Source organism: Sebastes fasciatus, chromosome 17, assembly GCF_043250625.1.
Source record: "Sebastes fasciatus isolate fSebFas1 chromosome 17, fSebFas1.pri, whole genome shotgun sequence".
NCBI classification, from domain to species: Eukaryota; Metazoa; Chordata; class Actinopteri; order Perciformes; family Sebastidae; genus Sebastes; species Sebastes fasciatus.
Window position 1 is genome coordinate 6,747,701 of NC_133811.1, and position 144,179 is coordinate 6,891,879.

Sequence of the window (144,179 nt, forward strand, 5' to 3'; positions counted from 1 at the left end):
TTCTAACATCAGTGGTGCTCACTGACTGCTTACTGCAGCAGCAGCTCTGTCAACACAGACGCTGTTTGCACGTGTGACATAAAGTGTACGGAGCACCGTACCACAGCTCCGCTATGACACTTTAGAAAATGACAATTCAACGTTAGTTAAATATCTGTTAAAAATAAAGCAGGATTTTGTAAAATTAAGGTGAATTACTTTTCAAAAGAAGCGTCGTTTACGGTTAGACAATATGGTCATGTGACTAACTAGTTTACTGCTACTTCCGCAACCTCACCAGAAATTACGGCCACCTCCCTTTTTGTACAGTAACGCCCCCTTACCCGCGCAGTGACTTAATACACACACCTCTGAACAGACGTAAGGGCAAATACCGACCTCAAAAACACTCTTCGCCCTGCACCACCTGCAGTAACAGTAGCTTTCTGTCCTGTAGTCCTACTGTCTAAACTCTGGTTGTCCCTGACTAGCTGTAGTTGAGGAGAACACACTGAAGGAAGTCTTCTCTCGTCTCCCGGTCTGCTCCAATGTGACTGAACATTAAGGTAATGTATGAATATATTCAGGTTATCATTATGTGAATCATGTTGTACAGATTAGTATTTGAGGACTTGATCAGACAAGAAGTTAATTCAACAACAGTAAACTTGTATTTCCATGTTCTGTAACAGGTCCCCATACTAATCCTTCTTTACTGTTCAAGGGGACAGATTTACTTTTTAAGGTGTCACAGATCAGCCTATAAAATATGATGCATTGTTACTGTGAGATCTGACAACAACACAAGGTGTGTTTTGATATTTTAATTTAAATACAGGTTCACAGGATCCTCATTCCTTTATATCAGGCACTGTTTCTATTTGTATTACTGATGTTTACAACCCTAAAACAACACATCTGTGTTATCCTTTCTTTATTCTTTATTAAGAAATAAAATACTAGAAGATCAGATGAAACTGTATTGATCACCAGAGGGGAAATATGTTGTTGCAGCAGCACAAAGACAGACAGAGTACAGATTAATAGATAAAGTAAAAGAATAAATAATAATGGGTATATAAAACTAAAATAAGAATAACATAGAAACTATACAAAAACAAATGGAGTGACAGTGGTGTTGATAATTAACAGAGTACACCAGACTGATAGGACTGCTTTAGCTGTATCTCTGATGCAGAACGTGAATACATGAAGACAAAATCTCGCGAGATCCTTTTTTGGCATAACCCCTCGAACAGGAACTCCCAGCCAGCTACTGACTTTTGCTCAGTAACTTTATTGTCCTGTTCATGTCAGTCATTCGGTTCTAAGTTCGATTTAATTCACTTTTTGTCAAAAAAAGAAGAATTGGTATAAATGGCTTATGACAATGTAACACTAAGCAATTAGTTACCTTAGTTTGCACCACTTGTTTCATCCAAGTCACAAATAAGGTCACATGATTTGACCAAACAGCTGCTGATGCATGCATCAGCAGCTGTTTGACAAATTGTTTGACAACAAACATTTTTTTGGTATGGTCACTCAGTAAAGACCGAGTGACCATACCAAAAAAAAGTTTATTCCAGTGTGTGCTGTTAGTAAACTTCTTTTAAACTTACAATAAGAGTGTATACTTTCAGTTTACTTTTTATGTACTTATCAGAGATATACTTAACAAAAGTAAACTGAAGTATACTTGGCTCATACTGACAAGTTTACAGAAAAGTCGAAGTATACTTGATTTATAAGCCTACTTGTACTTAATCTTTTGATCGAGATGTACTTAAGAAAAGTATAATTAATTATTCTACCTTATAGGCTTACAGAAAGGTATACTATACTAGGTATGCTTGTAGTTGTGCTGACTTTATGATAGCGTAGCCTATTAAAGTGTGTGAGTTTGTAAAATGATGTTTTGATATGAATTTACTTCAATACATCAACAACTTTCTAAGTTTTTGGATTATCTGTTCACAATAATAATATAATTATAATAGCAATGATATATGTGTGTGACTTAAGTGTGACTCGAGTCCTAAAAAGGGGGCTACAAATATATAGTATAGTTACAGTACAAAAACTATTAAACTAGTGGTTTACTAAGAATATACTTTAAAGTGTACTTTCATAAACTATAAAGTGGACTACGAGTGTAAAACTAGTAAAATATCAGTACACTTATAGTATAGTTGCAGTACAAAATAAAACTTGTGTGTAAACTAGTTGTGTAATCAAAGTTTACTGTTCTTACTCTTAAAGTACACTTAAAAGTACTTTAATAAACTAAAAAGTAATACATTGATATTAGTATACTTACTGCATAAAGTATACCTGGGGAATATAAACTTTACATTTACTTAAAGTATACTTGATAAAATAAAGTTGAAGTATTGTACTTTTCCTCCATGACAGATTATGTAGTATTGTGATTATGTAGTGGTGTTGAACTCTCCAACTCTTCAGTCAGTCATGTTTACTCTGGCGCTATATTGTGACAGAAACACATTACTGCAGCTTAGAGGTGAAGAGTCAGAAACACATGAGATCAGAGTTAGATTGATGAGATGAAGACAGCCAACATTTAGAGTGAAATAAAAACTGTCTTTTTTAAGACTTTAAGGGACACATCGCTGATGAAGCTGCATTTCCTGGTTGCGCACTTTATAAACAAGTCCAGAGACTTCCTCTTTCTCTGTGAAAAAACCTCACAACACACGAACTTCACCATCATCCAAACTAATGTCGAAGAAGAAGTTTTAAAACAAAGTGAAAACTTGACATTTCTTTTATTTTCTGCTGCTGATGAAATCATAGACATACATACGCATACATCTGTACTGTATGTATGTCTATGGAGAAAATGGCCTGTCACGTTCATCAGGACGGTGCTTTTATGTTGAAGTCAGATTGCAGGATATACCGAACCACGAGGTCCAGCCAAGGCCTATGGAAAGGAGGCTAAATCACGCGTCATCAACGCGTCATATTATTAGGGAGTACCACACATGCGCAGTAAAATCTGGCCTGATCTCGCCGAAATTGAGCCAATCGCAGCGCACCACCGCGGCTTCAGTTACACTGCGCATGCGTTAAACCCTGTAGACAAGACCCATGTCCTAGCCTCCTTCTATAGGCCTTGAGTCCAAACTTTAGTTTCACTTTGAGCTCGGTCGTGTCGCAGCTTCTTCTTCTTCTCTCCTTCTGAAAAGGTTTGTATACGACTCTTTTTCGGTTGGATTCATTACCGAATAACGAAATAACGATTATTTAATTTGATTATCCGATTTATGATTCCCAGTTGAATATGAAAAGACTTAATTATACACGGATTTTGACCTTTTCACTAAATTACACATATCTGTGGCCTACGCGCGCTGGAACGCCCAGTGCGCGTGCATGTTAGTGTTTGGAACAAACGGCTGTGTCACGTATTCTGCAGTTGAATATGAAGCTCGTGTGTCCTGTAGTTAACGGTCACTTTTGACTCCTAAATAAAAATAAAAAATCAACTTCTATGAGTTTTAACCATCAGATTATGAACATACACACAGAATCAGACACACAAAATTATATATATTAGTTAAGATTTTAATCTGTAACATGTTTATTTTTTATAGTTTTCATCACAACATCACTATCATGTTCATTTTTATACATTTTGCTTTTTTTTTACTTTTAGAATATTTTTAAGACATTTAAATAAATTTTCATCAAGCTTTGTGCATCATTGGAAATATTGATTCAGAATTTATTTTTAGACCATACTTTTAGACTGTTCGGAATTTTTCTTTATTCGTTATCAAAAATATACAAACAACAAGACACTGTCAATTATCATAACAGTAAGAAAAAACACTGTAGGTTGAGCATGGGCAACAACATATATCAAAGATAACATTCAAAGTGAATACAAATAAAGTATAACTGGTCAAAGTACAAGTAATAAAAAAAATAATAAATTAATTAATCAAAAAGAAAAAAATATATATATCACATAAAATAAATGGATGGATGTTATTATTTTGAAAAGCTGAAAACGGTGAAACGAGTGCTTTGGTTAAACGTGACATAATGCAGTTTCCAGTTGTGCCACCAGAGGGAGACAAATCCTCTAACAGCCAGAGGAGACATGAGTGATGACTCCATCAGTGATGATCAGTAGTAGAGGATGAATGATGATGATGTGCTGATCAATGATTGGACTCATTGTTTTCTCTACAGATGAAGACAGAAAGTCTCTGGGAGCTGATGTAGATGTGAATTCAGCAACAGCTAACAAGGTAACATGATTTGTTGGGACAAAAAGGGTGAGTAATCATAAGTTAATGATTAAGTAATGAGGAACTCAGTAACCACTTCGTATTATGTTTTACTTGTCTTACTTTTAAACTAATGTTTGAGTGCATCCGACTGCTCTTTCACTAGCACTCCGTAATTATGTAGCGACGGTGGCGGATGTTAGTGACGTCAGTCTGCTGTGGTGAAACTACAATGTTCTGAAGACGGACTACAAAAGGCGCCGCAACCCCCTGTGCGTTCTTACGCCGGGGCCACACAGCGCGCTTCAGGCTCGCCTGACGGCAGCGTCACGTCGTGGCCGCGTCATGCCCACCTAGGGTGTTCACACTAGACGCGAGTTACCCACGTCTCGGGAGCGTCCCGGAGCTACCTGTCAGCTGTGTTTTTGCTGTTGCTGACAGCCCTTTCTTTCTACATAGAGTTTGCCTTTTAATGGCCATTTAACTTCATAATAAATGTGATTTATATTTATTTAAGACAAAAAAGGGTAAGAACTGTGTGGTAATTTGTAAATATTATTAAAAACAAGCAAATAAATTCATACATAAATATTAATATATAGCCCATATAAATCCCTCTTTTCTGTCAGTGAAGAGGAATTTATATATATATAAATCCCTCTTCACTGACAGTGAGGAGGGATTTCTATGGGCTATATATATACATATATATATATGTATATATATGTATATATATAAATCCCTCTTCATTGACAGTGAAGAGGGATTTCTATGGGCTATATATATATATATATATATATAAATCCCTCTTCACTGACAGTGAAGAGGGATTTCTATGGGCTATATATATATATATATATATATATATATAAATCCCTCTTCATTGACAGTGAAGAGGGATTTCTGTGGGCTATATATTAATACAAAAAAATAAATAAATACATTAGTAGTAAGAGAGAGCCTACAGCAATCCCTCTTCACTTTGACTGGCACAGTTTTAAACAACATTTCCAGGGGGTTTCGGGTTCCTGTTCTACAGCATTCCAGGTTGCGGCTTTTATCGAAAACGACTTAATTTACATCTGGGGCGGGACAGCAATTTACATTATAAATGCTGATGTTCCGACATCTCATGCAACTTGGAGCTTTTCACCACCTTGTTGCTGAACTGCGCCTTGATGGAGAAAAACACCTGAAGTATTTCAGAATGATAAATATAAGTAAAGTGTTTTTTTTTTTATTATTATAAAACAAAGCAAAATAAACAGTTTCGTTATTTGTTAACCTTTAGAAAACGAAAATCATTATTAAATATCTTTAAAAAAAATTAAATAACACCTCTAAAAGAAAGAACAATAAAGTTACGTGGTGTTTGTTGAGAGAGAGAGAGAGAGAGAGCGCATCGGAAAAATACTGCCAACTATCACCTGATGTTCTTATAACCTATTAACCCAGTCTATTATATGTATAGCATATGTAGGGTTTCTGCTATGACTACTACAGTGTTTACATAATTAAAAGCCTGTACTATATTAACTTGATGGAAACCTGCAAGCAGACAACTGCTTTATTTAGAGTATTTCAGAATAAAAGCATTGTGTTAATGAATGAATGATTCTGTGCACTAAAAACGCTAGAGGACTTTTATTTTGAAATCTAGATAGGAAGTGTAAAATATTGATGGTCAGTGACATATTCTACAGATGTCTAGACATGGAAACTGTAGTAATCTTGCTCATATACTGTCAATAGATCACCTTCACTGTCTGTTGCTGCTGGGAGACGCAGCCGAGAGGTAAGCGGCAAGCGTGAAAAATAGGCGAGCCTTCTATTCTATAAAATAGACGCACGTCTCATGCGGGCAGTGTGTCCACTCTAACCTGTTAACATGGACGCCGAAATAAAAAACAACACGCGACGTTGCCGTCACGCGAGCATGATGCGCGCTGTGTGGCCCGGGGTTTAAATAGGTATTTCAATGACGGGCTGCTTCACCCGCGGTGTGTTAAAGAGAGATACCACAGGTCCTCCTGCTGCTGGAGCACTTTACATCAACATATAAAAAAAGATCATCTAACCTAACGTCTACAACCGGTGAAAAATATCACTTCATTACCAAGGTTGGAATTGAAATAAACAGGAATATATGATAAATATTGAGTTAATTGTTGGAGTTATGGAGAAGGTGTAGGATCATATACTTCTTCCAACTTCTTTTGGGACATGTAATATTTATTTATGTTGATTATTTGTTAATTGATTGTTTACTGTTCATTTTATTAGTTATTCTTGTTTTGTTTATTACTTAGCTATTTGTTACATGTTCGAAATAAATAATTAATTAAAAATAAAGTGAAACGAAATGGTTGTCACTGTCCACTCATATTAAACATGAATCCCAATTAGTGTATGAGCGTATGAAAATAATATGCAAGATAAGCATATCGTTTGTTATTATGAACGGCCGAATGGTGCGTCGCTTTAAATGCTGCGGCCGCAAGGAATTGTGGGATGTTATTCTCTCTTTTCCTTTGGTAAAGGATGGTCCAGTGTGTCCTCTGCTGAAGGAGATGATAAAGGAAGCATTGAAGCTCCTTTCCTTAGCATTTGGTGAATTCGAACAACTCTTGTCATGGCTGCTACTGAGGTACTTCCGGGTCATTTCACTCCGTTAGGAACCTTCCTAAGAGAAAAAGGACTATTCGAATGCAACCCTCCGCTCAAGCGAGCTATACGGGGGAGCCAACTTCCTGTATTTGTAACGCTGGCTCAGACTCTCTTAAGGTGGACTCTTAAGGTGGACCAGCTTTTCTCTTTTAAGTGACAAGTTTTTCTCAGCTTTTTAATTAATTAATTTCTTTTAACCATTTTAACCGGTAGCGTTAATTGGTTAAAATGCTTAATGTCGGTTAATGGTTTAACGGTTAATTATTAACATCCCTATTAACTAATCATTGACCAATCATTGGCTAATCATTACTTATTCTATAAAATTTGATTGAGAGTTACTCATTAACTAGTGGTTCACTAGCGGTTAGATCCTCTTGTTTTTTTAATTAACATCGTAAACTAATCATTAACTACTCATTGACTAATCATTACTTATTTTATCAAATTTGATTGGGAGTTACTCATTAATTAGTGTTTCACTAGCAGTTAGGTAAACTAGTAGCGACTCATTAATTCTGATTACTTAACCCCAAGTAAAGTAAGGGTGCTTTCACATCAGGGACCCGGGCCCGGATCCAAATACACTTGTCCCCAAAGTCCAGATCGTTTGATTAGTGTGAACGCTCTGTACCGTACTCGGGCACGGTTCGTCGATCCGTACTCGAGTCCACTTGAAAGGTGGTCTGGAGTACGGATCATGTGTACTCGGGTACGGTTCGCATCAATTGTGAAAGCCAACCGTACCAAAACACGGAAGTGGACCGCTATTTAACGCGAGTAACGTTAGCATTTAGCGAGTAGTTTTGAAAGGGCACACTTTTTTCAACGCCGCCGGTCTCCTCCGAAATCTGTATACATAAAACAGTTTCATGTCTGTATCTGCGCGCAGCATGTACCGATCTCATCATCAGAACTGCACGGCCGTAGATGATACAGCAGGAAGGCCGGCGAGAGGTTCCTTAAAATATAGACAATAGGCGATGGGGTTGAGTGATGTTTGTTATTTTATTTAGCTGATTTTATGGTCTGTCTCCGAAGAACGAGAGCTGCTCAGCTGCTCAGCTGCTCAGCGGACAGAGAGAGAGATGGGGTGGGGGGAGACAACGTGTTGAGTCGGCCTATTTTCACATCAAACTCAGTGAAATAAGAGTTTATTTCGGCCAAACCAGAGTTGGTGATTGTTGGAAAGACCAACAACGACAGTATTGGTGAGTTTTATTTTGTTTCTGTCTAGTTTGAATGAAGTGTTTTAAGATGCTCCGCTACATACAGCTGATCTCAACATAAACAAATACATGTGGATGATGTCGCAAGTGTACTCGGGTACGGAACAACTTAAAATAATGTGAAAGCTGACCATGGAGGGGGGGGGGGCAATCGTACTCGGGCACGGTACGGATCAATCATACCTAATGTGAAACTGCCCTAAGACATAATATAGAATGGTTACTGAGGAGTCCCTCATTCCTTCCTCATTCCTTCCTCATTCCTATCTCATTCCTTCCTTATTCCTTCCTCATTCCTTCCTCATTCCTCCCTCATTCCTTCCTTATTCCTTCCTTATTCCTTCCTCATTCCTTCCTCATTCCTCCCTCATTCCTATCTCATTCCTTCCTTATTCCTTCCTTATTCCTTCCTCATTCCTCCCTCATTCCTTCCTTATTCCTTCCTCATTCCTTCCTCATTCCTTCCTCATTCCTCCCTCATTCCTCCCTCATTCCTTCCTCATTCCTCCCTCATTCCTTCCTCATTCCTCCCTCATTCCTTCCTCATTCCTTCCTCATTCCTTCCTCATTCCTCCCTCATTCCTTCCTCATTCCTCCCTCATTCCTCCCTCATTCCTTCCTCATTCCTTCCTTATTCCTTCCTCATTCCTCCCTCATTCCTTCCTCATTCCTCCCTCATTCCTTCCTCATTCCTTCCCGAGTATCTACTGATTTTTGTGTCCCTTATTACGTAGTAGTCAGGCACCTTGGCGGAGGTCTGCGCTCTCTGAGTGCAATTCTAGTTAAAAAGTGTTACCGCTCTGACTGATATAATAGACTTGGAAAAAGAGGAACATTTCAAATGTTGAAGAGCTTTTCAAAGTCCGTCAAATAGAGGTGAAAAGTGATGTCGGCAGAGAAAAGTTATGCAGCATTTTTCGAATAATAATTGACTTGTTCACAGTGATTTTTGAATAGTATTTTTGCTTGGAATGCACATCCATATTGTGAATGTCATTTCTTAGGTATGACTGTGCAGCTCAAAGTGCCAACAACATGGGAACAGTCCAACAATCCAATGGAATTCTTTATATCAGGATCCATCAGAAACCAGACAGTCCTGAACCTGAACCCATCCGTGTGCTCTGGGGGAGTCACTGGTTTATATATCATCCTATAACCTTCAAAGATGGACGCCACTCTGATGAACAACGGTGAGGATTTCAAACTGATAATGAAAACAAAATGATGATGATATCAGACGTAAGGGAAGTTAAATATAAAGATGGACACTAGGGGTGGGACAAAAAATGGATTCACCGATGTATTGCGATTTGTTGTACCATTTTGAAAATTACTTTTTAATTCCAGAATTGATATATTTGATTAATTTGAGTCTATGTGGAGGTAGAAGGAAGTTACTGCTTTTATTGTTGTAGTCTGAGTAACGTGACGTCATATCCGTTCCGTATCCTTCAACCAAAACAAACGAGGCAAAACGAGAAAGTATAAAACGTTGGAGGGTCAGTGTGGATACAACCTGCACCCTCCCATGTTAAATCCAACGTGGTAAACACTACACATCCATTAAAGTATGGAAACACTTTGGGTTTCACACATTGCAGGAAAAGCAGAGCTAAACATCACGGCTAAAGCTGCATGCTAACTCTGTCACGGACAGGAAACGTTATTGTATCTCGGTAACATGCGGTCGAGCCGCCGTCGCTCTCATCTCCGTGGTCAAATGGGCCGACGCTACAACTGTAGAGCACCCATATACCGACATTTATGTTCTCTGCATTCAAACGGCCCCGATGGAGCTGACCATGGATGTATAAAGAGAACGGAGCTGACGGGAGAGCTAGAGACGGACTTGTAGAAGTTAGAGGAAGTAGACACGTGGGACTACGTCCGGTTTTCAAAATAAGGTGTTAACAAAGGGAACTGTATATACAAAATACATATATGGAAATAAGATTGATTGGATTATATTCACCAGAAGTATAAAACATTACATGTCCCTTGTAAATGAAAAAGAAAATACCACTAATTTGTGAGGGACATGTCTTTATTCTTTGATTTTTGGGTTGCTGGATATAAAATGTAATAAATGATTGCTGGCAATGACTGATATATTTGACTTCAGGACATCTCTGACTACATACATGCTGAAAATCAAACAGTTTTACTGATTTAATTGAGATATTTTCCAAAGTAAAAGTCCCTAGAAGTGTACGATTCAACATTTTCCCATGGTCTAGTGTTAAAAAAGTTAACAAAAATCACAATAAATCATAAAATCAAATACTTAAAAATCGCAATACATATCGAATCGGCACCCAAGTATCGTGATGGTATTGAATCAGGAGATAGGTGTATCGTCCCAGCTCTAATGGACACTCAGTATAACTCCACAGCATCATTTCCTGCCTCTGCTGCTCACTGCACTGAATACAGCTTTAAAATATTCATTGAAACATTCAATTTAACATTGAATTCATACAAAATGTAATCAAAAAACTACCTGAAGACAAATATACTGTGTACAGTAGGTGTATTAAATCACCGACAGTTTTGTCTCAGTGTGTTGTGAGTGCAGTGCTGAATTTATCTTGTTTCTATCAGGAGGAAGCTGGAAAAACCTGAACCTGAACCTGAACCCAGCTGTGTTTCCATGAAGAGTGACTGGTCTATGGATCGTCCTATAGCCTTCAAAGATGGACGGCACTCTGTTGAACAATGGTGAGGATTTCAAACTGATAATGAAAAATTATAATGAGACTTTAGGGAAGTGAAATATAAAGATGGACACTAGGGGTGGGAAAAAATAGATTCACCGATGTATCGCAATTTTTTGTACGATTTTGAAAATGACTTTTTAATTGCAGAATCGATATATTTGCCTCATTTGAGTCTATGTGGAGGTAGAAGGAAGTTTCCGCTTTTATTGTCGTAGTCTGAGAAACGTGACGTCATATCCGTTCCGTATCGGTCAACCAAAACAAACGAGGCGAAACGAGAAAGTATAAAACGTTGGAGAGGGAACTTTGGAGGGTCCGCGTGGATTCGACCTGCACCCTCCCATGTTAAATCCAGCGTGGTAAACACTACACATCCAGTAAGTATGGAAACACTTTGGATTTCACACATTGCAGGAAAAGCAGAGCTAGACATCACGGCTAAAGCTGCATGCTAACTCTGTCACGGACAGGAAACGTTATGGTATCACGGTAACGTGCGGTCGAGCCGGCCGTCACTCTCATCTCCGTGGTCAAATGGGCCGACGCTACAACTGTAGAGCAATAATATACTGACATTTATGTTCTCTGCATTCAAACGTCCCCGATGGAGCTGACCATGGATGTATAAAGAGAACGGAGCTGACGGGAGAGCTAGCGTCGGACTTGTAGAAGTTAGAGGAAGTAGCATCATTTCCTGCCTCTGCTGCTCACTGCACTGAATACAGTTTTAAAATATTCATTGAAACATTCAATTTAAAGGGACTATTTGTAACTTTGTACGCGCATAAATGTAGCAGGTCGTCACACATGCGCGCTCACATATGCGCGTTCGCGTGTGGCCGCTGCCTCTCCAACTCTGCCTGCCTGCCTTCGCTCAGACAGCGCACGCGTTCTCAGCTCGCTCCACCTCTAGACGTGAACGCGCGCTCACTCCTCACTGCAGAAGAGTTAGTTTAGCTCTGAGAATATCTAGTGAATGTACAGGGGACGTTTGTGCAGAAAAAAAATGCTGCAGCTCCTCCAGACCAACAGAGGTTTCCCGTGTCTTGTGAAGTGGCGGAGCTCCTTAGCTAGTAACGTTACCCTTTCGTTACCGACCTGGTGCCGGTGTCTCCTCTGCTCTCCGGCTGCGGGCGGAGAGAGCAGGGTGACACACTGCAGAGCGCCGCTGCTTCAGCCTGCACTTAGGCAGGAAAAGCCAACACTAGGATCAGATCTAAATCATGTTCATGGAGAGACCTTCGTCTGGTCAGCTAACATTACTGCCAAGCAGCTGAAATATAGAGTGATATTGTGGTTTTAGCTGACGTGTGTCGCCTCACTGTTTTGAGTGATGCTCGTTCAGGTATATTGAGAGCGAGCAAGCGCGAGCCCGACGCTGACTTTCATTGATTTCACGGCCACAGGTGTCGCTGTTAAGAAGCATTTCTGAAAGTTACAAATAGTCCCTTTAACATTGAATTCATACAAAATGTAATCAAAAAACTACCTGAAGACAAATATACTGTGTACAGTAGGTGTATTAAATCACTGACAGGTTTTGTCTCAGTGTGTTGTGAGTGCAGTGCTGAATTTATCTTGTTTCTATCAGGAGGAAGCTAGAAAAACCTGAACCTGAACCCAGCTGTGTGTCCATGAAGAGTGACTGGTCTATGGATCGTCCTATAGCCTTCAAAGATGGACGGCACTCTGATGAACAACGGTGAGGATTTCTAACTGATAATGAAAAATGATAATGAGACTTTAGGGAAGTGAAATATAAAGATGGACACTAGGGGTGGGAAAAAAATAGATTTACCGATGTATCGCAATTTTTTGTACGATTTGAAAATTACTTTTTAATTCCAGAATCGATATATTTGATTAATTTGAGTCTATGTGGAGGTAGAAGAAAGTTACCGCTTTTATTGTTGTAGTCTGAGAAACGTGACGTCATATCCGTTCCGTATCTGTCAACCAAAACAAACCGCAGCGAGGCTAAATGAGATAATATAAAACGTTGGAGGGTCAGTGTGGATATGACCTGCACCCTCCCATGTTAAATCCAGCGTGGTAAACACTACACATCCAGTCAAGTATGGAAACACTTTGGGTTAGTATCGTATCGCGGTAACGTTCAGTCAAGCCAGCCGTCACTCTCATCTCCGTGGTCAAATGGGGACGCTACAACTGTAGAGCACCCATATACTGACATTTATGTTCTCTGCATTCAAACGGCCCCAATGGAGCTGACCATGGATGTTTAAAGAGAACGGAGCTGACGGGAGAGCTAGAGACGACCTTGTAGAAGTTAGAGGAAGTAGACACGTGGGACTATGTCCTGTTTTCAAAATAAGGTGTTAACAAAGGGAACTGTATATAAAATACATATATGGAAATAAGATTGATTGGATTATATTCACCAGAAGTATAAAACATTACATGTCCCTTATAAATTAAAAGGAAAATACCACTAATTTGTGAGGGACATGTCTTTATTCTTTGATTTTTGGGTTGCTGGATATAAAATTTAATAAATGATTGCTGACAATGACTGATATATTTGACTTCAGGACATCTCTGACTACATACATGCTGAAAATCAAACAGTTTTACTGATTTAATTTAGATATTTTCCAAACTAAAAGTCCCTAGAAGTGTACGATTCAACATTTTTCCATGGTCTAGTGTTAAAAAAGTTAACAAAAATCACAATAAATCATAAAACCGAATACTAAAAAATCGCAATACATATTGAATCGGCACCCAAGTATCGTGATAGTATTGAATCAGGAAATAGATGCATGGTCCCAGCTCTAATGGACACTCAGTATAACTCCACAGCATCATTTCCTGCCTCTGCTGCTCACTGCACTGAATACAGCTTTAAAATATTCATTGAAACATTCAATTTAACATTGAATTCATACAAAATGTAACCAAAAAACTACCTGAAGACAAATATACTGTGTACAGTAGGTGTATTAAATCACTGACAGGTTTTGTCTCAGTGTGTTGTGAGTGCAGTGCTGAATTTATCTTGTTTCTATCAGGAGGAAGCTGGAAAAACCTGAACCTGAACCCAGCTGTGTGTCCATGAAGAGTGACTGGTCTATGGATCGTCCTATAGCCTTCAAAGATGGACGGCACTCTGTTGAACAACGGTGAGGATTTCAAACTGATAATGAAAACAAAATTATTTTATTAGACTCTCAGTTGTGAGATCTCTTTTTCAAGAAAACAGTGAGCTGAAAGCTACAAACGGCTGCAGACTGAGCTGTTGATTCTCAGTGGGATCAGCAGGACTAGTAAACATTTACCACTACAGGGAGTCATCTGATTCACTGTGGACATCCAAATATCACTTCATGGACCTGTCCCTGGTGTTTGTCTCTGTGTGGACAGACATAATGTGAGCTAATTCTTCATGATTCCTCCACAGAGTGGACCAGGAGAGTTCGGAGGTTCCCAGTTTTCAGTCTGCCCAGCAGCATCAAACACACCTGGACTCCATATTTATGGTCTGTACATGTACAACAACTACTTTTACGTCTATTCTGTTCACAGTCATCTCCATGCTGCACTTTTTAGACCAGTGGGATGTCATTCTGTCCAACATGGATCTGATGTTTGGTTCCATGATTTTAGTTTGATCGTGTCATTCATATAATATTCTGTTCCAGCTGCTGGAGGAGAACATCGTCACTTTTGTGAAGAACGAGCTGAAGAAGATCCAGAAGGTTTTAAGTTCAGATTACCCAGAATGCTTAGAGAGTGAGAGGGAGGATGAGGACGTGTTGGACGGTGAGGATGAAGAGAAGAGGAGGAGCAGAGATGAATTTGTGAAGATCACACTGCACTTCCTGAGGAGAATGAAGCAGGAGAAGCTGGCTGACTGTCTGCAGAGCAGTAAGAGGATTTCTCTAAAGATTTAACATGTTGGATGAATGGGACGTTTACTATTGTCTCAAGAGATGGACCAAAATATAGACCCTTTGTGTGTCGACGTCATGATTACGTCACAGTGTTAGCTGGAGGCTAACACTAGCAGTGGGTTAAAGTTACACATCTAAAATGTCATCTTGCTGTGTTGTTGGGTGCCAGAATCCAGATATCACATACAGTTGAGATGACAAACTGTGATTCGAGGCTCTAGTGAGCTACAATATCGAAACGTTTCAGAGATGGAGAGTAAATGTTGCTAATATTTAGCCTTCTGCTAAACGCAGCCGTGAGCCATTGGCTGCGGTTAGCAGAAGGCTAAACTATTAGCAACCATTTCTCTCCATCTCTGAAACGCTATGCCACTATTGTACGACTCTCTTTTAGACTGACTTTACTGAAGGATAGTTAACTATAGGCATACAATGACCAGATGTCCCGGTTTGTCCGGGACAGTCCAGGTTTCAAGCTGACGTGTCCCGAGTCCCGACACATATCCGTTAAACACTCAAATGTCCCGGTTTTCAACAGTCACTAACAAATTGTCCTGGTTTTCACAACAATTAAAATAATAATATTATACTTACATAGACGTTTATCATGTTCCACTCATTAATTAATTTGTGCGCATGAGATAAGTATAAAGAGAGCCAGCACAGCGCACCACTGTAGTCTCTATAGAGAGTGATGCTGTGCGCGGTCAAGCCAACATTACGCAGAACCCCCCGTGCTTATGTGCTCATCAAACGTGTCGTTTTGATAAATTATTCTATACAGTTCCTTCTGCGCATCAACAGGCTTTTCACTCCGCTTATAACTCCCTCAGGACCGTCAGTATTTCACCCGGTGTCTCCATTCTGACCAAAATTTCTTCTGAGCTCCACAATTTTAATTATAATAGCCTGAGAAAAAACAAGTTGAAAAATAATGTACGTAGGCCCAGACAACAATACGTTTCCTCTGAGGGAAACTCTCAACAGGACTCCCAAACTGTCAGTGCGTCATGAGGGGGGTAGTCCTGTGATTAAAGGGGGAGAAAGTAGTGAATGTGATAAGTCATGATGTCACAGGGGAGGTTGCAAAACAATTATTAGACATGTGTATTAAATAAATGTTTGTATAACAAGAGGTGAATGCATATGAATTTGTCAAAATTACAATCCAGACATTCGTTAAATTGCATTGAAGTCTATGAGATCTTTGTTTTTCTTTCCCCCAAAAGGGGGCGTGGCCTTGAGTTTTTGCGAAGCTCCCGTATGTGCCGGTCTGATGTATATTAATTTACTCATTCTTTGAGGAAATGTTGAAATATGTTCTTTGACTTATTGATCTTGTGTTCATTCAGGAACTTTTGCTGCAGTTTGTCAGCGTGAACTCAAATCGAACCTGAAGAAGAAGTTCCAGTGTGTGTTTGAGGGGATCGCTAAAGCAGGAAACCCAACCCTTTTCAATCAGGTCTACACAGAGCTCCACATCACAGAGGGATGGCCTGCAGAGGTCAATGATGAACATGAGGTCAGACAGATTGAAACAGCATCCAGGAAACCACACAGACCAGAGACAACAATCAGACAAGAAGACATCTTTAAAGCCTCACCTGGAAGAGATGAACCAATCAGAACAGTGATGACGACGGGAGTGGCTGGCATCGGGAAAACAGTCTTAACACAGAAGTTCACTCTGGACTGGGCTGAAGACAAAGCCAACCAGGACATACAGTTCACATTTCCGTTCACTTTCAGAGAGCTGAATGTGCTGAAAGAGAAAAAGTACAGCTTGGTGGAGCTTGTTCATTACTTCTTTACTGAAACCAAAGAAGCAGGAATCTGCAGGTTTGAAGAGTTCCAGGTTGTGTTCATCTTTGACGGTCTGGATGAGTGTCGACTTCCTCTGGACTTCCACAACAATGAGATCCTGACTGATGTTACAGAGTCCAACTCAGTGGATGTGCTGCTGACAAACCTCATCAGGGGGAACCTGCTTCCCTCTGCTCACATCTGGATAACCACACGACCTGCAGCAGCCAATCAGATCCCTCCTGAGTGTGTTGACATGGTGACAGAGGTGAGAGGGTTCACCGACCCACAGAAGGAGGAGTACTTCAGAAAGAGATCCAGAGACGAGGAGCAGACCAGCACAATCATCTCCCACATCAAGACATCACGAACCCTCCACATCATGTGTCACATCCCGGTCTTCTGCTGGATCACGTCTACAGTTCTGGAGGAGGTGTTGAAGACCATAGAGGGAGGAGAGCTGCCCAAGACCCTGACTGAGCTGTACATCCACTTCCTGGTGGTTCAGTCCAAAGTGAAGAACATCAAGTATGATGGAGGAGCTGAGACAGATCCACACTGGAGTCCAGAGAGCAGGAAGATGATTGAGTATCTGGGAAAACTGGCTTTTGATCAGCTGCAGAAAGGCAACCTGATCTTCTATGAATCCGACCTGACAGAGTGTGGCATCGATATCAGAGCAGCCTCAGTGTACTCAGGAGTGTTCACACAGATCTTTAAAGAGGAGAGAGGACTGTATCAGGACAAGGTGTTCTGCTTCGTCCATCTGACTGTTCAGGAGTTTCTGGCTGCTCTTCATGTCCATCTGACTTTCATCAACTCTGGAGTCAATCTGATGGCAGAAGAAGTAACAACCTCCCAGAAGTCTGAGACACACTTCTACCAGAGTGCTGTGGACAAGGCCTTGCAGAGTCCAAATGGACAGCTGGACTTGTTCCTCCGCTTCCTCCTGGGCCTTTCGCTGCAGACCAATCAGACTCTCCTACGAGGTCTGCTGACACAGACAGGCAGTAGCTCACAGACCAATCAGGAAACAGTCCAGCACATCAGGAAGAAGCTGGATGAGGATCTCTCTGCAGAGAAAAGCATCAATCTGTTCCACTGTCTGAATGAACTGAATGATCGTTCTCTGGTGAATGGCATCCAAAAGTACCTGAGATCAGGGCATCTCTCCATAGGTAACCTGTCTCCTGCTCAGTGGTCAGCTCTGGTCTTCATCTTACTGTCATCAGGAGAAGATCTGGACGTGTTTGACCTGAAGAAATACTGTGCTTCAGAGGAGGCTCTTCTGAGGCTGCTGCCAGTGGTCAAAGCCTCCAATAAAGCTCTGTAAGAACAGAGATAGTTGGATTCATATATCAGAACTTAAATACTCTTTTTTTTTTACTTGTTTTTTCTTCATTACTGTCTCTTCAGACTGAGTGGCTGTAACCTCTCAGAGAGAAGCTGTGAGGCTCTGTCCTCAGTTCTCAGCTCCCGGTCCTCTAGTCTGAGAGAGCTGGACCTGAGTAACAACAACCTGCAGGATTCAGGAGTGAAGTGGTTGTCTGCTGGAATGGAGAGTCCACACTGTACTCTGGAAACTCTCAGGTCAGGATTCATCAACATGTCCCATTAATCCTGATTTACATTAATGGATAAACTCGTAACCTGCATCTGTCTCTGATAATATGGTTTCAAACCAGTTGAATTTATTTAGTTTCAATGTCTTCCCATGAGCACATTTTATGTTGTTTTTTTCTCTCTCTATTGTGAATTGAAATATCCGAGAGGAATCAGAGCTACCAGTAATGTTGTCAGAATGTTGATGGACATGAGTGGGTGTTTGGTTGTGACAAGAGAAATATGTGATGTCTCTTCAGGCTGAGTGGCTGTAACCTCTCAGAGAGAAGCTGTGAGGCTCTGTCCTCAGTTCTCAGCTCCCAGTCCTCTAGTCTGAGAGAGCTGGACCTGAGTAACAACAACCTGCAGGATTCAGGAGTGAAGTGGTTGTCTGCTGGACTGAAGAGTCCACACTGTACTCTGGAAACTCTCAGGTCAGGATTCATCAACATGTCCCATTAATCCTGATTTACATTAATGGATAAACTCGTAACCTGCATCTGTCTCTGATAATATGGTTTCAAACCAGTTGAATTTATTTAGTTTCAATGTCTTCCCATGAGCACATTTTATGTTGGTTTTTTTCTCTCTCTATTGTGAATTGAAATATCCGAGAGTAATCAGAGAGCTACCAGTAATGTTGTCAGAATGTTGATGGACATCAGTGGGTGTTTGGTTGTGACAAGAGAAATATGTGATGTGTGTTATGTGTGTTTGCAGGCTGTCAGGCTGTCTGATCACAGAGGAAGGCTGTTCTTTTCTGGCCTCAGCTCTGAGCTCCAACCCCTCCCATCTGAGAGAGCTGGACCTGAGCTACAACCATCCAGGAGACTCTGGAGGGAAGCTGCTGTCTTCTGGATTGGAGGATCCACACTGGAGACTGGACACTCTCAGGTATGAAGAGGCCTGCTGCAGTATAGTAGTACAGTACACCGTACACCACCTGCTCAGGTAAACCGTGCACTACCTGTTCAGGTACACCGTACACTACCTGTTCAGGTAAACCGTGCACTACCTGTTAAGGTACACCGTACACTACCTGTTCAGGTAAACCGTACACCACCTGCTCAGATACACCGTAAAGGGCCTGTTTAGGTACACCGCACACCACCTGTTCAGGTAAACCGTGCACTACCTGTTAAGGTACACCGTACACTACCTGTTCAGGTACACCGTACACTACCTGTTTAGGTAAACCGTACACTACCTGTTCAGGTAAACCGTACACCACCTGCTCAGATACACCGTAAAGGGCCTGTTTAGGTACACCGCACACCACCTGTTCAGGTACACCGTGCACTACCTGTTAAGGTACACTGTACACTACCTGTTCAGGTACACAGTACACTACTTGTTCAGGTACACTGTAAATGGATGTGGAAGCAGCTGGTTCATATCATGTTGGACACAACTACTTTACAGGCTGAAAATATGTCAGATGTTGTGTTTACAGCTCGTTTTCACTGAAACTCAAGTGGACAAAGAAATCAATTGACGCAAATTTAAACATTTGATTCACGGACTGACCCGTAGAGGAAATTGAGTCCGAAATTTCTGTTGATTGTCAATGTAACATTGATAATAATATATCATTAATAAGTGAACATACTGAGCTGTAGTCATCTGATTATACCCCCGTGACAATGTAGTCGGGGGTATATAGCGCTCCGCGTGTCTGTCCGTCCGTCCGTCCGTTCGCGTGTCACACTTTAGTTTCCGGAGCAGATCTCAGAAACAATTTAAAGACCGTGTAAATGAAATTCAGAGATTTGTTTCTAAACACATTATAAATGTTTGAAAATAATTACTGAAAACATGAAAAGGCTGTGAACATTGTAGTACTGGATTGTGGAGTTAAACTGTTAAGCTGTCTATCGCTAGTTTTGTGTTCAGGATTTTTTAGGCGGGGCTGAAATCATGGCTCGATGACGCACTGGAGCCATCCTTAACATAACTCCACCCGTCTTCACAAACCTGATTTTCAAATCGAAAAAAGAAATCCCAAATTTCTTTAGAGGTTTTGTTGGCTAGCTCAGTCAGTAGAGCATGTGACTCATGTTAACAGGATGGTGGGTTCAAGCCCTGCTATAGGCACTTTCATTACTGTTTTGTATTGCATTTTTATGATTGTAATCCATCCCATGTCCTATGTATATTTATTCTTTTTCTATAAACTTGTAAAAAATTAATAGTCTTTAAAAAAAAAAAGAAAATGACAAAGTGTCATGTGGCCCTGTATGGAGTACCAGGGCCACGAATGTCTTTGAGACTACTAGGACCACAAAAGCAAGCACTTTGTCCACGGCTGCGGCGGCGAACGCCTCGGATGAAATGCGGCGGGGGGGCCAGCCAGCGCCGGGGAGAGGTCCCGCGAGGGGATCCTCCGACACCGAGCAGCCGTCCCTAACCCACCGAGTTGAATCTCCCGGGCAGACTGCGCAACGGGGGCCGTTACTGGCCTGCTAATTTTCCCATGATTTTGAAAGCTAATTTTATATATTTGGCAATTTTTTTAATCATTCAAATTTGGCTGGGTGGTTAGTAACACATTTTTCTGTGGTGTGACAAACCCAGAATGCATATTTATTTTTGCCGTGCTCACTTTAGCCTTGTTTATAAGAAGTGCTCCATGTGAACATGTAAGTACATTTGTAGAGGATAACAAAGCTGTGCGTATGACAGCGATGTGATGTCAATGTTTCCATGCTGAGAGAGGAAGTGCTGCTCTGACCCCCCTCCTCCTTTCAGGTTGGAGCCTGCTGGAGTCCGATGGTTGACACCCGGTCTGAGGAAGTGTAAGTGTGTTTTTAATTTGATTCGTGAAAACAAAGCGTCAACCATCTTCAAACTGTGACATCACTCATTCAAATCTGTGATGTCATCATCATAGACGATAGATTAATAACTGCAGCTGTATTGTGTCTTGTTCTCTCCATCAGATTCCTGTGAACTCACACTCGACACAAACACAGTGAACAGAAACCTCAAACTGTCTGACAACAACAGGAAGGTGACACTTGTGGCGGGGTTTCAGTCGTATCCTGATCATCCAGACAGATTTGACAGTAGTTATCAGCTGCTGTGTACAACTGGTCTGACTGGTCGCTGTTACTGGGAGGTCGAGTGTGGAAGAGAGGTTTCTATATCAGTGAGTTACAGAGGAATCAGCAGGAGAGGAAACGGAGAAGACGCTGTGTTTGGAAGGAATGATCAGTCCTGGAGTCTGTGTTGCTCTGATGGTCATCATTACTCTGTCTGGCACAATAACAGAAAAACACCCATCACCACCTCCTTCTCCTCCTCCTCCTCCTCCAGTAGAGTAGCAGTGTATGTAGACTGTCCTGCTGGCACTCTGTCCTTCTACAGCGTCTCCTCTGACACACTGATACACCTCCTCACCTTCTACACCACATTCACCGAACCTCTTTATCCTGGGTTTGGGGTTGGGGTTCGGGTTGGGTCTGATCTTATCTTTGAGAATATTAGGCTTACGGTGAAGTATATGTTTGGGGTTGATTCTGGTTATTCAGTGTCTCTGTGTTCTCCTCACTGATCTCTCAGTGATTGTAAATGCAGTTGGAGCAGGTGAGGGTGACCTGAGCTGGTCTGGACTCTGAGGGGTTGAGAGCTCTCTGGAAAGACGGTGACGTCTTGCCGGCCTGAGCCAACCCGTGACAACCTCCCCTTCTCCCCCTCAAACAAGCGTGTGTTGTGAGACTCAACTCTGTGCTGGAGACCAGGGAGACGTTTTTAAAAGTCTCTGGTTGTTCAGCTCTCACTACTTTTGTAGCTTCTAACTGAATCTCTGTGGTTTGAGGTGTAGTTTCTCTCCTGCGTCCCTGTTTGTACTTTCAGATATCTGCTTTATTTTACCATAAAGCCTCCATATAGGAGTCGTGTTAATTTGCTGCTGATGTCACAATAGCCGCAATATTGAGAATCCAACCGCAGGGGATTACAAGCAAACAGGCAGAGTCAGAAAGGCAGAGGTGAGTCAGACAGACAGAGTTTTTTTTTGTGTGTGGCTGTCTGGCTCAGGGGGGGGGGGGGAGGCGCCCTAGCGCCCTCTATTGGCCGGCCGCCACTGGTCAGTAGGCTATATTAAAAACAATCAAACCAAGTTTATCATATTCTGTCATCCTTGTGGATTGTGGTTCATCATTATCTCCATTATCTATAACTTAGCATGGTTGTAAGAAATGCATTCATTTAATCATGACCTTGTTTCATTGTTCTTTAGAGCTCACTGGTATTTGTCCCATTCCTCCATGTCTCTGATGAGCAGCACCTCAGCATCTTCAGCTGTTCTGTTCACTTTAATGAAGACTTCCATGATTGAATCTTCCTCTGATCAGGAAGCCTGTCGTTCTTCATGCCTTTTTTCCCTCTCAGCGCTTTGTAGCCTCAAGGCTGATTTACTTTACTTCGACTAAGTCTGTAATCTGACAGCAGAAGTCCGAAAGTCGAGCGATATTTTAATGTCGTCTTCGTCTCCTCATGGCGTCTTGTTGGTGCCAGCTGATTAGCTGATTAGCTGAGCCAGCTAATTAGTTTGGCCACTGGTTGTTTCTCAATCCGTCTTTTCACAAATCAGCGTCAATCAATAGTCTCCAGCACACTCTCCAGCTTCACAATAATTAGTTTGTAAAAAATGTCGTCTAAACACGTCAGGTTTCTAGCTATAGTATCCTAACTGAGCTGTCACTCCTTGATTCACTCTGTTAGTGGGAAACTAATTGCGTGAAGGCCACTTTCTTCTTCTTCTTCTTCTTCTTCTTCTTCTTCTTCTTCTTCTTCTTCTTCTTCTTCTTTGGTGTTTATTGGTGGTTGACAAACCAGCTTATAGGTGCATCACCACCACCTACTGGACTGTAGTGAGTGTGGAGCAGTAGATTGTTAGGAAAAATAAATAATAATAATTATTATTATTATTATTATTATTATTATTATTGTTAATAATAATAATAATAATAATAATAACTTAAATAAAATAATAATAATGATACTAATAATTAAATTCTTGAAGGCCACTTTTCTTCTCCTTCTCCTTCTCCTTCTTCGCTGCAGTGGCGCATTGCTGCCCTCTACTGATTATTAAATGATCATCTTATCAGTTACTTAAAGCAGCAGTGGGTAGAGATGGAGCAAATATGATTAAAGCCTCAGCAGGCAACACCACGTGTTGTAGAAAGTCAGAACTGTCTTTGTAATTGTAATATTTAACGCTAGATTGTAGGCTATTAGTCATGTATAAAAATATTTGCTCCATTTCTACTCACTACAGCTTTAAAAAAGAAGTAACTTTTATAAAACTCATGCTCTTTTAAATTTAAATGTGCCTTACATCGTTACAAGTTATATGTGATGTAATTTGTTCATATATAATGACAAGTTTTCATCTTGTTTCTGTGTAAAGCAGGACAGACTACCTGCTCATATTGATTAAACTCACAGATTCTGCCGCACACAAAGCACACCGTGTTTTTCTCTTGTGATCAAACGCTGAACGTAGGACAGTCTAGTACAGATACTCTGTTCTCTGTCTGCTCACTGTGGAGGATAATGTGAAATGGATCAGAACACTGGGATTTTATAAAACTCTGTGTTCTGATAGAACTTCCATCTGTTATCATTCAAGTATATGAATATCTGTATGTATTCAAGTAAAACATTAGCAAAATGTACTTAAGATATTAAAAGTAAAAGCACTCAATGCAGAAAAATGGCCCCTGTGAGTGTTGTATTATCATATGTTTCACACATATCAATTATGTACATTCACTCAAGTAGAGGATTATCTTTTCATGCCAACACTGTTTTATTTTCTTCTTTTTGGTGTTGGTGCTTGTTTTCTTTCATCCCAAATTGTTGGAAATAAATTTCAATTTCAATTTGTTGGAGGAGTGGGACAGCACTTTGTGAAATCATGTCACGTCACCTGGACAGAGACGCTGTGTGGACACTAAACTATGAGGGTGATATTTCAGAGTGTGTGTGTAGTTTGTTGTTAAACAGTAGAGTTGGACCAAATCAATATATCTATAAGTCACTATCATGTCATCATAAAAACAAAGAAGATAAATGTCACTTTGCTGATTTCTTCCATGTTTTGTTTACTTTTCCGTTATATGATGGGTAAAAAAAAAAACCTTTTTCAGAGACGACATTTTATCTGTCACTGTAAGGAAAGCACAGGACTAAATTAAATTAAATGAATGATATCAGTTTCGGGGTCCTGATATTGTGCACGCTGGCTCACTGTCGCACATTCATTACTTACTGCAACTCTTGAAAAGAGTGGAGACATCCTTAAACTTATTGATTTCCTACTATGACAACTTTGAATGTCCGCTGTAGCAAAGGTTTATTCCTCGGTCATAGCTGTTTTAATTTAATATAATTTCAGAATTTATTTCGAACATGTAGAATACAAAAATAAAATAAAGAAAAAGAGAATGATCAAACTGACAAGTGGACAGTCGGAAAGAAGCAGTATTTACATACAATGAAAAGCATAAGAAAAATAAATTGTCAAACACTTGATGCCTTGATTTACATATTCGAAAAGGAGTGAGAAGAAGTATAAACTCATTTAATCCGACCTCTTCTCCATAACTCAATTATTAATAATTAACCAGCTTCCTTATTGAGCCATACATATACTCTAATTCAATTTTCCTAAATTTGTCTAACTATAATTATTCTTATTTAGAATTATTCTAACTATAATAATTACCTTTTATCTCTATCATACAGAAATATAAATGAATTACTGATATAATTATGCTTATCAAAATATTTAACTTAATCATATTGACTATTTGTTATCTTTTCTTATATGCGCATATTATTATTTATTATATACAATTTATAATATGGCATACAATATGCACATGTAATACAACATGCAATACATACATACATACACATACACACACACACATATATATATGTATATATATACACATACATACACCGCACATTGCACTGTATGCGCACACTGCATACCACATATACATATACAGTATATAGACATATATACATATATACAATACACAGCATCCGACCATGCATACATTATTCTTATACACATAGGTATAATATCAAACAAATTTGCATTATTCTTTACAGAAAAAATAGGAAGATAGACTAATACGGAATACATATTAAGTAACCAATAAATAAATAAACAGTAATAAATAAATAAACAGTAACCCCTGTAAACACCTTGTGATTGTTAAAACCCACTTTATCCCTGTACCTTGAGAAAATCATGTCTTTATACCTTATTTTAAACTGGTTTAAGTTTGGACATTGCTTAAGCTCCACATTAAAACTGTTCCAGTTTCACTCCACAGATAGAGATACAAAAACTCTTCATGGTCGTACGTATACTGTGAGTTTTGAAATTAAACTTTCCCCTTAAATTATAACCCCCCTCTCGATCACTGAACAATTTTTGAATATTTCCTGGTAGCAGGTTATTTTTTAGCCTTAAACATTATTTATGCTGTTTGAAATTCCACTAGATCTGCAATTCTTAATAATTTTGACTGTATGAATAATGAGGTGGTGTGATCCAGATATCCGACATTGTGAATGATCCGTATTGCTCTTTTTTGGAGAATAGATAGTGAATGTAATGAACATCTGTAGTTGTTGCCCCAGACCTCCGCACAGTAATTTAAATATGGCAAAACTAGTGAACAGTAGAGAATGTGGAGTGAATTCTGATCCGGAACCTGTTTGGCTTTGTTTAATACTGAGATGCTTCTTGACAGTTTATTTTCTACATGTTTAATGTGTGATTTCCAGCAGACTATATCATCTATTGTCACCCCGAGAAATTTGTTTTCATGAACTCTTTCAATTTCAACCCCATCTATCTGTATCTGTACTTGTGTATTAATTCTACATTTACCAAATAACATTACTTTAGTTTTGTTCAAGTTTAATGATAATTTGTTTTTATCAAACCATGTTTTTACTCTGCTCATTTCTTTAGTGATGTCCTCCAGTAGTTGTTTTAAATTCTCCCCAGAACAGAAAATATTTGTGTCATTAGCATTTCAATACTAATTTGAATACCTTGGATATGTTGCATACATCATTGATATACAATATAAACAATTTAGGGCCCAACACTGACCCCTGGGGGACACCACAAGCAATGTCCAAACATGTTGAAGAGAAATTGCCCAACTTCACAAACTGTTGTCTCCTATTTAAATAGCTTCTAAACCAATCTAATACTAAACCCCTGATACCATAGCTTTCCAGTTTATTGATTCATATGTCATGGTTGATTGTGTACAAAGCTTTTTTGTTGTCAATAAATATACCTACTGCATATTGTTTGTGATCTATAGCGTTAGTGATTTCCTCGATTGATTCCATTATTGCCAGTGATGTTGATCTGTTTGATCTGAATCCGTATTGACTGTCAGAGAGTAACTTGTGCTTTTCTAAGAATGTGTCCAATCTATTGTTGAAGAGCTTTTCCACTATTTTGGAAAATTGTGGAAGTAAAGAGACAGGACTGTAGTTTGTGAAGTTGTGTTTGTACCCAATTTTGTACTTAAGCTATTTTCATTTTGTTTGGAAATGAACCGGTTTGGAATGAGAAGTTACAGATGTATGTTAATGGTTTTGAAACCCCCTTTAATGTCCTTTTTCACTAGAGTCATATCAATGTCATTAAAATCAGTACACTTTTTGTTTTTACACTTATTAACAATATCCAATATTTCTTTCTCATCCACTGGTTTGAGAAACATTGAGCTGGGATTTTACAGCTTATCCAGATGTTCTCCAGATGTCCCTGGATCAGGGATTAATGTCACAACGCTCTGCAATATGAGTTATTACTTTGAGCATCGTCCGCCGAGTCGCACACATTTGGAAAGTGGGCTGAAAAAGTCTTAATTAAAAACACCTGAAGTGATGGAACCCTTACGAAAAAGTACTCCAAGTTTATTTCATGAAGTAAAATTAAGTTCAAGTATATTTCCCAAGTGTACTTTATGTTTTATACTAATATCAGTGTACTTGTAAGTGTACTCCTTCTCATGTGTGTATACTCATGTGTGAGTTAGTATCTAGCAATGTCCCTGCCTCTCTCTATCTCTCTCAAGGTGTTTGCTAAAACCAGGTCCACTAGTGGCTGCAGCAGAAGAATGAGTCTATGTTTGCTTTGTTCGATATTCCTCCCTCCCCTTCAACCTGTGCCAAGAAGGCAGTAAGTAATAAGTGCTATATTAAAGAGCCTTTGTGCCTGACGTGCTCAGTTCAAGCCATTTGTATTTGAGCACTCAGCGGAGTGTTTGCACCCATTTTGCTGAATTTGGTGCTTCCTTTTCCTTCAGCCTAACATCTGACACAACACCATGAATTGGGCCTTCCTCGAGGGCCTCCTTAGCGGGGTGAACAAATACTCCACTGCGTTCGGTCGCATCTGGCTCGCCATCGTCTTCATCTTCAGGCTCATGGTCTTCCTGGTGGCCTGCGAGAAGGTCTGGGGTGATGAGCAGAAGGACTTTGACTGCAACACCCGGCAGCCCGGTTGTCACAACGTCTGCTACGACCACTACTACCCCATCGCCTACACCCGACTCTGGGCTCTCCAGCTGATCTTCGTCACCTGCCCGTCCTTTCTTGTGACGCTCCACGTCTCCTACCGAGAAGAACGCGAGCGCAAACACCGACTGAAGTACGGAGAAGACTGCGCCCCGCTGTACAATCACACGGGGAAGAAGCGAGGGGGTCTGTGGTGGACCTACTTCTTAAGCCTGCTGTTTAAGATATCGGTGGACGGCGTGTTTGTCTTCCTGCTGTTCTACATCTACGAGGCCACGTTCTTCCCACCGTTGGTGAAATGCAACATAGAGCCGTGTCCCAATGTGGTGGACTGCTACATCGCCAGGTAAGGATAGCGCCGAGCTTTCTAAAGATTGAGATGAACTTGGCCTTTGACCTCCACTTGAAAAGTTCTCTAAATAAATATTAATCTTTCACTATCTGTCTCATTTGTGACCAGGCCCACAGAGAAGAAGATATTCACCATCTTCATGGTGGTGACCAGCTTTGTGTGCATCTTCCTCACTCTTTGCGAGGTCTTCTACCTGTGTGGGAAGAGGTTCTGGGAGTGCTGCGGAGGAGGAGGAGGACCTCGCTCAGCCAGGGAAAACTCCTTCATGATGATCAGAACTCCTCTGACTGGGAAGGAAAACTCGGCATTCAAGGGGCCGGTCCCGGAGAAGGCCAAGATAGCTGACAACGGAGAAGCGAGCAAAGAGAGTTCGGCCCCAGCGTACAGCATAGTCGTCTCCTGAGAGACGTGTATCATGTTTATGAGTTTGACTTGTGAGAATTGTACTGTTGGACACATTTATCTGCAAAATGTTGGTAATGTTGTTTACAAAGGTCATGTCTTCATTTTATTTTTATTTTTTTTTACATCAAAATGATGTAATGTTTTTGTCCCATAATATTGTTAGCTTTTTAAAGGCAGTTCATCTAAAATAACTAGGGCTGTCAAAGTTAACGCGATAATAACGCTCCAAACCTTCGCTAAATTTTGTCAAGGAAAAACTGGCAAAGCCATTTTTAAAGGGGTTCCTTGACCTCTGACCTCAAGATATGTGAATGTAAATGGGTTCTATGGGTACCCACGAGTCTCCCCTTTACAGACATGCCCACTTTATGATAATCACATGCAGTTTTTTGGGGCAAGTCATAGTCAAGTCAGCACACTGACACACTGACAACTGTTGTTGTCTGTTGGGCTGCAGTTTGCCATGTTATGATTTGAGCATATTTTTTATGCTAAATGCAGTACCTGTGAGGGTTTCTGGACAACATTTGTCATTGTGTCTCTGAAATCAATTGTGTTGTTAATTGATTTCCAATAATAAATATATACATACATTTGCATAAAGCAGCATATTTGCCCACTCACATGTTGATAAGAGTATTAAATACTTGACAAATCTCCCTTTAAGGTACATTTTGAACAGATAAAAAATGTGAGATTAATTTATGATTATTCGTGATTAACTATTTTGAACGATTGACAGCCTTAAAAATAACTGATATCCACTAAAGGTGATTTACTGTACTTTGACTATTTATATGATTATTTGTTACATGAGATTATTTTGTTATCTGTATGGCAACAAATAAAATGTACTTATTGTAAAATGTGAGAGCTGCAGTGTGTGTACTTTAACAGAAAATGGCAAATACTTCTGTATCAGCACATATAATGTCATGAACTTGAACAAGAAATGAAGATAATATTTTCTAGAATAAACAACCATCCTGTGAACTTTGCTTTGCCACATATTTCTCTTTTATCACTGTACGAAAAGTTATGGAAATCTTAAACTGATTACGGGTAGTTTTTTGAAGGAGAGCTTTGTCAAATGTGTGTCCTGCGAAGACATTTTTAATGAACCTCCAACATGCGAGGGTGGACACAAATGGGTGCGGTATTATAGAGTAAATTGAACCAATAGAGGTCTAGATGGTGGTTCAAAAGTAATCAGGAAAAACTAGAACGTGACGTTCCAAAACGTTACTGATGATGGGAGTAACATTATTGACAAAAGTCGATAAAATCACCACTCCTATACTTTACAAGTCGCACCTGGATGATAATTAACCACATCCTGCATTCCTTCAGAGCAGCAGACCGAGAGTAGATTAAAACTGAGTTTACTAATGAGGCAGTGACTGTAGCACATTCACATTACCAGAGAGAATGAACAAGCAAAGGCAGGTTATATCTGATTTTGCGATATTGGCGCTCCATATCTCAGGTGTGTTTTAGTGCCAGAGTGGTTCCAGAGTGCTTGCACAAACAAATGTTAGGTGGTGGCCCTGTTTAATCCTGATTAATCAGAGGCTACAAAGGGGGCATATCTCCACATCACGGCTGCCTAATGGAGCTGATACCAAGTCACCTGTTAGGAAACATGGTGATCAGAGTAGACAAACACACCTTCTTGTTATTCACATTACAGTATCACCTTTGGTAAAGTCACACTTCAACCAAATTCCTTGTTCGTAGAACCACTTGATGTGTCTTTTGTTGTTTTCTTAGACTCTTTTTTTCTGTATTTTACCAATTCAAAGTAAGGATACCCCCTTACAGTACAATTGCCATAGTAAAAGTGAGAAACAGTCATTGTTCTTGGAGCTCTTGGGTTAGCTATTTCTCAGATAAATTGATACTGACAGGAAGTAGTTATAATAATAATAATACAAAACTTTATTTGTATAGCACTTTTCTTAACAACGTAACAAAGTGCTTCATAGCAAGAAAAAAAATACAATAAAACAATAATAATAAAATTGCAATGCAATAAATTCACACAGAGATAAAAGCTTTTTTAAAAAACAAAGTTTTGAGAAGAGATTTAAAAGTAGTAATGGATCTAGCAGACCTTATCTCAGTAGGTGAGTTGTTCCAGAGCAGTTGGTGGTTTAAAGGTAAATTCTGGGTGGATGCCCAAAGTGGCCACACCTCCTGATTATGGCCAAGAGTGGATTCTTGTGGCCAGTCAATATCAGAGACCCACTGTAGGAGAGAGGTTGCCTGCTGAACGCGTTCCCATAGTCTGGACGAGATGGACTGAGTGGAAGACCTGTTTTCTTATGGTAAGCTGAGACATTTAAGTCATGATTGTATATTTTGGGTCAGTCTGAGTCATATTCAGTTCGAAGACTCCCTGAAAAGCTAAGCACATAACATTTGAAGGCAGAACTGGACTGCTACATTTAGAGGCAGTAAGAGAGAACATTTAACAAACTCATACCTTCAAACTTCAGCTTAAACTCTCCGAAAAGTTCACAAGTCTGAAGCCAAGAGTTCCTCTGCGCTGTGGAAAGGTTTTATGTGTTTAACAAGTGTTTCATCAATTATTAAAGGTATCTTTCTTCAAAGTGCCAACTAAGTAAGTAAGTGAAAATGGCTTTGTAAGTGTGAGTTTTATGAGAGGGTATTCAGGTTTAGCTGTCAAAAGAAATGGTCTGATCGGAAAAGAGAACGCGGTGAAATATTTGGAACAAATTACAGAATATTTAGTGATAATAATGCGTTTGTTTTAACACCATTCATTTTTTTTAACGCATTAAAGCAACTTTTTCTAAGGAATCCACCATGTCAGACTAGTTTGTCGCAAAGGAGGCTGAATAACGCTCCAAACATACGCAACATTTTGGTGAGGAAAAACTGGCTTGGCCATTTCAAAGGGGTCCCTTGACCTCTGACTTCAATATATGTGAATGAAAATGGGTTCTATTGGTACAATATCTGTGTGTAATATACATGTATATATACATTTGCATAAAGAAAGCATATTTGCCCAATCCCATGTTGATAAGAGTATTAAATACTTGACAAATCTCCCTTTAAGGTACATTTTGATCAGCTAAGAAATGTGCGATTAATTTGTGAGAAATCACGATTAAATATTTGAATTGATCGACAGCCCTACTTTTTTGTATTATTAAATTTTAATTATATCTCTAGATAACTGCTTAACTCTTTGTTTTTGTCTCTTTGTTGTGTTCTAGCTCTCCAGTTTTTAAAATCTACCTCCTGCAACGTTTAAAGACAGACTTCTAAAGGTCAAAAGAAGTCATGGATTGGAAATTCCTCCAGGATCTTCTTAGTGGAGTCAACAAGTACTCCACCGCCTTCGGACGCATCTGGCTATCAGTGGTCTTCGTCTTCCGGGTGTTGGTCTTCGTGGTGGCCGCCGAGCGGGTCTGGAGCGACGACCAGGGACAGTTCGACTGCAACACCCGCCAGCCGGGATGCACCAACATCTGCTACGATTACTACTTCCCCATCTCCCACATTCGCCTCTGGGCTCTCCAGCTCATCTTCGTCACCTGCCCTTCCTTCATGGTGGTGCTGCACGTGGCCTACCGGGAGGAGCGGGAACGCAAGTACCAAGCCAAGCACGGCGAGGACACTCGGCTGTTCGACAACCCGGGCCAAAAGCACGGCGGCCTGTGGTGGACTTACCTGCTGAGCCTCTTCATCAAGACCATCTTTGAGATCAGTTTTCTCTACTTGCTCCACTACATCTACGACAGCTTCAAGCTGCCCAGGAAGGTCCAATGCGACGTCTCGCCATGTCCTAACTTGGTGGACTGCTACATAGCGCGGCCCACGGAGAAGACCATTTTCACCTACTTCATGGTGGGGGCGTCCGTCGTGTGCGTAGTGCTCAACATCTGTGAGATTTTCTATCTGATTGCCTTCCGAGTGGTGAGCCTCAAGCAACGCGGCAGCGTCCCGACCTCTTCTAGAAAGGTCCGACCTAACATGGACTAGTGACGGCTGCAAGTCATCTCTTACATCATAGCTGGAAACCCAGAATCAATATTATCCCTCTAATTGACTTACAACAGGGTGATCATTCTTCCCATTGAGGGTATTTTCATTTAAAAAGTAATTTTATGTATAATTTTATATGTAATATAAATATATTGTATTTTGACACAAACAATCCTATGCTCTGTAATGATATTAGAATTATTTTCTCAAGTGTAATTCAGCACCAAAAGAGAGCTGATATTGCTCATATTTGTGACCAAAACTGACATTATTTGTTTATTGTATTCCCTAAAAAAGATTGTCAAAGCACTGAAAATAAAGTTTTCTGTTCAACTAAATAATAAAACCACAGCAAATGCAAGTTCATGGGTAAAAAAAATATGTTTTCTACTAATTTAATGGCACCATTTCTCCACCTGATGGCACTAAAGACACACTACACTGTCATGTGAAGGATGATCAGAAAACATGGCAATGATCCTCCCAGAGTTGTATTATTTTGTGATTGTGCATTATGTGTTCTGCTTAGGCGATGATGCATTCCTACAACATTCCTAAACTGTATTATGTGTTACTCTCTTTATCAGTCATCAGTTGTCTGTCATGTTTTTCCAGGCTCTGATCCAGGTGTTGACACCGGAACTAGAATAATAGGTTAATGTCGTATCAAATTTAGCAAAAAGAACATTTTAATGTGAAAAATAACATTTATTAATAAAGGCAGTTGACTTTAGTGTTGCCTACATTTTATGTATAAGGCATGTCCATGCTGTTTTTCTACCACAAAAAAACAAACAGCGAGGGGCTAACAGGTGCAGGTCTGTATAAAGGTAGCAGACAGACAACAGGTAATTAGCAACTTTTATTTCAAAATAAAAACATTAAATGTTTTCCCAAATAAATTAACTGTTGGAGTGTATGTAAGGAGTATTTTGTGAAATTAAAATGTCATTTTAAGTATTAAATATACCACAGAATATTAGTCAAACATAATCTGAATTTTGGTTATTTTATTTGTTCATTTCAAACAACTGCACTTATTTGCTTTCTTAGAACGATAGATAGATAGATAGATGTACTTTCCCAAATTGGGAATTATTGTGTTACAGCAGCAGGTTATCCAGGCAATGCACTAGAACAGTAAATATACAATAAATATACATATCAACACTAGAGGTAATATCTATAGTATACACAATATAAAGAATATATTAGAATACACTATAAATATACCAGACTACTACAACTAGCTTAGAAAATATAAAATGTGAACATAATATAAACTATGAACATAATTACTACATGCAATTGCTTGAAGAAATGTAGTTACTGGGCTTATAAAATGCTTTAAAATGCCACTCTGAGGGATTGACAAGTGTTTATCAAGCTTTTTTTTTATTATTGAGAGAAATCAATACAAACAAACAAGGGCTCTCATCCATGTCTCATACATCAAAAAAGTTGAGCAAAATCACAAATCAATTACGAAAATTACGAAATAAAATAAAAATACAAAAATACAAATAAAATACAAATACAAAAATACAAATAAATAAAATACAAACATAAAAAATAAACAATGCTTCTTTACATGTCTCATACATAAAAAAAGTTGAGCAAAATCTCAAATGAAATACAAAAATGACAAAACTAAAATAAAAATACACAAATAAATAAAATACAAACAAAAAGTTTATCAGTCACAAGTGGCATACACTTTTAGAGATACATGCTTAGATGAGATTTTATTTTGAAAATCTGAGAAGTGTCCCTGTCTGTCCTGCTGACTGACTGACTGGAGTGAGGTGCTTTTAGTTTGGAGGGAAGAGGGGCACGCTGATAAGCCCTACGCACGAGACTCACCGTCTATCTAACTGAATGGTGACCTGACAGAGATGGCCGATACAGGTAATAAATGAGCCTGATGGGAAGTCTGTTTAAATGTGTGTAAACTGCAGAGATGTGTTTGTTTCAAACTCTCGGATTGTTTGTTTGGGTGTGGCAGTAGTAGTGTGACACACCGGTCTGGTGATGAACTAGCTTTATTAATCCAACAGCTTTATTGTACTTCCCTTCACCAAAAGTTGAAATGGTTTCCTGGTCTTGATATTTTACATTAATTTAAATAAATTGAAGTAAGGGGATCTATTTTGAAACCACATCCTCTGGTCCACATGCTTAAAGTGTCTGAGGATGAACAGTGTAAAATGCATGCATTATCACCTCTGCTCTGCATGTGTTTTTGTCTCAGTGAATGCAACAATGTGAGAGTGAGAATCCCCCAAATAGGTTAAAATGGCTCCCATGTTACATACAAACACAAATCTAGAGGTGGAACCCAACAAACCAATCTCAGAGTTCATCTTTATTATTAGGTATCATGGAGATGACTGCATATGTAGGCCTATACCATCTCATTTTCACACTGGTGGATTTTAATTAAGACACCTGCAACTAATTATTATCTTCATTGCCGATTAATCTGTCGATTATTTTCTCGATTAATCGATTAGTTGTTTGGAATATAAGATGTCAGAAAATGGTGAACATGTCAATCAGTGTTTCCCAAAGCCCAAGATGATGTCTTGTTTAGTCCACAACACAAATATAATCAGTTTACAGTCATAGAGGAGTAAATAAACCAGAAAATATTCACATTTAAGAAGCTGGAATCAGAGAAATTTTGACTTTTTTTCTTAAAAAAATCTTAAAGTACTCAAACTGATTAATCGATTATCAAAATAGTTTAAAAGTTGACACCTATTGGATTAATTTTTGCAGCTCTAGACAAGCGTGTCTTCAGTTTTTCTTTAATTTGTTACCTTTCAGACGGCATTTGCTCTGCTAGGTTCCTGTGTTAGGTTTCAGGTTTAATTAGACATGTTCGCTGTCATGGGTTGATGTTGAGTACAAGAAGGCTACAAGATTTTACATAATAATCCGTTTAATTCTTAGCCTGTTGCATATTTATCCTCTTCACTCCAGCTTTTACTTTACTTCAATTAATGTCAAATGTAGTTTCATTCTTCGTTTTGTTCTTTCGGGACGGTTCCAGTCTGAACAGCCTGAACTGTAGTTATGTGTTTAGCAGCTAATCATTAATACATGTGACATCTCTGCTGTGGTTTTGACCTGGCTCCTGTTGTCTCTGATCAATACAACATAGATGATGTAACATCAGGTGAAATCACTGAAACTCTCTGTTTTGTATTCTGTCTATTTCTCTGCCTGGATCATCACAGTAACGTGCTTCTCCTCCTCCTCCTCCTCCTCTTCCTCAGGAGTGTGTTGTGCCAACCTGGAGGAGCCCAACACCCTGATGAAGATGGGTCTGAGCATGGTCCTCATTGGTCATGTGAACTTCCTGTTGGGAGCGCTGGTGCACGGCGTGGTGCTCAGACACATTAACCTCCACAAGCAGGCCCGGGCCATGGAGTACGCCATCTCCAACGTGTTCGCTCTCACCTCCGGCCTCGTAGTGAGTGCATAGAGATTCATAGTGATCCTGTAGCAGCTCTGTAGTATCAAGAAGGGATGACCTCTCTGGGAATGTTATGGCGGATAAGGGGATTTTACAACTTGTCCTACATAAAGGAAAAGCATTTTCATATCGGCGCTCTCTTCTCAGACTTTGTAATGTCAAGTTGTGGGATTTTCAATCATTTGTAGCTTGTGCACCCTGCAGAAGCACAAGCTACTACTAAGATGTACCTAGAATCGATCATAACGTACTGCAGGAACTTTCTTAATACAAAAAAATCAATATTGCAGGATTCTTTGGGCTTTAGCCTCACTCAGCCTTCTTGTTATTAGGGCTACTTGTAAAACCACTTTCCTAAACAAAGAGTCCTTGAAAAGCCTCTTTTTTTTAATGTAAAACAGGAAATAAATGAAATTTAGATATATGTAATTCCCCTTTTAAAAATGCAGAAAATGGATGTTTGAATCAGTCACAGATTTATCTAATAATCTAAAATTGATACTTCCGCTAATATGCATTACATGTAAAGCTAAAGGGTCATTCTGTGATGAGTTTTTTTCTTTAGGCTTTGCAAAAACAACTTTCAAAGCACACACGGGTACTTAAAGACATTTTTGAAATGCTTGTAGTTAACAGCTGTGGTGTCGAGAGAAATCAATCATCTTTTGACTTTTGACTGTCTTGAGACTAGATGAGAAATATATGACGTGAAAACTTTTGTTTTTGTGGTAATTTTGTATTGCATCTATCATCCTTTCCCCCTCTATAGTCACAGACACGGTGGATGCAAATGGAGCAACATGAATATTCTTTGAATCTCATCTGTTTTTGTCTCTGCAGGGGATTGTTGTTGGCATTCTGGCTATTGTGCTGTCTAAAAACAAGAAGAGTAGATGCCTGGTTAGTATCGCTTCTGTTTGTGCTGCTGTCAGTCCTTTCCCCTGCTGCTTTCACTTTCTCCACTGATTCCTCCCTACATTGCCAGATCAGTATTTCCAAGGCACTCTGCTAACTTTGATCTGTCTACCTACACGGCACGTACACTTTATCTTTGATACTTTCACACTTTATTCTCAGTTTCTGTCCCCGTCTATCTAGTCAGGAGGACATTATAAACCTCCTTTGAGCTCCCGCATGTCGCCTCAGGTGTCTGAATCTTCAGAGCTGGAATAGTTTCTGTGTTTTTTTTCCTCTCTCTCCCTCCGGTTGTGCAGCATGGCTTCTCTCTTGTTTACTCAATCAGCTGTCGGGCTGCTCAGACAGGACTGACGAGGCAGCGAGCTGAACAGAATGAGTAAGCTCGGGCAAACCTGCCGCGATAAACTACTCCCCGTTTCTTTTGTTAAAGAGAGCGGCCGTGAACTGGGCAAACCCTTCATCAGTCTTGTTATCTTATTCAGTCATCCTGGCATCACATTGCGTGAATAACGAGTAACCGCAACACTCCCTGTTTCAATGTTAACACGGTTTATCACAAGGGTTGGCTACCGCAGCTACTAATCTCTCTTCTTGATTTATTTCTTGTTCTTATCAAGTTTCGACTCAACGACTCAGTCCTCTTCACAAAGTCATTTTTAATGTCTAAAGACTTTCTGTACATGTCTCACCCTTTTTTTTTTTCAACAATATCTTTATTGATTTGAACAACTTAACACAGACATATATACAAGCACAAATATACACCTGAAGAAAATCTCCAGTACAGTCCCCAACCCACAAATAAAATAAAATAAAAATACTAATAAAATAAAAAAAATTACTAATAATAAATAAAATAAAAATAATTATATTGGTTCATACACCTCAGTGCATCTTATATTAATTCATATTGTAAATAAAAAATGGATTGAATGTTGCAGAGGGCTATGCACAGTCCATCTCCAGGTGCTTCCATCATATGGGCTTAAGTCTCTCCTCTCTAGATAACATATGAAGGGACCCCAGATGTTGTGAAAGAGTGATTGATTACCCTTGATATGTAATATGTATTTTTTTCTAAGTTGTAGATAATTAAGAAATCCATTTACTCATACTCAGCCTACCAGCCTTTTTCCATGATAGCGCAATTATTCTTTTAGCCAATAACAGACCTATTTCTAAGATAAATTGTTGTCTCCTTCTAATGTTCTGATTAGCTGGATATAAAACTACTGTAGTAAGAAAAGCTTTAGGTCTAAATGGATTTGTATGGATGACATGTTCTCTCTCACTGCTTCCCAGAACTGTTTTTATTTCTGTACACTGCCAAAGAAAAGTGCACCTTGTTCCACTTTCACACTGGTTACATACTGTCCGTCTCACCTTCTTTAAGCTTATTAAAGGATGGGTTTTTCTTCCCATTATGTGATTTATTATTGCTCAGCTGATGGCTTTATAGTTTCTAATGCTGCAGCTTCTTACTGTGAGTTTGGATACGGCTGAGATTATCAACAAGGCCCATTAAAGGACCAAAACCAACAAGTGTCAGTCCAACTCTCAAACCCTAGCCTGTCTGTGGCACACCCTTTGTTCCTACAAAAGAAGTAAATCTTTAAAGAGTAGTTACGGACATATAGTTTCACATGAAAAAAAAAAAGCTCAATAAACAGCTGGCCACTAGTTTCCAGCACAATAGTGCATTTGTTGTGGTCTGTTTTCAGCTGCAGACTTGGTGCGTTGCTGAATGTTGTTTAATTGGCTCAGAATAAACCACAGTGGCTATATTCAACATAACGAAGGAACATGTCACTCAGTGCAACAATGTGACTCATTAATGTGTTTGTAATAGTTTTTGGACAACAATGGAGCTCAATGGCACAGAGGAGAAAAGATATATCAGGCTTTGGATACACATACAATGTTAGCGGGATCAATAGGGCTGAAACTAATTTTCATTATAATTTAATCTTCTGATTATTTTTTCAATTCATTGATTAATCGCTCGAAAAAATGCTTAGAGTTGCAACGACTGATTGATTAGTTGTAAACTAAAAAATAATTGGCAACTATTTTGATAATCAATTAATCTAATGAGTAGTTAAAAAAAAAAAAAAAAGCTTAAAATGTGAATATTTTCTGGTTTCTTTACTCCTCTATGACAGTAAACTGAATATCTTTTGAGTTGTGAACAAAACTAGACATTTGAGGACGTCATCTTGGGCTTTGGGAAACACTGATCGCCATTTTTCACTATTTTCTGACCAAAGAACGAATCGATTAATCGAGAAAATAATCAACAGATTAATCAACAATGAAAATAATCATTAGTTGCAGCTCTAAAAATTCCCATCACAACTTCACAGAGCCCACGGTGATGTCTTCAAATGTCTGTCAATTGATTATCAAAAATGTTGCTGATTTTTTAAAACTTTTTTTGCATTAATTCTTGCATTAAGTGGGAAGCTAACTTAATGGAAGTAAACGTTTTTTTTTCATTTGGTTCTCAAGTTTTAAATGCTGCCTTAAATCTGACATATTTGCTGTGTCTGTATTAAATATTGTTTATTCTTTGCTGTCCTTTCATCTGTTTACTGTTGCCCCAGTTTCCCAACTGGAGCATTGAAGCTTCATCCCATCAGCCATCTGGTTTTGATCCCTGATTGTCTTTCTCTGTGTGTGTCCCCCACCCCCCCACAGACGTGGTCACTTTTCACTGTGGCCCTGGCTGCATCTCTCATGGCGGCAGCCTCCGCCATCGGACTCTCCGTGTCTGTAGTGAGGGCCGCCATCCACGGCGGGCGGAGCCTCCTGACTCACTGTCGCTTCCCCGACGCCATTGGCTACTCCAGCATCACCAACGAGTGTCCCTTCGACCCCACGCGCATCTATGTGAGTGTATCAGTGCGTGCGCTGAGATCAAGGCATGAACCGTGACCTTTTTCTTGCAGCAGCTGGCTCTTTTGAACAGCTGACCATTGTCACTGTGGCGTAAACACAACAGAGCGGTGTGGCTGCACGTCATGGTGCCCCTTTTGTGTGTTTGTGTCAACAAGGTGTGGGAGAAGGAGGGAGTGTGAGGCTGCGGGTGTCTGTCTTTTCTGTCACTCAGTCAGTCACATCGTGCAGCCGGTGGGCTGGTGGCAGAAATGCTGACCTGACCCTGTCGGTCCACTTCAGGCTCTGTCCAGCTCCAGTGTGCTACAGATGGACTGTCAGGCCTGCTCAGTCTCACAGCTGCAGACACACATCAGCACGACTATGGCATTTTAGCAAGACTAGTAGTCTAATTTGTCAGCTAAGCGACCTTCGTCTTATGCTGGATTTATACTCGACGTAAAGGGTTAAAGCAAGTCCCGCTGTAAATACACACAGTGTAGCTTTTATAGTTGTAGTTAGACAGATGTGCAACCCCGACAGCAGGCGTGTTTATGTTCTTTCATTCACTTTGTGACACAGAGCGACGATGAGAGGGTTCTGCTTTCATTAGGGGCGTCAGGATGTCGATTCTACATCAGAAATCGATTGAAATTAGCAGGATCTGCGATTCTCAAAGTATTTATTTTTCTCTGCCCCCACCTACTCGCATGCATCCAAAGGAAAAAAACAACAACACTTCAAAGGTGACACAGCATATCATACTGGTAGCCTGCAGCTGCACTTTGACACGCCGAAGTCGGAGATGACAGAGAAACAACAGAACTGGAAAATCCTCCTGCGTCCCTGAAGACACAAGCATGGCAACATTTTGCCTTCCCTGTGAGTTATGTAAACAATGAACATGAAGTTGACAGAAAACTGTTCAGCCATGGGCACGCTATCTCTGCTTAACGTCGATAGAGTATCTACATCGCTTTGTACAGTAAAGCAGGGTTTATGCTGGCTGTAGTGTAAAGCATGTCGGCGTCGAAAGGGACTTTGTGGTGCATTCAAGCGTGCCTTGTAAACTCTGAGAAACTCTAGTTGTTGTTGAGTACACTCCTGCCATCTAGTGGATCCTCCTTTTGATTAAAGTGTAAATGACAGTTGTCATGGAATAAAACCAATGACCTGTTGATCTTTACGAATCAAGACTCCGTAGTCTAACAATGGCATGTTTAAATAAAAAAATGAAATCGGGGATTTGGAGAATCGTGACACCCCTAGCAATCGCCGTGGTAACAGCATCATCACACGACACTTGTAGTTACCACAAATACATTGGATGTATATAGAAAAAATTAGGAAATAATCTAATTTAAACTAAGCAATTATGTGTCGGCATGTAACAAGGATGATTTGTTTAGTAGTGATGAGCTGTCCAAACACTGAAGCAAGTACCTACACATTAAAGGAAAATCTTGTTTATTACAACTTGGGATCGCTTCAACAACGCAAAAAAAAGAGGATCGGTCAGACCTCCAGGTTAGCCAAACTTATTTGGAAAATAAAAGGTAAACAGTAAAATTTACGACCAATCTGCTCAGTTTTCCGGAAATTAGGGATTATTTAGAACATGTTAGGGATATTCACTTTTAGTTTTACCTCAATATTAAAAAAAAAAAAAAAGATGCAAAAATAATGATAAACAAGATTTAGTCAGAAACTCAGAAGTAACAAACTTTTGTTGCAGACTACTGAGACTGCAGTCCGTGTTGGTCTCTCTGAGTTGCCTATTAGCAAGGGATGTTCCAATATGGCTGCCCGGAGGGCCCGTTACATCACCTGTGTTTTGGGCTTCTGGTTCTGATATTCATAGCTGCTTAGAGGCACTAATGATGGTTATGCAAGGTTTATCTTCCTGCATATTTCATCACGAATTCCAAAGAAAGCTCCAAACTTCGAACTATAAATGCTCAGTCTCTTTGTAGTCTGCAAGTCAGCGTGCCTAACAATCGGCAGCTGTTTTTCTTTGAATTCCCTCTGTACACTTTCACTTTGATGCCTTCTGCCCTGCATATTTTATTCACAATGCCGACTCTCCTGTGCAAACTGAAACTCCCAGACTCGCTGCAGTGCCTTTGCTCCACAGCCGTCTGAGAGAAATAAGGTCCTGTATCACATCATTACCCGCACTGACTGCATCTCTGCTGCCTCAGATTGTGTTCTTTATGGTCCAGCTGGTGGTTGCCGCTAACGCCGCTCCTCCGTCCCTCCCCAGAGTACCACTATGATCCTTTGGGTGCCTCTGATCGTGACTTGTGTCATCCAGCTGGTGTTTTGCGCCCGGTGCTCTGCTGTCTGCGTTTCATTCCTGGGTCTACCTTGCTGCCCTAACAGGAAGAGAAACAGGAACTATGGCAGAGCGGTGAGATTTCCACTCAAACATACACTGCGTTGCTTTAAAAATGTAATGTTTTAGATGGTGCATAAGACTCAATCAAGCAATATTTTGGGGACAAAAGGGGACCATTATGCTTTTGTGCCTTTAGTGTGTTATATTGTTTTTTGTGCAAGTTGTAAAGCCCAAAGGGAGTTTCTCTCCACCACAGAAACACTGCTCCTGAACGGTTTAAAATGCCTTGATTGAAGCCCCGCCTTTTCTTCCTTAACGTGGTGATGTCACCAAGTAACACATTTGCATAACAACTGCCTAGCAGCTAGTAAGGCACGCCCTCAAACGAAGCTAGTTGGAGCTGGAGCAGAGTTCGAAAAGTTGGGTCCAGCTGACCAATCAGAGCAGAGCAGACTGGGTTTGGGACTTGGGAGGCGGGCACAGGAGCTCAAACACAGCGTTTCAGACAGAGGGTGAAAAGAAATGCTGCTTTTGCTTTTTTTTTTTAACATTAAAGCATGTAAACATGTTCTAGTAGAAACCCAAAATACACGTATGCACCTGAAAATAAGCATAATATGTACTCTTTAAAATTGGACTAAAAAGATAATAATTTTCTGTTTGTGTAGATCAATGTGGTGAGGCCGATGTTGGAAGCCGCTCCCTCTCGCCACACTGAATCTCCACGAAGCTACGATGAACCTCCAACACGCCACACTGAACCTCCACGAAGCTACGATGAAACTCCAACAAGAAGCTACTGCGAACCTCCAAGACGGAATACTGAACCTCCGAGACAGCAGCGCAGACCTCCTCCCCCTCCGCAGAATCTTCCCCTTCAGCATCGGAGTCTTCCTCCCTCGGAGAGGCAGCCTCTTCGCCCGCCGTACAGAGAAAGGTCAGGCAGAGAAAGGCACGAAACCAGTGTTGGCAGCCAGCAAAGGGCACCGGAGCAGCACCAACTGCTGGAGAGGGGTACGATGGAAAGGTCCAGCTTCTGGATTTAGACATATATTTGACGTGTCAGAGCTTCTTGAAGACCAAGTGCTGTGAGAGTAGTGCTTACTACAATACTGGGGATTTAAACATCATACTCCCAACCCCCATGTCAGAACTATGAACTCATAGCTGGAGATGATTTATTTAGCAGTGCCAATGCCAGTGCATTTTCTGAGGCCCAGGCTATTTGCACAGTGTGCAGGATCCCAGTTATGTGAGCGTCTGTTGTTGTATTCCTCTACTTACAAGGGTCAAATTATTCATATCAGGATAGGCATGTGAGGCAAATCCTTGCCTGTATACAAGGATTCATTCAGAGTTAAAAGAGTACTTTCACATTTTGGGAAATATCCTTTGTCGCTTTCTTGCCGAGACTTAGATGAGCAGATTGATACCACTGTCACCATGTCTGTGCATCACGTACGGAGCTGGAGCGAGGACATGCTAACGTAGCTTAGCATAAAGACTGGAAGCAGCTAGCCTGGCTCCGTCCACAGCGAAAAAACCCCCCACTTAGCAACAACTCTAAAGCTCACTAATCAACACGCTATATGTTGTTTATTTAGTCTGTACAAAAAGTGACGCGTGAACAAGTCGTTGCCGGGAGCAGTGAGAGTCTTGTTTTTACGCTTCAGTTTATGTATGGAGTTGGGAGTTACTTAGCTTAGCTTAGCATAAAACTGGAATCTGGATGGAGCCAGGCTAGCTGTTTCTCCCTACGTTCTAAAATATGCCTACCAGCACCTCTAAACTAAAGCTCACTAATTAACAATATGTTTCCAATTAGATTAATTCGTACACAAGCAGAAATGTAGAAGGTGTAATAATTTCTCGTGGTGACTCCAGGAAGTCAATGCTTGTCTCCAAGACACGGTTACATCACATAACTTCCCGTAAAACCCACAACTTGTCAGTTTTGACATTTCTTTTTTTTTTTCTTTTTTTTTTTTTAACAAGGCCATGGTCGCCATTTTCCCCTGTGTTGTCTTTATGCTAAGCTAAGCTAATAACCTCCTGCCTCGAGCTTCACATTTAGCGCACAGACATGAGAGTAGTGTCGATCTTCTTGTTTAACTCTCCATACGAGAGCGAAAATGTGTATTTCCTTAAAATGCAGGACTATTATTTTAATGTTTGAATGTTTGAGTTTACACACATAATGGAGACCGGTGCAGTAGCAATAGGAAACATTTCTCACAGGTGAAGACATGCAGAGTACAAAGTGTGTGTGCCCTCCAAGCTTTTATCTATTTCTTTTTTTTTTGAGGATGGAGCCTCTGGTTTGCCTGTTTTGAGTAAATGAGAATCTGCTCTTCTGTTAGGTCAAGAGAAACTAGTACTGCAAGTTTTTTTAATTTATTTCGACAACTTAAGTCGATGAGCAAATAAAGTTTTTATTCAAAGTCATGCATCTATCTTGTGTGTGTTTTGCGGCTGAACTCTGAAAACATTTCCGTTTTAAAATGTGGTAACGGCAGCAGCTATAGTGACCTGACAGGAATGACTGGTTACACTCAGACACACACATGTAGAGACACCCTGTCAGGTTGGTGCGAACACATTCACCCACGTTCCTGTCAGGAGTATGTTAATGAGGACCTACGGTGTGCTTTGACAGGCTGCGACCCTCAAATGCATGACAGTAATGTTCGGCTGTCAGACCAGACATTAGCCTTGTCCGCGGTGAAAAAATGCTCTGCTCCTTAAATGCATTCCCTACATATCCGAAATAACCAAGAAATGAGGAAACAGTCCACACGTGCAGCTTTGAAACACATAGGTATATTTCGATTTCAGGTCCAACGGAACAAACATGACATCCTCACGGGAGGTTTTCATGCAACAGAAAAAATAGGAAGGAAGGAAAGGGAGGTAAGGAAGGAAGGAAGGAAGAAAGAAAGAAAGAAAGAAAGAAAGAAGGGGATGTATTTATCCAACATAAGGTACCAGTTCATCAGAGGCAGTGAGAATAGAAAAGGGTTAAACTGTTGTAGATTAGGGGGAAAGCAACTGTTGTTCCTTATCCTACCAGCAGAAGGCAGTGACACTACAGGATCCCCAAAGCAGAGCTGGTTAGGAAGCTCCTGTGCAAATGTTTGGTACAAGTTAACCTTTGGGTCAGTCCTAATGTGGATGTCTAGCTGCACCAGCACAGCTCTCATTGGTAGTTCACTTTGCCACCACGGCACGAAATAATTCAGTTTGTGAGGTGGTGAAATGTTGGGCAACGCATATCGGGCTGATGTATTTATTTTTAAAATCTGATGTCAGCTAAGTCTGGTATGACGGGAGGCTCTTCTCTAACTAGCTAAAGTATCTCGCTCCGTTATTTTTATCTCACACGGCAGACAGACATCATTTCATGGCGGGGTTTTATTCCTCACTTTCTAAAATGTGTAAAGTGAAGCCAGTCTGTCTAAACTTCCTTTATGAAGCTGCTAAACCAACCGGAATAATTGCATTAGTCTGGAATTCAATGAAGCAGTTCAGTGTGCCGTTTCAAAAGGAGTTTCTAACATGAGAATAAAATGATGGAATAAATATGAACTTTAAGTTTTGAGCCACTTTTAAACTGTTTTATTTAATTTGGGGCAGTTTAATATATAACACTGATTCCCAACCTGGGGGACCTGACCCCCCAAGGGGTCGCCAAAGCTTCACAGGATGTCGCGAGGCCTTTAAGGGGTGTGTAGGACAACGTGTTTCTAAAAATATACAGTCGGCCTATCTATCAGCATTTCATTAATTTTCACACAATTGCTATTTTTAAAGTTTGGATTGTTATTTAAACAGGATCAGGGCACGGTGAAAACCTGAAAACATATTCACAGAGCCTTCCCTGAAAGTATGCACTTAAAACAACCAAAGATAATAATAAAACAATGGCGACAGGGAGAAGAAAACAATTAATTTGTCCAAAAAATTAAGCGCTTTAAGTATCTAGGATTGTTAAAAATTAAAATAATACATAATAGGGACAGAAAATTATACAAAAAGTTCCTAAAAATAACAAGAAAACTTCTCTGATGCAATATTTACAGGAAATAATCTGCTCAAAATTCATCCAAATCGCTTGTTTTACACAATCTTCCTGCAGTTACTGTGTTCACTATTTGGGTTAATTGTACAGTTGTTCTGTTCTGTTATTGTTAAGCATTGAATATGATATGAAATATTCATAAAATATGTCACTTAGTCTGGGGTCGTCAGTATACTCAATGATAGAAAAGGGGTCCCTGAAGGGGGATATTGTCTCTAACAATACAATATGTTTTATAAACTGATATGTTTGAGTGTAAATCTTAATCTGAAAAAGTTAACTAGTTGTCAGGTAAATGTAGTTCAGTAAAAGGTACAACATTTCCCTCTGAAATGTAGTGCACTTGAAGTATAAAGTAGTAAAGTACCTTAGTATTGTACTTAGGTCTAGTAATTGAGTAAATGTAGTTACATTCACCACTTCTAAATACCAAAACACTTCTACATTATATATTTATATCAGCCTATAAAAGTAAAGAACCTGAAGGTCCCTTTCTAAAAGAATGATGTTGAGTATTTGCAATATGCAATGTCACTGCTTTTTTCCAGTCTGCCCAACACTTTGCTTCTTCACAAACAGAATTTGTTTCGTGTTTAACCTCCATAACAGAAGATGGCAACAGTGATCTGAAAATGGGTGGCCTTCAATCATTAATACATGGGAGTGGTGCCGGCATTCCTGCAACCAGTGGCTATGTTTACATGTGCACTGTATTTCACATCTTTTATTCAGTCAAGGCTGTGTGTTTTAAAACTCTAATATCATACAGTTCAAAGTTATTTCATTTAAATTGGAGAGATGTCATGTCTCAACATGTCGCACTTCCTTGGTGCTCCAAATATTATAGGGTAACTTTGGTATCTTTCAACCTGGACTCTATTTTCCCATGTTATTGTGTCTAAGTGACTAATGGGGACAACAATTTTTGAAATTGGTCCAGTATTGAGAGAGAGCTGCCAGCTGCTAAACGGGCTGTAATGTAATCATTTGGGGCAACTTGGCACCATCAGTTTACATCCACTAAAAGGGCTTGTTTTAACCACTGACCGGCTCAGATTGTTATTATGAGTGTCTGACAACATTATGGAAGGGACCCTACAGGTCCCTAGGTAATTCTTACTTTTTGGTTTTGGTTTGTTATCGTGTCATGTGACTTGTTGACGGAAGAGAAAACGGTGGAAATGTGAGTGAGAGTTGGAGAAAGGAGTGCCGGTGTTGTCAGAGTTTGTTGTGTTGGAGTACAGAAAGCGTAGCTTAGCGTTATCGAAAAGATTTTCAATGTCATGGCTGAATATTTAGATGATTTCGACAATATGGATGAGACGCGAGATTCCACGAAACTTCTCCGAACAAACAAACAAACAAACCGGATCAAGCGAAAGGTAAAGAAAACGTAGTAAATGTAAGGTGTCCCACTTTACAAGGAACTGCACAGCATTTGTATCCCTTGTCCTATGTCCCACATATTGAGACAATGTCCCACATTTTCATTGGCTCTAGTTTTCAAAAGTCAAACCACTGCAGGACAGTGGATGTGAAGAAAACGGAGAAGGCTGTCATCACAGGGCTGCGTTTGCTTTCAAACTGCGCCGCACACATGGGTCAAGTGCAGGTTAACATTTCACCGTCTTTGCTACGCTACGCCCAACGGAGAAAATTGCGAGTCGCCGCAAAGTCACAAGCTGTGCGGATTTAGCCGGAATATGATGGAAACTACCACAAAGAAAAGGAAGAGCAGCTACAACAAAGACTGGGAAACTACTTAACCACAAGCCGGTGGAAGGCGATTCTCAGAGTTTTTTGTGAAATTTGCCAGTTATTTTTCAATTCCACACGGGGGGAGTGCGAAATTAAGGGACACAGTTCACGTGAGTCTCACAAGAAACATTCGGCTCAGAAAGAGATGTGTCGATCAATGGATGCATTCGGGCAAAGCATAGAGATGTTACTAGATAAGGGGCAGAATAGAAATGTTTATTATTTACATTAGATAGACATTATATCAAAATTGTAGACTACTTCTCAGCCTTGGTAACATGTCCCACATTGTCCCACACAAGCATACTCCTTGTCCCACATTTGTTTTTTTGGGATCTGGTCAACCTACCATAATGTTGTTAGACACTTATAATAGCTATCTGAGCCTGTCAGTGGCAAAAACAAGCCCTTTTAGTGGATGTAAACTGATGGTGTCAAGTTGCCCCAAATGATTACATTACAGCTTGTTTAGCAGCTGGCGGCTGCAGCGCTCTCCCTCAATACTGGACCAATTTCAAAAACTGTTGTCCCCATTAGTCACTTAGACAAAAAAACATGGGAATCCAGGGTACCGCAGATACCCTAAATAAGATAAATAAAATATAATTAATCATGGATTTCCATCGGTGCTAATGTAAACACGGCCACTGATCTCCGTTAGATTACCACATATGTCTGGGAACCCTGAAATCTCTTAAGTATCTCCTATCTCATGAAACGTGTCCCTTCATCGAACTGCTCTGTAAGCAGACTAATCCAGGAGGTTATAAAAGCATTCAGCTAGAGAGTGATGAACGAGCCCTTAGTGAGTTCTCTGTCTGTCAGAGGAGGAGGAAGAGGTAGAGGGAGAGGGAGAGAAAGAAGAAGAGGAGGGGGTTGAGGGAGGGTTTGTCCCAAAGCAAGACAAATAATCATTTCTGCCTGGTACAGTGCTGAGGAGGCTGCAGAGCTACAAAAAGATACTGCTGTGCGTTTAACTGTGGTGATTTTTTCTCAGTTCGAAGGATCATGCAGTATAGTGACAGGTTACGACTATCTTAAGTTTACTGCTCGTTGTTAAAGAACTTTTTAAATACTTACAAATTAAGAAACAACACAACATGATAATACTGTAAAAGTTAGCCTCGAGCACACAGTGCATATAATCACATGCACACACACACGCGCGCATTCAGACCAAAATGCACAGTTCATAAACACATGGCGGCTCAAACGATATGTGCTACTGGTGCTGTTGATCAAATCCATTATGGGATCCCCTTATGCAACTAGACGTTCATAATCTTCCACTTTAACAAATCCCAAAGAGATCAATCTCCACTCGCATTTTCTCTCTCTCTCTGTCACTGTAAACTGGAATACTGATCATCCTTAAACAACGTATCAAAGTAAAAGCACGATAATAAGAAAATGAATAAATAAAAGAGCATGAAGGAGGAAAACAATATGTACAAATGAAAAAAACAAACATTTAAAAATCATCAAAATGTCAGTAGATATCAATAAAAAGCTAATGGGATCTTAGGCCTTCTTTTTCTCAGCGAAAGATCATATAGCAGTAAAATCCCAATAACCCCCCGACTCCCACCCACCTCCACCCCGACCACCCGTTCAGGTCAGACCAGCTACGCTACATAATACTGCCTTTTCAATACCAGAGAGTGTGAACCATACATGAAGACAAACTTCATCTTATGATATACATAGACGTACAGTATTTACATGATGTACATATGTGTTGGAGGACAAACTGAGCAATCCCCACCCTGCAGAAATCCACACTTTGTCACAAGCTCCCTGGAAATCCGTCGTTCCAGGAAGAGAGAGAGAGAGAGATATTCGGGAACATTAGCGGACGCCACTGACCGTTACATGTATGCATGTCCCTTCAGTTTTCCCAAATATAAAAAAAATGAAAAAATAAAATGATAGTGATGGCTTTTCTTATCCTCCTTAAAATCCCTCCATCCCGTCTTGCACACAACAACGAAAAAAAAAAAAAAAATAAAAAAGATGATATGAGAGACGAGAACCATCATGCATTGATTTGAGTGATTGTTTCAATAGCAACAGAGAGGGTGAGGAGGAGAGGGTCGTAGCAGGGCGGGAGGTTCAGAACTGGGAGGCCGAGCTGGGGTCGCACTGGAGTAGCCGGACGATGGAGGGGTCGCTTTTGGCACCTTTGATAAACTCCTCCAGGGACAGTTTGCCTGCAGGGTCGACGGAGGAAGAGAAAATGTGGAAAAAAATACATTATTTTGAAGGAATATGACTCTTGTTACATGCAGACTACAAAAATGCCTTTTGAATTAATCCAATATGGCTTCAAAAAGAAAGACAAACTGAAACAATTCATTTTAGGAATATATATGGAAAATTATATTTTCACAAATGAACAAAAAAGAAACCACACATACAACAATTCAAAATAGAAATTAAATGTATCTACTCTTCTATATCATTTTCCCTTTTATTTATTTTTATTTACTTAAATGTATTTATTTATTTTTGCTTTTTCTATTCATTTAAAATGTATTTTTAAATGTATTTATTTATTATTAAAAAAATAAATAAAATGTCAGATTAATTAATTTATTGAGTAATTTATTCATTCATTTATTTATTTTTGATTTTGGCAGGTTCTGTCCTCCATAACATGACGGCTAGTTGCTTGTTAAACTATACGATCTTGTTTTCTATTTCACATGTGTTAAATACTGAATATATGACGTGTGGGTGTGGAGGCTCTTAAGCACCTTTTTCACAGAGTTGAGAAGAATCATGAAAGTAATGTAACAAATAATGTAACTAATTCATTTTGCTGTTAAGTAATTAGTGAAGTAGTGTGATAACATGTACACTTGTTTTATAACTATGGGTTTGGTGAGGTTTTGCAACGTATTCTCATACAACGGTTCATATGACATCTTACGAAAAATGATTCCTCATTTTTTTGTGCGTTTTCCAAATGTCCAGCAACATGTGACGCACGTGTCAATGTAGGCGGCAAAACTTCTTAGGTTTAGGAAAACACCGGGGTTTGGGTTAGAATAAAACTGGATGTGGCGCTACGTAAGTATGAAAGTTACGGGACATGAACAGCGGTCTCCTATGCAATGTTTTTTGACCCACCCATCCACCCCGACCTCCTTCCTACACAGTGTTTATCGCTCTTTATACTTCCTGGTTCACGATTACGTGGATTACATACAAATTAATTTTGTGGGATATATGTGAATTATACTGTATACGGAGGTAGGTCGGTATAGTTACGAACTGTTTATGAGAACAGCCTGCTTTTTTAAGAGAATCCATGTTAGCTGAGAGTAAAAACAGAGAGTTAAATATGGACTAATACAAATATGGTGTATGGACTAAACCAGCACTTCGTCCATTTAGGATGATAAAATATGTGCTGAGAATTACGCCGTACATGATTCATCTGAGAAGATCTTTATGTGCTCAGTTGAGATCTGGGATGTTGAAAGAGAAATTGATTTTCTGTTTGCATAGACGATGCTCACAGACTGAGTTGGCTGTTCACATGGGAGACATTTAAATTAGCGTGGGAGATGAGAAAAAAAAGGCCCTTCATCAGCATAAACTTTAGGCTTGCAGCATTTTGTTTCTTTAGTCTGCTATTTGGTGTGCAATCTATTAGAATGTTTCCATGTAAATATGCTATTTGAAAGTATATAGAAGAATATATAATGTTGTAACTGGGGACTTTTTATTGTATATAGATATTGGAGGATGTGTGTGATGTATTATATAAAAAAAGAACTAGCAGTCCCAAGTTCTCTCCAAAATCTTGATTCCAGTAAAATGAGCACATTTCAAAGATTATCTTCAATAAACTGTCACATTCATCCCCCATCCCTCTCTCTCCCCTCTCTCTACAGCATATCCACCCCTCCATGCTGCCATTTCCTCCCCTCACCATCATTATTGAGGTCCATTTGTCTGAAGATCTTATCCGTCCTCTTCTCCGGCGTGGATTCATCCTCTGGCATCTTCATCACAGATGACACCATCTTGTAGATGGCCTGATAGACGGAGCGAGAGACAGAAGGAGAAGAGACACAGGGTTCGGTCGGGTGGAGGCGGGAGGACAGAAAAGATGAGTGAATTCAAGCCAGCAGGGACCCATTAGGGAGACTCAGCATGAGAGAACTAAAAACACAAGTGAACTGAAAAATAAAGTCACTGCAGCTTTCAAGAAGCTGATAAACACACTTTCTAAAAGTTCACAGGATTCACTGACATTTGTTGCTCCTGATGCTAAGAGATTCTCCCTGGCCAGCTTGTCCACAAAGACCCACGCAGGGCTATAAAACCACGCCATCATACCACCGTGACACAGATCACATCAACCACGGGTGTAGGAGGGTGGGGGGGTATTACAAGCAGGGCTTACTGTATAGATCTGATACATCTTAATCTGCTACGAGCGCCTCCCGTCCCCTGATAGCAGTAAATTAACCTGTGCAAGTGAGCACAAGGACGCTCCCGAGTATCAGCTGGCCTCAGATGCAGATCTACAATCAGCTTGCGTGCCCATTAAATCGTCTCCATTGGGAGCATGGGGTGTAAAAATTACTCTAGATCAGTGTCACAGCAGCACCCAGAAGGGATGGTAGCTTGCATGAAATAATAAGCCCTCTCTGCTTTTTGGTAGCAGTTGTAAAACTTTATCTCTTGGACTATAAAACAAGTTCATAACTTCCTCTGAAAAAATAGATGTGGTGTACTAATGCTGCTCACGTTTTCTGGCTTTACATTTGTTTTTTTGTTATATAACAGTTATATGACACAAAAGAAACTGACTTGTTTCATCAGTTGAGCAAATAAGATTATAAAGCATTCTATTAAAGGGACAGTGTGTAGGATTTGGTGGCATCTAGCGGTGTGGTTGCAGATTGCAACCAACTGAGCGCTCCTCCGCTCACTCCTCCCTTTCCAAGACGAAAGTGAAACCGTGGTAACACCATTCGTCTCGCTCAGAGGCCATTCTTACCATAATAACACTACTTTAGGAACAACAGAAGTCAGACGGTGGTTGGCGGTACCACGGTTTTGCACTCTGCGGCTCACATTACTGCAATTTCTCAAGCGTGTCGGAGAACTACGGTGGCCTTCAGGTACCGTAAAAACACAAATGACTCTCTAGAGCTAGAGTTTGGTTTGTCCTTTCGGGGCTACTGTAGAACATGGCGGTGCAACATGGCGGACTCCGTGAAGAGGACCCACTCCCTATGTAGATATAAAGGGCTCATTCTAAGCTAACAAGAATACAACGATTCTTAGATTCAGGTGATTATACACTTATGAAAACATATTATATTCCATTTCTGCTGATAGATCCCCCGAAATGCTACACATTGGCCCTTTAATTGATATCTAACAGGATAATAAAAACAGAAATTCATAAAAGATTTTTACAAATGCCACCTCAATCTCCTCAGGTAACTAAGAATAAGCATATTTCCCAAAATGTTGGACTATTCCTTTAAACAACGGGCAAACTCCATTCGCTGAGAAGGCCTATTAGATGTAACTGAAAGCTTCATAGAAAAGCTAGTATGTTGGCCTTGAGTTAAGTTTTTTTTTTTTGTCACGGAACAGATTTAATTGAAGTATCTAACCAAGGACCGACATGAATATCTGATTGTTCCAGTGATTTTGCAGATTCATTTTTACCACAAAAACCTTTGGGGATGCTACTTTTAGCCACTACGCCCCCAAAATATGGAACACTGCCTTTAAACATTAGACTTACTGACTAAGTGGAAAGTTTTAATCGACAACAACACATTTTTCATCACAATATTACCTATACTAGCAGCTGTCTGTTTTACTTTTATGATTTTCAATTTTAATTTTTAGATAATAGAAACACTAATTTTCTCCCTTCATCTTTGTGTATGTTTCTTTTTTAATTTTTGGTGTTTTTTTGTTGCTGAATTGTAAAGCACTTTGTGCTGCATTCTGTGCATGAAAGGCTCTATATAAAGTTGATTCATTCATTCATTCATTCATTCATTCATTCATATGTATTAACAAGGTTGGATAAACCCTCTATTTTTCGGGGGGAAATATTCTCTTTCAATTAGAATATTTTTTTTTTACAAAATACATTGTTTTAATCATGGCATACATTTCCTTTTCCATATATCATATTCAATCAATTTAGGAAGAGGCCATTATTCCAGATTAAGTCAAAGACATTTTTAAATTCTACAAATCAGGAAAAAAAAGTCTATATTTTATTAGAAATCTCTTTTGATTTGGGTGTGTAGGGTGAGGATATGGTCTGCTGTCAGATAATGTGGTATAAAACAATCTGACTTCCTCTATCAGGACAATCTTTCTCCCTCTCTTGCTGTGCAATGACACAATGGGCTCCTCCTCTCTCATCCAACGGTGCGTAACCTCAATGAGCTGGAGGATAATCCCAATATTCTGCACACTCAGGGATAAACTCTGGTTAAATTTAACTTGCTAATCTATGAGAACTACACACACACATACGCAGACATACGCACACATCCTCGGTCCAATATCTCGACACATTGAGTGTCTATTTCTTCTCTTCAAGAGTGACGGGATTACATGCAGCACTAATGTAGAACTGTACTTAGCAGCCTTCATCAACTGTTGCCTGCGCCTTTAATGCAGTCAGCACATTACAATAAGTATGCCTTTTAGAGTCCCTGCACATCGGTGCTTGACCCTCTTTGCACACACTTATACTAATGTATTAGCTTACATAATTAAAGTGAGCATTTAGTATAGGCGCTCTCTGTCTATTCCTGTCGATGCAAAAGTCTATAGGATTGTTTTTGTTTACAAAAAGATAAGTTTGGTAACTAAGAGATTTATGACATTATTTTGGGGTCTTCTGTCACCACATGTGTCATGTTAAAAATCCCCATGTGACTAATATCTGGGATACTCTTGTTAGTGATTTGTGCCTACACTACAGTATATATTGATGTTAAAGGAAATCCAATCTGTCTTTAAAGGGGAACTCCACTGATTTAACACATCAAGTTCAGTTTATGTGTAACGAGGAGTATGACTCAGCATGTGAAAATTTGTCACGGTGCAGGGAGCAGAACGGCTGGAAGGACCCAAATGCAGACTCTGAGACAGGCAGATTCAACAAAGTTATTTAAGGCCTTTGCACACCGGGGGCGTGATAAATAAACAACACGAAAAAGCAAAATACTCGCCTGCAAATATTATATGTCTAAGGCTTTTATTGTGAAAGATAAGAATGGAAGGAGTGGATCTGGTCTGCGCTTTGTCAAGGATGAAAGGATGAAAATTTGTCATTTTGGTCCGGACTACGGAGCCTCCGTCTTCTTGTTTCATAAATATAGACGGAATTAAACCCTTTTCTGCACAACATAATTGATTTATGCCTTTATTCATGGTGCAAAAGCTTAGAAAAATCAACCTTGTTCGGAAAGACTTTACGTTGCGTTTTCGCCGCGTTCTGTGTGAAAGTAGAAAAAATATATTGACATGTGAAATAATCGCATTAAAAAAAAAATGCTCCCGGTGTGTAAATGCCTTTTTAAAATACTTTTTATATATAAAAAGAGTTCTTCTGAGTTCTTCTGCTAAATTCGGCGTCATGTTTCACTCAGTAGGACTCTGATTTAATAGATCAGCAGTCATAAAAATGTGTATACTGCATCGTGAAGGCAGATGACAATCATCTGGGAAACATCATGTTTATTCACGACTACATGGGGCTAAAATTAATAATGAATTATGTTGAATCATGTTCACTGAATGAGTCAGTGTCTGTTTATGAGTCATAGGAAATCATAAATTATCTTTTAGAAGGAGAAGATGTTTACCGATGGCTTTGTCAATGGAGGTTTTCCTCCGGCAGTTAGGAAACAGCTGAAGACTTTATTTGCCTCGTCAGTCATTTAAAATATAAATTAATTTATTAAACAGGCTTTTCACAAATCACTCAGTTCTTCTGATACATTTGTCATGTTTCACAAAGCAGAACTCTGATTTAATGAAATCACGTTATTGACTGGCGGTGTTTCAGGATGTCAAACAGTAACATCTTACTTTAGTTTATTTAACTAAGTTTACAGAGGAGCTGTTAAAGTTAAATATCAGCCGAAATGAAAAGTCTTTCTTAAGGAGTCATACAAAGTCATACGTTATGATTTAGGAGTATCATCTGTGTATCAGGGAACACATATCTGTTAAATTTAGCAATATGTTAATGGAGTTTGGTAGTCACTGGTCTCCAACAACTCCAGTGTGTGTTTATGGAACAGTGGGCCATTGGGCGGCAGTCCCCAATGAGTGGTGATGTTATTGGTTGCATGTGAGGCGTTTCAGGGCAGAGATCCGTTCACACTGATGTCGGATACGGGTCACTTCAAACATGAATGTGAATAGTCAACACACTGTATATAAGAAGTGGACGTAGTCACCGTGACGTCACCCATTGGTTTGTGGACTGGGGTTTTGAAGCCTCAAGTTCAGCATTTTGGCCGTCCCCATCTTGTTTTTTTGCAACCAGAAGTTACAGAAGAGGGTGGAGCTAAGTACAACCACTGAACACTGAATAACACATTTTTAGGCGACCAAAAAGTTAAAATTAACTTTCATGAACTGAAAACACACTGTTAAAGTTGTAAGACGAAAACACGGATAACTCCCAGACCAGACAACGCCGTGGTAGAAACCTGTCAATCACAAGGTAGCCACACCCTCAAGCATACCCTGCTTTATGATCTATTTGACTCTAAATGGGACCATAATTTACTAAATGACGATCATGCTGTATTGAAGAAGACTTGAAACTAGCGCTTGAGACCATAAACTCATGTTTACAATATTTACTGAGGTAATACATCAAGTGAGAAGTAGGATCATTGTCTCATAGACTTCTATACAATCAGACTTCTTTTTGCAACCAGAGGAGTCGCCCCCTGCTGGCTGTCAGAAAGAATGCAAGTTTAAGGCACTTCCGCATTGGCTTCACTTTTTGAAACCGGAGGTCGCCCACTGCCCTCAACCAAACGTCATTACCCAGAGTCCCTTGCTCACCTGTACAATCTCCAGCATCTCGTCGCGGCTGATGTAACCGTTTCCGTCCAGGTCGTACATGCTGAATGCCCATTTCAGCTTCTGCTCCAGCTTGCCCCGTGACGTCACGCTCAGGGCGATGATGAACTCCCGGAAGTCTATCGTCCCGTCGCCGTTGGTGTCAAACGTTCGGAAGACGTGCTCAGCGAACTTGGAGGCGTCACCGTAGGGGAAGAAATTGGCGTAGATTTTCTTGAACTCCTCCACGTTCAGGGTTCCACTGGGGCAGTCCTTCAAGAAACCCTGAGGAAAAGACAACATGAGGTGAGACGGGGTGAAAATAATTAGGGCTGTGCTTGACCAAAGACATTCGTAGTGGACTAACACTAAAGCACCACTTTAAATCTTATGTTTAGAGATGTGCTCATAAATTATTAGAAATAAGTCATTCAGCATGAGAAAAGAATGAAAAACGCCTAATCGACTGAAGAAATCTTAGTCGACAAAAACCAAAACAACCGATTAGGCGACCAATCGAAGAAAGGGCAGCCCTTAAAATTGCTCATACATGCTCATGCTGATACAAGTTTTACATCTGCTGAAGCAATTGAAACCTTTTCAAACCCAGTTGGAACAATCAGGAATCAAATTCCTGTAACAAAACTTTGGCCAGTAAATGTTTCATTCATGTAGCGCTTCACTGTGAACAGATTGAAGAAGTACTTTTTTTAAAAGGAGTTTAGTCTCGGATAGTTGAAAGCGGTTCTATCTTCCTTTCAAGGACTCACATGTGAGAAAGCCACATTGTGCCCGAGAAGAAAAGGGAAGCAAAAGTCATGTCAGTCTCGGCCTTTGTTCAGCAGAACGCTCCCTTTTTCAGATCGAGGTAGAGAAGAGACATTGTCCCGATTTGAAGGCTGGTATTACTTTTTGATCATCATATCAAATATTCTCACAGGTGCAGGTGGAAAGTCAACACGGTTCTGTTCCTAATAAAACTTTTTTTCATTACCACTGACATTTTCGGAGAGAGCGTCACAACCTTTCTTGGATCTATTGACAATAAAATCCCCAAAAGAAGACAAGCTAGGAGAACTTCTCAGAGACCTCAGTCACCTCGGCAACCTGTGGAATACACATCTCCGACATGCTGGAGCTGTTAATCTGCTGAGAGCGAGCACCATCATCACGATGACCACTGTCAGTGTGAAGAGACCCGGGGTCAGCGAGGCGATGGTTTAACATGGACAGCTCTAATGCAGGACAGATCACACAGCTGTTCCATAGGTTTAATCCATGCATAAAGCCATGTAGCCATTACACAAACACCAAGCACATAAGATGAGATAACTCTACCGGTCAAATCGCACTTCATCAAGCTAAGGCTTAACAGACTGGGAGCGGGTGGTGCTCTGCTTTATACTGAGGCAAACATGTCACATTAAAGGCTCAGTGTTATAGATTACTGTAAAAACACAACTGTACGGAGAACGAGAGGTCACAATAACATAGTTCCCAGTCCTGTGAATGATCATTTCACCGTTATTTCAAATATGACAATATTGTGAATTTGAAACAGGTCATGTGAACAGCATATTGCATTTAGATATTCTGAATTAGGCCTTATGAATTAGACCCTATTCTGGACCTTTTTCCGATTAAGACGTGGGATATGCTGATATTATTCTGGTTTTAGGAGCAGTCTTTGGACGATGTATACGGCGCATTCAGAATATCCATCTCAGTTGGGATTTTTACGGCAGTTTGAGCCTCTTGCCTGGTTTACGGTCAGCTCTGTACATTGTAAACAAACCAACTAGCCAACAGTTTGCAGAAATGCATGCCCAAAAGAAAAGCCCACATTTCTTTTTCCTACTTTTAAACATTGTGAAAGACTTGGATGTCAACAGGTTTTTGGATATCCGCAAATATCGCAACGCCAACCTTTTTAAGAAGGTGGTCAAAGGACTGAAAGAGGGAGGCCGTGTTCAGACGGTCGAAAAAAGTCCACCACCGGATACATAATTGGAGTATGAACGGCTGCATGTCAACGGGAAAATGAGTTGAATATTTATTTTCATTAGCCATTTAAACAACTTAGGGTCATTTTTGGAATGAGGGCAAATAACTGAATATTTTGTGTAAACATAGTCAGTATAGATATTTTCCTTAAAGCTGCAATAATCAATATTTTTATATTAACAACGAATCAAATGACTGCATAGTGTGGAAGGAATCACTCCTAGTGACCCAACTCTGCAGTTTCCTCAGTTCTACAGAGCTTTGTAGCCTATTTTAGCTAATTATCTTGGTTTACTTTAATGTTTTGGAGCTGTTTCCATCAAAGAGCTCTAATAAACTGTATATGTATATGACCTGCCCAGCACCAAATGGCTAACAGACAAAATTAGCAACTAGCTGGAAACACTGTGGAGCATTTAGCTGCTAAAGAACCTCAGGTGCTTCCCTCAGGAGTTGGTGGTGGAGACCAAAACAGAGGTAAAAGGAGAAATATATGTCAATTTTTGACTTAAATTTGGCCAGAAACACAACTCCAAATGAATGCTAATGTTGCTCCATGTCTGCTAGATGTGCAACTATTTGTTAACAGGCTCACCACATCAACTTTATAAGGGGATCGTATGTCAATGTTGTGTTGACAGCTTGTTAAGAGGACCTAAAAATAAAGGTAAAAATCCTGAATTAAAAAATGTACACGAGTAAAAGTATGAAGTACTATCAGCAACATGTACTTAACTATCAAAAGTAAAGGTACTTATGCGGTATGGCCCTCTCAGTGTTACATAATTCTATATATTTTTTATCATTAGACAATATTATTGATGTAATAATGTGTAAGCTGCATTTTGATGTTGAAGCAGCAAGTGGAGCTAATTTTCATCTACTTTATAAACTGTTGGGTAGTTAAATCTATAACAATGCATCATATTTTATAAAATGATAATATACTTTTATGTACATTTTTAATCTGCAATATAAAAATTAACTCTAGATGGTAAATAAACGTTGCAACAAATACAATATTTTCCTCTGGATTGTAACGGTGGAAATGGAAATACTCAAATAATGAACAAGTACTTCAAGTACAGTAGATGAGCTAATGTAATTAGTTACTTTCCGTAGTAGTAGTAGTACCTTTACTATGACTTGATACCACAGATAATGTGCAGCCTCCGTGTACAGTGTGTGTCTACGTACCTTGTACCACTCCTGCAGCTCGTGGTCGGAGAACTCGGTATTCTCCCGGAGGTCTTGCAGCATCTCTGGCCGCAGCTTGCTGTTCTGTTTCCCCATGGCAACGGGACAGGACTCTTGGTTTCCTCGACAACAACAGTGACTACAGCACTAGCCAGGCCGCTTATCCCACCTGTCAATCAGAGACAAAGAATCGGGAGGTCAGCAACGATTAACTAGAGAGGAGGATGACCTCCTGTGACAAATGAGAGGCGAAATACAGTAGGTCAGCAAACAGCCGGACGTCACCCGGCAGCAGATGAAAATATGAGGGATTAGAAAGTAGGATTCTTCAAGCAAGACTAGATACAAGTACAAGAAAAGCCCTCTAGATGGTTAAAAAATTATGTAAATTATGTTTTCTATCTATGATTGGCCAGCTGCAATACACAGATGTTGAGTTTGTGCAAATTAAATCACCCAGCAAACACCAGAAAAATATCATATGGAATTTCCCTACAAGATGTTGACAAATTTACAACAATTCAGATATTTTTTAATGAAATCAAAGCGAGCCATGCCACAATATTGTGTCCCAATCCCTTTGACACGAGTTGTTACGCAACACCAAGAGTCTTTAAACTGCTGCATCACATTCACACAACATTAAATAATCCCAAACGCACCCCCTGTGACGTCAAGTCCTAGCCCACTGATCACATTTATGGGTTTATCTGGCCAGCTGTGTGTTTCTGTGTCAAATCAGCTGTGCGTGCTGCAGATCTCCTAATCTTCATCTCCGCTCATCCCGCCCGACAAAACACCATTTCAGAGAAGCAACTACGTAATGACACAGTCACTCTGACCCTACAATAAGTTACCCATTAATTTTCCCATTACTGTAATAACAAGGCCATAAGGCAGTTTTGAAGGAATTTTAATGGGGCAATTAGTTGCAATGTATTTTTAATGGATTATATGCATGGTTTAAGGCGTTGTTAAGGGATAAAAAAAAACATTCAAAATTGAAAATCATGAAACAATCTCTTAATTTATACCTTAAAACGGCCTTAATTTTTCACTAAAGGTGAAAATACAGGCATGGTTTTCATGATTTTTGGTCAATTTCAAAGGGATTGTACATGTTAAATGCCCTAAACCTCCTTTAAAAATACCTTTTGCAACTGAATTGAAAAATGAAGGTCGTTCTAAGGTACAACTTAAGGGGTTCATAAAATGTGATGTAAACGTTAAGGGGCTTTTAAACTGTGCATATAATCCATTGAAATACCTTAATATAAGACAGACCATTAATTTATCCATTAATCATTTCCTTGTTGTAAAGAACACTTGACTTTGGACCTGAATTATAAGAAATAAGAATATTTTAAGGTACACATTAATAGGCACATGGAATGTTGTTTCATATATTTTTAAAGACGTTTACCCCTTAAAAACTTCGTAAAGCAGGATTATGTATGTTTTGCTAAACTGTGGCCACAAGTGGCAATTACAGAGCAATGGCACATGTTTTACTTTAATGATAAAACCACTGAAATGTTTATCTGTGGTGCCAAAATTTAGTGTAAACTCTAATTAACAAGTAATTAGAGTGCAGGCACGAGTCAAGAAGTGTGTAGGATTTGTTGGCATCTCGCGGTGAGGTTGAGGCAACCAACTCGAACTTTTCCCGCGTGCCGAGCGTGCAGGAGAAATATGATGGTTGACGCAAAAACGCAAATGGCCCTCTCTAGAGTCGGTGTTCGGTTTGTCCATTCTGGGCTACTGTAGAAACACGGTGGCCGGCACCCTATGTAGATATAAACGGCTCACTCTAAGGTAACAAAAACACAACAATTCTTATTTTCAGGTGATTATACACTAAAGAAAACATACTTGTTAATATTACATTCCATTTCTGCCATTCTGCCCAGATGTTACATACTGTTCCTTTAAGTAAGTATATTTCTAGAGCGCTTAAACACAGCTTTAAGCTGACAATAAAAGACAAAGTGAAGTATAAAGGAATATTCAAATGTAAAGTAAAAGTTAGAAAAACCCCAAAGAGAACATACCAACGATAAACAGCAAGGTGCAAATACAGAAGTATAGACATTATAACCGATTAAAGGATTAGTCCACTGAGTTTTTTGCATTGAGTAAGGGTGCATTTTATCTCCTATAGATTCAACCTTTCACTTTGTAAAAGAGAGAGAATGTGTTATTTGTTTTTCAAAAGTAACATCTCATTAAAAGCGGTGTATAATCGGAGGTGTTAATACCGGAAAACTGTTGTAAAATGTCATTAACTTTCCCCTGAAAACATTTCCGAACTTCATGTAAACAATTAAGGTGTTTGGTGCGTGTTTTAAGGGGTGAATTCAGGATAATAGAGAGGATCATAGTGCCTGTAGAGAAAAAGAGCAACAAACTTGTGCTTGTTAACTCGGTTCCCCTGTAGTAGACGGCTAATTAGCTTGTGTTCCGCCTTCAAAGTAACTGTTTTTGTGTATGTGTGCGAGCGGTGATTTAAATTACAGCATCGCTGGGGCTTGAACACCTCCGACGAGTCTCGGCCGACCTCTCTGACCTCCAGTCTCTCCTCCGTCATGCTGGGTAATTACACCAACAACTTTGTGTGTTTGTGTGTGTGTATGGAAAAAGTGACAACAAGCTGTTTGTGTTTATATGAACTTGAGAAAGTCGAACAGTATGCGTGAGGCATGTGAGGTGGACGCTGTGGGTAGTTCGAGGTCTTTATCGCTGCCTGGCGAGAGATACGCAGAAACAAAAAACCCACAGCCCTCATCGTCTCTTTGCTCTATAGTTAATAAAATTAGACTCATATTTTAAGTCCCTCATGCTGAATGTGTCGTGCTTGTAAACTGACAGTAATGCGTGTAGCCAATTCCCAGACTTACAGAAGGGAGAACTATAGCCATCAATTATGATTTCTTCCTTTCAGTTCGGGGACCGGCTGCTCGCTCGGAGGATTTGGAAACAATATAATTTCGGCTCTTTGCCATGTGGCATAAAAATGCAGCTTATATCCAGACATCTTATTTCATTTGCTTGACTTATTTTATGATCGTGTTTGGCAGATATGTCTTTTGCTTTTTCTCTAGTGTCTTCGTGTGAAAATGTGTCTTATATATTACTGTTAATGTGGCGAAGTCAAGTCAAGTCACGTCTACTTATAGAGCACATAAAAAAAAAAAAAACGTTGACCAAAGTGCTTTACAAAGAGATTAAATAAAACTACGGCTGTCAATCAATTTAATTGCAAATTAATCACATTTATTATCTGTTCAAAATGTACCTTAAAGGGAAGTATTTAATAATCTTATCAACATGGGAGTGGGCAAATATGCTGGTTTATAAAAATGTACGTATATATTTATTACTGAAATCAATTAACATCACAAAACAATGACAAATATTGTCCAGAAACCCTCACAGGTACTGCATTTAGCATAAAAAATATGCTCAAATCATAACATGGCAAACTGCAGCCCAACAGGCAACAACAGCTGTCAGTGTGTCAGTGTGCTGACTTGACTCTGACTTGCCCCAAACTGCATGTGGTTATCATAAAGTGGGCATGTCTGTAAAGGGGAGACTCATGGGTACCCATAGAACCCATTTTCATTCACATATCTGGAGGTCAGAGGTCAAAGGACCCCTTTGAAAACGGCCATGATAGTTTTTTCCTCGCCAAAATTTGGCCCAAGTTTGGAGTGTTATTTAACCTCCTTCCCGACAAGCTACGATGACATGACAGCTTCACAGAACCATCTAAGAACCCAACAAACACAAGGCTTTCATCCAGGACACAGCTGTTTGTGTCCTGTGTTCACAACGTCAAGTCACATTTTCCCTGTACAAACGTAGTAATTTTAAGCCCAACTATGTTGTTTTTTTCCTAAACCTAACTAAGTGGTTTTGTTGTCTAATCCTAAGCAAGTGTTTTTTTTTTATTCACAACATTTAGCATGTGTTTCCTGTGACCGAAAAGGTCTGACAAAGTGTCAGTATGTGTGACGAGTTGGGATGAGAACGTGTTAGAGACTGGTGCCGATCCGTGTAGCACTTTAAAAACAAATATAAGAATCTTAAAATCAATTCTGTACTTTACTGGTCGCAGTTAAGAGAGGCCAGCACAGGTGTGATATTATGGTCCCTCTTCTGGTACCAGTGAGGAGTCTTGCTGCTGCATTATGAACAAGTTGCAGGTGAGATAGGGCTGACTGAGATTCCTACATAGAGACAATCGCAGTCGTCGAGGGGAGAAGAAATAGGAATGATTTTGCAAGTGATCTAAGTAGCTAATGTTGACAACTGAGTTGATTTGTTTATCAAATTCTAAACCAGTTTTGGCTGGACAGCAGAGTGCCAGCCCTACAAACGCAAAAGTCTGTCACTGAGAGAGTGATGAAGTTACTCGATTGGTCCACTTAAAATGTTTTCAGAAGTAGATTTTGGTGGATTGTTTAGACGGAATAACAGAAAGTTTGTTGTTTCCTGTTTGAAAACGGCAAGCAGAAAACTAGGGACCAATCACGATAGGGTATACATCAGTATAGGCCAGTTGAGTGGAGCAGCACGTCCCCTTAGTGTCCTCGTCGGACCTGGTGGACATGTACCGCTGGATTTAACATTACAGACATGACCACTGACCATACACAGTCCAGCCATATACTCGGTTTTGACCGAGTCTTGTTTTGAAAGAACACCAAGATAAATCCCTTGTAAGTGAAAATCCTACTTGGCAATAGACCTTCTTCTGATTCTGAATTGGTATGCCACCCAGCACAGCTCAGTCAATCTTTAGCCCCATACACAATCTAAGCACAAAGGAAGACACAAATTAATTTCCCCTCGAGGAGTAATTGAGTGGCGTCTGAGGCGCTGAAAGCTATATGTGAAATGAGTACGTCTCGCTATAAAACAGTAATTTGTGTGTTTTAGTCGAGCAAGCGGCAGAGAACAGACTGAGTGTACCGCTGTGTCTCAGATGAGTGTTTGGAAAACACACGCCTGCCATACACGCATTGACGCACGCACTTTTAGGTACCTGTAGAGATTAATAATAGCAGCCCATGTTGTCCAATTGTCATTTGGAGAACACTGCCACGAAGCAGTCTGTACCTCTCCGAGTTTGTGTGTGTGTGTGTGTGTGTCTGTGTCTGTGTGTGTGGATGTGTGGGTTAGGGGTGAATAAGAAGAAAAGCTTGGAAGAGAGGATGAGATTTAATTGGAGAGATAAAGATTCGCTAATTAACGCAGCTAATGCTTCCTGAAGACACACAGACATGCACAGCAAACCATCACCCTAATTGGTTTATGGCAAAAGTGAATACAATAAGTAAGAAAGAAAAGTATGAAGTAAAAGAAAGTACAAAGTGTTTCATCCACAAACGATGCACACTGTGTGTATAGTAATATAGGGTTTAACCCATTGTATCTGAAGACTAGTATGATAAGGAAAAATGCCACAACATTTGCTCTGTTTGGTCAAATATCTTGAAATTTGGTACGGACATAACATTACAATGGGCAATGCATATGATACAATACAAATACATATTAATCCTTCCAAAATATAGGAATATCAGCAAGTCATAGCAGAGTCATGAAGCCCAAAGACAAAAAAAAGGGACAACAATGAAAAAAGAATGGAGAAAAAAATTAACAATAATATAATAAAAAATAATGAACTACTAGCAAAACCCAAAACAAAATTAAGAGAATAATAATAATAATAAATAAATTATAAATAAATAAAGATAGACAAAAAAATGAAAAAAAATTGTGTAATTACTGAGACTGAAATATTACTTTTTTAATTTTTTTTTCTTTTTTTAAAATTTTGCATCGGCACTGATCTACTGTGCACACAAATCCCTTCTCCACCAGTACATCTCAAATAACTATATAAACGTCGCTATTTTTCTGGACTTTATTTAGCACATTCTGTATGTTTTCTTTGGCCCAGATGTCAAGAAAACATCGGACTTCTGCAGAAGCTCACTCATGTTAACCTGTCGTTTACTTGTGTCCATCTCAACAGATGCTGCGCGGGCAGCCTGCGTTTTAGTTCACTTCCTGCAGTTGGGTTGGATTATGTTCTCACTGCAATCGCACTTGGGTTCGCTTGAAAACGGTCCGAGACCACCTCTCACAAGCGGTCTCGGTCTGGTTGTTTTGGTCGCACTAGAGTACGATTACTGCGTTCACAACTGCCCAAACGAACCGCACTAGAGTTTGATTAAAACAAACTAAATGTTGGCTTGTGAATGCACCCTGAGATATACTAAATTGACCAGAACATACAGTGAAAAAGGCTCTTAAATCATTGCAGAAATGAACCGTGCCTGAAACACAATTAGCGTCTCCAACATGGCTGCAAGATGAGGTGTCAAATCATCTGACAGCCTTCTACAGGTTTCGACAAAGCCCTCAGAGACCACAGAAAGTGACAGAGTGTAACCTGACAGACAGGAAGCAGTCAGTACTCTCTACAACCACACAACAAATCCTATTCTAACATGCTGACCTTTACACTGCTCTCGCCACTCCCTCCCCTCCCCTCCCCCTAGTTGTTTTCTTTCCTCAACCCAGCTGTGACCTGTGAAAGCTCGCCTCCCTGTAGGTTTGAGATTCACAGAATAGTAAAAATGATTCTGTCCTCACTGTTTTAATCCCCCCTGTGGCCCCCCAAAACCCCAAACTCTACATCCAATCCCTTTGTACCATCCCTCTCCTTCATCCCTCCATCCTGAGGCACACATCACTAATCCATCTCTCCAGTCTGAGTGTTCAGTGCTTGTTAGGGTTGCTGTTGTCCACGTAGGGTGACCAGGTGTCCCACTTTATGAGGGACTGCACAGCATTTTTATCCCTCGTCACACTCCACTCCCATCTGGTTTTTTATCCAATGGCTGTGAAGGAAGCAGGGAAGGCTGTCATCATCACGGGGCTGCGTTTGTTATCAAACTGGACACATGTGGGTCAAGTGCAGGTTAACATTTCACCGTCTTTGCTACGCTATGCACAACGGAGAAAATTGCGAGTCACTGCAGTCACAAGCTGTGCAGATTTAGGCGGAATATGATGGAAACTAGCACAAAGAAAAGGAAGAGCAGCCTCAACAAAGACTGTGAAACTACTTCCAAGTATTTATAAGCCGGTGGAAGGCGATTCTCAAACGTACGACTCAGAAGGAGACGTGCCGATCAATGGATGCATTTGGGCATTAAAGCATAGAGATGTTACGAGATGAGGGGCAGAATAGAAATGTTTATTATTTAAGTTAGATACACATTATATCAAAATAAGTCTACCTCTCAGCTTTGGTAACGTGTCCCACAAAAACATACTGTTTGTAGACACATTTGGTTTGTTGGGTTCTAGTATTCCAAACCCCCGTCGTAAGTCACGCTGGCTGAACACACACATACTCAGACTCTTCCCCCTTGAACATCTGTTCCAGAGCTAGAAAGCGCCACCTGGGCTGATGAACCCCGCACAGAGGAGAAGACAGAGGACGGAGAGAGACAAAGACATGCAGGCAAATGACGCAAACACAAAGATAGAATCACAGAGAGAGGGGTGAGAGAAAGTCAGATCCAAGGACGGCAGGTGCCTCCAGTGACGGAGAGTGCTATTAGGTGGTAGAAAAAGTCTTTCCCCTAAACTCTCATATGAGGGATATCAGTGTCTGGCAAACAGAGCATCTCATCTATTATCATCACATCTGAGTCACAGAGCTGCTGTAAGAAACCATTTTTAGAAAAGATAAGTCGCCGAAAAATTTTCAAAAACCCAGAAAGTCGCTTCACGACACGACAATGAAAAAGATTTAAAACCAATTTCTCAGGTTGCAACCTGATTCAGAACAAGATGATAGCCTGGAGCAGTGTTGTAATGTATTGCTAGTAAAGTGACATTACAGTTATTGATCACTGTGATGCCCCGTTACTTTGACAAATTGGGAGTTAACTTTTGTGCTGTCTCTGATGGAGGGTTGATATCATGTGCGTTCAATAAATAATCAGACTGGACCGAGACGTGATAGCTTGGCTGGAAGTGGGGGGGAGGTGTTTAGCAGATGTGGGACCAAGTCATTGTTTTTTAAGTCACAAGTAAGTCCCAAGTCAAGTCCGACGTCCTATTCTTTGAGTTTCGAGTCGAGTCCTAAACAAGTCATAATGCACTCTTCACCAAATGTAATGCAATTTTAATAAACGGAGGACATACTTGCCAACCTTGAGACGGTAAAAATAGGAAGGATTTCAAAACCATAGTGGGGACCCTGGGCGTCTCCCAGAAAAAAATTAGTTTCAGAGACTTTGTTTCCTGCATGGTGACGTTTAAAGAATGAAAATAACAAAATAATAAGTTCTCTGCAACAGCATTTTTATGTTAAACTTCTAGTTTTACCTTTAATTCTCAGCAAAGAAAACTTCATCAGTTTTTTTTGGTTTTTTTTGCCCCTGCTTGAGTCTTTCTTTCTCTCAGTGACAGTAGTCAGTATATTTTTGGCATCATTGGGCAAAAATTCCACAATAACCTTTCCACATATTGTAATTCAAGTGTTCTGAGAGAAAACTAGACTTCTGCTCCTCCTCATGGCTCTGTTTTCAGGCTTTAGAAAATCTAGCCCGTGACGGGAGACTTTGACCAATCACATGTCATTTCATTGAGAGACAGCGTTCCTATTGGCTGTGCTCCGGTCATGTGACCGGAACTTGGCGTTCCTTCACCAGATTTCTCAACGGCTGCCGCGTCACAAACTTTCTCATTTTACATCTAAACCGTGCACTACAAGATGATTCTGAAAACATTTGAGGAGAGAAATAGGCATTAACGTAACATAATATTGATTCATATTTGATCAGTGCTGCCTAGATCAGCTCTTACTGCTTGTTTTCCTCCGGTCTGTGAAATCTTGCAGATGCCGTTAGGAGCACCGGAGGACACAGAGGCACGTGATTTTTTTCCAGGTTGACTGTTTCTTGTACTACTGTCACGATATAGCGACCGTTTTATAAAAATAACTTTTTAAAATCACAAATGCTCCAATCTCTCCTACTTCAGCTTTAATACTCTCCATTTCTCTCTCCTTCTCTCACTCCCTGAAGACCTTTTCAGACACAACAACAATTTGCCATAAAGCTGGAGAAATACAGGAGAAAGGAGGAAACCGGGAAAAGGCAATGAAAAAAAGGGAGTCTTCCGGGAAATTGGGAGGGTTGGCAAGTATGACAGAGGAACTAGTGATCAGTAAAGCAACGTTTGTTCTTTGTGGTTTTCTCCTGAAACTGAATTAAGTGTAAGATAATCAAATGCGAGTCCCAATAATATCCACCAAAAATAAAGAGTCCAGAGTTTAAAAAAACAACAAAAAAAATGACATTTTTGGTAATTTTTTTCACCCTGATGGAGTTTTTGATGACTCTATAAATATCTCAGTAGACCTGCTGGGTTGTTTAACGTTCTGAAAGATCACCAGGGTTTATTTTGGGTCTGTGACTTGTTATGATAATATGTGAGGGCACAAACTGGAAGAATCTACATGGTGAAAACTTTAAAATAAAACCCCTGAGGGCCAATTCTGAATTTATTTTTCTTTTAAAGCTACCAGAAGCTGATATTTTGTGCCAACATTATAATTGGATTCTTTTATAAGGCCATTTTATTGCCCTGAAACCCTTCAGAAGCACCTTATAGCACGTCGGTGGACACTAAAAGTAATTGAATTCTTTGCTTCTCCTTAAGGAGGATTGAAGCCGGTTTCACTGCAGATTTTTACAGACTGTTGAGTGAAATCCTCCCACACCAGGCTGGAGTGATTTCTCTGGGCAGCTACGTGAAAAGAAAAATATGAAAAGCATATTGACCATGTGGTCATCGGAGATGACTCAGGTGACGCTGCAGGGGTCAGGGGCCAGCTGCAGGGGTCAGGGGCCAGCCGGCCGATATCAGCTTTTTAATAAAAGTCCTGCTACAGTGTCGGCCCAACTTTAGCTGCAATAAATTGAAGGAGAGAGATGAGACGGAGAGAGGGAAGCTGGAAAATGGGCAGGAGGAGGAATGTGAAAAAGAGAAAGTCAGAGAGAGTTAGAGAAGAGATAAGTCCAAAGCCCAATTTAACATTTTAGAAAGCCAAGTCTTTCTCTCCACTCTTTAATGTGCTTATAAGACAAGAAAATGCCGCCTTCATATCGCCTGCCAACAGCTCAGTCATTAGGCAGGAAGAAGGGGGGTGGAGAGAGGAAGAGGAAGGACAGCGAGAGGACTGGAGAGTAGCGATGATAGACAACGAAGGGAGGGGTTGAAGTGGTATGCGGCACTAGAATAAAGCAGACAGAGCTGATGTGAAAAGGCGTAAAAAAAAAAAAAAAAAAAATGACAAGCGCCATTGATTTTCTTTTTCTTCGCTTGAGTGTTTTCAGCCTCCCGTCGCGTCTTCTCAAAGCGCAGCAATCTGAAAGGCCACCTGAGGCGCCGGGCAGCTTATACCTTTCATCCATATTTCTTTTCTCTCTCTTTCTCCCCCTCCAGCTCTTCATGTTTTTATCTCTCCCCGCAATTTCCCATAATTCCTGCACAACAATTCGCTTTTCTTCTCCTGGAACTTCCATCTTGTTGACCTGTGGCGTCTTTCGGCATTGTGTGCTGTCTCTCTCTCTCTCTCTCTCTCTCTCTCTCTCTCTCTCTCTCTCTCTCTCTCTCTCTCTCTCTCTCAGATTGTCTTATTTTTTTCCTCCCTCTTGTCACTGATGAGGATGATGACTCATGTTGAAGATGCAGTGAGAGGTGTATTGTGTAGCTGAAAGGAATGTGGTATTGAAGACGTGACGGCTTTTGAAAAACATTCTTTGTTGGCGCATTCAGGGTCAGGCAGCAAGCTGTTATCTTAAAGGAATACTTCACCCACAAAATGCCCATTTGTATATGAACAGCTGTGTTTCCATTCACATATTTTTTGCACATTTTGAAGTATCTCATTAGAAAAGCTGTATGGAAACAGCAAAATTCGATACAACTTCCTCAATTTTTCCTCAGAAGATTTTACGCTCGCTTGAGGTGGTTTGAGGTGGTTTATTCCCATAACATGTGAATGCCTGTCTCAAAACATGGCCAACACTAGATGACATGGAAGAACAAGTAAAACCTGCCCAATTGAAACAAATTCCTGATGACCTCTCTCCATCGTTCTCTCGTAGATGGTTAGATGGCCAAGCCGACTTGTTTTATTTCCGGTTCGCTACCTCTACTTCTTCTATACTCTGATTACAGGTAGATTACAACCATGTGTAGCCTATAGCGCCAACTTCTGAGTTTCTTCGCTCCAAACCGGTTGATGGAAACGCGCCTAATTCACAATTTCTTTTTTCTTTTCTGTTTACAAACTCTCACACAACTCGTGCAGTATAATCCAAGTCTAGTTTATCCAGTTTTATGCTCACTAGGGATGTCACGATACCAGAAATCTAGTAGTCGATACCAATACCAGTGAATTTCCACGAATCTCGATACCCAATTCGATACCAAAAACAAAAAGGAACAATGAGACTTTATTCTTCAGGTATAGCTCAATGACTGTAAGAAAACAGCAGAGGCTGTACACGCACACACACAGTTTAAATTCACTGACATGGTGACAGACCATTAAATAACTATTAGAAATCCTAATGTTATATTTTGATGACAATAAAAAAGCACCACTTTTCAGAGATTTAGCAATAAATAACAAAAGATAGAAATTCAGTTCAGTTTTTTTCCCCCACGAGTGAATCCTCTTCAACAAAAAATTAATAAAGGATCTCTGAAAAAGTAAACAAACCCGACATCTCGACGGCGCTGTTGTGTGTGTCAAACTCCGACACACAGAAAACAGAGGAGAAGCCTTCAGAGAGTTACTCAAGAGTACCGTCACGTTTTTAGAATTTTGGTTCTCGTGACATCCCTAATGTTCACTCCTTCCCAAACATGTGCATCTTTGCCAAAACCTTTCTATTTAAAACACTTCCACATAAACAGTCTCACACTGCTCAGAAGCGCTATTCGTCCGTGGGAGTCCAAAGTGTTTTAAGCCCCCATTTACTCATTCACTTATTATTATTTATGTATTTTTTACACATTTGTATTCTTCGTTCACCATGAAGACATGCGAGAAACTTTCTTGGTAAATGGACTACTACATGTCAGCATTGACCCATTCACACACACATTCATACACTGATGGCAGAGACTGCCATGCAAGGAGCCAACTGTGCCCATCAGGATCTAATCTAAATACTCATTCACACACTGATGGCTATGCCTTCGGGAGCAATTTGGGGTTAAGTGTCTTGCTCAAGGACACATCGACATGTGACCGGAGCAGCCGGGGATCGAACCAACGACCTTCTGATTGGTGGTTTCTTCAAAAAATTCAAGGTAACACGACGTGAGTAATTAACACACCAATGGTCATTTTGTTAAGTATTCCTGTAAGAGTTGTCTGAAGAACAGCAAACAAGTAAGAAGTTATGTAGCAAATGTAGTTCTTTTACCCCAAACTATGATTTTTTTCTTTGCCTACAGCATTAAATTGTTTCTTTGCCACCACCATGTAATGCGCGTTCAAGAGGTTGTGGTCATTTCACGTATTTCTGTGAGATCACGTTGTACTTATCCGTGGATTCATCATTGCGAGCGACTCCTTTCACATATAACTGTAGCCATGTGATCCATTCTTAATACAAAAGCATTGCCTTAATTGACCTAAAACACATTAGAAGTGTTCTTAAAGCTATGAATAATGGATCAACCCCGTTCTTCCTTCTTTCCCTACTCGCTCCATATTGTGTCCTTACTGCCACTGCTAGTCTGGTAGAGGCTGCTGATCAATACCAACCAATTTATCATGTCAAACAAATTCATGTGTTTCCATCTTAAGAGACAGCGAGAAAAGAAGAGGGAGGAAAGAGTAAGGATTGATGGAGTCACTGAAGGAAAAGACATTAATGGAGTGGTTAAAAATAAGAATGAGGGCTGGTCCTCAGTGTGGAGCTCTCTCTCTCCTGCTGCAGTTTTCAGAGCATGTCCAAATCCTGATAATTACTCTCAAAGAGGGAGCACACACACACAGACGAGTACATGCACACACACCTCACGGTACTCTGTGATCTTCTTTTTCTCTCATTTAAAGAGACTAATGTATAAAACATCGCCGCTGATGATTTGGCGCCGAGGAGAGGAGATGAGAATGTGATGAAGTAACATTTAAGGTCACATAAGTGCAGAAGGCAAAACGCTTAAAAGGCTTATGTGGTATTGACTTCAGAGGGAGAGGATGAGAGACGGACAGAGACACAGACAGAGAGATAGACAGAGAGGACAGTCCAGATCAGGGATGTCTTTCTTTGATGGAAACCATGGTGAAATAACTACTGATGGAAAAAGCATACTCCAGAGATTATTATGATCAAATTCAGAGAACTGCAAAAAGGATTTCCTATTCGCCTAAATATGCATTCCCTTATGTTGAACTTCGGATGACCATTTAATCTGAGTGCACACTGGATGAAAATGCTCAACAAGTTAGTATCATGTACATTACAACTAACAATTATTTTCATTATCGATTAATATGCCAGTTATTTTCTTGATTCATTGTTACTGTCTATAAAACATCAGAAAACAGTGAAAAATGCCAATCACAATATCATAATGCCAAAAATGGTCAATACATTCAGTTTACTTATTATGTAAGACCAAAAAAATTATCAAATTATCACATTTCAGACACTGGAAACATCAAATATTTGATTTTTTGTCCCCAAAAAAAAGACTTAAATGATTCATCGATTATCAAAATAGCTGCAGATTAACATTCTTCTAACAATCAACTTATCCTTGCAGCTCTAATGTGCATTATTCACATATTTTTTTTAAAATACGTTTTTGGAAACTAGTTGAACTAATTTGCACTCAATTTGCATACTTTGTAAATGTAAGATTTTATGATGCAATGCCAGAGATAATTACTTTATCTTCTAAATAAATAAATAAATAAATAAATGGAAATACACTCGTCTTGTAATCCTTACTAGAAAAATGGGGCCAAAACAATTAAGAGACTGTCCCCCAGCAGTTTACTAAACCTAACCCAGTAGTTTTGTTGCCTAAACCTAACTAAGTAGTGTTGTTGTATTGTTTTGTTTCAATTTTCAATGTTAACACATGTTTAAAACTGTTTAAAACTGTTTAAAACTGTTTAAAACTGTTCAAAACTGCGACCGTAGTTCCGTGGCAGACAGGGTTGCATATGTCATGTGTTCCAAATGAAAAATGTGATCAGGGGTTTAGTTTCTGGTAGAAAATCTTCTGGAGTGAAAATAAGGACCAAAATAAAATCTGTCTCCCGAGCAGCAGTGAGCACTCAAGAAAATTGGACCCATCAACGTTGGCTGACGGTCTTCACCGCCTCCACCCACCAGACAGACATTTAGCTTCCCAAATTTCACCTGATATGACAGCTGACACTGGGAGTCAACTAACGCCATCTGCTGGGTGCATTTCCGATGACAAAAATGTCATTAACGTCATATAAACCAGTGGTTTCCAACTTTTTTCCTTAAGAGACCCCCTTTCTATCATTGAGTAAACTGATGACCCCTGACTGACATATTTTATGGATATTTTATATTATATTCAATGCTTAACAATAACAGTACAGAACAACTGATAAACTGTACAATTAACCCAAATAGTGAACACAATACCTGCAGGAAGTTTGTGTAAAACAAGCGATTTGGATGAATTTTGGGCAGATTGTTTCCTGTGAATATTACATCACAGTTGAGTTTTCCTGTTATTTTTTTAATACAATTCTATGTATTATGTACTTTTATGACTTTTGAACAATCATACATACTTGATAGGCTTCTTTTTTGACAAATTCAGTGTTTTTGTCTCCCGGACGGTTGGCCATTGTTCTATTAGCTCTTTGGTTGTTTTAACTGGGTATTTTCCAATTGTTAGGTTCAATAATAATATAATAATAATCCAAACATAAAAAAATAACAATTTCTTTTAGTTTTCATCACAGAAATGAATGAAATGCTGAGTATATTTAAACAGGTTGAAGTTGATTTAAAAAAGTTGTCTTATATCTCTTAAAATCAAGAAGGTCTCGTGACCTGCCCATGAAGATTTGGTGACCCCTAGAGGGGGTCGGGACCCCCAGGTTGGGAACCAGTAATATAACTACTAACAGAACGCCATTTTCCAACATGTGTGTGCCACTCGACGGTACCATCGGCGTGCCAGATTGTCTGATTGAGCTTTAACACACACTTCCCTCCGGCCCTGCAGGACGACAACAACAACAGACCTCTTTTCAGGAACTCAGACCTCCATCTGGGAGGAGGCTGACCTCATTTATAACACGTCCATCGGAGGGCAGTGCTATTTCTATCTGGGTCACAATGACAAGTAATAATGTCCTCCATCTAGAAGTAACAATCTGGCTTACGTGACTGAAAACTTCAAGCAAGCTGAGTGCCCCAACGTATCCATTACTTGGGCTCCGAGCAGTCAAGCACAGATCAATCCTCTGCTATGAAATCTGGGACTATTTACGGGCTCTCGAGTCACGCAGGTAAACCTCCTCCCACAACTCTTTGGAGAATGAGGCGATTTGTGATAATAGCTTTCTCGGCACTGGACAGTGATCTAATTTTCCCGAAACATTGACACCCTCAGTCCTGTTCCTGTTTAATAAGAAGCCATGTTTCTTTATTTGTTGCCCAACCCCGTAGCTTGTGAATACATAGAGGAACACACTGCTTTCCAATCATCCAGAGCATACAACTTTGTTCCTCTAATGATGTCTTCGACCACAAAATCCTCTCTAGCTGTTTAATTTTTAATCAGAAAGAAATAAAACATCGCACAAACATGTCAGCATACGAGAATGCACACTTTCCTCTTTCCTTGCAGGGCAGCCATATAAGCCAACAGATACCAACACGGAAAGAGAAGATATTCATTTATATAATATTTATATAATATTCTTCAAGACTTGTGGGAAGCCTCCTCGCCTCCATTCCTTATGAAATATTTACACTGGGAAGCTCATCTTCACAGTCGGTAACACAAAATCCACAGTGAAGCCAGCACACGTTTATATTGACCAGTTCTGCCGAGCAGCCGCTTCAGTGTTCTTTCTCTACGTGTATGAGACATTATTGCATATGAATACTAAATTATATGAGACTTTGCATATAATAATAGCACAACGTGAACTCGGATGTGAGTGATGTTTGTCCCGCTGAGTGAAAGACAGAAGCAATCAGCATTCAAGACTGTGCTGTAACTACACAATGTTAATTTCGTGCCCAGTTGGGAGTCACAAAACACAGTCAGTGTGATCCTTTGAATGCACTTCCCTCTGTTTACAGCAGCGATTTCACGAATGCAGACGAATAAAGTGCACGGTAATCGAGCGATGTGACGATCACAAAGAGAAAAGTGTTGGCAGCTATAACAGCAGGCCTATTCAAGTGGTGCCGAATCCGGCCCTTTAACAATCTCAAACCGGCCCTTTGATCATTTATAAATATGAAAAAAAGTATTTGAATAAAATAATAACAATTTCTTCCAATATGAGAGTTTATTTCCGTTCATTAACGTCACCACTCACACTACTGACGCTGTTACAGACTGTTAAAAGCAATATTATTGTGTTTTAATTTAAATAACCTGCTAACATAACACTAAGTTTATGGGTGTTTACATAGCAAATCATCATTTTATTAGTAGGCTAATTATACTAAAGTGGTGTGTTTGAATATTTCTCCATACTGGGGTCCCTAAACAGTCTTGGAATAACATAAATTGTGTATCACTGTAAAGCTGAGACTCTTGTTGGATCCAATGAGCCCAACTGTATTCATGTGTGATGATGTTAGTCCCCATTGAAGCCATTTCATTAGAGTGAGACCATCAGGGTGTTCCAATCCGCATACTTCTGTACTTACACTTAGTATTTTGAGCGCATAAGTGCGTTCACACTGGGAAGTACGGCAAAATGCAGTGCACTCAAAGTACCCGGATGTTGTACTCAAAACGGTCAGATCGTTGAGTGTGGAACGCTGGACACTTTCCACACTCAACTGTCGCCATCTTGGCTACGTAGCGGAAGGGGCGGAGCCACGACCACTATTCAAAAATACGTAGATAACAGAATAAAACAATATAATACGTAAACAAACCGGTGCATTTTCAGCCAACAGGAGAAAACATCGTAGGTATAGGTGACGACGTTGGAAACGTAATTTCCACTCGATATTTTGGCGGGTAGCGAGCCACGGTCAAATGTTGCGATCGTCATTTCCGGTCAATGCGCCGCAGAGTATTCGATTTGAGACGACCCTACCCTGTTGAAATTTACGCACTACTCAAGTGAGTACAGAGTGCACAAAGTGCACTACATTGAAGTGTACTTCTGGAAGTACGTGGATTGGAACACACTCCATTTTTTGAAATTTGACATCACTGTATAAAATGACCTGTGGTGACCTCTAGGATAATCACAGCCTTGTGAAACTTTACAGCCACAAACTACAGACCTAGAGCATTCAGAAGATGGATGGCTTTGCATAGGTAGATTGACAATAAGGGGGTTTCTGAGCAGTTTACACAACAGAAGAGCTCGCCATCTAATAGCCCAAAAAATTAAATTCTTGCAGAAATCTCCCAAATGTCAAAAGTGTTTGATACCAAATCACAGCATGGCTTTTTCTATGGTGTTCCTCAAGGTCTTGGTGTCTTAATGTGGTATTTTGGAGGGATTATTGATCATTTTTTTATCAATTCTCGAGTGGTAAAAAATGGTTAAATTTAGCACCAAATCTGTGTAACAAATGGTATCAACCCAAACATTGCTGCAACAACTTATGAGACATAAGTGAGCATGTGAATGGTCATCATATACTTCCATCATAATGTTCTAAACCCTTATACACTTTAACAATTTATTTTAAATAATTATAAATTAATTCATTCATGTTTCTTACAGATTCATGGCTAGAACAACTTGACACACAGTGCTGAGCTACATCTCAAATTCAGTTTCAGGTTCCCAGCTTTCAGATGATGTACACCACTTCTATGTGACATCTACTGCTGACCTTCTATCTCCCTCTAAACACCACCCTAAAAAAGACAAAAACGGGTCTATTGTGGGTCTCAGAGGGTTAAAAAGTTTTAACCCAGGCTGTTTAAGCAGAGGGAATATAGGAGAGTCAAACTGTATAAAAACAGATGCTAAATGCATTATTGTGTTTATCAAAACAATAATATACCAAGATTAAAAAAGCGTATTGTTTACACTTTTCAATTCCTAGCTTTGCAGACCATATAGGAAATGTAAATGTCCGGCCCCTTGGCACTTCACTGTTTTTCAAATCTGACCCTTCAAAAAAAAAGAAAGAAGGTACTTGAGTAGGCCTGTATTACAGCCTTATTTTTTGTTCATTGTGGTTCACAACACTTTTGATGGAGGCAGTAAATCAAGCGTTCAGGCCAACGCTGTGAGCTCTCAAAGCTGTTGCTCAAAGCTTGTTTTCGGCAGCATACGGCTCAGGTCAGCGCTGCATCTGTGCCTGCGTTCACACAGCAGGGGAGGGAGCGCCAGCTAGCTTTACCGACTGTAGCGCAGCGCCATGTGTTTGTGTGGGAGAAGGCCAGGTTAGAGGAGACGACGTGCCGAGTAGTCTGCACAACTGGTGCGTCAAAGAGAGTCGATCTATAACATTTGTTGATTGCAAAATGTGTGAGTATAAGAGAGGGTGGAAAATGTTAGGCTGCATTTAGTAAAGGACCGAGAGAAAGGAAAAGAAAGAGGAGAGCAGATAAGATTAAAGAAAACAAGAGGAACACTGATGTATAATTAATGTCACTTTTTCCTCTTCCTAGCCTCTGTCTGTTTTCGTCCCAGTATCTGCTCCGTGCAGCGCTATGACCTTTAGCGAGAGTGTAATTCTAGCACGGGGCCTGAGCATAATAATATATGAAAATCCATAGTGTCTGTCGCACGCTGAGCGAACCGAAGACAGGAGGCTCGGCGGCTGCTGACAGGCCGAATCGTGGTCCTCCACCCAGACAGCCTATTATATCAGCAGCAGCAGCGGCAGCAGCCTCACTCCCGTGGGGGGACACGCAGCCACAAGTTAGCTCGTCTTCCTCTCGGAGACAACTTGACCTCGGCAGCTGAGCTAGTCACAGTTCAGAAGCCAGGTTCCAGTTCTTCAAGAGCACAATGATATTTTTAGACGCACTATACGACATCAGCACTGTTCTCCCCTCTAATGTAATTCAACCCATTGTCAGGAAACTATGACAGATATTCATGCTCCAATAACAACTAATGTAAAGTCCATGCACTCAAAGAAGAAGAAGGCTTTTTAAGATGAATACCTTTCACTATCACAGCTCTTTCTGAGCTGGTTCTAAGGCTTTAAGTGCTGAAACGTTTCATAACCTTAGACTTTTTCTTCATCATTTCACTGTACCAAGGAAATAGAGTGGTCTTTTTCAAAAAAGAACCATGGACTGTATATAAGAAGTGGACGTAGTCACCGTGACGTCACCCATTGGTTTGTGGACTGCCGTTTTGAAGCCTCGAGTTCAGCATTTTGGCTGTCCGCATCTTGTTTTTTTGTAAGCAGAAGTGACACAAGGTTGACAAAAAGGTTATAAATTAACTTTCATGAAGTGAAAACACACTGTGAAAGGGTTAAAGTTGTAAGACGAAAACAAGGACAACTGCCAGACCGGACAACGCAGTGGTAGTGACCTGTCAATCACAAGGAAGCCATGCCCTAAAGCATCCCCTGCTTTATGGTCTATTTGACTCTAAATGGGACCATAATTTACTAAATGAACATCATGCTGTATTGAAGAAGACTTGAAACTAGCGATTGAGACCATAAACTCATGTTTACAATGTTTACTGAGGTCATAAATCAAGTGAGAATACGGCTCATTTTCCTCATAGACTTTTATACAATCAGACTTCTTTTTGCAACCAGAGGAGTCGCCCCCTGCTGGCTGTTAGAAAGAATGCAAGTTTAAGGCACTTCAGCATTGGCTTCACTTTTCAGACCCCGTAGGTTGCCCCACTGAAAAGTACACGTAAAAATGTTGCATTGAAATACTTAACAACATGAACTTAATTCAATAAAGCAATGCCTTTCTCAAGGTGGTAGCTAAACATGTCCAGTAAATACCAATCAGGCCAAACACACACGAGTTCTTAGTTAAAACCAAGCCACGATTGGAACCCTTTAGTCCCAACATGCTAACATGCTAAAGTATAGCAGCAATTCAGCTATCAGGGTAATCCTGTGGATGAACTAAGGATTATAGGCAGATTATTGGAGCAGTTCTCACCATTGATATGGCATTCACACACAGTACATAGTGTACATGAAGTGGAGGTGGACATTATGAATCACTTTGCTGATTGGAACAGGTTCATTCAGTTCAAAACCATCACTGACCATATAGGTCATTCTTTTTTACGTCACCATTAACATCTGTTAATGTTCTGTTTGTAGCTGTCCGTAAATTCAGCTTGTTACTTCAAATCAGTACAAAACTATGCCTATATGCTTATTAGGCTAATGGACCAAATAGAATAAACTGTAAAGGAGTTAGCTTTTAGCCTTCAGAGTAGCTGAGGTTCTGCTTAGGGTGACAAAACGTCCCAAATAATGCGGGACAGTCCTGAATTACAAGCAGTTGTCCCGAAATTCTGTCCTGTTTGTCCCGAAAGAGACTAAACCTGAGTTTTGATTAGTCATAGCCTAATAAAACATTAAATACTGGCCGTTGTGAAACATTATTTTGGTATTGCTGATGAAGTTACACGATTGGTTGGCCGAGGGTTGGAGTTTCCTCATTGGCCGTTGCTCTTTCAAAATGAAAAGGCGGAGAACAGTCCTTTATGCAAATGAGCCCGTCCAGCACGATGCGTCCGGATCAGGAAACTTGGCTCAAGCTGTCAGCGATCTGGTTCTAAAATGAAACCAGATTCAGCAGTGGCATCGCCTATTTCTCGCATTAAATGTTTTCCGAAGTAGATTTTGATGGACGGAATAACAGAAAGTTTACGAGCAGGCCGCCATGTTGTTTCATGTTTGAAATGGCGAGCTGAAAACCAGGGACCAATCAGGTGCATTCCACAATAGGGTATATGTCACTGCATGAAAGACCAGTTGAATGGAGCAGCGCGTCCCCTAGCGTCCTCCCTGGACATGGTGGACATGTACCGCTGGATTTAACATTATAGACGTGATCACTGACTATTTGTGTAACAATTTAGCCACAAATTCACACACTGACCGTACACGGTCCACACATATACTCGGTTTTGACCAAGTCGTGTTAGCCGTGGTGCCACAAATTGAAAAACAACTACAAATAGCGGCAATTTTGTTGAATTAAAACACTTACGGAGGGAAATTAAACCATGAAATACATTGAGCCCGGTGTCCCAGGACTTGGTAAACATCCACTCTAAACGAAAAAACGTTACTGTAGGTATCGGGAGGAGTGAGGATGGAAACACCCATGGGTCATTGCTGCCCCCTTATGAGATCTGAACAAAGCGTTTTGCAAAGTTTGCAGGAAAGAATACTATTATTATTATTACTACTGTTTGTTGACACTGAATGTAATGTACTGGAGGCCACAACCAACGTTGCCACGTCACCCCCAACTCCCCTGTCCCGAATTTCACCAATTCTCATCTGGTCAATGTAGTTCTACGTGTGAAAGTCATAATTAATAAGGATGTTTTAATAAATCAATAGTCTATTCTTAGACCAAAGTGATATTCCAAGATTCCCATCGACCGATTTCAATGACATTGTGTCTGCTAACCTGACCCCTAAACAGATCTATAGCGTCCACAGATTCCCCTCAGGGGTCACCAGTTTCTATTCCTGCTGCCGAGGTGAAGGAGAATCCTGATATACTTCTATCCTTAGCTGCAATCGATCTGCTGACATACAACACCCGTCTTCCCTTCTTATCCTCTCATTTATCCTCATTTATTTTTCCTCCCTCCTCCATCCATCTTCTTTCCCCTGCAGAAACGTCTCCAGTGTCATCTTGTCGTTCTTTAACAGCCCCTGATCTTTGCTAAATGCCTTGGGCCTTGCTTGCTGCTGCCTGAGCTCCCCCTGGTATTGCTGCTCTAGATCTTTCCATCCTGCTCCTGCCAACGCAAACTGGCAACGGGACCACGAGAACCGGGGCCCTCTGGCCCTTTCTCTGTGTTACTAAACCATCCTAAAATGAGTTCAGATGCGTCCTGTTGTGCTGGGATTCATGAGTGCTGTCACATTGTCCTGGTTTAGTTGCTTGGACAAAACATGGTGTAGGGGTAATGGAGTCTGAGAGCAGTCAGTACACCTGTGCTCAGGTTGGATGAGGTTCTAACGCGCATACCCATGAACTACGACGCAATCATTCAAAAAGTTAATGTACGAACCTGCATGCACCGGGAAAGAAATTGTTCCGACGTCCCGTTCAGCAGCCTGGACAGTTTGAAAAGCTTGCGGTCAGGTTCAGTTGTAGCTCCGGTGTAAATGATATCGTAAGGGCGACTTAAATAGGACACTGATTCAAACCTCTCTCCTTTCAACCTGCCAACAGTATCACGTTGCCTGAGAGGTGGATTGTCCCACATGCACCGAGTGCTTAAAGGGTTACTGCGCTGTTTTTAAGCTCTCCGAGGGTGCTAAAAAAGGGGACATCCCTCACTGAGAGAGGCCTCCAGGGTGAAGGGCTTTCGAGGCACCGCAGTGTATTTTAGCTCATGTCCCAGAGCAGCACGTTGCAGCGGCGCAGCAGCAAGAGCCCCTAAGACACACTCCCGGCCACGTGCGGGAGTCGCACGCATCCTTCTGCACTCACAAAAACACACACACACACACACTGCAGGAACACACACTTCCCTGGATGAAGGTGGTAATTATTCTCCCAGCATCAACTTCCCTCCTTTGTTGCTGGAGGCAATTATTCGCTTATTCAGGTCAAGGATGGTTCTGTGATGAGAAATGAGCGGTGCCAAATAAAGATAGACAGCTGCATGGGCATCACTAGGGTTTGGGCACTTGGTCTTGGTCATGGTTTAGCTTAAGGGAATTTGGATATTTTAAATGTAAATTGAGATCAGTTGTTACTGAATATTTCTACGTCGTCTCACAGAAATACATGAAATGACCATGACCTCTTTACAGCGCATTACATAACCTTACCTAACCCTAACCACCACAGAAACATTTTAACGTTTAGGCAACAAAACTACAGCATTAGGTTTAGGAAGAAAACATCATGGTTTGTGTTTAAAGAACTACGTACGTTAGTTATGTAACTTCTTGCTTAGCCCACATCATTTAAAATAACTCAGCGTTTACTTGTTGTTTCAGACAGGACACAAACACTGGTGAAAGTCCCGTGATTGACCGAAACAACCCAACCTCTTCCCTATGCGGACTTTGATTAAAATGTATTTCTGGATTATTTGCACCCAGTAACTGCCGGGTCTAACTTGCGTAGCTAACAGAACCACCCAACTAACAGTTTGATGTTTAAATTGAAGAAAAAAAAGTAACATGGAACATGTTTGACACATCTGATCTGATACTTCAAAATGATCAAAGTGTTCTTTTATAATGTAAACTGGAGAGAGTTTACAAAAATAATACAATATACCTCAAATTACAAAACATTAAGCTAATTATGTTAGGCTAAGCGACTGCATGAATACTACTAAATCAGAAAAACACATTAATCATGTATGTATACGTAAATGAAACAAAGTCATACCTACATTTTAGGGCTGCACAATTAATTGAAATTTTATCGAAATCACAGTATTACTGCTACTTAAAATCGCAATATCTGTTAAAGACGAAATATGTGTCAAAATACCATTTTGAATTAAATATTGTGGTGCTGCAGCGATGTCCTTGCATGAACATTATAGTCTACAGACTTAAAAAACATCTTTGTTTGGTACAAATCCCAGCAAAAATCACACCATAATCATAATTGAATATGTTTTTCAATGAAAATGAAAAATAATGATATAAAAATGATCATTCCCTCTAATATCATAAATCATATCGCAATTGTAATATCAGTCAAAATAATCGCAATTAAATATGTTAATGTTAATATATCATTTCCCCCCATGAAACTGTAATATTTGGGAATTATGCTACAGCTTGCGATGATACAGGTACTTTGCATTTCCGTGAGTTGATTGATTTAGATTGAACTACACTACAGATGTTTCCAATTGTAGCGAACAATATACATACTAAGGCTGCCCCCTTAGGGTGACGCGTCATCAGTTACACTGCGCATGTCTTAAAGGTCCCATATCGTGCTCATTTTTAAGTTCATACTTGTATTTTGTGTTTCTACTAGAACATGTTTACATGCCGCAATGTTCAAAAAAACCTTTATTTTCCTCATACTGTCTGCCTGAATATACCTGTATTTACCCTCTGTCTTAAACGCTCTGTTTTAGCGCATTTCGATGGAATTGCGATGAAATTGCAACAGAATTGCATTGCTAGGCAACAGCTTGGGTCCATGTGTACTTCCTGTCAGCTGATGACATTCACATACACTGCAACCAGGAATAAACTGGGACACATTTAGAATGTTTATGTTTAAAACTGTGTAAAGGGTTTAAATATTGTATATTTGTGACATCACAAATGGACAGAAATCCTGACAGCTTGTTTCAAATGCACAGTTTCTGATTACGGGCTGTGTGTATTTCCCTGTGGACTGAGCGTTTCAATACTTTCACAGTATTTATATAGAACTTAAGCCTGCTTTATAATAAAAAAACATGAAAATCTCACTTTTTTATAATATGGGACCTTTAAAGCCTGTGGTGTTAATGCACAGGCTGAGTGAGGCTGAGAGTTATAAAAAGAAAATCCCGAAGCCAGATCATGATCTGGATCGCCACCAAAATCTAATGGATTGTTCATTGCACCACACCCCACCCCTCCAAAAAATGTCATTCAAATCCATTACAGACTTTTGGAGTAATCCTCCAAACGGAAAAAAACAACAAACCAACGAACCAACAAACCAATGCCGGTGAAAACATAACCTCCTTCATAGGCCTTCGGCCTCGGCGGAGGTAAGAAGGGCATTTTGACAATTTTACTGTAATATGCGCAGGGAAGGGAGAGGGAAAGCTCCGATCATGTGGAGCTCAGGAGAATCGGGGGTGTGAAAGGCAGATGGGAGAGGCAGGAGCGTCAGTCTTTTCCAGCTGCTCGCTGGCACACACACTGACGACAAGGTTACGACCCCTCTGGCTTTCACTTTTTGTCTTTCCTTCTCTATCTTTCCACTTCATTATTTGACACCCCTCTCTCTCCGTATCTCACTCCCGTCTTTTTCCACATCATCACATTCCTCCTGCAGACGTCCTCTGTGCTGTACGACATCTTCTAATCACCCAGTAGTGAGAAACATCCCATCCCCCCATTTTACTCCTTGGCTGACGTTTCACCTCGCAAACACATGGTGATCACACGTCCTTCGAAACGTGTGACTCATATAACAAACGTATTGAATGAATCCATAATAATTATTACCCGTTTGGCGGCGTTAGTGTTTATGTGTAGGTGAACTGTGGGCGTGCGTTTGCCACGTTGCTTCATCCTCACACAGGCACAGACTTATGAATGTGGAATGAAGATATTTACAGCTCATACAGTAGGATGTCTTTTGCTGCTCTTTTGGCCTGTGCATCCTGTTATCTTTACATAATGCAAAAATGGCCAGAGAAGATCGACAAAATCCCTTTGGTGTTACACTTGGCGATTATACCAGGGAGCTCTTGCCTAAAAGTCATCACATTAAGGCAAAGGACATTGCTCTTTAATATACTTACATAAAGAGGATTTAGCCTCCACTTCCCGTTCTCACAACCATAATCTAACTCTAACTTCACTCTATCCCAGGAAGATTTGACCAACGGAAACAAAATAGGCCCCCTAAGCAGTGTATAAGCATGGGTAACGCCCCCTAAACACTATATGAGCATAGGTAACACCCCCCTAAACACTATATAAGCATAGGTAACACCCCCTAAACACTATATGAGCATAGGTAACACCCCCTAAACACTATATGAGCATAGGTAACACCCCCCTAAACACTATATAAGCATAGGTAACGCCCCCTAAACACTATATGAGCATAGGTAACACCCCCTAAACACTATATGAGCATAGGTAACACCCCCTAAACACTATATAAGCATAGGTAACGCCCCCTAAACACTATATGAGCATAGGTAACGCCCCCTAAACACTATATAAGCATAGGTAACACCCCCTAAACACTATATGAGCATAGGTAACACCCCCTAAACACTATATAAGCATAGGTAACGCCCCCTAAACACTATATGAGCATAGGTAACGCCCCCTAAACACTATATGAGCATAGGTAACACCCCCTAAACATTATATAAGCATAGTTAACGCCCCCTCAACAGTGTATAAGCATAGTTAACGCCCCCTCAACAGTGTATAAGCATAGGTAACGCCCCTTAAACATTATATAAGCATAGGTAGCGTCCTATCTTAGATAAGATAGGATAACTTAAGAAAGATAGATCGACAGACAGACAGAGAGATAGACAGATAGACAGATAGACTGAGAGATAGATAAATAGTCTTAATTGGAGTCAGTGGACCAACAGTAACATTTAAGTAGTAATCTAATCATTATAATTACTCTAAAAACTATAATAATCTAAATTTGATTAATGATATTCATAAATTTTTTTTATGTTCCTCAAATTTAAAACGTATGCTACCTTGCTTTGGACAAACAATTTGAGGAGTGTGAAAACAGGATGTTTTTTTCTTATCTTGGTAAGAGTGCTCTTGACCACTCGTGCAATTTCCTCTTACATAAGAGAAGAGCAAAAATAAGAAAGCATTGGGGAATCCCAGAAATCAGTGGGTACTAACGAAATAAGAACAAATCGTGGATACAAACAAAAATAAGAGAAAATGTGTTCATATATCCCCTCCTGCATGAGGCCCAATGTCTAGTATGTGACCCAAAGGCCCCTCGATTCCCACATAAGGCAGAGGCATGCATCCTAAATCTGATGCTTCACTGAGGGGAGGGATACGAGGGGTGGCAGGGCAAGTACGCCACACCGCCGGGCCACACTATCTGTCTCACTTTCATATTTCCTGCGCTGGTGATAAAAAAGGAGAGAAAGTGTCTAAAAATACCAGCGAGCCCCGCCTTTTTGTCAGGAAGGGAAACAGCCAACTCAGCGAGAATTTCCCCTTCACAAGCGATCATGTCGCACCGACAGAGGCCCTACAAGCTGCATGATGGAGATATCCCACAAAGCAGCGCCGTGACTTGCACAGGACGTTCAGACAACTCCTCGTCTTTGCTCGCAGACTTTTCTCTGCGTCCTCCCTCCTCGTCTCCTACGGGCTCGGCTGTGAAGTTCACACATCAGTCTGCTGATGTCGAAAAAAATAATCACATCCGCGCTGGTTAGCGGCTCCCCCCCTCCCTCCCAGTTTCTCACTTTTACCACGGAGCCGTGGATTACAACTGCTGGAAGTGTGACTTACTACACCTGGGTGATAAGAAATTCTGTCGCTCCATATTTTAGCACTGCGTAATTAATTAACCTCTTCCACATTTAAATTCTAGGGGTGATCCTTAAGAAAGGAGTATAAAATGATGCACAAATTCCACATGGTGGAATGCTGAATCTATAAAAACAAGGTATGATTTAGTATGACATTTGCCTAGCTTTATTTATGTGTTATTGTATATCATAATAATGTTATTAATTATTCATTTAAATGGATCCACATTAGCTATCACCACGGCTGCAGCTACTCCTCCTAGGAAAATAAATAACTATACAGCAATTTAAATGAATACAAAATACATGTTGCTTATTTACACATCCAGCAGTTACGGAGCAACATTATCATTCATTCGGAGTCATGTTTCAGGCCATCTAGCGAATGTAAGTCCGATTCCGGAGGGAAATATCTGGTTCTTTAGCTGTTAAATGCTCCACAATGTTCACTACTAACTGTGTCTTTCAGGAAATAGATGAAAAACGGCGCTATGAGAGAAAAAAATGATGTGCCTCTGTTGTCCTCCGGTGCTCCTAATGGCATCTGCAAGATGTCACAGACCGGAGGAAAACAAGCAGTAAGAGCTGATCTGGAGTCTGTCGTCTCTGAGCAGCTTTCAATCACTCAAACGGTCAAACTAGGCAGCGCTGATCACATATGAATCAATATTCTGTTACTGTAATGCGTATTTCTTGCCTCAAATGTTTTCAGAAACATCTTGTAGTGTACTGTTTAGCTGTAAAAGGAGAAAGTTTGTGACCCGGCAGCCATGTTGAGATCAGTTGAGGAAATACCAAGCACCGCCCACCACATTTTACAGCTAAACAGTACACTACAAGATGTTTCTGACAACATTTTACGCCTCTGTTGAATGAACAGCCAATAGGAACGCTCTCTCTCCGAAAAGTCTCCTGTAACGGGCTAGATTTTTTGAAAGCCTGAAAACAGAGCCATGATGAGCAGCAGAAGTATCTCTCAGAACACTTGAATTACAATTTGCTGAAAGGTTATTCTGCATGACTATAACAACACACGCCATAAGAACCACTCTGTACAAACAATCAATAATCATCATAATAATGTTACTATATTTCCCATAAAGGAGGCAACTAATGAGGCAGCTAATCAGTGAGCGTTATTGTCTCTGGATACAATCTGTGCTTTCAGCTGTAGCTCTCTCTCACACCTTCTACCTCCTCCACTTTCTCCTTTTATCTCCACCCCTCTCTCTTATTTTCCATCTGTTTCCCCCCACTCTCTGGTTAATGTGTAAGTGAAAACACAGATACAACTTATATCTCAGCGTGGAGAGTAACAGCTTGCACGGCACTCTGATCAGCGACAGCCGTGTAAGCTTCAATGCATGCAGTCACAGCTTTCATTAAGACCACATGTACTTTACTGTGATGATGCACTGTAAGTATGCTGCTGCAGATCTACCAGATGTAAAGGACAGAGGCTGTTCTATTTACAGCTGACAGCCAACCTGTTTATCCCAGGCTGCTGAGAAAACATGGTGAAAAAGTTGTTTGTGTTTTAGTGATGAATGCAGGATTGTGACATGTAAACAACGTCCTCCCACGTCTGGAGGGTAATGAATCTGAACTGTGTTTAATCCTGAAATGCAGTATTATTCTTGGCAGTGTGGATGATAAAAAAAAAAGAGTTATTGTGTTTTGACAACTGAGCAAATCAGTTCTGTAAAGATCAGAGCAAAGCATCATGAATGCACAAGTGATTCAGATTCAGCCCCTTTCTTGAGCTACATTATAACAAGATTGTTCTTATTCATTTAATCGTAGTGACTCAGATACCAGGGCTATCTGTAACAGACTTTTAAAGTTGCATATTAGTAAGTAAACTGAATAAATACCCCTGAAATAATCCTGACCGATGAGAGTTTACTGTGGCCCCACAGTAAAACTTCGAACCAAAATCACTTCAATGGAATCACGGTGAACAGTGGATTTGCTCGCTGAGGCAAAATAATAAATGAGCTGTGTCGCACCAACCACTTCTATATAATCCTGCTCTTCCAGAATACAACTGGTCTGACAGAGAAGACTCGGCATGATTTGCAGTGAAAATATGTTTCCTTGAGTTAAATGTTTCAACTTATTGTCCAGTAGAGCAGGGCTCGAGACTAACAGCGTCCCAGGGACGATCAAAAATGTCCCTGATAATGCTACATTGTGAACGTAGCAGCTGGTGGGCAGAACAGTCCTGCTTGGCTAAATAAAGGAGCTAACAGCTAACCCTGGATGTATATTAAGAACTGGATACCGGACCCCAAGATGGCGCCTATTCATTCCAATGAGAATTGCTCGCCTGGCGCATACGCCAATTTTTTTTTTCTGGGTTTACTTCCAGGGTATGCGGCCCACTGAATATGCGCTGTAGTGTTTCTCCCACTCAGCCCGTTGGCGTTACATTGTGATGATGGCACAGATTTTATAAGATTGCTTTTCCCAGCTCGAGGAAAGTTTTACAAATATAAAACCTCCATGGATACAAAATTCATAATAGAAAGAGTCATAATCTACCTTATTTGAAGTTCAAGGTGGCATGTCAACAGTTTTACAGATGTCTCTTTGACAATGGTGGTCTATGGGGAAAATGCTTTTTGGGCCTTATAGGGGGATTTTTCGCTGAAATACTCGGAGTGACCACTGGAAAAAAAATTGGAAGCAAGGCTGAGCGGCGGTACTGTATCCAGGTCTTAATATGTATCCATGCAGCTAACGTTAACAGAGGTTGCATTGAGTTTCATTATGATGCGTTCAAGCAGTAAAAGCAGTAAAAATTGGTGTAGGTAAATTATAAAATCATCATGAGGTTAGAGCTGCAACGATTAATTGACAATGAAAATAATCGATTGTCATCGTTTCTACCCTACATGATGTGTTCAAATGTAATCTTTTAAAATTTAGTTTTTGGCGAGAAACTTGAGGCCGATCATCAGGGGTTAATAATAAATTCGCAAAAAAACAGGATGCAAACAGTAATAAAGGATTGGATCTTAAAGTACATGGGATTTATTGTTTTGTTTTTTACCGTGCTATCAAATTGGTATTGAGAATCGTGGAGTTTCACTGGTATTGGTATCGAGTACTACATTTCTGGAATCATGACATCCCAAGTCAGTACGTCAGCATTGCACTAATCAACAGCTAGCGGTGTTAACAGAAACATAGCAATGCGCCAGCACATGTAAGGAAGAAGGGTGCCAGCAAGCATACATGGATGTAATCAATCCAGGATGTGAAATATTTTCAAAAATCGGCTTCTCAACTGTTTTATTTGTATGAAAGAAATGCATTCAACATGTTAAACCTCGAGGATACACACAATGTGTTTGGGTCATAAATTATAAATGGAAATACAGTACAACTGTTTGTTTACAAGAAAACCGCATTTACCATTTTAATGCAGTATTCTTCCATTGTAAAGTCAAAGATTTATCTACCTGTTCCACCACTATCCCCCGCCACACATGCTAACTACTTGTTTCCAGTCATTAATTCTCATTAGGAAGTCACAGCGGCACGTCAGGCCCCACAAGACTCCTACATCACTACTGATCACCAACATGAGCGCTGCTAAAAAAAGCAAACATCCATAATATCTGGCATGTTCTACCTGTCCAGCCATGAATCACTCCGATCACAGCTAAGAAGCAGCAATAATCAAACACTAGAAAGGCTTAGAGAGGTCAAAAGTATCTCCACAACTGCCCGTGTTAAATGACAGGAAAGAGAAAAGCATTATAGCAAGAGTATCATGCCCTGAGAGGCCGACAGCACATTTAATTGAACAGACTACAGAATAATACTGCTCTTTTGCTCACAGCTCCACAGCAAAAAAAAAGGTTGCAATGTGATTGCACCAGCAGCTGGAGAAATGAGTCTTCAGTCATTACGGCTGCTTGTAAATGCATCCAAGCCAGCCGGCGCCACATCGATTTTTCTATTTCTGATTGGCCCTCTGTTATTGCCCAGAGTGCCCTGCGAGAGGCTGGCGGGGGGAAACGTTGAGCTTAATTGATGCTGTCATGGTACGAAACAGGCTATAATTTTTCACCCGTAACATTTTCTCTTGCTTCTCTCTGTGGCAATACTGTTGTACTCTCATATAAAAAAATAAAACACAGGCACTACAGCCACTACTCTGTTTATATTTATGTGGCTGAGAGACACAGCTGGTGGTTATTCTTCCATAAAATTCCTCACATTTTGCTCAGAGGTAGAGTAAAGCTCCCAGAGGGGCAATCGGGCTTACAGACAGCAGTCAATAATAATAAATACAAAAAGAACAACACATAAAGCACTCGATACAATGCATACTGTACATCACTGATAATGTTTACATGCACAAAATATTCAGTTTCTTGCCCTTATTCCGAAAACACAATATTCCTACTAAGCTGTTTACATGGATAATGAAAATGAATATTTCTCTAATATTCCTGTTTACATGCAGCCGTGGATACTCCAATTAACGTTCATTACTTCAACCAACTTCTTGAAAAGGTCGGTGTTGTGATATTTGCGCACACAAAAACCTATTGATATCCGAGTCTTTCATAATGTTTAAAAGTATGTGTGTTTATCCTTCCTACCAGAAATATAGCCATTTCTTTTGGGCATTCATCTCTGCAAACTGTCGGCTAGTTGGTTTGTGTACAACGCACAGAGCTCAACATGTCCAAAGAATGCTCCTAAAACATGAATAATATCAGCATATCCCAGATGTCTTAAACGGAGTAAGGCCTGATTTAGAATATCCAAATGGAATATGATGTTTACATGACCCGTATCAAATTCAGAATATTGTCATAATCGGGACAATAGTGGAATATTAGTGTAAACATAGTCATTGTCATCCATCATTAAAACCATCAGAGAAAGCAGCAAAAGAAAATAAACCAGAAACCAGGAGGCACCCTGTCACATCCACAGCTACTAACAGGCCAAATCACATTTTGTTTAAAAAGTCAATAGCTGATTGAGTAAAATACCTCATGCATCTGTTTGTGTCACGTCTAGGGAGGTAAAACCTCTGCCCTGATGGAAGCAAATTAAAGTCACTGAGTGTAGAAGCTGCAGGGAGTCCAGATGATGATGACCTTGAGCTTTCTGTGTGGCTCTGACTTGATACAAGTGGTTAAAGTCAATGAACATCTCTGTGGTCTTAAACACCTTGTAGGAAAGACGGTTCACACCAACTGACACTGCGCTGCTGTCGAAAAGTCAAAGAAATTACGTCCTAATGTCTTTTCCTAACCACTTTTCCTTGACCTCGATGGAAAACGTCATTAGGTCAAGGAAAGATGTGAAGGAGGATTCAGAAGGACTTAGGAAAAGACAACCACGGTGTTCAGAGAATCCGACTGCACTTACACTAGGCTCCGTAATTATGATGCAACGGCAGCGGATGTAATTGACGCAGGACTGCCGTGGTGAAACTACAATGTTCCGAAGATGGACTAAAAAAGGTGCATGTTCGCCCCCGTGCGCTAAATAGCTCTTTCAGTGACAGGCTGCTTCACCCGCGGTGTGTGAAAGAGAGAAACCTCAGGTCCTTCTGCTGCTGGAACACTTAACATCAACATATATAACGGATTATCTGACCTAACGTGGACAACCGGTGAAAAATATCACTTCATTACCAAGGTTAGAATTGAAAATAAAAAAGGAATATATGATAAATATTGAGTTAGTTGTTTTCGTTATGGAGAAGGGGTAGAACCATTACATGTATACAGATATGTCATCTGCAAACTTAAGAACATAATAAGTCTGATGGTCGTTTGTGTACAAGATAAATAAAAGCGGGAAAAAGAGCTCAGCCCTGAGGAGGAAGATGAGAGTTTACTAGACAGAGAAGCATTCACTCAAACTCTCTGCTCTCTGTTTGTCAAAAAAAATCAATTAATCAACAAAACAAAATTAAAATCCCTGTTGTATTTTAACAGCAGCCCATGTGCAAGTACATGGGGCTGAATAAAATTCATCAATGGAGACCAGTCTTCCATGTGTTTTCTTCCCTTCCAGATGCCTCAGAATAAGCTTCAACAGGGCTTCTCTGCATGTTGAACACCGGCTCCTTGCCTTATAAGCAAACTGGAGGGGGTTGAATCATGGCTAAAATCTTAACAATTAATTTAAAGGTTTTCATTATAAGGGAGGTAAGGGCCATGGGGCGATAATCATTTAATGACTTTGGTGATGTGATTTAGCTACTGAAACCACAGGAAGTTCCTTCCAAAGTCTAGAGACCTTCTGCTGAAGGAGAATATATGAAATGCCACTTGGTTGTCTGGCACAGCATGTCAGGATTTCCCTCTCCTCGATAAGACTGAAAGATTTACGCACTGCAGCTTCATCAATCAGCCCCGCCTCGGTTCTCAGAGGGTTCATGATTAAAATCATGGGCATCAAACCTTAAATAAAACTTATATAACAATTCAGTGTCACAACACAACACACTCTTCTTGTTATTCTGCATTCCTGCCATGGATTTAATGCATTTCCAGGCTCAGTTCATCCTCCGTGTTGTCTTTATGTTTAGCTAGTTTTCTGTTCCTCTTCACACACTTCTGGCTCTCTCTATTTCTGAGTGCTGTCCATCTGATAAAAGGTTTCCTCTTATTCAATAGTTAATTAAGGGATTTACTAGTCCAAGACGCATTATTAGAAAAGATTGTGCACGTTTTGCGAGAAATTAACATATTTTCACAGAAAGTAAATGTAACAGTAGAGATGAAACGGTATGAAAATTTCATATCACGTTCATAGTGAACAAAATGATCACGGTTATCAGTGTTATTACAGTATTGTTAACATGTGCTGGAAATGTTCAAAAAGAGCTGTAAATAATATAATATCTTTAATAATATCTCTACATGTACATTTATGATGAAATTGACACGTTCCACTACACAGACTCGTGACTGTTGTTACAGCTGTTAATCATGGCATATCACCCTCTTTTTATAGCATCAAATAACTAATTAAAACTAAACTAAACAGAAAAAATTAACACTTGAACATACATCAGCGTGATAAGAACTACCTAAAATGACAGAAACCATTTGTAAAAATCAAAGTATATTTGACGTGTGCTTTGACTTTTTAGTTTGGCTCATGTCCCATCCACTAACATGGAGGAGGCAGGCTTTATGAGCTATACTGCAGCCAGCCACGAGATGTTTTGACTTCACTTTTGGGGAGCCGTCCATCTTTATATACAGTCTATGGCTGACACATGGAGCAGGTTAGGACATGTTCATTGGGGAAAAACTGAAACAATCTGAAAGTTTGCATCGCATCCAGTTAGGAAGAGGTGTTAGTCCTCTTAGAAGGCTGAAAAATCTCCGGAGCGCTGTCCTCTCCATCCACCATGTTTTCATTGATGCAAAACAAATCCATCTAACTAACCATCAGGATTTTTACCATGGTTTATCGTGAAACCGGTAATCGTTTCAACCCTATCAGTGATCTGCACATCTTTAAAAATGTCTCAGTTCGACACAGGACAACGTCCTTGCGCTCTGTTTTTTTCCTCTTTTCCGAGTTGGCTGATAGACCTGAACTAAATGAACAGCGTTATGATATCAGAGGTGCCAAGAGGAGCTTTGCAATAAGATTTGTAGACTCCCCTGATGGTCCCATAACAAAGTACATCCAGCACCTCACCATGTCTCATAGAGCAGGTAACATACTGAAGAAAATGACTACCTAGAGCAGTAATTACAATAACCCCATAATACAGTTAGGTGCATCAGAGGATATGTTCTGCAAACGCTGCATCACTCTAATGGTCATTGACCACGTTTGATTTGGGGTGAATATAATCAAGCAGATAGAAAAGGGCACAGAGGTTCATGAACAACCAAAGTCTTACATATTAACACACACACCCTCCCTGTACTTTACCAGTCTTATGAGGGTCCTGATCTAAAGGGCTGTGACTCTGCACTTGCTGTCAATTCCGACATCTTTACTCCTTAAAGACTGCACATTAGCGAGCATTACAGAGGGCGGGCGGTGCAACTGTTGTCTCCGTAATCTCCAGGGCACACTGAAAATACGTTTCATGTTAGCCTCGTATCACGCTTGCAGAAATGCAATGCTTAATGTTGTGAAACGATTGGTTAGGTTTAGGCAACAAAACTACTTAGTTAAGGTTAGAAAAAAGTTCATGGTTTGTGTTCAAATAATAATATAACAACTTAACAACGTAACATAACAACCGGAACAACAACAAAACCACTATAGTTAGGTTTAGGAAAGAACTACATGGTTGGGCTTAAAACTACTACGTTTGTACAATGAAAATGACACTGAACGTTGTAAACACGGGACATGAACGAACAGCTGATTGTAACGTGACGCACGGGACACAAACATTTGTCTCCTGGATGAAAGCCTTGTGTTTGTTGGACCAATCCACCACCCCTTCCGCCTGGGAGCGTTTTTTTTATCGTCATGGATCGCCTCGCTTCCCAGCATTGGACATTTGATGGGCTGCCACTAGACACTAGGCACTCGGCACCTGAATGGACGAATGCTTTCCCTCGTCAGCTGCTGCTCACAGCTTTCGAACTGGAACCAACATGGCGGCTCGTTTGGGAACTTTCTTCTCTTATATCACAAAAATAGTTCACCGAAATGTGTTTCTGAAAACATTTCATGCGAGAAATAAGCCATGTAGTTGCTGAATCTCTTCATTTTGGATCAAACACGCTTAGTTTAAAAGTTTCTCGGGAGTGACCAGAGGCGGTGAGTCGCGTCAGACGCCCCTGATTTGCATAGAGTAGCCTAGACCTCAACTTTATGCAAATGAGGAGTGGCCAATGTGACGCCACGTCTCTCGAATCGCTGTGAGGTTGGTCGTACTCCCGCAGGACAAACAGGGCCATAACAAAAAAGACCAATATCACAAGTAAAAAGCTTGCGACCTCTATGATAGTGTGATAACAATGGATCAGACAACATGACGAACAAGTCCCCCATGTCCAGGCAGGGAATATCAAACAAGGAGCAACAAAGCAAAATAACAAACAAAGGGGACTGCTGCTGCAGCTCGCCCCTGTGCAACTTTTGAAAGGTGTACGGGAAGCATCCAAATCAAGAGAGAAACCACTGAAGAGAGTCAGGGGAGAGCAGAAAATATTCTTGTTATGCCTACTGTGCAGCTTCTCTGTCCAAGGAGACTAATTCAACTTTTAGTCTCTTTAGACTTTAGCCTTTTGAAATGGACAGAGAGACTAAAAATGCACTGAAAGACGAAAGGCAAACTGAAGCGGGACAGGAGGAAATCTAATGATGGAGTGGGAGAGATGCAGAGAAAAATTATGTCAAGAAGAGAGAGAGAGAGAGAGAGAGAGAGAGAGGAGAAGAGAAATATTCTTGTTGTCTGGGAGAGAAGTGATAGGTGGTAGAAGAGGAGGATAGACAGACAGAGGCAAAGAGGAAGAGGCTGCTTTGAGATACGATCTCAACAGAGGTATCACTGGAGTGTGTGTTCTCCACCACGCCTTATCAGTTGAGAGCTGTTGGCCTTTTTATGCTAAAAAACACACACACACACACACTGGCTCACACACTTCTCTCCCCGCTGACTTCATTAGCTAAACCTCATGCCGAGCTCTGGGAGTAATTGGCTGCCCTTTCAGCCTCCTAATGGCCAGAGGAGGGCAGAGAACAGGAGGTGAATTACTGTCATTTATTCAAAATCTACACTCAAAACTTATTTTCTTACTTGTGATGTCTTTTATCCTTTTTTTCTCATTAGCTACTTAATTGTTTAAAGCCGCTGCTCTTTTGCGGTGCTCTCCTCTTCCTACTTAATTTGTTTTTTCACGCTTTTGTTAGAAGACAAAAGGAGGAGTCTCATAGCAGTTCTGTCTCCAGACCAGTGTCTTTGAGTGGATTCAGTGGAGACAGTGCAGCTAGACCTCCCTACAACAATCATGTTGCTTAACCATTCAGGGGATGTTCAGGGGTAGATAAATAGCCAACAGTAGATGTCACATAGAACTGGTGTACATCATCTGAAAGCTGGGAACCTGAAGATTAATTTGTCGTCTCATAAATTGTTGCAGCAATTTTAAGGTTGATGCCATTTGTTACACAAATTCAGTGCTAAATTTAACCATTTTTTACCACTCGAGAATTTATAAAAATAATCAATAATCCCTCCAGAATACCACATTAAGACACCAAGACCTTGAGGAACACCATAGAAAAACCCATGCTGTGATTTTGTATCAAAAACCTTTCACATTTGGAGATTTCTGCAAGAATTGTATTTTTTTTTTTGCATTGGATGGCGAGCACTTCTGTTGTGTAAACTGCTCAGAAACCCCCTTATTGTCAATCTAGCTAGAAAAGACATCCATCTTCTGAATGCTCTAGGTCTGTAGGTTGTCGCTGTAAAGTTTCATGAGGCTGTGATTATCCTAGAGGTCACCACAGGTCATTTTATACAGTGAGGTCAAATTTCTAAAAATGGTCTCACTACAATGAAATGGCTCCTATGGGGACTAAAATCAGCACACATGCATACAGTTGGGCTCATTGGATCCACATGAGTCTCAGCTTTATAGTGATACCCAATTTATGTAATTCCAAGACTGTTTAGGGACCCCAGTATGCATAGATATTCATACACACCATTTTAGAATAGGCGAAAATAACACATTTATACTGCATTCAAAAAACTGCATGTTTTTTGCCCCAAACTGCATGTGATTATCATAAAGTGAGCATGTCTGTACTCGTGGGTACCCATAGAACCCATTTTCATTCACATATCTTGAGGTCAGAGGTCAAGGGACCCCTTTGAAAATCGCCATGCCAGTTTTCCTCGCCAAACTTTGTAGCGTTATTTAGCGATCTTCCCGACAAGCTAGTATGACAAAAACTCAGCTCGCAAAAACCTCTGAAGAACAGAACAGCGGCCGGGCCGGGCCCGCCGGCGGGCCTTCAGAGATTTAAGCTCCATGTCTGCAAGCAACTGCAGTCCATTCACAAAAGGCTGGAGCAGAAACAACCGCCATCCTCCAGGTTGATTCACACAGTTAAGGACGCTCTAACAAGCACCAGACTCATCACCGGCTGTGCTCTAAGCTACACGGAGCGTCACATTGGGATTGATTGGTAACATCTTTGGTTCGGGCCCTCGTCCACCTCCAGCAAAGCAGCTGCTCTCTCGGCGGCCTTATCACAAGCTTCATCAGACTGGATGTGACGGGCAGGAGACGCCCCTCCCAGCAGGATCAGGGCAGATTATGGAGCCGGCAGCGCGCACGGGAAACGCAGACCTCGTGTCGAGCCATGCAGGACACATCCCGCTCATCCCACTTTCCTCCATATGAAAACACAGGGCTTACAAAGCATCAACACATGGTTCTTCCTTTCAGAGCGGCTCTTTCAATCTTCTATTTAGTATGCCAGAAAAATATTTAATATGTCCCAACACAGTATGTCAAATGCAGTATGCCAAAAATACCAGGTTGTCCAACTACATCCAGTCATATTTTGCAGTATGCAAAAGCAGCAAGCATGCTAGCCTGGCTATTCTGACCCACAATTCTCTGCACAGCAGAATTATGAGCAAGAGGGTCAAAGTTCAAGGTGCAATGTTGTGATGAAGTTGTACGTCCCAATTGTATTCATACTGCATGCAACAGTACGTACCTTGTAAGGGTAACGTGTAGTTGTCTTTGTGTTCACACAAGCGTTATGTTTCACTTTCACTTTTGAAATATAGTTAGTGAGCCAAAATGTTGTTTTTCCCCTAAACCTAAGTGTTTTTGTTGCCTAAACCTAAAGAAGTCTTTTTGTTTGTGTTCAAAACGTTTCATTCAGTTTTACAACGTGTTGGATTGTGTTGCTTTTAAGTTTTGCTTTCACTTTTACAACGTAGTAGGTGTAGTAGGCCCCCAACGACCCACATCTATGGTGCTTATAGCAATTATTTAATGGCCTGATAACAGTTGAATCGGGTGCAGCGGTCTATTTAAGCTGCAAAAATGTCCCATCTCTTTCTCTCTCTGCCAGTACTGCTGCTGCCTGCTCATTCAGCCCTTGCACCACCACCTCAGCATCCACCTCCAGGCTCCGCTGGGGGAATACGTTTAATCATCACTCTCCAATATATCACGCAATCATATCTGCAGTCGGAGTCTAGACGCCAAACTCTCACTATGTCCTGCTGTTGTAATAAACATCTCAAACCTGAGTTGTCTGACTGAACTGAGAATGTTTTTTTGTTTTTTTAAACAAACTTTGACTTTATTTTTGGTGTTATTTTTCTATTAAATACATAAGATTGGAAGGTCTTCAGGCTTAGAAATCAAACCAAAGATGACTTTTAGTCGGCTGCTGTCAAAGTCACACTTGCAGCAATATAACAACATCATGCTACTTCCACCACAACACATTCTCACTCCCAAGTCGTTGAACACCGCCGATTGGTCAGTGCCCCTTGGCATCCGAAACCAATGGACAGGGTACCCCTCTTGCTTTACTTTTGGACAGACCGGGTACGGCATGTAGGCTCGTTCCATGCATAGTGAAGTTAGGTTTAGGCAACACAAACACTTAGGTAGGGTTAGGAAAGGGTCATGATTGACGCTAACTTTACTGACTAGTGACTCACGAGACTGACGTGACAAAATAAGTCATCGTTACTTTTAGTTTCACAAGGGACACGAACACCAATCTCCTGGTTGAAAGTCTTGTGTTAGTCTGATCCATCCACCACCATGGTGATAATGGTTTATGGGAAAGTGGTATTTGCTAATTGTAATAAAGGAAAAACAACCATTTCCTCCCCATTACTGTGTTAACACCAGACCACAGAGCCATTTTACACTCAGCCTTTATGTCCATCTCTTTGCTATTCTCGTAATGATTATTCTCTCTTTTTTTCCCCATAAAGCCCTCAGAGTCGTCCTCTGAGAAAAATTCCACTGGCCTTCCACATCCATCAAGCTGCCAGAAGATGTACACACAGCGGGCCTCTGCGGGGGGAAGTTATAACCCGACCCAAGGCCTGGAGGCCGCTCCGACCCCGCCGAGGTCTCCGAGCATCGGGAGCGTTCAAAGGTTCTCCTTGTCTCTCTGGAAGAAAGAGGCCGTGCAAGTTTCTATCCCATGATCCACCACTGACCTGCGTTCACGTGGCAAGACAGAAACCTTAATTCAAAGTGACTTTCAGGCCGCGTACTTATGAATTCCATGCGTACATGCGGTCAGGGGCGTCTTGTCAAGAATTTCTAGCAGCGTCCTACGAGAGGAAGGTCAACTATATGAGCAAGACTGTTCCTGTGAGAGCCTGAAGCACATTGCACATAGCAGAGACTTGCATAAAAGAGCCACTGAAAAGAGTAAGAGGTGAAAATGAAACTATATCCTTTTCTCTCACCACCTGCATCGTTGGAACACACCTTAACATCCATCATTTGTTTGGGGTGAAAACCTCTGCTGATGTCCAGAGAAGTTATGAGCGTGTGTGTGTGTGCAGAGAAGAGAGAGAACTGCTCCAGCACACATTTATCTTCTTATGTAACATCTAGACTAGCATTAGCACATGCAGGCTAAACGCTGCCTCGGCACAACCAAAACATCAGCGGCCCGTCTCTCATCGCCGAGCAGGTTTCCTTACAACAGGATCCCCAAATACAAATCAATTTGTTCCTCGGCCGTGCACCACATTCCCATTAACCCGGGGGTCACACCCAGCGACGGCCACATTACCGGAACCGGTCATCATTCTTTTCATTATCAGCCGCCCTTAATGACAACCACTGAATGACCGCAGCGCCTTTCGACCCTGCAGCCGTCACTCATGACTCGTGACTCCTTTGAATATCCCTGAGTGGATGCATGGGTCAGGTGACTTTCTTTCTTTATGTCTGACAGGAACCGGTTAAATCTGAGGCAGCAGGGTGGCATTTAGGGACAGAAAAAGTAGAGGCAAATGTATCCGAATCAACCATAAATAGGCTTGTTATCTCGAGGAGAAGGAGAGAAGAGATCCTCAACACTTAAGTGGCCGTTGCTGATTAAAGATGGCATTTTATATAAGCTACGCCGTAGGTCCCTGCCTCTTATCTTGTTGATTTAGTCCACAACACTGCTGTCAATCAGGAAGAGATTGCCAATATGGATAGGTCACATTTTACATCATACATGAGATTGCAGAGGTTGGACGCAGGCTAATGGAGCAGACCTCAAGCTGCATTATAACCACACTGGTTTGTCAGTAAAGCTGTTATCAACCCATTACAAAGCAGCAAGATAACTTGAAGTCCCCAACCTAAGACTCACTAATAGAGACAATAACTTTTCGCCTTGGATCATCCAACTGATATTATAGTAATCTATTCGATAGGTAGCCTAAAGAAACAGCAAAGGTAGCATATGCAGCTAAAATAAAAGGAAGATATTTAATTGAAATCTCTATAATTTTACAACTGAAAGATAAAATACATAATACAACAGCCTATTTGGAATATCATGCTGCTATATGACAAAATACTCTTATATACTGTGTGACAAATTACTCTGCAGTCTCAACAGGAATAATACACCCTATAGGCTATTATCAGTATGGGAGAAACAAAGCAGCAAATAAGATTCTACAATTGAATCTATCTTTCTTCCTGTCTGCCTCTTTCAGGGAGATAAATGCTCCTTCATGGCTGCAGGACATGCGGAGGAGGAGAGCTGGAGGATCCAGAGCACCACCACCACCATGCGCATCCCATCCTCCTGTCCCGCGTTAAGACCATTCATAAATATGGCAGGCCGATACCTGCTCTCATCCTATTGAGCTGCACAAAGGAAGGCTTTTCAATCCTTTTATTCTAAGTGATTAAATCGATTAATTAAAACACTCCGTATAGATGATAATAAACCTGAGCAAAAACATCTGTCTTAATGCAATCAAACAAACTGCAGGGGAATGTTTTCAGGTCACATACTGTTTGTTGGCTCTGATGCTATCTATACTCGGCGGGTTATTGTCACCAAACAGCCGAACATCCTACGTCTCCGCGCGTAAACAAACGCGTCTGCGTCTTTTTCTCCAGAATTCATTACACCAGCGCATTAATATTGTATGTAGGGTAAACATCTGCGATGTATATGAGTGTCGACCCTCTTCCTTACCCGATGAAGCCGAGGTACAGTGTGGTAGTCTGCGGTGTGGAGGATGAGGAGGATGAGGAGGAGGAGGGGTGTCCCTGCTCCGGTTCAGCCGGGCCGGGGTGCAGGACAGCCGTGTAAGAGATGCAGGATGCTCGGCTCGCTCTGGACGCCTTCCTCCGCTCCGGTGCTCCTGATGTATAGTGCTGCTGCTGGATCTCCGTCTGATGCTGCTGCTTACAACTGCACACTCACACACATCCACATCCACACGCACAGTGAGCTGAGTGATTGACTATAAAGTGGCCCCTTGGCTACAGCAGCCGAGCCCTGCAAACCATGTTATCGTGCAGGCGTGAGGCAGCAGTCAGTGACGGTGCTGCGGTGCCGAGCTGAGCTGAGCTGGTGCTGCTCCTCCTGTGGTCGGGACGGTGTAGCAGCAGCAGCAGCAGCGGTGGTGGAGGAGGAGGAGGACTGGACAGTGTGTTGAAGTGTCGGAGCGCCGGTGGAGTGGATTTAAACGGGGGGATGGTTTGGTTGGGATTACGTGGTAGGGTTTTAATTAGACAGAGCTGCGCCGATTGGCACTGACGATGCGCACAGACCTCCTCCAACTCTCCTCCCATCTCTCTCTCTCATTCTCTTTCTCTCTCCCAGTAAAACAGATAGTGTGTTTGTGTGTGTGTGTGTGTGTGTGTGTGTGTGTGTGTGTGTGTAATAATATAATTTACTGCACCATATTTTTGTTCTTAGATGAGGATTGCAATTCCATAGAGGTCACAAACAAGAAGCACATCATACACTATAAAATATAACAGTAATGTTCCTGTATTGACCCAGTGGAGAAAAAAACACTGTTTATTGTACAGTGTTTCCTTTTTTTATCTCTATAATAGCCTCATTATTTTGGTTATGATGATAAAACTTCCTAATCTATTATAGGACTATAGTGGTCTTTATAATAGATAGTGGGAAATTTATTTTGTTATCTTCATCATCATCTGCCCTTACAAAATGGCACAGAAATGGAATAATGAGGCTGTTTTTTGTTGAAATGTATGTAAACAAAAATGATCTGTAGCCAAGTTTTCATTCAACTCTTTCACAAATTTTAACCAAATTTCCAGAAATAGGGCGTGTGTGTTTCCATCAACTACTACATTATTATGCAAATATTAGGAGTTGGCCGCATCAAGACGAATAATTGGTTGAGCTATTCTCCATTTGGGTGCCATTTAATCTCTGTAAACAGATTCAGCATTCATTTGTAGAATCTGTAGCAAATGCAACAAGATTTTAGCATCATTATGTTTTGTTTTTTTAGTATTGACCAATCATGTTCGAGCAGGTTTTGGTCGAATGCGGGTAAATAGTCCATGTGAAGAGCAAAAGAGGTTGAATGCATTGGCTGAAACACAATCTGGGAACCCACCGGCTATCGTCTGACAATGATTTAACTTTATATTGGCTTTAAATTAGCTTGTAAACTGGATACGTGTGAAACAATTCCGCGTACACGTTGTCTCTTAACTATAACTCCAGTCTCGCATCTCAAGTTGCTAATCGGACTGTAGACAATGAGCAGCGCACGGAAAAGGACCACACACCAAAATCTAATGGATTGTTCATTGTGCCACACCCCACCCCTCCAAAAAATTTAACTCAAATTCATTTTGGACTTTTGGCATAATCCTCCAAACGGACAAACCATCAAACAAACCAACGCCGGTGAAAACATTACCTCCTTCCTAGGCCTTCGGCCTTGGCGGAGGTAATTCATTTGTCCTATTAATGTTTGCTGGGAGCTTACAGGAAGTCAGCCGGCTTGGCAAAAATGTGGCCCAGGGAGACAGACCGGGACACCGTCTTTAAATGTGGTACGCAGTTCAACCCAAAGGGGACATCTCACGATAACTCACTTTTTCAGTGTTTGTGCTTATCCATTTGGGCATCTGGAGAACCTACCAACCCACAAACTGTGAAATAAGAAAACCCAGTCAGTTTTTTGTGGGCTGTCTAGATCAGAAACCATGTGATTCAACAAGCCATTCCGATCTGGCTCCCCTTGCTATGTCACATGCAGGCTCATTAGAATATATATCACCCACAGCTTGAGAACTATACCTTTGCAAAGGTGAACCATATTTTTCTCGCAAGCCAACCAGAGCAGACTGGGCTTTTTCAGGACGCGGTCTTAAAGAGACAGGCGCTAAAACGGAGGGTGAATACAGGTATATTCAGACAGACAGTATGAGAAAAATAATGTATTTTTTGAACATTAAAGCATGTGAACATGTTCTAGTAGAAACCCAAAATACAAGCATGAGCCTGGAAATGAGCATGATGTGTCCCCTTTATTACACCACTGGGAAAAAGTGATGGAAATATGCCATTTATAGTAGTTTCATGTATTCATTTGAGGAAGGTTGCAGTCTCTTTTTCACTCCACACATCGGATGTTTGAGCTATTTTTCATCTCTTCAGAGGAGGGGAAGTTTCAGTGGATGGTTAAATCACATGCTTCATGTATAATATGATTTATTCACTAAGTCTGTTTCCATTGCACTTTGTCACATTTTGTTTTCATCGATACACCAACTTTTCCACCTCAGTCAGGCATAGAAACTTTTGCAATATTTCAACTTTTTATTCAAATTTTTGGCATTTGCACTCCAGATTTTTCATGCATAACACACTTAATGCTCTTTACTTTTGTAGGGCAACCTCTCTGTTTTTTATATGGAAGCAGAGACACACACACACACACACACAGACATCAGAAAAAGAAAAAGTGGCTTCAGACCTGAGTCAGACTGTCTGACTCTTTTTCTTTAGACACACATACACACACGCGCACGTACCCCCTCCGAGGTTTGCCATCTGAGCCAGACATCAGCCGTATACTTCGTCACACCTCACAGAACTTGAGAGAGCTGTGGGAAGTTATTTTAGTCCAAAGGTTGGGGATGACTCACAGTCGGTGGTCTCGCCGGACTAAGTTTGGTTGCTCATTGAAGGGACAGCTGGCCTGCGTAACCAGTGCCACCCCTGACAGGAAAATCAAAAACGACACATTCCTAAAGGGAGCACATAAGGGCTCGGACCAGAAACAATTTCCCGAGACAATGTATGCCATGATGGATTTTAGACGGGGAGTGTGAAGCAGAGAGGCTTCAAGGATGGTCAGCTTCTTAATCAGCCACTGTGGCGTGTGATGATCATGTCTCATTAGCCCCTTAGTTACTTAGGCAACACGTATTCTGTTGACGTGTCTGCTCACCACACTCACTTCTCATCCTGCTTACAATACAGCTCCAGATTCAGTTCAGTTATAGGGAGGCAAAGTCCCTTCCCTTTCTGGTTTACCCCATGGGACCTTATTTGAATGAATCTCATATGATGTTTATCAATTTAAAAGATAATTTTGCAAGTCAAGAAAGTCTCAGTTTGTCATAGTATCATTTAGTTTTGTGTGAACTACTGTACATCTCTCGTCTCGCACAATAGAGTGCTGCAGGGATGATTTTTGTAGGCCAACTGGGAAGTTAGCATCACCCTGGGTTCTCTTGACAAAAAGCCAATGGGATTTTTCCATTGGGTTTTGGATTATTGCAGAAAATAAGCTGTGTGGCGAACGTGAATGCGAAGTGTCAATGCAATCGCCAGGAGTAAATAGCTAATGTTATAAACGAACTACACCACAGTCGAATGAACACCAGTATACACAACAAGGCTGTAAAGGCGGACGAGTAGGCGTGGTGACGTTTAGTAGTTTCATTTGGCCGCTTGTTAGCAACCACAGAGTGGGGTATTTACTTGCGTATTTTATGTTGTAGAACAAAAATCTCTTAAGCTTGTGTTAACCATAGACCTTATTTCATACATCTAACTAAAACCCATTCAAAAAACCCATTGACTTCCAGACGAGGGAACTGGAAGTGCAAAACTACTAACTAATTTTTAGGACTCTTTCCTGTAGCACTCAATATACGTCACTAAAACTAGCTAGCTAGCTTACAGCTATGTTCCATACACAAATGAAATGTTATCTTACCTGATGTGTTTTATCCAGCAGTCTTTTTATCAGCTGGGAAATGAAAGAATGAGTCAGACCCGTTGCTGGTGTGAGAACATCCCAGTATGAAAAACACAGGCATCATAGCTTCAGCGAGAGAGACGTCACTACGCGACCTTTGGGTGTGTCATCTTTCTAATTACTTATTTTAACAGTCTTATACTTCAACTGTTGTACAACAAACTGCGACTTCCTTGACTTACAAAATTATGTTTTAAATTGACAGACATCATATGCGGGATTCTGGGCGCAATTCAAACGGGATCAAAAAATGATTTGTATCTCTCCGTTGATACTGTTCATATTTTTTTCCCCGAAATAAGGTCCCATGGTGGTCCATCGGAGGGGGAGGGGCTTCGCCTCTCCATTGTATTACTATACAATTTCCCAGCTCTTCAAAGAGTGCAGAGATGATTATGTTGTGACTGGAAAATATTGTGAACACAAGGTGGAGGCTGCTGCAAATACAAGTTGATATGTGTCTGATTAAAAGGAATAATTTATAATAGATTAATGTTATTGCCAAGATATCATACACTGGCATATAAATGAAGGAGAGGAGAAGGAATCGCAGCAGGGTTGAACAAATTAAATGCAGATGCAACTGCAGGGTGGCAAGAGTGGAATTACAATTTCCGTGCACAGCATGGGTTTCGTATCATGCACAAAGGGGAGGCGTTCAAAGTCTCCGGGCCAGATGTTTGGGCGGGAATGTTGTCCTGGTTCCAGGGATGTCCAGTGAAAGGACACTGTTGCAAGTGTGAATGAAATTAGGCAGTGAAAGTCTCTCTCTTCTTGTTGATCTTGTTTGTGAATAGTAAGTATTTGAATCTAATGTGAAACCTTGAAGCTTCAACATTGAAAGCCAAAGTGAAGCCTGAGAGAAAACCTCATTCATAATATCACTGACACTTTGTACTAACACAAATTACCAGGGATCCAGCCCCATAACATTACCATGAGTATTGATTTATCAAGAGTTTAACAGTCAAAACAAGTTCTGTGTTCATGTAGGATCATACTATTACTCATAGTGTTGTAGTAGATACTCATCTATCTAAAAATACAGATAGTAAACCCAAGAGACAAATTTAACTTTATTAGAAAGACAGATGAAAGAAACCCCTCAGAGAGAGATTATATTGAGTTACAGCTTGTCAGGATTTCCGCTCTCTTTGGAGACGACTATAAATAATTTCATGACTTTCCAAAATTAAGTGCGTGTTGTTAATATCTTTTTAAAGGGGACATATCATGCTCATTTCCAGGTTCATCTTTGTATTTAGGGTTTCTACTAGAATATGTTTACATGCTTTAATGTTAAAAAAACACATTATTTTTCTCATACTGTCTGTCTGAATATAACCGTATTCACCCTCTGTCTGAAACGCTCCGTTTTAGCGCCTGTCTCTTTAAGACCCATTTCCTGAAAAAGCCCAGGCTGCTCTGATTGGCTTGCCAGAAAAATATGGTGCACCTTTGCAAATGTAGTTCTCAAGCTGTTTGGTGATATAATCTAATGAGCCTGCATGTGACGAAGGAAGGGGAGCCACATTTTAATGGCTTGTTGAATCACATGTTTTCTGATCAAGACAGCCCACCAAAAATGCCCAAAGACTGGGGTGTCTTTGTTCACAATTTGTGGGTTGGTAGGAACTCCAGATACCCAAATGTATGAGCACAAGCACTGAAAAAGTGAGTTTTTCATGATATGTTCCCTTTAAGAGCTGGAGAAAACAATACTCCATTTTCCCAAAATAATTTATAGACTATATTAGATACAATGACTTATTCTGTTTGGAGCATGCCTCTCTAAATCACATGATATATGACCAATTGAAACCCGTACGAATCCCCCAACTTACTTTGGTGTCATGATGAAATCTTTCTTGTAGATTTATCTGAAGCAGCCCAGAGCCCGAGGAATTTACATCCAGTGATTTACGTCCAGTGCCAATGTTCAGTGTTGATGCAGGAAGTAGTGTGCCCTTTATGTAGCAAAGTGGAAAGTAATGTTGTGGAAGTAATGTGTCCGACTTACATTGGAGGAGGCCGGAATGAATGTCCAATTTAGAGTACGTTAGCAGTGAAGTGTCCAGACTGACAACTACCGCCACATTGGATGGATTATGAATTTTGGTAAAGACATTCCTGTTCCCCTCAGGATAAATTGTAATAACTTTGGTGAATCCTTAATTAATTTTCCCTACATTTCAGTTTGTCCAATGCGTTGCTTAATGGCAAAATACCTGCAAAACTAATAACTTTCCCATCAGCCTCACCTGTAGTTTGTGTGGGGACTGTCCGTTGTTCTGAAAACCCGTTATCTCGAAAACAAACACCCATTGCTCCGAAATTACTCTGTTGTTTATTGTTTCCCTGTAACAAACAGAAGCACATGGCTAATTATCATGCAGAATGATGTCATCAGATCTTTTAGTTTTTTCTTCATACAATGGCCAAGAGCAATGGGCCCTCGGAACAATGGGTGTTTCTTTTCGGGATAACGGGCAGTCGGACAAATGGGAAATTTTTTAGGTTTCGGAATAATGGGTCGCAGGAACCAGAACGGAAGTAGTGGATCTGATCTGCGCTGCCTTTGTCAAGGTTGAAAGGAGTAATAAAGTTTGCCATCTTGGTTCGGACTACCGAGCCTCCGTGTTGTTGTTTCATAAATATATGCACCATTCAACTCATTCCGCTCAACGTGATTGGTTGATGCCTTTATTCGTGGTGTGAAAGCCGAGAAAGTCAACCTTGTTCTGGAAAAAATATGTCGCTTTTTCGCCACATAATCTGTGTGAACATGACAAAAACAACAATTCGAAAAAATATGTTGATGTGCAAATTAAAAAAACAGCCCCGGTGTGTAAAGGCCTTAACACTAGAACTAAGACAGTGACCGTGGTAAACACACCTGCTAAACACCAGCATGTTAGCACTGTCATTGCATTAGCATTTAGCTCAAAGATCCGCAGTGCCCGAGTCCAGCCTCACAAAGAGGCTAGCACGGCTGTAGACTCTTGTATGTTAACCACAACATTTCCTTATTATAGAGTAGACTATATTATAGTATATAGTTAGTAGGTTGAACATAATCTGGGGATCCGAAGTGTCACTGGTCTGTTGTTGCTGTGTCTGCAGGAGGAAACAGCCTCAGACTGGAGATCATACCACAAACCTGGAGGGGGGGAATGATCATGGAAGTGTGGATGATAGGAAGCACAGCCTGGAAGTTGAGGTTTTGAGACTTGTGTGTTCAAGGCCTCAGTGTGTGATCATGCATGCACTCCTCAGCTCAGAGGGATGGGAGTGTGGATGGGAAGTTGCAATGCAGAGTTATGACCTGAGGGAGTGGCTGAGTTACTGTATCAAAAGAAACAAGCTGCGTCTGCCCGTCCCGCTTTGTTCCTGGCGTTCTCTCCGCCCACACCTTCATCCTTGTCTCACCTCTCTGTTGTTTCACCGAGGGTGAGACAGGGACAAACATCTGACTCAGCTTTTGCTTATTTCATTAGTTGTTCATAACTCCGTCTCTCCGTCTCTCTGTCCTGTGAATGAGGACGCTGATGTGATTGAATTACCCCCTCCTCCTCTCATTCCCTCTCTCTCTCTCTCTCCTATGTGTTTTGTGTACTGTTGGCACTTTCCCTCCTCCGAGCCAGGGTTCAACGCTGTGGTTGCACTTTCTCCGGTCTTGCGTAACCGCGCAGCGGTCGTGTTGCCTTGCATCCTCCGTCTCCTCTTCCCCAGGCGGGATGGTCACTGTGGGAAATAGCGGCCCAGAAAACTGACCTTCATTTCGGTATTCTAGAAAGACTTTCCGCACTGTGTGTGGAGCTCGACTCCCCAAAGGAGAGCGTCATTAGATCTGTCTGACCTTTGTTGAAGTAGGATAAAGCACTGGGATCTGCTTTAGATAAAGGCTCACACTCTTAAATGACAAGGAGCCGCAATCAGTTTATTTCATTACTTATTGATGGGAGTGTTTCGGCTTTCTGCCGTTCTCAATGTCGTTCACCACTGAGGGACGCGCAGGTGTTTAAATACAGGAATTCACAGGGCTCTTCTTGCTTCTATTGAAGGACAAACATGGCTTTGATAGGCTTGGTTATCCACACAATTATTCTCTATACATACTCACTGAAATACAAAGACATGAAATGTAATTCACCATTCATGCCAGTACCCAAGGTGCTCTCTATACAGATCGTTTGCAGGAAAAGGCTTATGAATGACACGATAATGCTCAAGGCATTTAGCGTGCAATAAGAACACCTTTCTTGCTTTTGGCATGTCATTTGTACGCCATGTAGTCTGTACTGACTGCAATGTAAAGTAACGTAAATATGCTACGCTCAGAGCTAGTGGCGTAGAATAAAAAGTGAGAAAGACTGCTTATGGTGGATGGGAGGGTTCCAACAAACACAGGACTTTTAACCAGTAGACTGGTGTTTTGTTTTTAAAGATATGCTAGTGACATTTGTAACATGTTTTTTAGTGACGTTTGTGACGTGTTTTCCGTACTTATGTGACATTGTTATCGTCTGTTTTTACTAAGTTTAAGTACTTATAAGCCCAACCATGATGTTTTTCCTAAACCTAACTGCGGACGTTACCGTAATTTTGTTGCGTGCTGTAAAAATTACTCTGACTGGGTTTCCCTTATCGTTATCATTATTATCAGCCCTATTTCTATTATTATTACTACTACTATTACTGCTATTATTATTAGTAGTAGTCATATTTTTATTGTTATTACTGATATCTGTATTACCACTCTACTATATCTACCGCTATTGATTATTGTTATTAGTTTGTATTACTACTTATAGCTATGTGCTGTTATTGTGGTTGCTGTGCATCTCTCTCTCTCTCCCTCTCTCTCAACCCAACCGGTCGAGGCAGATGGCCGCCGACCCAGAGCCCGGTTCTGCCCGATGTTTCTACCCGTTATAGGGGAGTTTTTTCTTGCCACTGTCGCACCAAGTGCATGCTCATGGGGGATCCCTTTGTTGGGTCTCTAAATTATAGAGTACGGTCTAGACCTGTTCTATATGAAAAGTGTCTTGAGATAACTTCTGTTATGATTTGACGATATATAAAAATAAATTAATTAAAAATTAAAAGGAATTATTAGGTAAAATGATTTAAAAACAGACTAGGAATAGCCTACCATTTTCTTAAATCGATCTTAAGAAACAATTCGCTTATGTCCAAATGTACATCCAAAAAGTTACTAGTCTTTGAAATAATTCCTCCTGTCCATATTTTATCCAGCAGAAGCACTACTTGTCCAGACTCGTAGAACGCCTGCGTGAGCATGAGACGGTAGAGGAGGAAGTGTTTTAAATGGTAAAATTTGGCAAAGATGCATGTGTTTTGGAAGTAGTGAGCCAGTGAGAGTTTGTAAACAGATGTTTTAATATAGTTTTTTAATGCTCCGCTCACCTTGGAGGCATGAGAGAAAAACAGTTTTCTTCAAGAATTCAAGGTAACCCGAGGTGAGTGTCTGACATACAAATAGTCATTTTGTCACTGAAATGTTCCTTTAATGTGAGTTTTTGCCAACACCAATGTCTTGTACCTTTACACAGAATATGAGTTGCATGCAGCTCACTGTGCCAATTCAAAATTAGCCAAAGGGTGTTTTTTCCACCCAAGGAAAGAATTTGATTAACATGCTAAATTCTGCTTTCTACGACTCCCTCCACACACCATAACACCTCAAGCTGCAGGTAAGTGTCTGGAAGAGTTCTGCATATTATCAAAAAAAAGGTTTTTAGTACCGGACTGAAGTGCTCAGGGTCTGTTTTTCACCTCCCGGTGCTCCTGCAGCCGGTAATAAACCAAAGTCAAACGCCAAACAAACACAGCCACGGTGCATTCAAGGACCTGCATCCGGTGAGAGTGTGTATTTTCAGAGCAATGAGCGTTTGTTTTCAGGATAACGGACTTTCGGTCCAATGGGACATGTTTCGGACCATAGGGTTTTGGAATAATGGGCTGTCGAAACAATGGGTATAGTCCCCCTGCAACCTAGTTTATAGATTTCATCACTGCAGTTGTGTTGCTAGGATACAGCTTAAGTTTTTTCTTACTCCTGCTATTGATACTGAAAAACACGACAACAGGAAATAAACTTGGACCAATTAAGTTGGTACAAATTATTCAACTAAATGACCTGACCCTAACTATTCTTTCATGCCAGGCGGTGATAGTAAAAGAAATCATTAATGGTTCCCGTCGGAGTATTTTCCACTGCTTCATTTGACCCAAGCTCCATGACTCGTGGAAAATCCATGAATGAGTCGGACCCGTAACTGGATATTTGTCTTTTCAGGACATACAATGGCAGCAGTGTTGGCCTGAACCTCACCTGCATCTCCAGGACAGACACTGCACTAGCTCTGCAGGGGAGCCATACCGCGTACCGAGACGTGAGCGTTCAATAAAGAGCAGATATCATTTCAAGAGAGAGAGAGATGGTTGTTCACAAATAGCCACACTACTACTGTATGTCCTTGAATGTGTGATCACTCCAACCACCTGACCTCAACTTCAACCCTAACACATAATCCATCCCTAAAGCCTAACCGGCATCCTTTTAATATCTTGTTTTATGATTTTTATAAGGTTGATTTTATATTTAGAGGAGTTTTATATTATTTTACCTGTGCCACTAACTCAGGCTCATTTGCAGGTACATCATTGCATGTTTTTGGGTCACAAATGATCTCCTAATCTCAAATTCAACTAATGTATTAATGCACTACATTCAATATCAAACCATCTGCTAGAAATGTTGATGTTGTATTTGAGCAAAATAAAAATTTTGACAATCACATCAAGAAGTTTTGTTTTCTGCAACTCGCCAAAATCTGCTCAGCCTTGCCTTTGAGCATCTCAGAGCAAATGATCCATGCCTTTATCTCTTCCCGCCTGGACTATTGTAACTCCTTTTTTCTTGTTTAAGTGAGTCTGCAATTGCTCGACTTCAGTTGGTTCAGAACGCGGCAGCCAGGCTTTTGACAAACACTAAACGAATAGAGCATATTATACCACCATTCTGGCTCACTTACATTGGCATCCTATGTGCTTCAGAATCCAGTTCAAGATCCTCCTGATCACATTCAAAGACCTCCATGGCACCCTCTTATATTTTTGAACTCATAACCCAATACTCTGCACCAAGATTACTCAGATCTTCTGACCAATTGCTATTAAATATCCCACGTCGGTCCAGGCTCAAATCAAAGGGGGACCGTGTTTTTACCGTTTTAGCTCCAACACTGTCAGCTGAGTCTGTAACACATTTTAAAAAACTTTTAAAAACTCACTTGTATAGGCTGGTGTTTTTATAAGTTTGTTGCTTCCAAATCCTTTTTGGTTTTATTTGTCTTTTAATTCTGTGTTTTTTTGTTTTTTTTTCATATTTTATTGCTTTTATTGTTGAGTATCTGCTCCCCTTTTATAAATTGTATGTTTTCATGCTGTGCACAATTATGTATTTTATTATTAACTGTGAAGCACTTTGTAACTGCTGTTTTGAGGTGCTATATAAATAAAGGTTATTATTATTTATTATTATTACACAGCTGTGTTGAATTCTCGATTCAATCACGGCGTTCTATGTTCTGCTATTTCTTTATCTTTAGCAGACCGTTGCTATGTACAACAGACCGTTGCTATGTATAACAGACTGTTGCTATGGGCACAGCTCTGATGTTGGACTCTGGCGGACCGTTTTTGTGTCAAAATATTGATTTCTTCAGTAAGTAGCCGTGTAATAAGCGGGATAATGTACAGCTAGCGGGTCATTGTTGTGAAAGAATCCCCTTCAGGGCGATAAGAGTGCAGCATCGCCCTGTCGGGGATTCTTTACCAACAATGATCGGCTCACTGTACATTATCCCTTACTTATTAAATTGTTACAGAATATAATCTATTATTAAAAACTCCTCAGATCAATTTCTGACCCTGTTTGGCCAATCAGTTCAAGCAGAACTGCAAATCATGATCGCTGTCTACAGAATTATCGTTGTTCGAAGAAGTTTGGAGGTTTCAAGTTGATCCGGTAAGAAATCACTCACGGTTGCTTCTGCTTATGGTTTTCTTCCAGCTGCAGTGTTAATTTAGATCTACCATACCTTCTGCAGAAGCTCACCTCTGTCCAGCGGCCGGATGCTGGCTCGCTGTATGACAGGCTGATGGGACTGCATACATAAATCTGTGTGGTTCAGTGCGCTTGTGGGTGGAAATGTGCAGAAGAAGGATGTGTCCAGACTGACAGCATGGCCACTGTGAATCCACCGGAAGGTTACTGGAAATATAAATCAGAGTATAAACAGAACCCCCAAAAGTACACAGTTTCCTACAACACTCATTGTGAGTGGTAGCTGAAGGTTTTGGGGGTAATGAAAACAGTGAACAGAGTTAGAAAAGAACTTTTACATTCATGGAAATGCTGAAATTTTGACAAATTTAACATTTCTAATTGATTGTTAGCTAAACTAGTCACAGTTGCTAGCTTTACATTCACGCATGGCACATATATGCATGCTGACTTTTTTACTTGCTCCAGCTGACTCGTTTTAAGATGTAAATCATGTAAAAGAGATCTTATACATTTTATGGCATATTAGGCTAAACTGAAACCTTGGTAGGCTAGTTAGCCAGACATGCTAACTTTTGCAGCTTACTTTAGAGCAGATAAACACACTTGGTTTAGCGAACTCTGTAACAACCAAGTATCTGCTAATGAAGATCATGACTGCAAGCTCCAAATAAAACTGATCTTAAGGTGAGAATGTTTTGTCAACTGCTAAGCATATATTTTGCACATAGTGGACAGTGTAACTCTAATTATAATTATAATGATTGACTCTCTATATATAATAATAAGTATTATTAAGGTATATATGAGGATAAAAATACTCTTCATGGTAAATGATAAAAACAGCACTAACAATAATATTCTGCAATACCTTTACACTTATATTGCGCAATAATTTGCAAATATATTCAACTAGAGACCATCATGATGGGATCACACCAGCCGCAACGCCAAAATGGGCCAGGGGCGTAAAGTGGGGGGGCCAATGGCCCCTTCGCTACTTCCTAACCCCCTATGCCAGCATTCATTTTGATCTTAACTACACACCTGTAAAGTTTTGTGACTGCATCTTACACGGTTGTGATGCTATTGCGTTGACAAAATCTTTCTACAGACATATCAAATGTATTAGGTCACAAATCTTCATCTACCAATAAGAGTGATAAAGGTGTAATCCCGCCCTAACAGGTGCAACAAAACTAACAGGAGACTCAGGAAGTCGTCACTCAATTAGTCTGTACACGCCCACACAGTCCTGAGAAGAGGTCTAATCAGCCAGATTAACTGAAAACACCTGTGTGGGTGTTCAGAAGCACTAGAGCTTCATATACACATAATACCTTTTTGCATAAAGGTAATATGTGGAAACTAAGCTTAACCTCTTCAGGGGTAGATATAAAGTCAACAATAGATATCACATAGAAGTGGTGTACATCATCAGAAAGCTGGGAACCTCAAGATTCATTTTTAGATGTAACTCAGCACTGTGTGTCAGGTTAATGTAGTCATAAAAATGAATATATTAACTGAAATAAATTGTGAATGTGTATAAGGGCTCGGAACATAATGATAGATGTCTATTATGTCTCATAAATTGCTGCAACAATTTTTGGTTGATGTCATTTGTTACACAGATTTGGTGCTAAATTTAACCATTTTGATGAAAGAGAGAATTGATAAAAATGATCAATAATCCCTCCAAAATACACATTAAGACACCAAGACCTTGAGGAACACCATAGAAAAAGCCATGCTGTGATTTGGTATCAAAAACCTTTCACATTTGGAGATTTCTGCAAGAATTGTATTTTTTTTTTTGCATTGGATGGCGAACACTTCTGTTCTGGAAACTGCTCAGAAACCCCCTTATTGCCAATCTAGCTAGGAAAGCCATCCATCCTCTGAATGCTCTAGGTCTCTAGTTTGTGGCTGTAAAGTGTCATGAGGCTGTGATTATCCTAGAGGTCACCACAGGTCATTTTATACAGTGAAGTCAAATAAAAAAAAAATAGGTCTCACTACAATGAAATGGCTCCTATGGGGACTAACATCATCGCACATGAATACAGTTGGGCTCATTGGATCCACAAGAGTTGCCACAATAGGCAAAATTCATATTGCATGGCTTTTGCCCAAACCTGCATGGGAGCTTTTCTGTCTGGTAATGCCAGTTTCACCAAAGGATGATCTACAGTAGTAATGAGAATGTGGATTTAAAAAAACTGACTGACCAGATGATCTGTCGGGAGGAAACCAGGTTTCCCTCGACACCTGCCCGCTGTGCGACAGTTAATCCCGCAGCAGCTGATATCACCTTGTGTTCAGATAGAGGGATTATACCAGAGCTATTTCAGAGAGAGAGGAAGAGAGGGAGACTTTCTTTTTGTAATCCCAATGAAAATCACCCCCAGAGGCTGTTTTTTCACACAACTTGTTTTAAATAATGCGAGCGCTTCCTGTAGCGAGTCGTGACTGTGTGAATCACAGCAACACAGATCCCCGTCGAAATGTTGCAACCAATTAAGAGGAGCAGTGAATGAATTCATAATGGCCAGAGGAATGAGTCACGATGTAAGATGGCCACAGCAGCTCCCGTTTTAAGTGATGCGTAACTCTTCAGGGTTTGGTTTCACAGACTTAAACACGACTGAGACGGCTAGTTTTAATGCACCTAATGCTTTGACTGCACACTGTAATGCTTCCACTTAATCGCCTTTGGCTGCGAGGAGAGGATGTTCTCACCTGTAAGATCAACACAGGAGGACTTAATGAATGTGTAAGAGAGGGCAGGGAGCTGTGACTGAACTGATGATGATGAATGACCATCCTTAATAAGCTCCTCAGCTACACAGATATTAAATGTGTACTCATACACGTTTGAGATAGATGAGATAACTCCACTTCTAATAAACCGTCTTGAGATATTTGACCTCGAGAAATTCGAATTCTCTCAGATGAAATGAATGTAAAAGTGAAACGGTGCATATTCGGCACTCTTCAAGCCTATTTTCCTCCACAGAAAGAGAGCCACTCTATATGAGAGTGCTTTCCATCCCCTCAACAGTCGGTGCATCAAAACCTAATCATGAAATTGGCAGATGGTCCAAGGTCTTCTAGAACCAAGGTGAAAAAATGCTGTCGCCCTCTCCGCTAATGAAGCCGACGAGCAGAAGAGTCTTTGGTGGCGAGATGAAGAGTGCCATCCCTCAGATGAAGGCGAGTGACTGTGCATGAAACTGCAAATAGGGTTGCGAGAGTGTTCATTTGTGAGCGCGTCTCCCATCGTGATGAAAGTTTCCAGCTATAACGAGGCCTTTCACTGTGAATGTTTCGTCGTTCTGGCTTTGAAAGCCCTCTCCTAACGCTGTAGATGACAACACTTGGCTCTTTTCTTTACAGTTTCTCCAGTTGTGAATTTTAAATGTGGAGGGCTAAATACAAATGAGGAAATACATAAACAGAGACAATTCATCAGATGAAGTATGCATGGTTTAGCCTGACTGGATCTTACATAGTGAATGCCCACTGATACTACTGGATATTAAGCTTGTTGAACCCTCCTTTATCCTTTAAAGAGGACCTATTATACTTATTTTCAGGTGCATACTTGTTATTTCGGGTTTCTCCTAGAACACGTTTACATGCTTTAATGTTCAAAAAGGTTGAAAAGCCCAGTCTGACTCCGCTCCAGCTCCGTTCTAACTAGGTTTTTTTTGAGGGCGTGTCAAACCAACTGCTATAGTATTATGCAAATGTGTTACTTGATGACATCACAATGTTACAGAAGCAAAGGCGGGACTTCAATCAAGGCATTTCAGGCAGTACAGTACAATACTGCACTAGTGCATGAGTATTTACATTTGATGCAATCTATGCAACACTTATACACCAATACATTTCAGGGGGTAATATTGTACTTTTTACTCCATTTCTCTGAAGTTGTAGTTGTTAGTTACTTTAAAAATAAGATTTAAAATCCAAAACATATATATAACTTAAAGGGACTATTTGTAACTTTGTACGCGCATAAATGTAGCGGGTCGTCACACATGTGCGCTCGCATATGCGCGCTCGCGTGTAGCCGCTGTACCCTCCTCCTCTGCCTGCTCGCCTTCACTCAGACAGCTCAACTCGCTCCACCTCTAGACGTGAACGCGCGCTCACTACACACTGCAGAAGAGTTAGTTTAGCTCTGAGAATATCTAGTGAATGCACAGGGGACGTTTGTGCAGAAATAACTGCTGCAGCTCCTCCAGACCAACAGAGGTTTTCCGTGTCTTGTGAAGTGACGGAGCTCTACAGAGATTTTTACGTTGTCTTCTCGTTACCGACCGTGTGCCGGTGTCTCCTCTGCTCTCTCTGGCTGCGGGCGGAGAGAGCAGGGAGACACGCTGGAGAGCTCCGCTGCATCAGCCTGCACTTAGGCAGGAAAAGCCAACACTAGGATCAGATCTAAATCATGTTCATGGAGAGACCTTCGTCTGGTCAGCTAACATTACTGCCAAGCAGCTGAAATATAGAGTGATATTGTGGTTTTAGCTGACGTGTGTCGCCTCACTGTTTTGAGTGATGCTCGTTCAGGTATATTGAGAGCGAGCAAGCGCGAGCCCGACGCTGACTTTCGTTAATTTCACGGCCACAGGTGTCGCTGTTAAGAAGCATTTCTGAAAGTTACAAATAGTCCCTTTTAAGCTTTGATTCACTGCCCTAACCCGATTGGGACAAACCCGACCTGCTAGAACGGAATTTCTAAAAATCACTTTTTCCACCACTGACATCCTCTCTATGACAAACAGCAGTGGAAAAAGAGGGCAGCCCCGTCTAATCACACTATCAACCCGGTCTCACGGGAAGGCGTATAAATAATATGATATTACACAGACATGCCGCATGTCACGGAGAAGCATTTTAGGCTTTTCGCGTGTCATTTGCACGCCACGCAACAAAACTACATTAATGTCCGCAGTTAGGTTGAGGCAACTAAACCACTTAGTTAGGTTTAGGAAAAACATCATGATTGGGCTTAAATTAAGCACGTATAATTAGTAAAATATGTATGGAAACAACGTAACATAAGTACAGAAAACACGTCACAAACGTAACTTACAAAACAAAACACCGGTCTTGAACACTGGTCTCCTGGTTAAAATTTCTGTGTTTGTTGGACCATAAGTGGTCCTTCTCGCTTTTTTTATTCTACGTCACTAGCTCTGAGTTTAGCATATTTACACGGATGCATTTACATTCTTACTGCACGCTAAATGCCTTGCACATTATCGTGGCGTTCATAGGCCGCCTTGTGTGACCGCGAGCTGATGTAATCTACTGTAAAACTGGAGGAATGCCTGCTGTGATAACTGAAGCACCAGCCCCTGAATATAAAGTTATGATCAAACCAGTGAGGAGAAAAAAAAGGATCAAAACTGTGAGTCCAGAATATTGAACAGAAACCCCCATACTCCTGCAGACTATACAGTACATAGTATATACTTTACTATCCATTATTCATTTATAATTCATCATGGAGGACTGTGATGTGAGGAGAAGCACTTGATGCAGCTGTTGCTCACTAGCACCACCACTTGTATGCAAGGATTAGACTTGGATAAATGCCCAGGGCTAGTTATTAGCATCAAGTGGAGAACACACCAAGGCTGCACAGCCGTTACGTAACACACAAGCACACACACACTCATGTAAAAAATATTGCTGGCTTTTTCAATGCAAAACCCCACCAACACTTGTAACGAATTCAAACTATAGTCAAAGTGATCAATAAAGATATCTTAATTTTCATCTTCTCAAGGAAGAAAAACAAGCCCAGCCTGGTGTTTGACCTCTCAGCTCAAGGATGCATAATGCAGGATCGATATCCAATAACGCTGTAACTGTCCAAACCAGAGGCCAATGAGGTGAAGCTGGGAGTGACCTTTGTGGTTGTTAGAGTGATAAATCCCACAACACTGTAGGGACGCTAATTAACAAGACACTACAAGGCCAGCACGACACAACTGTTTTAAATCTTAATTCTGTTATGTAACTGCAAAAATAAATCAAAAAACACGCTCACGTAGCTGTCTTACAAGCATGTGAACAAGCCCTTTTTTCAACAGCAGACAGTTGGATTGGTTCGCTAAATCAATGGCTCGACAGCGAGGTTTAGATCTCCTGCAGCTCGCGGGGACCATCGGCTCATCAAGATGCTCCCTCCAACCTCTTTGACTCATCTCAGCAGGCAGAGGTGAGGCAGGCAGAGAAAACAGGAAAATAAAAGTTAAATTAGTAATGCGGCCCGGGCCCGCTGGCACGGGAGGGAAGGTTTTGTAATATTGATGAGCTGAGTGCAGCGGGAATGACTCATCTGGAGCTGGAGATGAAGGAGAGCATAAAAACCTACAGTTAGCCCAGAATCTCCAAAATCATAGCACATACACAAAAAACAAACACTTTCTGAATGTCTTTGGCTGGCGAGAATCTCACCACTTTTAATGTTGCCTACTCTTTTCCAATGAACTGACATTTGAATTCTCTTCACTTTTTGTGTAAGGAAATATAAACTATAATATTAAAGTGCATATTTTTTCATTTTTCAGAAGAGGATAAAAGCATTTTTAGATGTCTGTGGAGACAGCGTCTGAGATCAGGAGTGTTTCTAGGACCCACACAAAGGTGCTTTTGAAATTTGAGTTTTAATATGTTAAAACAATTGCTCTGTGATTGAGCTGCCGATATTTTCTGAGTTAATCGTTAAGTCGATAAAATGTCAGAAAATAGTGAAAATGTCTTTAAATGTCTTGTTTTGTTTGTCCAAAACCCAAAGATTAATATTTGACAGTTTAATATGATATAAAACAGAGAAAAGCAGGAAGTCTCTGTATTTGAGACGCTGAAAACAGCATTTTCTGCCATTTCTGCATGAAACATCCCTTTAAAGCTGAAGTAGGCGAGATTGGAGCAAATATGATTAAAAAAAGTTATTTTTATAAAACGGTCAGTATATCATGACAGTAGTGCATGAAACAGGTAACCTGAAAAAAATCATGTGTCTCTGTGTCCTCCGGTGTACTCCGGTGTACTCCGGTGCTCCTGACGGCATCTGCAAGATTTCACAGACCGGAGGAAAACAAGCAGTGAGAGTTTGTGACGCCGCCGCCATTGTGAAATCTGGTGAAGGAACGCCAAGTTTCAGTCATATGACCGGAGCACAGCCAATAGGAACGCTCTCTCAATGAAATGACCTGTGATTGGTCAAAGTCTCCCGTCACGGGCTAGACTTTTTAAAGCCTGAAAACAGAGCCATGAGGAGGTGCAGAAGTCTAGTTATCTCTCAGAACACTTGAATTACAATATGCTGAAAGGTTATTATGGAATTTTTGCCCAATGATGTCAAAAATATATTCTGCGTACTGCCACTTTAGCAATTGGTCAACTATCAAATTAGTTGCCATTTTTCTGTCGATCGAAAGTTGACTAAAAGTTGCAGCTCTATTGTATAAAGGATTTACAGCCTACGAAAAAACAGGAAACCTGTTGAATGTTGCGGGCTCAGGGTGTCACCCTTGCACCCTTCCTTCCCGTCTTCTCTGTATGTCTGTTTTGATGTTTTAAGTTTAAGTATTGTTGTCTTTTGAATGTCTCTGTCGAATGACAGTTTTATATTAAATATTTATAAAAAAGAAAGATGAATAAAGACAGAGAGAGATAGAGGGAGTATAACAAACATTGTTTGGTCTATAAAATGTCAAAGTCCAAGGGGATGTCTTTAAATGTCTTGTTTTTTCCAAAACCCAAAGATATTGAGTTAAATATGATATATAACAGAGACAAGCAGGACATCTCTGTATTTGGGAGGCTGAAAACATTTCTGAAAACAATCCCTTTAACCATTGGTCGACTGTCAATAAAGTTTCCGTTAACTTTTCTGACGACTGACAGCCTACAAAAAAAAAGAAACTGTTTAATGTTGCGGGCTTAGGGTGTCGCCTTGTAACGTTAGTTCTCCAGTAAAAATGTTGGATATCACAGATATGTAGTCAAGGAATTAAATTATTTAAAATAAGCACAGTATTATTCACATGTGCAAAATTAAAAAAACTAAATTTGCTGAAACCTTCTGGCAATAGTTTATCATCTGCAGAGATAAGGAGACTTAATGAGAACACGGGTGACTTTAAAATCATTATATTGAAATGATTTGACCAACAGCTGCAGACCCAGTTTAAGAGGCTCTAGAAAAAAAAATCAATATCTAAATCTCCACTGATGATAACTAAGCATGCCTGGAGCACATTCTCACACACTGTTTTATGGATGTGAGAAATGAGCACTTAAAGTACGACATGACTGAAATCACAAGTGCATCAGACATCACTGAGCTATTTTGAAGAGGGGTGTTTGCTTTTTTCCCCAAGCAGTTGAGGAAAACCAAAAGCGAGTGCACCTGTAAATGTCACAAATAATTCCTCATTGCACGAGAAAACAGAAGCCTCTTTCCCACTGGACAAAAAACCCCACTAACATCCACTAACATCTGGCTTTTTAGTCACGGGTATTTATGGCTCCAGCTCCGATCGTGATGGAAACATGACACTTTCCGGTGCGATGCTATGTGACATGCGAATGGATTAAATATATAATAAATAAAATCATTGGGGTTTTGGACGATTATTATTATGTATTAATTTACAAAACATACAATTAATGTGCTCTCCTCAAAGCCACCAGGCTTCATTGACAGAAACAGTAATTTGACCTCGCTGATTGTTGTAAAACTCACTTCATTCAAATGACAGAAAAAAAATAAAACTCATCAAAACCATCTTTGTAAGTCTTCCCACTGTTCCAACAATCACCAACTCTGGTTTGTTTGAAAAAAAAATACTTAATTCACTGAGTTAGATGTGAAAAGAAAAAGCCGTTATATGAACTCCTCAAAGCCACCAGACTCCATTGACAGAGACAGTCATTTTACCTCGTCGGAAAACACACTTCTTTCAAACTCAACAGAAACAAAGCATACTCAACTGTCTTTGTTAGTCTTTCCACTGTTCCAACAACCACCAATTCTGTTTTTAGAGATAGATTGAAAGAGAAACTGAATAAGTAACAGATATAAAAAAAGAAGAAACATTTTCACTGTTTACTAACCCTGCTTCCAGCGCCGGCGAGCGCGTCTGTGACGTCAAACATGCACCAGGAAAAAGAAACAAAAAGGCCAGTGCAAAAACGGCACACTCACAATGGGAAAGGAGTCCATCGCCTATTATTTAGCAGGTTTTCCCCTGTTTAAAAAACACACATATACACACTAATTTTGGTGGGAAAATGGTATGAATGTGCTCAATTATGGCAAGTAGGTTAAAGGTGAACCAAGAAATCAGCGATGGATGGTTACAACGGACTGTTTGGGTCCTCATGTTACCGTTTCTCTTCCAAACTAATTTGGCTAACCTGGTTTAGTTTGTTTGCAACCTGTCTGATTATCACTCATGTTTCTTCCCCGTTGGAACCATTTTTAGCGTTCCTTGACAAACTGATGAAACTTTGGTGAGTACAATATTATCATAACCGACAGAACAGGGTTAGAACTATGTTATAGAGAAGCTCTTTCATCAGGGGAAATAAAAACACAATACAAGGGATTATTGACTTATACACAGTTTTCCTTAGACCTATAGTACTTATTGATTAATGTGTGTGTGTGTGTGTTTATGTCCTTGAGTGCTTGCCTATTGTAGTCTTCATATTTAATCATTCCTCACACACATACCTCTGGTTTGATATTCACAATCCAAATTAACAAGCTGTGACCCCCCAGAGGTCTCCGCTATTGGATTTTCATCTCATTTGCTTGCTACAGCATTTCTTAGCCCAGAAGTCAGTGAAACCATGGAAACCAACAGGAAGTGACAGAAGACAAATGTATGTTGACACATTTGATGACTGATGGTAATCATTCCAACAGTTCACATTTCATGGTTTAGGCTTTTTCTTCCTCGAGCTGTTTCATTACTTTGCAGCAGCACACATATACACAAAGGTTATTGTAAGTGAGCAGCTAATACATCATCCTAATACATTATTATGTATAGAAATCACACCATGTGTTCTTTATTATAGAAACTCTTTCACGCAGAGAGGATAATTTGTTGTGCACCACATGATGTAAACCTCAAAAATAACATTATTAAGATGTGCTGATAACTCTTGGTTTGGGAGAAGTGAATTAATGCACATTTCCATCCCCTACTGTTATACAAATGTCAGGAGTTGGTACATTGAGATAAACTGTGGTGCTAATCCTCCAGTTGGGTGCCGTTAAACCACGGCAGAACAAGAGGGCACAATATGACGTCATTAATGAGCGACAGTCAAACCCCAAACAATGGAAAATTGTGGAAAATGTGATGGAAATATGGCACTTTTGTTTTTTTCATGTATTAATTGGAGGAAGGTTACATGTGCTCATGCACATCATGATTTATTCGCTAAGCCTGTTGCAATCGCACTTTGTCACATTCTGTTTTTATCTATAAGCCAAGTTTTCCACCTCAGCCAGGCGTAAGAAATTGCTTTTTAATTTTCAGCATTTCCACTCTAGTTTTTTAATGCAAAAATTAAAAGTGTGCATAAAAACAGGTGCATGGAAATCCACTTAATATAAACTACTATAGAGATGCAATTACATAGTGCAAATACAGTGAATAGCTATTGCTGGTGAAAAAAATTACCGCCATGAATATTATCAGAAAAGGTTTTGTAGAATTTGTATTGAAATGTGAAGACACGTGACCTGTGTGCAGGTCACTATTCGGCAGTTTTTGAAATTATGACATATGGAATGTTGGTGTTATGTTGTGATCAGTTGTTCAAAGAAGTCAACAAGGTCAACAATGCTACTCCAGATCTATTTTGTACTTACATGTACACAACACAGCACACGTCAGATACTGAGGCTTTGTCACGGCCATCGGCGTTCGATACCGCCGCACAAGGCACCCTTCAGCGCTAGTACAAAAATTTGGTTACGAAAAATTATTTTCAATTAACTACAATGTAAACCCTCACACCATCTTAAACGCTCAGAGAAAGTGCTGTGACGGCGTAGTTTAAAGAGCGAAAGAGACACGTGGGTTGGGTTGGAAGGGTGGTGGATGGGTCCAACAAACACAGGGCTTTCATCCAAGAGACCGCTGTTCGTGTCCCATGCGTCACGTTACAATCAGCTGTTCGTTCGTGTCCGATGTTCACAACGTTCAGTCACATTTTCACTGTACAAATGTTGTAATTTTAAGCCCAACCATGTTGTTTTTTCCTAAACCTAACTAAGTGGTTTTATTGCCTAAACCTAAGTGAGTGTTTAATGTTTAATTCACAACATTAAGCAAAAGCTTACTGCGTCTGAAAAGTGATGCTGAGAGGTCTGACAAAGCGTCAGTAGTGACGAGTTGGAATGAGAACTTTTTGCCTAACGTTAGGAGCAGTTGGCATCTACTATACAGCATACCAGGGAGCAAACCCGGATGGTTTATCTTTTTTATGGTAGTGTCAGTAGAACTATACTTCTGCCAAAAATTTATTTTGATTTAGGGTAAGATTGATCACTCTAGTGCAGGGCTGTATTTTTTTTTCTTTTGCATAAGTGTGATTGAACCTGGAGTGAGTGATACGTCCTCGAATTTTAGGATGGATGGTTCAAGAAAGAGAGTGAAGGCAGAGCCGACTAGTTCCCACCTTTCTGGCCTGCTTGGCTGAGGCAAAGTGATTTTGGGAGTGGATGAGTTCCTAAACATTCCCACCATATAGCCTATACACTGAACTTAACTCTAAAATAAACCTGATAGTAATTCTAATCCCAACCTTAAACCCAAACCAATTTTCTCATCATTCTACCCTTGAGAGAACATCAGGATTTCAAAGTACAAACACACACACTCCTGAATGCGAACACATCCTCTTAGATAAGCCTGTGTCAGGACACAATATATCTCTCTAATACTGTTCTTCCTGCCTTTCTCTATCTTAATTTCATGCTTTTACCGACTCAATAAAACAATACCCATATCAGCAACAAACACATCAAGCAATGTTGGCTCAGAGCAGGAAGATAAAAGACTACGGCACTATAGCTGTCAGCTATAGTGCAATAACTCTCCAGGTTTGATAATTGCTTCCTATAATGTATACTAAAATAATTCACTGTCTTGTTTTAAGTGCGTGCATTAGCATAATCCGCCTGACGCACAGGGACGAGTCAGGGACGGGTCGCCCAGCTGTTTCTTACAACGCCGACTCATTAGCTCCGTTGTGGACAGTTGATCACACATCAGACTCCTAAGTGATGTCAGCGTGTGTTTATGAGTGTGTCAGTGTGTGTGTGTGAGTGTGTCAGCGTGTGTTTATGAGTGTGTTAGGATGAAAGGATTACTTAGTGTCAGAGCGTATTTGTGCGTATGTACAAGACAAGCACACAGGATGAGTTTTCCTCATTAAGAAAGTGTGTGTGTGTTGTTGGGTGGATGCGGTTGTCCAAGACGTCACATACTGATGCTTTGTCAGACCCCTCAGCATCACTTTCTGGTCGCAGTAAACACATGATTAATGTTGTGAATTAAACAGCAACAAGTATATACATACAAGGAATTTGACTCTGGTTTTTATTCAGCTCTCTCAATGAATTTACACAGAACAGAAATAACAATAATGAATACAATAATAAAAATAAAAATAAAATGTCTATAGAAGTGTTCAGGAGTTGTAAACAATACAAATAGCGCAAACAAATAATTAAACACTGGATGGATATACGTGGACTAGATGAATTATGTACAGATGATATGTACATATTACAGAAAAATGTGCATTAAAGACTGTAAAATATAATCTAAAAATGTGCATTAAAGACAGTAAGAATTATAGTCTATAAGAGCAGCACTGGTGTTACAGGGTTATTGACAGTGTATGACTGATTAAGTGTTCAACAAAATCACTATAGTTAGGTTTAGGAAAAACATCATGGTTGGGCTTAGAACTACTACGTTTGTAGAGTGAAAATGTGACTGAACGTTGTGAACACGGGACACAAATGATCAACTGATTGTAAAGTGAAAGTGAAGCTGGGACACGAACAGCGGTCTCCTGGATGAAAGCCCTGTGTTTGTTGGACCCATCCACCTCCTCTCCCACCCGCCCTGTTGGTCTCCTTCGCTCTTAAAACTACGTCACTTTCTAACACTTTCTCCAAGCGTTTACTGTCACCGTCGATGGGTTTACATTGTAGTTAATGGAACGCCTTGGTACGTCGCATACCGGCGCTAAAGGGTGCCTCGTGCAGCGGCGTTGAACGCTGACAGCCGTCACAAACCGTTGGTATTTGACGCCCTGGGAATGAGAACGGGTTCGGTTCGGTTGCCTGTTTCCTGAGCAGCGTTTGGATTATTGCTTTCCATATGGAAACCCATAAGCCCCCCTGACAATATGCATGTGCTAACTAACGGCAACCAGCACAGAGAGTGTAATGACTCTACTGCTGGATTAAATGTTCCTATAACTTTGGGCGATTGCAGTCTTGTAGCTTTATTTTTAGATCAATGAGATGTTTGCACAGAGAGGACGAGGAGTTAAATCAGGGTCAGAGCCAGTTACATCAGGCGGAGCTGAAGCTTTTATGACTGCCAGCTACACATTTTCAACATTTCTTACAGGTTTTACACACAATTGACACAACCACACACACAAGTAGCAGAACACCTTAGATCTTATGCAAAATGAAACACTTCATTAAAAACTATACAATACTTTTGTCACCATATGGCACACACATGATTCATATGATCTGATTGTGTTTGAACCAGTTCCACACTGCTGTGTTCAATCTAAAAAAGTTTTAACATTTCTATTTTTATAGGTTTGATTTTTTCAGAGATAGTGTTAAAGTACATGAATATATTGACTAAACATTGTTGTTGTAAACAGGTACTCCCTTGTACTCACTCTTTTTACATCCGGACTGCTGAGCCAACAATCAAGCAATCAGGAGTTTAGCCAGGCGGCACCTGCATTGGCTAATTGGTCTGTGGGTGTGGCATTTTGAATGGTAGTGTTTTAAAATGACAAACAAATGACTTTATGTCAGATTCCTGCATCTTATGTAGAGAACCCTGTGCACTGTGTTGCAAAAAGTGCCATGTTTAATTGCAAATTGGGTGCAAAGAAGAAAATGTGATCAGAGTTTTGGAGATTTGGGCTGAGGTTTTACTCTCTGAGTGTCAGTTTCAATAACCATGCTTTATGTGTCATTTTAGTGTGTTAGCAATTGGAAAAAAAGCTGTAATTGTAGTATAAGAAATTGTCCAAATTTTGTGTTCAAAGTCACTGGAAATAATTTTAAACAGGACTCAGCTGGAAAGAATCCGAATCAACAGTAATTTAGTAATTGTATTTATGTGTTAACAGCATGGTTTTGTCTATGATGTTATTGTTGGACCTAATGTTTATATTCGATCATGTAAAGTTATTTCATATACACATGCAGAGGCAGACTGTGTTTGGCTACTTTACTCAACTTTAATTCATTTGGCTGAATTTCTCTTCAGTTTTCTCTCCTCTGCACATGTTCGTGCTTGTTAGATGAGCCACGGGCATTTCAAAAGAAACTTTTGTCTCAGACACGTTTTGTCTTCATTGTATGCAAAGTGAGCAGCACATTATGGAAATGTGTCTGTGTGTGTGTGTAAGTATAAAATTCAAGACTACAAGATTCACATTTTATTTGAAATTCATGAACCGCATGGAGTTGTCAACAGTAACTGGATTTGCTTTTTGAGACTTAAACAGAAAATCCAGTTGAATGAATCTTAGATATGTTTAAGAACTGGACATTAAAACCATCAGAATGAAAAACTCCAATGTGAGTATTCTGTTCAAACCACAGGTGGGATCAAGTCATTGTTTTGCAAGTTACAAAAATAAGTCTCAAGTCTTTGCAATCAAGTCCAAAGTCAAGACTGACAAGTCAAATCAAGTCCCAGGTCCTAAACTTTGAGTTTTGAGTCCTAAACAAGTCACAATGCACTCTTCACCAACAGGTTGGTTGCCAACAGGTGCTCAGTAACTTAACGTTCATGGTTTTCTCCTGCAAGTTTATTGGATTGGTTCAAAGAAAGTGGATCTGGGGAGTTAAGTGTAAGATAATCAAATGCAAGTCCCAATAATATTCACCAAAAATAAAGAGTCCAGAGTTCAAGAACAACAAAAAAAACACACCACTTTCCGGGGATTCAGGAATAAACAACATGAGATAGAAATTCAGTTTGTTCGGATCAGTTTTTTTCCCCAACGAGTAAATCCTTTTCCCAAACAAATCAATAAAGGATCTCTCAATAATAATCGTGTGTGTGTGCATTCATGTCAGTGTGCGCAGTGTGTGGAGTATCCCTTTACACAGTCCTCCAAGCCAGGCTCTGTGTGGTGAACGTGACACATCAATTATAGATAGGCAGTAATGCACACTTTGCCTGAGTGCGTTCCCGAGTGGCACCATTAAGGATGAAAATATTCTGGGCTGCGCTCGCTGCGGCATCAATTAATTACTGTGGCTTTCCCTTAAATTCTGGATACTTCTCTTCAGAGTTTCAGTGTCGTCCCAGTGAGTTTTTCAGGAGGGGTACGAGGAGTGCTATTAGGAACGCTGCCCAGAATATGTTATCGGGAGGACTGAGCTGGACGTTGGAGAGAGTTATCTGATTTTATAGGCAAGCCTTTTTTATAGATCTCATCCCTGCCGTATGCTTTTCTTCATTATAGTTTGATTCATAGTCCCATCTTGACAGGAGATAATTAACTTGAATGTTCTCAAACTTAATTAATGTTTAACTACAGTTAGTAGAGATTTTCCTCCACCTTAACAGAGTGAAAACAAAAATCGTGAACCATATTGGGCCATCCAGAGCAGTGAGACTGAGCCTACAGTATATAGTAAAAATGCAGTCTGTACAACCAAAGTAGTGAGTTAAAAGAGGCTGAATGCTCCATAGAGTTGGTAAAAACTCTGTAGTTCTCGATTTTCTGGTTTTATTTACCTTTAGAGGAGCAGGGGTTCTCAATCTTTTTTGAGCCTTACAAGATAGAGAATGTTCCTTGGAATAATTTGACGTAGCCCATTTTTCACACTTCTTTAGTCTTAGTTATGTGAAAGAACAACACAAGAAAAATTATATTAGACATGTATTAAAATTAGGGCTATCAATTGATTAAAATATTTAATCATAATTATTCGCATGATTGTCCATAATTGGGATTAATTGCAAATTAATCGCACATTTTTTTATCTTTTCAAAATGTACCTTAAAGGGAGATTTATCAAGTATTTAATACCCTTATCAACATGGGAGTGGGCAAATATGCTGCTTTATGCAAATGCATGTATATATTTATTATTGGAAATCAATTAACAACACAAGACAATGATAAATATTGTCCAGAAACCCTCACAGGTACTGCATTTAGCATAAAAAATCTGCTCAAATCATAACATGGCAAACTGCAGCCCAACAGGCAACAACAGCTGTCAGTGTGTCAGTGTGCTGACTTGACTACGAGTTGCCCCAAAACTGCATGTGATTATCATAAAGTGGGCATGTCTGTAAAGGGGAGACTCGTAGGTACCCATAGAACATATTTTCTTTCACGTATCTTGAGGTCAGAGGTCAAGGGACCCCTTTGAAAATGGCCATACCAGTTTTTCCTCGCTAAAATTTAGCGCAAGTTTGGAGTATTATTTAACCTCCTTCACGACAAGTATCAAGGTATTCCTTAGGTCCATCGCGTTAACTTTGACAGCCCTAATTAAAATATTTACAGATTCTGAGAGTTATAGATTTGTTAGATTAGAACGTAATCCATACACTGCTATAGATTTAAACATTTAAATATTACTTTTTGAACTATGAAGCCACTTGTAAAATGGAAATTAAAAGAAATATATAAAAAAATGAAACATCTGAAAACTTTTCACGGACCCTCTGGCAGAGTGCCATGGATGTTAATGGTTACTATTGTTAATGTCAGCATACTGTTATGGTCTTGAATCATACTGTATGTGTAAAAGCAGTTGTTTGTCTGTTCATCTCTCCTCTCCTCTGCTCCATCTTTACAGATACTATAATAATGGGGCGAGGCAGTGGTTTGTTATTCAGCTCAGCAGCTCTACTCCCTCTTCTGCCCTGCTGAGGCACCCAGAGCTCCTTCCTCTCCCTCCTCCTCCTCCTCCTCACTCTCTCCAACTTCTTCCCCTCATCATCACCATCCCGTTCTCCCACTGACATTAGACATTAAATTTCCCCCCCGTTTCCTCTGTCACGACTCCCGTAATATGTGTCCCCCCCTCACCCTTCCACTTTCGCTCTCACCCTATTTATCTACATTTCCTCTCTGTCTTTTCAGCTCCTTTTCAAATGCTCTATTAGGGCCATTGATTAGCCATAATTCAATTGTTTTTCCACCCTCTTTTCCATTCTAGTAAATAGCCTCATCGCCTACAGCTTCGATTTATGTATTCTCCAAATGAATAACAAAAGATTTTCATAAAGAAAAAGTGGACAAGACATATTATACGACTGGTGAAAGTCTATCGATGGTTTGCTGATGGTGCTCTATATTCTGTATCTATTATCTGCATAATATGGCCTCAGGTAGCCTGAACACACACACCCATGCACACACACACACACACACACACACACACACACACACACACACACACATACCCCATGGCTTAAGGTCACAGCCTGCCTCTATTGTATTCAGTGTGGCTGTGCAGAAGCTCATTTTGCCCTTTAGCTGATTGCTATCTGCTCATTTGGTTCATTTAACATGTAATAAAAGGCTTTCTCAGATGAACGGCTTAAAAATACACACACACACACACACACACTGGATAGGGATCGGACAAAAACCAGAGGATCTCAGTCTTTGCCAGAAGTCAATACTAAGCAGTTTGCTATGGCAACCGTTCTCAGGCCAGGCCCCGGCAACAGCCCCTATGGGCCCTGGTGGCCTTTAGATGTGTTTCTCTTACACACATGTACACACACACACACACACTGATCATGACGAAGCTTAATGACCTTTTATCGTCTGGATGTCAATTTTGAAAGAAGTCTTAACTGCAGGAATAAATTAAGAGAATAACTGGTATCATAAGGATGAGATGTTCCTTTTTTGAAAATGGGCCGCGCTCAGACGTTTTTCTATTTCAAGTGCACTCGAAAAGAAAGAGGAAGTTGTACAGTAGAAGGTCGCTTTGAATCTCTCTGCTCAGATGTGACAGACATCTACATATCTCTGGATATTACCTGAGAATAATTCCTTTGCATTTCCCTCAGGAAGCCTGCGAGGACACCTACCCTTCCAGCAGATGAGGCCCAGATTTGAAGTGGGTATACCAGCAGGGAGACATTTTAATGAATTAATATGCATTGGCCCAATTAGCCTCTGCACTGCAGTAATTATCACACGCGCACACAGTTATGCGCTGGAAATCGGGACATCCCATTGCGCAGTTCTGACGAACCCAGAGGATTGCGGGACTTATTTTTAAGCTGGAGGAGGTCAAATGTTTCCGATTTGTTCTCTCTGCACATTAATTAGCTGGAACTGGCGTGCGTGAAGAATGTGATGTGACAGATGAGTGGTCTGATATCAGACCTCGGGGATGTGGGGGAGGGGACGGCACGTTGTTAGAAAGCAAAACACACTTTGTTTTGAACATGTGATTATCATAATCAGCTTATGTGTCAATTATGATTTTTCTTTCTTTAAGTTGTGCTTTTTTTTAATTATTTTAAATAATCTTGAGGGAGTGGAGTGGGACAATTAGGAGTGCTTATCTGACTTGTTTATGGATAAAGCCACACAATTAAAAATCAAAATCAATTAAATGACCACGGACTACTTGAATTGACAGAAAAATAATCAAAATATTTTGATAAGCTGCACAAATCCACATCTTTTATATTAATAATGGGTCAAGGTGCGCTATGTGTTGCAAAAAGAGGTTGCTCACAACCCCCGTGTCAATTTCCACTCCAGTCTTTTCAAAATAATACTACTTAGTTAGGTTTAGGAATAGATCGACTTGGTTAGGTTTAGGCAACAAACTACTTAGTTAGGCTTTGGAAAAGATTGTGATTTGGAATTAAATAACACTGGAAGTGGTGTAACTTATATATGTGCGGAAGTTACGTGACAAATAAATCAACTTTGACGAGTGGTTTCACATGCCACTCTCTATACTTCCTGGTTCACAATTACTTGGATTACATAGAAATTGATTTTGTGTTGACCATCCCGAAAAAATTTGAAATTCGTGTCTCCGTACACGAATCAATACATTAAATTTCGTGACTATTTCACGAACTGCTGTGCGACTGGGTTGAAATGGCAGACAGATCATTAACACAGTGGAGGATTTAGCAAGGTCAAAATATATTCTGTATATTATATATATATAGATATATATACATAATTTCCCCCCTCTTTCTCTGGAGTTGTTGTTTCTGTCACAAGAAAAAAGGCTTGAAAAATAAGCATTGTTCTGTGTATGCTGGACGAATAAATAGGCAAGTGTTAGCCAACACATTCTCCACAACAACTTTATAAGGTGATGTGTTAAATTGTTGTTTTTATTGTTTTGTGTTTTATTGTATTGTGTTTTGTTGTTTTTTTGCTAACTCTTCTGCTTCCAAGTGGCGATAAATCATAATGCAACTTTGACCCCCTTTACACCTGACATTAAAATGCGTTTTTTGGGTTGTCGGATTGCGATCGGATAGCTTGACCACATGAAAGTAAATTAACCCAAATGTATTGAGGACTGATTGTGATCTGATCGGCCACCTCCGGATGTGGTCAGGGATGCGTTGTGACCACATTGAACACAAGTGTAAATGCAATTGGGTTTTCAATCTACACTCAACAACTACATGGTTGGAAATACGTAATTGTAGGGCTGTCCTGAGTACCATATTTTGGACTCCGGAGCTGCGGTAGTAATCAACAATGAATATTTGAAGCTTCAGCCGTGTGTGGGAGGGCTCTTAGCGCTCGCGTGGTCACTAGACCGCTGTGACCAGAAGGCTCATCCGTCTCCCCTCCTCATCCCCCTGTGTGTGCGAGTGTAGACGTTAAGTCCCGTTTGCGATCCCTCTCCCCCTAAACGGTGGCGTTTTGAGGCTGATGTGTCCGCGTTTTACGCACGGCCTCTCTGGCAGTGCCTGGCGGCAAGCCCGTGCTTAGAACAGCCTTCCTCTCAACCCTTCCAGACAAAGCAATGGATCTCAATGTGGACACTGCAGACACGTACTATTAACAGGTGTAAATGCAATCAAGTTAAAGATCCCATATCGTGCTAATTTTACAGTACAGGTTTCTACTAGAACATGTTTACATGCTGTAATGTTAAAAAAAAACTTTATTTTCCTCTAAATGAATACACCTGTATTTACCATCTGTCTGACACGCTCCGTTTTAGTGCATTTCAACGTAATCGCGTTGCTAGGCAACAGTTTGGGTTCATGCTTACTTCCTGTCAGCTGATGTCATTCACATACACTGCAACAGGAAATAAACTGGGACACATTTAGAATGTTTATGTTTAAAACCTTGTAATGGTCTTAATATTGTATATTTGTGACATCACAAATGGACAGAAATCCTAACGGCTTGTTTCAAATACACAATTACTGAATACGGGCTGTGTGTGTTTCTCTGTATATTGAGCGTTTTGATAGTTTAACAGTATTTATATAGCACTTAAACCTTCTTTATAATGTAAAAGACATGAAAATCTAATTTTTTACAATATGGGACCTTTAAATCACATCTAGATAAAATCTGGATTTGAGACGCATTTTACTATGAGGTGTAAAGGGGGTCTGTAACTTATTTATCATCAAAAATGCCGAACATTTATTGATTCTACCTTTGCTAACGTGACTCTTCATTATGAATCAAATCCCTTTCAGGTTTTAGATTGTTAGTCGAAACAAGCTATTGAACATCACCTTGGGCTTTTGGTATTAGTCATGGAGTTTGTTTGTTTTTGTTCATTTTATAGACTGAAATGACTCAATATGATTAGTTTAAAAAATATAATAGGCTTATCATTGCACTGTGGCTTTTTTTCCCAAGACACCAAAATGTCAAATGAAGGGAAAGGTTGGACTTTTTTATTGCTTTATCAATTTAGCTGATAACCTCGATGAACTCATACCCTCAAGCACTGCAGCCACGCTCACAGGTGACGTCAATTAAGTCCGTTAGGGTTTAGTGTTTGGACCTTTGGGTGGAGATTGGGATCGAGCCTGGGAGAACAGAGAGAGAGTAAACAAAGGGAAATGCATGACTACATGGAGGAGGTGGGGATGGAGTGATGGAAGGGAACTGTCTGTGTGAGTCAAAGCAAACATGAGATGACAGAGTCAGGGAGGCAACGACTAGACCGGCTGACTGGCCTTTGGCATCTCACACACTTTAATTAAAATAGATTGGAGATGGAGAGAAAGAGGGGGGAGAAGAGGAGGGGACTGTTACCGTGGAAACCAAGTTTGGGTAGATTGAGATCTTGAGTCATCTTAAAGGGGGAGAGGGCTGTACAGTATTTTTTCTACATTCCCTTGCTGTTCTACACCACCTTAGCTCTTTTTTATTATCTATTCATAATGTTTTTGAATACAAATCTAAGTTATTCTAAGTACAGGTTATTATGTGAATATGTGATTGTGTAAAATCAAGCTTGATTTTCCATTTTATTCTACAGACTATATCTGGCAAAAACATATTAGCTCAATCACTGAGAATACTGTCGGCAGAAATGTGTGTGTGTAGGTGTGCCCGTATTACTAATGTTGAGGGGACCTACATCTGTTTACAAACATTGTGGGGACTTGCCTTCCTTTTGGGGACAAAATGCACGTCCCCATTATTATTATTATTATCCCTCAATCATTACGTTTTAAGGTGAAGACTTGGTTTCAGTTTATAGTAAGGTTAGGTTTAGGTTAAGGTTAGGGATGAGCTGGGCATCCACTGTTCGATTTTAGAAATGTTGGCTATTGACAGTTGTCAATAAAGATTTGTTTGAAAGCTCCGAGGCAGGTAAAGTTTGTTTGCTATCAAAGATATGTATGGGTCACAATGCTAACAAGGCAGAAACGTGCTGCCTTTATCATCTGTGTCATCCTGTCTTACCGTTATATGGCCTCGCTGTGTCTAGGAGGACGTGGACAGTATGGCTTGTCCATTTTGCAGAGAGAATTGGAGGTAGGCTAGCTACATTTTACTAGCTATATCTATTGTAGCCTACATTGTAATCTTGATAGCTACGCTGTGATTACTGTAAATTGAGTAGAAAAGGCGCTGACGTTGGGGAATCGGCTCGTGGCTCTGCTTCAACTGTGCGAGAATCTGTGGACGGCCGACCAAAATTTCGGACATGTCAGAAATTCATCCGACTGTCCGATGGCTGGTCGGGAAGAGTTAATCGGTCCTCGGTGCCCCCTGTACACTGCACTGCAAACGACACCTGATGAAGCTGAAATTCGGTCTGACTCTAAAATTAGTCGTGCGGCTCAAAATTCAGGCCAGAAACGGGCAAAAATCATACAGTGTATGCCCAGCTTTAGGGTTAGGGTAAGTCTCCAGGAAATTAATGTAAGTCAATGTAATGTCCTCTAAAGTGATGCATGACTGTGTGTATATGAAAAAATGCCTTTGTGAGAGTGTGTGTTTACATGCTCACCTACATGCATGTTTCATATTATTATATTCACAGCTCTGTAGACCCGTGTGTGTGTTTATATGTGTCTGATTGCAGATTGTCTTACTGTAACATGGCAGCCGAAGCTGTTTGGCAGAGGCTCCTCAGCCCCCCGGAGAGCTTTGGAGGGAGGCTGGGAGCAGTTCATCACTCACACAGGATGGGGGTGATTACTTGGCTACTGTATTCTGGGTCCTGGATCTAAATATAGAAGCGCTGTTGCGCTGGGGAAGGGCCGTGCTGCCGGGAGGATGGTGACGAAGGCGTGTGGTCATCATTGATTTATCAGCCAGACAGCGTTTCAACATTTATGCAGACAACACTGTGCTTTACATTCACACAGCTACATACATTAAGTCAGTGTTGATTAGTAAAACACACTCTCCTGTCAATCACTGAGATGCTCCAGTTTGATTTTATTCCTGCTGTAAGCAAATCTGGATCTGTTTCTTAAGCTTTCCATGATCACGCAACTATCATTTTGTACAGAATGTTTGCTACCACAGATATTTATTGGTTACCCCAGTGAAAAGGTTGCCTTTCTCCATTTTCACTGATCTGTTTCCAACATTAACAGTGTTTTTGTGTCTGCTTGATTATTAATCTCAGTCCAATATTTCGGTTTATTTGATACATTAAGATGTATAAATGACACAAGCTTGTTTTAGTTTGTTTGTTCTATGGGTTCAAAGGATTTGTATTGTTCTGCCTTGGATGTCGGGGTAGTTCAGCTCAGCAGCTCAATCAAGGAAAGTGCAAACAGGTTTGCCTCATTATGTCCTCTTAGCAGGGAGGAGCTGGCCACTGTGTTTGTGAGAGTGGTTCTGCAGTGAATGACATTCTATAATATGTTGTGTGCTCATTGGTATGGATGGGTGCCCACCAATAGATTGAGATGTCAGTAGTAACTAACTAACTAAGCCCTAGGGTGCTGGATGGTGTGGTTCGCCTAGACAACACATAAATTCTACAAAGGTTTTAGTAAGGATAGGACCAGGCGGACTCTCCATTTGGCAGCTTGGATACCCCAAAGTGTGCCAAATGGGTTTTCTACCTCCAGAAAGGGAATCTGGCTATACAATTCTACTGATATCCACTACAGGAGGCTATGTGCACACAATGGAGGCTTTGGCCATGACATTTACCCCGTGCATCATGACATTCTACCATTGTGCACAGTATAAAATCAATAAAAAAACAACTAAATTTCATAATTTTGACTCCAAATGAAGTTGTTTAATTATAATAATAAAATATGATCAAGTAAAACTTAGATAATAACAAATAAGATCAATAACAATGTCAAGTATGTACATTCAATATAAAAACGGTCAAAAATATTAAAAAGTAACAATACAATTTCCCGTGCGTTGGTAAATAAAATATTGAAATAATTTCCAAACAAACATTGTTTGAACAAAATACACTTGGAGTGTTGTTTTAGTAGCGTTAAGGCCTCGTCTTTTAGAAACAGTTAAAATGATTCTCTTCTCTTCTTTCTTTAAAATGTTTGTTAAAGCTGAAGTAGGCAAGATTGGAGCAAATATGATTAAAAAAAGTTATTTTTATAAAACGGTCGCTATATACTGACATTAGTACATGAAACAGGTAACCTGAACAAAATCATGTGCCTCTGTGTCCTCCGGTGCTCCTAACGGCATCTGCAAGATTTCACATAACGGAGGAAAACAAGCAGTAAGAGCTGATCTGAGATCTGCTGTCCAGCTGCAGTCTATGAGAACCAGCTGTCAATCACTTGCGAACTCCGACAAAACGGTTAAACTAGGCAGCGCTGATCAAATATGAATCAATATTATGTTACGTTAATGCCTATATTTCTCCTTAATTGCTTTCAGAATCATCTTGTAGTGCACGGTTTAGCTGTAAAATGAGAAAGTTTGTGACGCCGCCGCCATTGTGAAATCTGGTGAAGGAACGCCAAGTTTCAGTCACATGACCGCAGCACAGCCAATAGGAACACTCTCTCAATGAACTGACCTGTGATTGGTCAAAGTCTCCCGTCACGGCTGAAAACAGAGCCATGAGGAGGTGCAGAAGTCTAGTTATCTCTCAGAACACTTGAATTACAATATGCTGAAAGGTTATTATGGGATTTTTGCCCAATGATGCCAAAAATATACTGTCTACTGCCACTTTAAGGCCTTTTCTTTTAGAAACAATTAAAATTCTTTTCTTCTCTTCTTTCTTTAAAATTTTGGTTAATAATAAATGCCACTTTTTGCACAACTGCTTAATGACCTGGTTCTTCAACACACATTTTTAAAGTTTTCCGGGACCAAATCACCTCATCTGCCCCTTTATATGGGGTGACATTAATCTTTTAAAATCTCAGGATTATAAACTAGTTGAAGTCAATTTTAATGTTTATAAAGAGGAACTTTCTTTCAATACCGGCTTTGAATTAACTATTAGCAATGCAGCTTTCCACTTTTACTGTCCAAATCAATATGTACCTTGCACCAGGCTGCAAATTAAAGCATTTTATTTTTTACATCGTATTCCAGTCAAGTGTTGCACTCTGTCTGCACTCTTTTACACACCTGACAGACACACACTATGAGCACATCAGTTATTAAAGAGGCTATATTTTGGTTGCAGACCTTGCCTTAGGAGGGTTGTCATATCTAAACTAATTATAACTATAAAAACATTTTGTGAGAAGATGCAGTGCAGTGCTTAGAGCCTTAATAGTAAATATATAATGATACAAATAAATTATGCAAGGCAAGGCAATTTCACGAGGTCTTAGTTTATACTGCAAAAAGGCAAATCTAAAGGGAAATAACATTTTTGTACTATTTTATTTTATGTTATTCCATGATTCTAGGCTTGGAGGTCTCAGTTGGTCATGCCAACAATTGGTACTTCAAGGCAAAGCTCCTCAGAAATGTATTGATACTATACTGGTTCTAGGATACTAGTACACAGTATTGTCGTGGTCAGATTGTTGTCATTGTGCTATTGATTGATTGCAAAACGCCAAGGAGGTGCTTGTCTAATAGGAGCCTGTAGAAGCAGATGCCGAGAAGGCAAGGAAGAAGGGAACACCAGATATTATTGCAGAATTTAGTCTGCACACAGTGAAGAGTGGGGGTGATTTCAAAGGGTAAGCTGTCTATAAAATATATAACCAACTGCCAACAGGAGTCTTTTGAAGAGTGTGGAACAAACACGGATTTGAAGTGCCGATAAGTAGCGTGACATTCTGCTCATTGTGCACAGATACAATTGACACGGACATTTCTTTTCAATACCTGACAGAACAACTCCTTCAAACAAGCCACGATGACCACTAACCGCACAGCAAAACAAGCTCTGGTATGCAGTCGAGAGCAGCACTTCCCTCGGTTTGAAGGGCCATCGAGAGAATCGTTCCCACGGGCAGTGGGACGATGCGGTTTCCACCGGGGTTTGTGTAATCTGTTGCTTTAGAAGTGCAGCTGGGAGTAGAAGAGGCATAATGATCTCGGCTGTTGTCAGGTATACGTTTCGAACAGCGTGCGTGTAATCCAACATCTTTTGTGGGGATGAGGCAATTTGTAAACTAACTCTGCAACATCTCGGTGCTGTACAGGTCATCTACAGTATGTCTCCCAAACCTCATTTAATCTTTTCGGTCATCAAGTGTTCAAGTGCTAAAGCCCACTCATGCCTTTAGCAACTAACCCCTGTTTAACCTGGTCATCATCATCATCATGGACCAGAAAATCGATTTTGTTCTCTCTTCGGGTTTTATATTGACATCATTACGCACAAACATTACACACTGTTTATGAAGCCACAATTCACATAACACACGAGTAGGTATGTGTAATTTATGGGCAGTTATCCCAGCGGTTCTGTACATATTAGGTGGGTGAGTGTGTCAACCATTTCACTCAGACTAAAATAAAATCCTGTTTACAGAAGGACATTAACATGTAAATCTACAAATGTTATTCTAAAAATCTGTTACTGTGCTCTGTGGACTGATTACATCTTCAAAAGCTGTTGCCTCAGGCAGTCTGTCTGTCAAGCTTTTTTAGTTCTCCACATGCTGAAGTGGCTGCACATGGGGCTGTAGTAAGAGAGATATCCAGTATTCAAACAGTTCGGTTTATTGTTTAGCCTTTCCAAAAACCAAAAACACAAGAGCAGAATTGTAAGGAATGGAATAAACAGTCTTAGTCTGCGCTAACTTAAGATGCAAAAACATTAGCATGCCTGGCTAACCTAGCGTGTGTCCAACATATTGCTATCTAACATCACATACACCATTTTTTGCAGGGTTAGGTTATGCTAGAAAAAGTTTTCAACGACTTCACGGAGCTAACACTACAGGCTGTTCACATACACCGTTCGTAGCTATACCTGAGAAAAGTAAATACATTGAAATTTGTATACATCCCATGAAATTAATTCGGAGGTAATCCACATAATTGTGAACCGAAACCACCATTTTTTTCCTGAACTTAACTAAGTATTTTTTTGTCATGGAACTTCCGTACTTAAGTTATGCATAACTTAATCACGATGTTTTCCTAAAGCTACCTTAGTATTTTTGTTGCCTAATGTTAACTAAGTAGGTTTCTTGCTTAAACCAAACCAAGTGGATCTTTTCCTAATCCTAACTAAGTTGTTTCCTGTGAAGACGGAAGTTTATTTTGAAAAGACTGGAACAGAAATTGACACATGTTGTTGTTCGTAGAACAACGTACAAAAAACGAGGAATAACTTTTTGTAAGATATCATACGAACCGTTGTATGAGGACGTTGAACATTGACTTTTCATTGCTGCAGGAATGAGTCCTAAAACCCCGGAAATGACTTAGCATTTTTGCACTTCCGGTTCCCTTGTCTCAAAGTCAATGGGCTCTTTTAATAGGTTTTTGGTGAGATGCCAAGCGTTCAAAAATCCTAAAAGTGGTGTTCATTTGTGAAGATTATCTTGCTGAAAAAATGTGTACGTATCATAAACATTTGTTTGCCACAGAACTTATTTCCTCCAATAATCCAATGGAAAAATCTATTTTTTTTTTGTGGAGGGAATCAGGGCGATGATAACATCCGGGTTAGCCAACAAAAATACGTCATCCCTGCATAGGTTATTTCAGCTGTTGCTGGCTAGAAATGAGAAACCTACTTCCCTCTACTTTCTGCAATCAAGTTTCCATTCAAAAATAACTATGAATTCCGAGTGGATAATATGTCACAGTTATCGTTGTGAATCTGTGGCATCTGTGCCTTGCATTGAAGGCGTAATAGTAACTGAGGGTGTTAGCAAAGGAGGGTCAATTTAGTTTTTTCATCTCTCATTTTAGCTCATCACGCTCAGAAGTATTGGCACCTTTAGTATAAAGCATTATATTCACACAGAACATTTTTGGCAGATTTCTTTGTGGTAACTGGCATGAGAATTCGCTTTAGCCTTCGAACATCTGGTCATGTGCTGCAGTCTGATTAAAAGTGGGAGTGAAGTGAATAATAGAAGCTGCTTCTCTATTTCTGTCAGCTGAATCAGAGCTTGGAGGGTAAATGCAAAAGTACTGTAAAGACTATTGGACATAAAAGTTTGTTTCAAAAATTGGAAAGTCATTAATATCAACTGGCTGGGGTGGAAATGCTTCGTCGCCCCCGCTCCACTTTGCAATTAACTTGTTTTATGACTGTTGAAGTAACAAGAGTCAGAGCTTGAAACAAAGCTAAAACACATTATGAAGTAATTGACCTGTTAACATCCATTTCTATTCTGCGATGTAGCATCAATAAAGCTGTGCTGTGAAATTTGTGTACCATGGTGCTATGTGTGAATATAAAACATTATCGATCTCTGAGGAAATTATGCCATTGTAAAAATATAAAACTATACAGTAGAAGAATCTATTGCAAATATTAGGGCTGTCAGAGTTAAGGTGATAACGTGTTAACTAACCACTTGTTTTTTTAATGCATTAATGTAACTTGCGATTTTTAGATTGTAGCGGGCTCAGTTTTAAAGAGTGAAGAGTGAAGATACTGGCATGATATGAAACAA

The 144,179-nt window shown here is 40.3% G+C and overlaps 5 protein-coding genes across 19 annotated transcripts; 4 read left to right on the forward strand and 1 right to left on the reverse strand.

The window, feature by feature from the left end:
- Positions 1 to 520: 520 nt before the first annotated feature.
- LOC141754991 (NACHT, LRR and PYD domains-containing protein 3-like) lies at positions 521 to 24,263 on the forward strand. 13 transcript variants are annotated; one of them, XM_074614509.1, is made up of 16 exons: positions 521 to 545; positions 4,204 to 4,274; positions 9,156 to 9,330; positions 10,742 to 10,858; positions 12,449 to 12,559; positions 13,890 to 14,000; positions 14,279 to 14,357; positions 14,520 to 14,745; positions 16,124 to 17,903; positions 17,991 to 18,164; positions 18,437 to 18,610; positions 18,897 to 19,070; positions 20,925 to 20,971; positions 21,116 to 21,624; positions 21,676 to 22,999; positions 23,203 to 24,263. In XM_074614509.1, exons 2-15 carry the CDS (start codon positions 4,268 to 4,270, stop codon positions 21,727 to 21,729), a joined length of 3,738 nt encoding a protein of 1,245 aa, XP_074470610.1. In that variant the 5' UTR covers positions 521 to 545; positions 4,204 to 4,267; the 3' UTR covers positions 21,730 to 22,999; positions 23,203 to 24,263. The 13 variants fall into 13 exon arrangements, with proteins under 13 accessions (XP_074470610.1, XP_074470614.1, XP_074470613.1 ...); XM_074614508.1 differs by lacking the exon at positions 521 to 545 and adding an exon at positions 1,562 to 3,191 and having other exon boundaries at positions 21,676 to 23,002; XM_074614507.1 differs by lacking the exon at positions 521 to 545 and adding an exon at positions 1,562 to 3,191.
- Positions 24,264 to 27,556: 3,293 nt separating this feature from the next.
- Positions 27,557 to 28,644, forward strand: LOC141754224 (gap junction beta-4 protein-like). The gene is made up of 2 exons (XM_074613153.1): positions 27,557 to 28,098; positions 28,213 to 28,644. Exons 1-2 carry the CDS (start codon positions 27,563 to 27,565, stop codon positions 28,505 to 28,507), a joined length of 831 nt encoding a protein of 276 aa, XP_074469254.1. The 5' UTR covers positions 27,557 to 27,562; the 3' UTR covers positions 28,508 to 28,644.
- A 2,059-nt stretch (positions 28,645 to 30,703) lies between these two features.
- Positions 30,704 to 33,321, forward strand: LOC141754269 (gap junction beta-3 protein-like). The gene is made up of 2 exons (XM_074613209.1): positions 30,704 to 30,836; positions 31,755 to 33,321. Exon 2 carries the CDS (start codon positions 31,822 to 31,824, stop codon positions 32,521 to 32,523), a length of 702 nt encoding a protein of 233 aa, XP_074469310.1. The 5' UTR covers positions 30,704 to 30,836; positions 31,755 to 31,821; the 3' UTR covers positions 32,524 to 33,321.
- A 966-nt stretch (positions 33,322 to 34,287) lies between these two features.
- On the forward strand, positions 34,288 to 44,582 carry LOC141754724 (transmembrane protein 54-like). Of its 3 annotated transcripts, XM_074613980.1 has the most exons (7): positions 34,288 to 34,434; positions 35,808 to 36,004; positions 36,848 to 36,907; positions 39,623 to 39,814; positions 42,063 to 42,209; positions 42,806 to 42,857; positions 42,900 to 44,582. In XM_074613980.1, the coding sequence occupies exons 1-7, from the start codon at positions 34,422 to 34,424 to the stop codon at positions 43,181 to 43,183; spliced, it is 945 nt and encodes a 314-aa protein (XP_074470081.1). In that variant the 5' UTR covers positions 34,288 to 34,421; the 3' UTR covers positions 43,184 to 44,582. The 3 variants fall into 3 exon arrangements, with proteins under 3 accessions (XP_074470081.1, XP_074470080.1, XP_074470082.1); XM_074613979.1 differs by having other exon boundaries at positions 34,289 to 34,434; positions 42,806 to 44,582; XM_074613981.1 differs by lacking the exon at positions 42,063 to 42,209 and having other exon boundaries at positions 34,289 to 34,434; positions 42,806 to 44,582.
- Positions 44,583 to 49,716: 5,134 nt separating this feature from the next.
- LOC141754725 (hippocalcin-like protein 1) lies at positions 49,717 to 103,713 on the reverse strand. Its single transcript, XM_074613982.1, has 5 exons — positions 103,163 to 103,713; positions 60,262 to 60,430; positions 57,064 to 57,345; positions 51,914 to 52,019; positions 49,717 to 50,183 (listed from the first exon to the last, which is right to left on the reverse strand). The coding sequence occupies exons 2-5, from the start codon at positions 60,355 to 60,357 to the stop codon at positions 50,086 to 50,088; spliced, it is 582 nt and encodes a 193-aa protein (XP_074470083.1). The 5' UTR covers positions 60,358 to 60,430; positions 103,163 to 103,713; the 3' UTR covers positions 49,717 to 50,085.
- Between the last annotated feature and the right edge of the window lie 40,466 nt (positions 103,714 to 144,179).

Bases quoted from the DNA above. Each gene is read 5' to 3' on its own strand.
- LOC141754269 (XM_074613209.1), top strand. From the start codon at position 31,822: ATGGATTGGAAATTCCTCCAGGATCTTCTTAGTGGAGTCAACAAGTAC.
- LOC141754725 (XM_074613982.1), bottom strand. From the start codon at position 60,357: ATGGGGAAACAGAACAGCAAGCTGCGGCCAGAGATGCTGCAAGACCTC. The intron at 57,346-60,261 runs GTACGTAGACAC...TCTTTTCCTCAG, and splicing joins AGCTGCAGGAGTGGTACAAG to GGTTTCTTGAAGGACTGCCC. The intron at 52,020-57,063 runs GTGAGCAAGGGA...TCCGTCTATCAG, and splicing joins AGATGCTGGAGATTGTACAG to GCCATCTACAAGATGGTGTC.
- LOC141754991 (XM_074614509.1), top strand. The intron at 9,331-10,741 runs GTGAGGATTTCA...TGTTTCTATCAG, and splicing joins CGCCACTCTGATGAACAACG to GAGGAAGCTGGAAAAACCTG. The intron at 12,560-13,889 runs GTGAGGATTTCT...TGTTTCTATCAG, and splicing joins CGGCACTCTGATGAACAACG to GAGGAAGCTGGAAAAACCTG.
- LOC141754724 (XM_074613979.1), top strand. The intron at 36,005-36,847 runs GTGAGTGCATAG...TTGTCTCTGCAG, and splicing joins CTCTCACCTCCGGCCTCGTA to GGGATTGTTGTTGGCATTCT. The intron at 42,210-42,805 runs GTGAGATTTCCA...CTGTTTGTGTAG, and splicing joins ACAGGAACTATGGCAGAGCG to ATCAATGTGGTGAGGCCGAT.
- LOC141754224 (XM_074613153.1), top strand. From the start codon at position 27,563: ATGAATTGGGCCTTCCTCGAGGGCCTCCTTAGCGGGGTGAACAAATAC. The intron at 28,099-28,212 runs GTAAGGATAGCG...ATTTGTGACCAG, and splicing joins GTGGACTGCTACATCGCCAG to GCCCACAGAGAAGAAGATAT.